General features: G+C 41.8%; 1 protein-coding gene across 1 annotated transcript; it reads left to right on the top strand.

The window, feature by feature from the left end:
* Positions 1-26,685: 26,685 nt before the first annotated feature.
* Positions 26,686-142,153, top strand: LOC124284400 (carbonic anhydrase-related protein 10-like). The gene is made up of 10 exons (XM_046720488.1): positions 26,686-26,885; positions 51,953-51,991; positions 55,951-56,087; positions 93,596-93,787; positions 126,461-126,556; positions 128,343-128,409; positions 129,388-129,542; positions 138,387-138,514; positions 138,898-138,937; positions 140,979-142,153. Exons 1-10 carry the CDS (start codon positions 26,822-26,824, stop codon positions 140,979-140,981), a joined length of 921 nt encoding a protein of 306 aa, XP_046576444.1. The 5' UTR covers positions 26,686-26,821; the 3' UTR covers positions 140,982-142,153.
* Positions 142,154-144,179: the final 2,026 nt, after the last annotated feature.

The raw sequence follows: 144,179 nt of genomic DNA, 5'->3' as shown, positions 1-144,179 counted from the left end.
TTGGCATCATGAACATCGTTCTACGCTATTGGGATGCGCTATGTTAGCGATCATGTCTCTTACGACTAGCATGGGATACTGAAGACCAATAGGAACCCGGATCTTCACGGGTCACGCGTTGTGTAAGAGGGGGTGGTGGTTTGAGTTTGAAATATAAAACAACAAAATCGTCTCCATATTCACAAGAACACTGTCCTAAAAGCGGCCAAAGGTACGATCCCGACTTTACCATTTTCAGGTGTTAATGAATCATTTTCAAATTGTGATGTCACCAGGTGTTGGCAAAAAGGTCAGCGTGACCCAATACCACCCGTCACAAAGACACGCAGAGGCACGTTACGTATTCACCTAAAAAGTGCATTGTCGAAAGAACATTTCATTAAACAAACCTTTGAGCATTACATGTAATACGACTGGCTCGTTTTCTGTAACCGTGTGATTTGCATTGCCGTATAGCTTTGTAACCAAGCCGTATAGCTTCGTAATAGGCGACAAACGGGATCAGATGGTCAGACTTGTTGACCTGGTTGACACATGTCATCGTATCCGAATTACGTAGATCGATGTTCATGCTGTTGATCACTGGATTGTCTGGTTCAGACTCGATTATTTACAGACCGCCGCCATATAGCTGGAATATTGCTGAGTGCGGCGTAAAACTAAACTCACTCACCGTATAGATGTAATTTTACATCAACAAGGATGTTAGAACAAGATGTTAAGGATAATTGCATACCAATGACCAAAACAGTGTACACTTACCTGTAGGTATATGTCGAGTACTGTGTCGTATTGTGTGAGCCTATATTCAGCTCACAGTGGCAGACATGTCCCGAGTGATGGCAGTCGTTGACGATCACCATTGTAGCGAAAGTGACAAGAATTGACAGGATGTCAAAAGAACAAGAATGGTGTTGAGGTAGCAGCAGGGATCTAATCCATCACCAGCTGATTCTGAAACTTTCAGAGACGAAACTCATCGACACAGTTATTTAAATAACTGCTATATTTCTGATCCTACTGCAGATTCCATAATGACCTTAACCTTTACAGTGTGTTTGCTGATGGCCATCCAGTGTTTTATTCGACACCAGGTGTCATAATATTTTCACAATGATCAGTAAAACACAGTAAGGTCATCGACCTATGAAGTGTCTCAGTTGCATGCAGCTGGGTTGGTCTGTCCATAGAGATGTGTCGGTGTATGGTTGGTTTGTTGTTTTACGCCGCACTCAGCAATGTTCCAGCAACATGGCAGCGGTCTGTAAATAATCGAATCTGGACCAGACAATTCAGTGATCAACAGCATGGACATCGATCCACGCAACTGGGATACAATGACATGTGTCAACCAAGTCAGCGAGCCTGACCACCCGATCCCGTTAGGCGCCTCTTACGACAAGCATGGGTTGCTGAAGATCAATTCTAGCCCGGATCTTCACGGGTGTTGGTGTAAGGACAAGGGCCGATTGCTGAATGCATTCTTGCAAAAAATGACAATATCTGAGCACTGATATAAATTAAGCTTGTGACACTTAATTAGGCAACATGAAAACTCTTATTCTGTCATCCACAAACCTAATCGTTTCCATTGACTATTGTTGTTCTTGCTTATTCGAATGGTTTTAATTTTTAAAAAAAGAAAAGAATTCGACATACGTAAGAAACGTGATGAGAAAAAACAACAAAGATTTGATTGGTGTAGGCAACATTAGGCGGAGAAGGGACATTTGAGATAATATGGTAACGAAAGAAAGGCAAACGTATTTATGACATGAAAGTTTTCTTTGGTAATTTTGTGAATGCATTTATTTATTTGAACCAGAGAAAGAGTGTGTTAAAATGGTTGAGGAAACGCAATGGTTGTTCGAATTGCTCGAAATTTGCAACCAGCATGACATGAAAATTGTCAGCAATGTTTATTTTAAAAAGCTAGACAACCAGCCGCATGCCATTTCCACACAATGAAGTCTGGAGAAGTCAGAGAGAAACACCTCTATTCATCTTTCAGGAACAGGTTCGGCATGCCACGCCATGGGTAAAATGCCAGATGGGGAGCTACAGGTATGCTTCGTTGAGGGTCGATTGAACCTCCAAAGAAACACCATGTGGCACTTATGGGGTCGTTTTCAGCAAAACAATCACGTCACAGACCGTTCCTACAGTGACCGTCCACCATTAACGACTTGGCCAAAGTGTTCGTTGGTCACGCCGAAGATCCGAGTTCGATTCCCCGCATGGATACAATGTGTGAAGTCCATTTCTGGTGTTCTTGCATTGCTAAAAGCGGTTGAAAACCATTCTCACTCACTCACCCACATGGATTATATCCTAGCACACACGATCACTTGCCCTCTATGTACGTATGTGTTTGTCTGTTTATCACCTGAATTTAGTTCATCCTTGTAGTACTTCCTTGTCTGGGAAGTTATGACCATAAATACCCAGAAGACATGACCAACAGCATTCCTACATACCGTAAGGCGATATACCAATACGTACATACCACTGGATATATACTGGCATGATCAGCTGATTTGTTGCTCAGGTGCCTTTATTATTTTCAAACCGCGTAATGGCCATGTCCAGATTGTAGACTAACGTTACCGAGCCTGCTCGTTGACCTATAGGTAAATCCCATGACTCCTCTCTTGTAATTTGCTTTGCATCTGTTGTGAATAATAATTGAGCTTAAACATCGCCCCACGTCTTATTACAAGCCGGAGATTTCATCTTAAGCAACGCAGGCCTGGAATCGTATCATTAGCGTACAGAAAACACGACCCGTCCCATCAGGTGCCATCTGGTCCAATTCGGTCTCTAGCGCACCTGAGGGACTTTGGTCGAGATGGGCGACCAGATTAGAGCCCGACCCAGCATCATTATTACTGGCGTGATTCTTAACAGACGAAACAGCAAATTTGATCGAGTCCCCAGCGTACATAACATCGACGGAGATGAATGAAAAACAAAGTCATTTTGGGCCTGGTAAATGTTACAGAGATCCCTAGCCGTGATATTTCGAATTACAGTGAGGCTTTACTAGAATCTCAGCTGGAACTGAATCTGTGTTTTTGAATGCAGCCTCCCTCATCAGCAACCGGCTAATCAAAATAACAGCGCATTACACGAATAAAGATTGCACAAGGTTTTATCCGAATTTTGTCATTTGGAAACATTAAATTCTTATTGCCATAAACCTCCGCACAGTTTATCCGTGAATGTGATGGCATTGAGATTCTGGTCAGCCAACGGGTGGTATGTTTCCACAAAGCTTGGAATAGTTTCAACTTTAATTTTCAGAAACAAATTTTTAAGTTGATTTCGAGAAAAGGTCTTTTTTGACAAACTCTTAAGGAAGTTACACAGTGATGGTATTCAGAATAACACCGAATCTTGTGTTTGCAAAGGTCAGTGGTAAATCATCGTGTCTGGACACGGAGTGAGTGAGTAAGTACGGTTTTACGCTGCCTTTAGCAATATTGCAGCACTATCACGGCGGGAACACCAGAAATGGGTTGCACACATTGTACCCATGTGGGGAATCGAATCCAGGTCTTCGTCATGACGAGCAAACTCTTTAACCACTAGGCTACCCCACCGCCCCATCTGGACAATGGAAACCAGTGACTGAAATGAGCAACGTGTCTCACCGTCGGGTTAGGATGCAACAATCAGCAAGGTTACCTTACCAAACCTTACCCCCCAAGGACACCATTTTAGCGAAACTTAGCGGCTTTGGGATTAATGTTCAGTAGGAGAGTGTGAATATTGTTTGACGTCACTGCCAACAGTTTGCCAGCTTTAACAGGGCGATATGTTAAATATACGTAAATAAAACGAAACAGTTGTTAATAGTATGAGCAATGACCCACGAGGTACAATGGCATGCTACCCGTAAAGATCCGGGTTAGAATTGGTCTTGAGTATCCCTTGCTTGTCGTAAGAGGGGGGCCCGTAAAGATCCGGGATAGAATTGGTCTTCAGCAACCCATGCTTGTCGTAAGAGGCGACTAATAAGGTGGGGTGGTCAGGCTCGCTGACCTGGTTGACACATGTCATCGTATCCCAATTCCGTAGGTCGATGCTCATGATGATGGTCACTGGATTGTCTGGTCCAGTCTTGATTATTTACAGACCGCCGCCAAATAGCATTTAAAAAACCATTGGATACTGACAACACAATGCTTACCAATTCATGTTGGAGTGAAAACATATGGTTGGAAGTCATAGTTCTTCGATGTCGGCTTCTGTCATGCGCGTGTAATTTCTGCCCCTGATTAGGGGAGTAAACAGAAGGACGCCTAGAGTAGGAGTACCAGCACGTCTTCTGACAGTTGCTGCTGCCGCTGCTAAATCTCCCTCGCTCAACAACGTGTCAGCGGTGACTTTTAAGCTTAGGTCAGGCAAACAAAACAACAGGACATGGAAAAGTAGTTGACATGAGCAAATGGTTTAAATCTATCAGTGTTCACCTTCTTGTCTTCATCCTTCCTGACAACGACAGCAGCTATGAGAAAGAGATGTATAACAGCGGTTTAAATTGCATCCCACGTCCTTTCAGAACTTGCACTAAGTCAACATGTGTTCTCTAATGTTCAGAAAAACTTATCCCAATCCAAAGTACAGACCTCAACTTTGAGTATAAAACTAAACATTCTGGTTCATATTTAATAAATTATCCCATAAAACACGAATGTTTTGTTTGCCTCTACGACCCTCCAGGATATGAGAAAACGACAACTGATTCAATTACTCGAATTTTATTATCCTGTGTTATTTTCATTACTGGTAATGGCTGTCAAACAATCAAATGAAATATTCCATGTCAAGCAAAACAGTTTTACAGCAAACCGCTGCAGCAGATGCCCATTTGGGAAGCATTTCATTTGCGTTTCATATTGCCTTTGAAATAACACTCTTCAGTTCGTTCCAACTATCAAAGAGGCTGTAAACAAAATCAATATCACCGAAGCTCCGTTGCCATATTTTCTATTGTACGCCACTATCAAATACTTGTGACACACACTTGAGTGAAACTCCAAATTTTGTTCTTTAACAATTGCCCTTTGTAAGCCGGTATCTGCAAACAAATTCCTTTGCAGCTCCCGTCCTGTCTACAACACGCAACAATTTGCTTGGCTGACCCCATCCCGCTTCGTGAAGATTCAATAGATTATAGACGTTTCGCTTTGATCAGATGATATGGGTAATGAAATAATATTGATCCATTCCTCTCGTTCGTGTTCTGAAAGGCTTAGAGCGCGGCCATTTACTTTGTCTGTGTTTTGAGAAACATCCCGGCTAAATGAACATCGAGCTCATCGCCACTTGGACTGGCGCTAGTTGGACACTCCATGCAATAAATCAATGACCAAGATCGCTTACAACACCACCAATCGTAAAAGAGCAATGTGTCGGAAGTTGCTTGAGTAATCTCCCCTTGACACGCAACATGGCGCTCGCTTCCACAAACACGTCAATAAATTGGAGGCGTTTGTACAAGAACCCCGTGTGACGATTCAGATTGCGGTCATTAAGTTATCGTAATGGAAAGATTAGACGTTTTCACGAATCTCTGCCATTTGATGTGTGAAACCAGATCCAGTTAAGTTGGAGATAGAGGTTTTCGTCATGTAATGCCATCTGCCGTTAACTTTGAATGCACAATTTCTCCGACATTCTAGTACGGCGACTGGCATTCCGAGCGTGTGTTTGTCGTCAGTATCTGATCAGATTAGTGAAGATGGCTAGTAAAAACGACCTTAATGTTTCCAGTGTAATTATAAAATGAAACCTCCAAATGACAATAAACCAACACGGGGATGTATTTCAGTTTTAAGAATATTTGAAGTCAGTCAATATGGCAACACTGTGGACCACCTGAAAGATATTAGGTTGATTTAATTCTACTTCAATGCTATTAAACGCGAAAATGGTGAAAAAATATATCGATCATGACACTTTTGTTAAAAGTTGTAAAATTTTGTTCGCATGGGAGTCTAAATCTGATCTCATCAAACCTAGTATCTTTCGCATCGTTCTTTGTATTAATACTGATACAGTTTAGTATTCGTCAGTGTCTCTAAGACAATAGTCTGTCTCACAGTCCCTTGATCAGGTTGTTTTCTCTTGCGCCCAACCCTTTCTGCAATACCAAACCTATGTGAGGCACATCTAAAATAACATAAATAGTTTAATAAACATGGATTGCATATTGCTGACGTTGAACGGAAGGGTTCTTTCTTCTATTTTGGTGTGTGTATTTGTGAAGAATTAATATTTCATCGATAATTGACTAAACCAATCTCTGAAACCTCCACTACAAATTGTGCCTTTCATTTTGGTTATGTATTAAACTGCGTCCGTTAATTTACACAATTTCCTCCTGCACTGTACACAATACTATTAAAGTGGACAGCGCCACACGGCAACCCCAAATGGAAATAACCAGATCCCAAGACGTCTGCTTCAGAGATCAGACGACACCTGCCGACTGCTCATACAAAATGGGTCTTCCCTTCTGATCCAGCAGACGATCAACTTCAGTCCGTGTCGCAGCATGTCTGTTGGTGCTTAAATGTCTATTATTTCCTTCGTCATGACTCCTAATCCTAAAGGCCAAATGACAAACCGCCAGCATGTTTGACTTCAAACACACCTCGACACCACGGGGGCTTCCTGTGGGCGACTTTCTATTCTGATTGATACAAATAGAATTTGAATAGAATTCGTGAACTTGTTCCCTTGTTATATACTATAAATATGGGTTATGCCTTTACCCTTTGATTCAGGATACAAAACAGAACAATTTTGATACAATAGTCGGGTTGATGCGCTGGTCAACTGAACGTGGCTATTGCTGGTTATACTGTTATATATCAAGGATATATGCATAATGTGTTTTCTTCTAGGTGCTGTTGGCGATACTATCTTGTCCCTGTCGCACATTGTACTTCAATTCGGTCTTGCGAAAGACCGCAAAGAGGTCGTGTCAGACGTAATACATACTCGCTGCAGTATTTCATGGGACGCACACACACATACGCAATCACATACAACGTACAAGCACAAGACACAACACCCTCCCTCCCGTTCAATGCACTTTTCTCTCTTGTCTCGCCTAACATAACAGGTTATAGCATTAATCATTCGATGACCTTACAAGACCAATTATCCCTGAAGATCCGGGTTAGAATCTTCAGGAACCCATGTCTTTAGAAAGAGATGATGGGATCGGGTGGTCAAGTTCGCTGACTTCGCTGTTGATGTCATTGTATTCCAGTTGCGAGGATCGATGCTCATCGATGTCGGGCAGGTTTCAGGGTCCAGCCTCGGTTACTAGACCTCCATCATATCGCTGAATATTGCCGAGTGCGGCGTTAAACAACGACAAAACGACAAGAACAATGTTGATACAGTGTCATGGAAGGTTAGTATATTACAGTAATGTTACAGGTCAATTACATGCTGTAAAGGAAGCCCACTGATGTTTAGATAGGTCAATTCATCAGCCCAGTAAGTAATTTTCGAATTTCTGAAAAAACACCTAATCCAGTTGGCAATACATTTCACATCTAGTGGAATCTGAAAATCTCATCAGTGTGTGCCTAACTTATCTCCCAGATGTCAATGCAAACCAATTGGTTTCACGAGAAAATATAATATATAGACCTGTGTTCCATTATTGTAAAAAACACAACTCATTCATACTTGTCAGCATCAGAATGACAACGATAACTTTACTACCGCTCCGTCTGAATAGCTCGCCATCTTGTATTTGTGAACCGAATCATCTCACGCTATGTTGGGTTGGTGATGAATGACGTCATATTCAACCGCATCCTGATTGGTTGTGTGTCTTCCCGAGTTTTACCGTGATTCATTACGAGACTATATCCAATCTCCCAGTCCAGACATCTGTTGAAAACCCACGTCAAATACCAGCCATCTCTAGAAGCCTCTCGTACCCTCATCAATGGCTTTGTTTGCAGTTGAAAGGAAAATAATTCATTTTTCTCCATGATTTAGTGCTCATTGTACAGAGAGTATCTAATTTGGAGATTTGTAGCCCTTGGCCGGATCTGACACAGTTTAGTTGAAGCACGGAGCATTTGGTAACTGACTACCCCACCGGCGAGGGTATTGACGGGGCGAATTAGGGGAGCGATCTCGAATCAAATAATCAAGCAAGAATCTGCCGAAGAAGATCGATTTAAATAAACTTTAATCAACCCAAGTAGCTCAAGCATTCTAACAAGCAGCTTTACATTCATAAATGTAATCTAGTTCTCAAGGAAGGTTTCCATGTTCAGGACATTTTACGGACCGTGTGTGATAGCTTGTCATTCCGTCAGTGTGTATTTCGTCTGACACATCTGTTTGCATGTAACTGCTGTGGTTACGAGAAAACTGAAACTAAGGATTTCTTTCTAGTACCAGCCTAAATTCCAACTAATTCTAAAGTTAAGTTGATTCTGCGATTCCGACTATATCATCATAGGCGTATGTTTATGATTCAGTATGAAATAGAGGTGATACCGTGTTTTTCATATTTAACCCGACAAATCTCTGAAAGATATTGTGTTGTGGGGTCCGAAACATAATCCTGCTTTATAAGGAGAACAAACATAACCTTCACCGCAAAATCACGGGTTTGAACCCAGCAGACACGCACACGCACACGCAAGCGCACGCACATACACACACATACTCACCAAACCTTCACACCGTTACATAACATTTAACAGTTCCCAGTAACGAATGTTAATATATTTTCACCTACGAAAGTCAAACTCATTCCCTCACACTAAAAGTCATACAAGTACATTTTACACTTTAGGCTGCAATTTGATAACCAAACTAATGACATTTCTCCCAGGGATATCGGCTTGCACGTAATGGGTTTACCGTTCAATGACCTTTGCACGTAGCCAACTAGCTCCACTTTTAATTACGATACAATCCAAGCTCTTTATGAAAGATACTGTGCATGTGACTTTGTTTATATTCTCCACGGAACCAGTTTGTCACAAGGCTAGATATTCTACGAATCCTTAATGACAATACAAATATATTCGCAGATAGCTGCTTGAAGTTTTTCATCCAGTAAGCAATTACTTCAAACACGAGCTATACGATTAGGTTAAGAAGCATTAATTTTCATTAACAAGACAATTTTAAAGTCCCTTGCCGATGCATTTAATCAAGCTCAATGTTAATGAAGAGAAGTAAATGAATATAATTTCTACTTCTTCCCTGTCGAACTCATTATGTTTATCATGATTATTTGGCAACCTATATTAGAAACTACTGCTGTTTGAAAGTGTGCTTTATGTTCGTGTGTTGTTTATAGACTGACAACTCACTTGCCTCTGCAGTAATTTACAACTCGTATGCAGAAATATCTTTGCACATGAAAAGAGCCTCACGTTCAAAAGATTATAGTTTCATTAGTGTCGGGGGACCTAATGTTCTGACAGCGTGAATGACGTTCAGGTTTACGTCGTAAAACACACGGGTAAGTTTGCCAACAGTTTCTGACTAAAGGACATGTCGCTTTCACCCACATCGTTAACGGTGGCCCGATTTCGGCTGACAGTTGCAACTTTAATGCTCGTTGTTATTATGTGCGCATGGTATAACATCTCTGTGACTGGTGGCATCTAAGACGGATGTTCTTGAGCATTTTTTTCTATTTCAGGCACAATTTTTTAACTTCAATTTTAGGAGTGTGTTCGTGAGTGAGTGAGTTTCGTTTTACGCCGCATTCAGCAATATTCCAGCTGTATGGCAGCGGTCTGTAAACAATCGAGTCTGGACCAGACAATCCAGTGAGCAACAACATGAGCATCATCAATTTACGCCATTTACCGAGCCTGACCACCCGATCCCTTTAGTATCGCCTCTTACGACAAGCATGGGTTACGGAAGACCAATTCTAACCCGGATGTTCACGGGCCAGAGAGAGAGAGAGAGGGGAGGGTGGTGTTTGTGTGTGTGTGTGCGTGCGTGCGTGCGTGCGTGCGAGCGTGCGCGCGCTGTGTGTGAGTGTTGTGTGTGTGTCGGGGCCTACCACCCTTGGAATCCTCTCAGACGTTTTTCTCTGTTGGGCTTAGAAGCTCTGCGGACGACGAGTCGTGTAATAATCTCCTTCGGGTCCTGGTGAGCTGACAACAAAAATCAAGACTCCACACCACACTGCCCATTACACAAACAGCACGAAAAATCGGTGGGGTTTTTTCTAATTTCAAATGAAACTACATAAATACACTGCTATATAATTGCAATCTTCTTGAACGCCATGATGAAGCCAATTTCCCCTCCTCCGACCCTACCTAAACAGACATCTCCGTATACTGAACATATATCAGTACGTGTATTTATGAAGAGATTTTCGAACATAATGATAAAAGTTACAAATTCTCAGTTTTAATCAATTATGCTCTCTAGTAACAAGCTCAATTCGAAACTCGTTTGCTTTATTTAGCTCCGATATGAAACATGTCATAAAATAACAAAACTACATGTAGATCGCAACAAGCTCTCACAAAACATTCTAACTAACGTTAATAATACTAATAAAAATGTTAAGGTAAACATACTGTGTGCTTGTGTGTTTATATCTACTGGACTGGAGCGGTGGGGTAGTCTAGTGGTTAAAGCGTTCGCTCGACATGCCGAAGACCCGGGTTCGATTCCCCACATGGGTACAATGTGTGAAGCCCATTTCTGTATCCCCCGCCGTGATATTGCTGGAATATTGCTAACAGCGGCGTAAAACCTAACTCAGTCAGTCAGTCAGTCTTGTTCTTTTGACATCCTGTCCATTCTTGTCACTTTCGCTACAATGGTGATCGTCAACGACTGCCGTCACTCGGGACATGTCTCCCACTGTGAGTTGAACCTAGGCTCACACAGTTACAATACTGCGACATAGTACTTGACATATACCTATACCTACAGGTACGTGACATATACCTACAGGTAAGTGACATATACCTACAGGTACGTGACATATCAGCTGGTGATGGATTAGATCCCTGCTTCTACCTCAACACCATTCTTGTTCTTTTGAAGGGCGGTGGGGTAGCCAAGTGGTTAAAGCGTTGGCTCGTCACGCCGAAGACCCCACATGGGTACAATGTGTGAAGCCCATTTCTGGTGTCCCCCCGCCGTGATATTGCTGGAATATTGCTAAAAGCGGCGTAAAACCATACTCACTCACTCTACTGGACTTGCCTCTACTGGACTTGCCTTCAGTTCATCCGCTAGCTTTGAAGGCGTGTAATGGCCCGGTACCTCTCCTGCGTGACAAACTAAATGAATTTCTCACTCCTTTAAGCATTTAGACAGGGATATCTAACCAAATGCCTCGTTATGCGAAGTGCCGTAAGTGGCAGTAAGTTGTCACAGCGCGATAACCCTATAGTATTGATTCGCCCGCTAACTGGCAGCTGCTTCACAATCATATTACACAGGCACTCAACCCTCCCTTCAAATTTCGTTTCCAGGTTACAGAAACTAATTTCCGAAAAAGCTCTTTTTAGATGAAGTAAATATTCTCACAAATTTGGACATCGATTCCGGGTTCGCCATTTCGTGGATGATACCAAAAGTGCGACTGGCTGGCGAATCCCGGCACTTCCGCGGCTATTTGCCACTCGGAAATGGAACACCTCCGAAAAGAGCTCCAAACATGGTATGTCACGACTGTCGCTGATCGATGCCATTTCATTACGTGTCCATGTCTGAAAGTAGCGTCACGGCTCCAGACAGCGAAACATCGGTTCCTCGCAGAACGTAGCCGTTGCACTTACCTTGGCGTTCTTTCTATATTTTCGATGACATTTTAAGCTATACAGGACTTGGTGATGGAATAACAAAATCTCGCCCTCAGCGAGAGATTAGTCTGATGGGTAACATCGCCCCGCAATGCCAATGCAATGTACCGTTATTATACATGTACACTTTGGTACTTACTGGAAGATTAATGCGACGTATATCGTTATTCCATTTACTTTAATACAGCCTTAAGGAATCGAGAATGGTATCGGAAGCCACTCTCTTCGAAAGTTTCGAGAAGCTGCTAAATTAGTTGTTCAAGACTTTCCTAAAATATCAATTTACTCAACCAGGGATGAGGAAAATGGAACTTTTCAAGTAAGTGGGTGTATAAGTAATATTTTATGCAAGCGTTAGACTCAGTCTGTATCACGGAGACGTGTAAATGGTCGAGTCTGGGCCACGCAAACCTTTGAACAGCAATTCATATTATTACACTAGATAACTCGCATTCTGGCGAGTCACAGATTCTTGTGATCCGATTCCTACTTGTGTAAATTCCTGCAACTAGGATGGACTGCGATCCTGATCATTACTCGCCTGGAGGTAAATGACTGAGTATGGTTTAATGTCGTTATTAGCAATATTCCAGCAAAATCACGGCAGGGGCACCACAAATGGGCTTCACACATTGTATCCATGTCGGGGATCGAACCCGCATCTTCGGCGTGACGATCGAACGCTTTAACCAGAAGGCTACCTATTGGGTTAAGGACAGAGAGGAATGATATCTATGTGTATCTGTGTTAGAATGAGTTTTCTCTGAACAGGTTTTTTCATAGTTGATTAATCAAATTATAACATGCAAATTACTAAATTCTTACGTGATTCCAATATCTAATTACATACTACCACCACATCAATATATTGATTTTAGCACAGGTAAAATTACCTGGTGCAAATTAGCTTATGTATGTGTCGTGGATGAAATGATTAAGAAATACCTCTTTCCAAGGTTTTCTTGAGACCATGATTCAATATACTTTCGCCGATTTGTTGAATATGTTATTGTTGTTCATGTTTCAGATTACTTAGTGACATATGTGCAATTTCATGATGTTATTAAAATCGGCTTGCTTATTTCAACATCAGACACCACAAACACGTCCATGAAAGAAAACGCAACCGAGTGGAAAGTACTGCTTCCTACAAAGCGTCCAAGGGAATGCTCTTGTATTCCCCCGCTTGTCTTTGCTCAGTCCAGTACGGAATCAATGAGTGAGTGAGTTAAAATTTACTCTTGAACAATATTTCAGTTATATTACAGAATGCCAGCTAGATGTGGGATGAAGACCATGCAAGTATTGGATAGATGTATTCACTTCAACGAATTTACGCAAGTCAAATTATTTCACTGTCTAAAATTGTATATCAGTGACCTCCAGGACGACGACATGTCTTAGTGAGTGAGTGAGTTTGGTTTTACGCTGCTTTTAGCAATATTTCAGCACTATCACGGCGGGGGACACCAGAAATGGGCTTCACGCATTGTACCCATGTGGGGAATCGAACCCGGGTCTTCGGCGTGACGAGCGAACGCTTTAATCACTGGGCTACCCCACCGCCCTAGTGTCTTAGTTGGGACTTATCACGTTTCTTTAAAACTGTTGTGTGATGCAGTTGACTTCTTAATTTTGCGGTGTGCTCTGGTGATTTTATGAAGATACAACTACGGACGCCATCGATCGGGCAGGATACATTTGCCATTTCCCAGACACCCGGTGTCATTATCATTGATGCGTACTGACTGATAACTTCATACTGCTTCGGTAATCAAACAGTGGAATCTTATTTTCTTTCTTTTTTAGAAATGTTTTTGTCACTTAAGTTTATATAATCAAGCCTTAACTTGATTCCCAGTCTGTGGTGTCCATGAGGACCTGTCGATGATGTAGACCTGTTGCTGACTATTTCGGCAGAATTTCTGCCAGTGTTTATAACAGAAAAAAACTCTTAAACCTGGATATAATTCCACGTATATCCGGACCGCCAGCCCAGCGTGACATTAAGGTGCAAATGATACATCTGATGCGCTGGGCCAAAAGCTTTTAGCTGCTTAGAAACTGATTTCTTGTGCGTAATTCGTCAACCACGCGGTAAAGTAAATGTTTTGTTTTCATCAAATAGAATGTCACAGCCAGAGACTTTAATTCCTGTCCTAGGAACGGCCATTAAAAGGGTAGTTTGGGCGCATGGAGAAGCTATGGGGGTTCATAAAACTTTAACCAATATGGCTACTGAAACGAAAGAAGAGGACTCTGCGGCCTTATTCGGTTATCAGATAGGGACATTAAGCTCTTGACAGCGTTGTATTGGGCAAAATGTCAATTACGACCGTTTCACACCTCTAACTGTGTTGAAATCTCTAATGACTGGTTAGAAAACCTTGAGCCTTTCTTCACAAGACGCTCAATAACATCCGGGATATGGCTTTCTGTGGAATCAGATTGTAAGAGTCTCTTGGACTCACCAATGGAATGGAAGCTTTTCGAAGGAACTTGTTGGTACAGGAGATGGACCGCCTGCCGGGAACACCCCACTAACGCTAGCGGGGACTTATCAGCTGAGAAAGGTCAGCTTTGGAATCAACAGTGTACTCCTAGCTGTCTCAAGTTATGGGGGTCTTCTAGGTGCACAAGAACCAATAACGTGAGTTAGATTGGAACCGTTATTCATGAAGATATTCTGTGACAGTTGGAGAGTCCGGGGATTTTTGTCGAGTGAGATGATACAAGGCTCTTCGTGGGGTATGCGGATGGACGCACGTGTGAGGAGGACGCTTGTCTGTTAATGAGGTGTTACCCTTCTCTTTTTGTACGGGTATTTGTACGCGCATATTTTGATGGATGTAATTGCTCTTGTGTGTTAAGACTCCTGCATGAATTTCTGTTTTGGCAGAAATTTTGGTTAGGAACATGAGCGTAGGTGCGTAGTGTAGGGGTGTCTATTCCATACACACGTGTATCATTGAGGGGGGCATGAGATCCACGTATGTAGAGAATGATGAGATATGACGTATGTATAGTGAATGTGAATGTATAGTATGGTTTTACGCCGCTTTTGGCAATATTACGGTGGTTTATCAACATCAGAAATGGTCTTCGCACATTGTACCCATGTGGGAAATCGAACCCGGGTCCACAGCGTGACGAACAAACACTTTAACCATTAGGCTACCCCACCGCCCTGACGTATAGGATGTGGACGGATGAATACGTACGTCTTTATGGCCCTTTGTGGCTATTGAGCACAGATGTATGTGTACTTACAATTCTTGAAGGTCACTCCCATCAAACACACGCATGCACACACACACGCGCATGCAAGCACGCACGCACAAGCACCATCATATTTAGAATTAAGTTTATAGGGTTTTCCGGCACCATTTCTATGCTAGTTGGTTTCTCCATGCTGGTAAACGTCTGCGACCGGCATCACTGAGAGGGGTCAGATGTAGCCTACTCTTGTTTAATTATCAACAATACAATGATAATATAGGTAGTAGGCACGGGATCATTGGGTACTGTAAGCAACGGGCTCGTGGGTTTCCCAAAGTGGTACACGGGGGAAGACCTGCATCCCTTCCGGCGTTAAGTTGTTGTTGTTGGTGTTGTTTTACGCCGCACTCAGCAATATTCCACCTATATGGCGGCGGTCTCTAAATAATCGAGTCTGGACCAGGCAATCCAGGGATCAACAGCCTGAACATCGATCTACGCAATTGGGATACGATGACATGTCTCAACCCAGTCAGCGAGCCTGACCACCCGATCCCGTTAGTTGCCTCTTACGACAAGCATGGGTTACTGAAGATCAGTTCTAACCCGGATCTTTACGGGTTTTCGGGCGTTAAGCTGATACGTCATGACATAACTGAATACTGTTCTGAGCAACAACTCTCTACCATTATGCTCTTATACTATTGAACAAAATGTCAACAGACCTATGGAAGTCTGTTCCTCAGCATCATCATGATAAGTGCAAATCATCTGTGGTGAGATTTTGGGGTAAATCGCGTCATCTTAAAAGAAATATGGATTTCGTCCATAATCTACTTCAAAGAAAAAATAATCGTCATATACGCTTTGTCAGTTTCTTCTACAATCAGAACGTATTGTGATACGGATTTCGCTATGCTGACTTTCATTAACACCATTTCAAGGAAAATCGAAATTCCGTCTCATATAAGCCTTTGTCAAGCATAAAACTACTGAATAAAAACATATTTGGAATAACACTGAATGCGTGTTTGGAAGTAATTATCGGACGAAGGCTTCGATGGGATTCGTCGTAACCTAGAACATAGTGATGTTTGTATAAACCAACCCGCAACACTAGTAGTCTGACCCCACGTAACTATTTAACCGCTCAAGTAGCTTCGTCAATCTCAGCGCGGTGCCGATCTAATCACGACCTTTCTAAATGAAACCCATGAAAGAATCATTTATTTTCCTCTTCCTATTTTCCGGACAGATTAGACGGAACCGGGGCTGAGCGGGTTCTATTGGATTACTGACTTCGCTCCCTTAACGAAGATCGCATTCTGTAGAATTAACACTACACTACTTTCACGGGCATAGATTTACGGCGCTGGCCTGAAGTGACGTAATGATCAGTAGAAATGATGTAGATTTGCATATTGATGAAGCAGCTGGGATGAATTTGAAGCAACGTATTTTTTCGTACGGCTACTAATTCATGGGATGTTATGTGCGATAAAAACGGCGATGAAACGTTCCTATTGATTTGGGTTGAACATAGGAATTATTTGTATGGAGTGAGTTGGGATTAACTCTTTGAACAGTATTTGTATCGGTTATTTTTTATTCAGTTATATTACCACGTGTCAGCTTGTGTAGGAGAGGTCCAAATTGACGCTCGTCGCGATCTTAGACCTTTACATTTTTGTGTGAATGCAATTACGGAGGTGATGCTGACAGACTAAAGATGTTGTGAATCTTAAGGAATGGAATCTTAAAAGATGGTGAGTGGTTGTTTAGAATTAACGCCTCTTTGAACATAATGTCATTTACATCATGGGATTTTAGTAAGATCCTGGAGACAAGGCTGAAGGGGGACAGATCTTACATCTGTTATTATATGATATTTGTATAGCTCGTCTCAGCTGCGCAGGGGCGTTATATTTTTCCCTCGATCATAGGGTTTTCAATCTCAACTCTTTGGGGATCATACAACTCTTGCAGCCATTTAGACGCACCGAGTTAATGAGGCTTTCCTTTTCTTACGAGGTACCCATTCACAGCTGGGTGGACTGGGACACATAGTCACAGTACTTTGTCCAAGTTTACTGCACGTTGCTGTACCCGCAACTAGGTGTTTGCACGTATTCATGTGGCCACCATCGGGTCATTTACCAACGGATTCGTGGGTTCTTTTAAGTTTATAGGGTTGTGTACTGTACACTAGGGGTTGTGACAACACTGATAGAGTCTGCACACAAACTTGACTCCAAGGTGTTTACACCCGGTCACAGGTTGGCTCGATCCCGGCACCTTAAGCTCGCTGGATCACTAGCCTGGTGCCTCAGATCGCTCGCCCACCGAGCCCTGTGAACTCAAGAACATGGGTATGGAGTGAGTGAATTTAGTTTTACGCCGCTTTTATCGCCGCAATATTTCAGCAGTCTCACGGCGGACACACCAGAAATGGGCTTCACACATTGTACCCATGTAGGGAATCGAACCCAAGACTGTTGCGTGACGAGCGAACACTTTAACAGCTTGGCTACTCCACTGCTACACATGGGTATAAAACTAACAAACGAAGACATATAATCTTGACAAATCTGGGATTCGAACCCGCGATCCTATGTCTCTGGCACTCCTACCGGATGCAACTCTGTACTAGCGTTTGCAGATGGGCCTCTGTGTGACCTGGAGGGTTATGGAAGATCGTATTCTTACATGAGTCGTTGGTAAAGATATCAATACATCAATCACCGGCTTGTATGGTCCAGGTCAGTTAATGACAATGTTGACTGCATCCAGATGAGCGTTTACAACCTTGACCATCATTGTGCAAAACGTTTAGTCAAACCCCAAGATCGGAAAGTAATGTTTTTGAGAAACGTTTTAACCTAAAATATGCAATAATGTTTGGATTTATTACAATACCCATTGCAGGTGATTGGGAAGGTATAACACTGTGATCACAACCCAGGTTCATATGCTGACGAAATCCTAGGGTTGGACTGACTGACTGAGTTTAGTTTTACGCCGCTTTAAGCAATATTCCAGCAACATCACGGCGGGGGACACCAGAAATGGGCTTCACACATTGTGCCCATGTGGGGATTCGAACCCGGGTCTTCGGCGTGACGAGCCAACGCTTTAACCATTAGGCTACCCCACCGCCCCCCCTAAGGTTGGAGGGGTAGAGTTGTTCCATATGGGTAAGAACGATAATAAGGTAAGCGGATGTTTTGAAAGAGAGAGAAAAACTTAAGAAAGTTTGAGAGAGAAGGCGGATGAAGAAAGGAAAATCAAGGGCAGCTTGAAACATTCTTAAAACAGCAAGCGGAAAGAACTGACAGATGAACATTTTGTTGTTGTTTTTGTTGTTTTACACCGCACTCAGCAATATTCCAGCTATATGGCGGCGGTCTGTAAATAATCGAGTCTGGACCAGACAATCCAGTGATCAACAGCATGAGCATCGATCTGCGCATTTGGGAACCAATGACATGTGTCAACCCAGCCAGCGGGCCTGACCACCCAATCCCATTAGTCGCCTCTTATGACAAGCACGGGTTTCTAAAGACCAATTCTAACCCGGATCTTCACGCAGGTATCTGAAAACTACACGATATGAGAAGAACGTCTCCTGTAAAGTAAGCTAACAGGAAGTGGGATGATGTAAAGGAGGTTTGGAAGGGAATGTCGACGTGGGAGTCATTGTTAAAATCAATATTCTTTTGTTAAAAATGTTTAAAATTATTCTTATCTGCTAATGGGCAATGTTTTGAAATTAGTTTCTGCCAACAGATCACAAAGATCGCAAATATTAGCCACATAAGAGATACTGAAAGAAAACGTCCCCGTGTAAAGTTTTTGCGGGGTGAGTGATGGCGTCTAAGTAGCATACCGCCTGTGATGTTCGATTAAATGTTGCTTCCGTTAAAGTTTATGTCCCTGTCAAACGAAAAACTGTCAGGCCCGAATTAGCTGTTAAATATTCGTCTTATTATTAGAAATTTGTCTTACAAACTTCATTTAACAAAGTGCAAATGTAAATTATATAACCGACGAACAATCAGCGTGACGCGGTTATCACACTACGCGACTCAAGACACTTAATCAATATCATGTATTTTTAAACGGTCATAAACAAAATGCACTTCAAGAAACCTTCACGTCCGTCGCAGTATCAACCGAACCGCTCCTATTCAGATGACTACCAAGCTGTCAGAGTCATGCATCTTTGGCATGGCAACAAACCCCGAGTCCAGTGACCTGTATGACCTGACGGGTCCGTACAGGTCTCCCTGTCAAAATACATCAGCTCTCGCCCCGCCGACCATCAGGTCAATTACGGACTTCTCGAACATCGATTCAAACAACCGTGACTCACTTGGAGCAAAAAATCACCAGACAAGTTATATTGGCTAGACGCGTTTACTATACCCATGTTAGATGGTTTTGATGGATTCACGAATCATAGGAGAGCGTCTAAAAGGAGAGTACTTGCCAGGATCTCGTGATGATTTATTATTGTTAGGTATTAAAAAAAACATGTTTCATTAACATATTTCATTTGTATTTAAAATCTGTTTGACACGCACACGTTAACAATAGTTAATATTTATTAGATATTATTTTAGGAAAGTACTTTCATAATGCTATTTCAGACTGGCCTTGTGGGTAAAGTGTTCACTCGCCCTGTATACCATGGGTTCGATTCCGGGTGTTCACTTGTAACGCCAGTTTATTTTATTTATTTTTGTATTTATTTTTTAAATTGTTTTCTTTATTTGTTTGGTTTTTTGTTTGTTTTGTGTTTTTCGGGGTTTTTATTTTTTATTTATTGTAGTTGTAGGATCAGTTCTAAAGACACCGATGGGACATAAAAGTTTAAGTCACTCACTCTGTTGACGTACATTGTAACTGTCTGTCATAATTCTGGTGAAATGTCCTCTACAATTAGGCATTGAGTCATAGTAGATCATCAAAAGAAAATTAGTACTATTATCACAATATGACCTATATTAGACTTAATAAATATATTTTAAAGCTATTTTTGTAAACGAACACTGAACACACGCGTCAACAAAACATACCCAAAAATATATTCATCAGCCCTAGGTTATTTATTCAGTATACACACAGCTAAACATTATCTGCCTGCTCATCAAACTTTCCCACAATAAGTACTTCTCATAAAAGACACGTAATGTTTTAACATGCATTGAAAACCAACAAAATACTGATAATAAGTATAAAATGACAATGGGACAACTTAACTAAGGTTTTTGTCTTTAATGATAAAACAATGAATTAATTTAATTAACAAGGAAATTAAACAGCAACACGCAGTAGCAAGGGATACCGTTAGCATCCATGTTTGAACTTTCACCAAACATCGAAGGCCAGTATTACTGATGCTGATCATTAAGCCGACACGCTGTAATACTAAAATACTGTTGAAAGCTACGCTGAACCAAACACATTCACTCCTAAAAAACGAATATTGAATCCTTGGTCCTCTGAATAAAAGTTACATGTATACATTCATAAGTAAAAGCGCTAGATTAAATAAATATGTATTTCCCCCATAACCTTTCCTTATACGCTATTTATCATTATTCCCGACTGTATATAAAATAGTTAGCCATATACACCACCTTAAGGAGATGAGATAAAGTTTCAGACCTTGTAAGCTATGATCTTCCGTCGTCTTAGAGTCGGGACACGACATGGAAATTCAATAAAGATTTTCATGTTTCATATCCCCCGGAATCGTTCGTGAGCGAACAAATTGTTCCTGATTCTATGGCCCGCTTCCAATTCGTCCTTCTTCATTGTTTGAGTTCGTCCTTTCCGAGCCCATCGTCTCTTGTATGATTGCTTACTGTAAAGCCAGCGCTTCGAAGCCGTTAACTGTAATAAAGAGAAAACTTCAGAACATTGGGATTATTTGAGTTTGCGTTGAGAAAAAACTGTATAAAGACAGAAGTTTACAAATGAAATTAGCTGTTTTTGTAGTTTGGGATCAAAGATGAATTACATCGTTGGAGGTCTATGGTTTCAGGAACATTGTCGGGAAACGGTTGGAGATGAAACGATGGTTGATGGACAAGCTTGGTAATCATTTTGACTAAAGAATTCAATATTTATTGATTTGTTAGATCAATAACATGACACAGTGTATAGGGACGCGATCAATGTAAGTGGCGTTATCCGGGTCATGCAAGGTAATATTAATGTTCCTGCTGTCGATAAACTCAACAAAGCCACGCCCACATACACGCCCACCTCCCAGTTCGGGGGCTAATGTATCCGTCTAATGCGATGACTGTTTGATTGTATAGAACAAGAAATGGCTTAACGGTCAATACTCGTTCTGGGTTGATTTATATAGCCGTTTAAACCTTTGTTAATCCGGACTCCGTAATTCTGGGGCAATTTACTGATAAACGCACACACACGCACACGCGCGCACTAATGGCACACACTTCACACTCATGGCGCGCACGCACATACCCAGACGCATGTCACACGTATGATTCTTGCATATACTACACGAAACAAGTTAAATAACAACATGTTCTATCATATTACTGTACTTAATCTATCATGCCATGCTGTTCTTTGAGTCTTTTGAGAACCGTAATATGTTTTTGCAAACAAGTTGCTTTCACTGGGAATGCTACAGTACTGATAAAGGGGATTTTACTATACGCGAAATATGTTAATACGAATTAATCAATCGCGTTAGTGACACGCACATTTCTTTTAAGATGTCCACGAGATATCATAAAACATAGCCTCCCTACGAATACTGTTACCCTAACACGGTATTATTACAACCGTTGCTGCCGTATATAGTGTAACCGTACTGCCACTACAACGGCTTCTAATGATACCACTGCTACTGCTGCTGTTGCTGCTGCTGCTACTACCACTACTACTACAACTACTACTACTACCACCACCACCACCACTACTACTACTACTACTACTACTACTACTACTACTACTACTACTACTACTACTACTACTGCTGCTGCTGCTACTACTACTACTACTACTACTACTACTACTACTACTACTACCACCACTACTACTACTACTACTACTACTACTACTACTACTACTACTACTACTGCTACTACTAAGATGGTACATGCCGTTGCTTGCTGTTCAGTGGGAGAGAAGGTCAACGTACTGGAGCCGACTTGGGATAATCGTATTAGTGCAATGTTTGATCTGACGTGTCAGCGTGCCCTGACGGTGTTCATTATTTACATGAATCTTGATGTGGTCAATCTGGCTACTGCTGTTGATGCTGCTGAAGATGTTGCTACTACTTCTACTACCACTACATGTACTTCAACTACTGCTACTACTACTACTGCTGCAGCTGTTGCCGCCACCACCACCACCACTACTACTACTACCACTACTACTAGTACTTCTCATTACTGCTACTACTACACCACCACCACCACCACTAACCCTACAAATGACACCACCACAACAACCACTCAACGTCTCTACTATCCCAACACTAATATAACAACGACTGTCACTCCATCACAGAATGTTTGTAGACGGACGGCACTGTCCGCCTATAGTGTGTCAAAGTCCTTGGGGACGACCATTCCGTTTTCAAGGAGTGTTGAAATATCACAAACTATAATCTCACATCTCCTAGTTATGATCCTTTGTTCAACAACAACAGCATCATCATCATGTTATTTGATTCTCCAACTTTTCAAGGCTGTATCTCTTTGCCATCGCCACCACCAACGCCAGTGCCAGTGCCACTGCCATCGCCACTGCTACATGCCGTTGCTGCCACCGCCTACCTACCCATCACCCATCAGACAGGCCGTGGTGCCACTGCTACTACTACATGCCGTTGCTGCCACCGCCTACCTACCCATCACCCATCAGACAGGCCGTGGTGCCACTGCCACTACTACATGCCGTTGCTGCCACCGACTACCTACCCATCACCCATCAGACAGGCCGTGGTGCCACTGCTACTACTACATGCCGTTGCTGCCACCGCCTACCTACCCATCACCCATCAGACAGGCCGTGGTGCCACTGCTACTACTACATGCCGTTGCTGCCACCGCCTACCTACCCATCACCCATCAGACAGGCCGTGGTGCCACTGCTACTACTACATGCCGTTGCTGCCACCGACTACCTACCCATCACCCATCAGACAGGCCGTGGTGCCACTGCTACTACTACATGCCGTTGCTGCCACCGCCTACCTACCCATCACCCATCAGACAGGCCGTGGTGCCACTGCTACTACTACATGCCGTTGCTGCCACCGCCTACCTACCCATCACCCATCAGACAGGCCGTGGTGCCACTGCTACTACTATATGCCGTTGCTGCCACCGCCTACCTACCCATCACCCATCAGACAGACCGTGGTGTAACTGAAATACTGTCGTAAGAGGCGTCAGCCGAAACAACTCCTCGCACTGCGCTATCAAGGGTTCGCTTTGTCTCTACACATGGTGATTCCTGAACACTAACTAAAGTACTTTAGTGTAACTACACAGCGCTAGCAGTCGGTGGCTATAACGTAATTACAGACCAGTTTGTCTACCCTCTTTACACAAACCCCATCACTACTAGTAATTAGCCGTCAGATTAAATGTAGTTATTGCCCATGCGCTGCTTTACTCCAGAACGAGGCTTAGTGGGTGGGACATGGTGTCATCAAAGATTCCCCGTGATCTATCCCAATAATTTTCACCCCTATTTAAGTTTATACACCCAGTGGGATCTGTTTTGGTGGATAATCGACCCTGGTTATTCTCTGGCAGTGACGTTGTATATCTATCTACATTATGGTTCATTTTAGCGTAAGTTCCCAACGGTAGTTATTACAGTAGTGATTGAATTCCAAGGTGACGTATCAAGGCCACACATTAGTTAGACCTTTCAGACTTGATTACTGCTCGATTGATTCCTATAGGGGAAAAGTTTTGCTTTGCTTAAATCTGTTAGATTTCCTGAAAAAAAAATCATTTCTAAAATATTTGAGCGGTATATAGGCCAAGTGGATAAATTGTTCTAAATTTCGGTACCCAACGCCAGTACATGGTTTTTCCAATTCCGTTTCTTACAATCTTGGTGGAACCGTGGTCAACGTGTTGTCTAACTGAACTCACACATTATTTGATATACTTGACATTCTGTATAAACTGATTTTATGATTCAACGTCCATAATTTTTTTAAATGGGCATAAAAAAAATAGCTTAAAAAACAATTGTCTTTTTGCCGCCAAGTCTCTCAAAAATTGAAAGTTAATAAAAACGAAAAAATATTGATGTGGGAATCTTGTAACCGTTTCTTTGTCATTCAATTAACCACTCTCAGAAGCACGTTTTTTTCATTTAATTTCATCATTTCACCCTTGTCGTCCAAACTTTAAAGAGGAGGTGACGATGTGAGGATGCTTTTTGTTTTGTCTTTCCATTTTGGTTAACAAACAACTAACGAAACAATAAAAAACATAAGCGTAAATCAAATAATAATAATACGATTACCAAAATGATGTATTTTTATGTGGTGATTCCGTGTGGTAAGGTTGGTTTTAGCTAACTGTAAAAACTATATAATTTCATTTTTCACGGGAAACAGCGTGTTCTCTGTATCTGTCAATGTCTTGTTGCTGTGGAATGGTCGATTAGTCAGGTCAGGACTGGGTTCTCATGCAGGCCACCTGGGTTCCTTATCCAACACTGTGTGAAGTGTGTTTTTGTGTCACCGGTCGTGAAAGGCTATTACCGGAGTTAAACGCAACGACTTGTTGATTATAAACGTCGTCAATAAATAAAAATCGCTCAACAAACACACTCACTCACTCGCTTTTACCACTCGCCCGCTCACCCCACTGATCACTCACTTAGTCATTCATTCACTCACGCACACATTTTATACTGATGGTCTACATTCTTAAAGTAATAGTTGATTACATAAATCACTAGTTATGTGCTTCTAACAAACCACATTGATGAAAGTTGATTTAGCCACACTCGCTCGCTCACTCACTCACTCACTCACTCACTCACTCACTCACTCACTCACTCACTCACTCACTCACTCACTCACTCACTCACTCACTCACTCACTCACTCACTCACTCACTCACTCACTCACTCTCAATGCTCCCCGACTGAGAAGCACATTGCTCATATCAACCACTGCAGTGCCTAACCCGTACTTCATTAAACAAACAAATTGCCATACAACAGGGACATAGCAGGTTGATCCGTTAAACAACCAACACACATCCAATCAATATGTCACACTGTTTTGTGACACTCAGGAATATTCTTGAATGTCAGCTCGCCCTCATGGTAGCACGCATTTCACATACAGATCTGTCCACAGAGCAAATCCAGGCAGTTTTCCACTGCTTTGCACATGTCCAGTTGTGGCCAGGACCTGTCTGTGAACACGACAAGATGAGGCCTCCGCAGATGGCATCAACTCCCATGACCGTAGAAGTGGTCGTTCATGACGCTGCAATTCCTCTCACACAACCGGAACTGACTGTCACGAATTGTCTGTATGAAGCTCTCGAGACGATCCCTTGTCACCTGCAAGGACGTTGAGACGCCCCCTGCTACACGTGAATGCATTCAGACATCTCGTAATTATTTGAATCAGACTAAGTGATGAGAAAAAGACACATTTAGATAGCGCTAGTGATAATCCTCTCTAATCGATGTAGATCAGGTCCAGATCTCTTCACGACTGGTACCTTACTGCGCGTTCGATACACCAACAATTGATGGACTGCCGTTCATTTTATGGGAAAATGAACATAAAGTGTACTCCTGATCTGAAAAATGAGTTATTGTTATTTGGTGGCGGAAACAGTCATGGGATTGGAAGTCCAGCTGTGTTTTGTATCTGCGCTGGATTAAAAAAGCATGTTACACCCAATTCCCATTACAAGGCGCACAACATCGATAGACCTTGAAACACATATGAAGTACGTTAGTTACATGAAGCATCGATTGGTTTGTACAGATCCCGCGTACGGTAACTTTTGTATAATAAATGAAAATAACTTTGGTTCCATCGTTCTCAAATACATTTTAGGAGCAGTACACAACTCGAGTTATAGCAAGAATCACTCCCATGAAAGTACCTCCCATCTAAACATATTTATCATAAAACATTGATCGGAATATTGACCATTTTGTCGTGCCATGAGCAGGGTCAAGACCACCCTTAACTTCCGAATCAGTTTTTGAACCCCAGAATCCCCGAAATGAGAGTAAAGATTGGCCAAATCTTCAATGTACCGTTGATCGATACAGCAGACCATTGGATCAGCGATATCTCATCGTGGCCGGAGCTCCAGCACAGCGAAGCACTTGCTCTATCAATTATTACTGTGTTTGTGATTCCAAGATTTGATCTAATCGCTATTTCTCAAGGCGATACTCGGTGGGGGTAAGTGTTCTTCTGATCGCTCTCACAACTCATTGGCTGTTTGTTAGGCTTGCTGCCTCAGCGTAGCCGTCCATTGGTCGATGGAACCGCTTCGCCAATGATCAACCGTTAAAGTCTGTTCTAGGGGTGGATCAACTACAATACAGGATTGCCCTTCTAAGCAGGCAGTCAGAACAGTCGAAGAAGACCGGGAGAGTGATCTTCTCCAAGTTATGACACTAGTGTTCACTGGGAAGTATTCCTACCAGAATGTTCAAGTGATTAGGACTTTGGAGTGCCTTAAACTCTACCAACCATGTTGAGATTAACTTGCATCATCATTGTCGTCGGCGTCAGCGTCACAAGCATCGTTGCGACAGGTCAGTGTTTAAGGCAATCAGACTCCGTGGCTAAATAGTCTTAGCCAACGGTGGCAGAACAGTCAATAGTAATCACGTTAGTTCACAGTCAATAGGTTCGCACTAATTACGTTTGTGTACATGTCAGTGGTTCTGCACAAATACTGCGTGCAACAGTTAAACCACCTGTTGCGCTGTCGGAAGAAAAGACGTCATCATCAGCGTCTGCAGCTGCAGCTTGTGATGGATAGACACGCTAACTTAGATTAATCTTACTAACTTGCCTTGTCAACTACTTTTGAATTTAATTTAACTCTGAAATGAGCAAAACGCGTCGCTGTTGTTTAAGTATTTTAGAGCGTCTTATAACTAGAGTAATATTTGGTCAGTTTCCAAGTTCCTCGTATTCACATATACGTGGTATCAAGAATCATAATATTTAGTATTTGGGATTATATGGTGTTTGTAACAATATATGCAGAATTGTCTCTGTAAGCAATAATACTCAAAAAGGAATAATGTTCAAATCACTCACTCACTCGATCACTACAGTGCGTTATTTAAAGGTCATTTGGACCTTAACTTCATGTGGACTTAAAATCGATTCTTTAATTCAAAATAATGTGATTATTTAATCTGGTGAGTATAAGAAGAGACACAATTCTAACTTGCACTGTGCTGGTGAAATATTTCAAGTTGTGTGTAATGTCGAACGTATTCCTTGTGTGAGAACACGATAATTAATCTTAACTGTCATGCGCGCTCAGCTTCTTTTACTATTGTTTTGAGTTTCTTTAAAAACTCGTTACTTTAAAAACATGAGTACAGCTGTCGATTTCTTTAGATAAAAACAGTCTACCAATATGAAACCAACGATACTACCACTGCGTCATATAACGGCAACCCCGTGTGATACCGATTTTCTAATTATTTTCTTGTTCATTGTTGCTTGTATAACATTCATAGATTGTATCAAGCTCGAAGGAAATAAGCTAAACATTGCATTCTCGTTTTCTTTTTTATACATTGTTTAGCTTTAACTATAGACTCCGGGTCTGAGTCGGTCCGCAGTAACTCTTGCATGTAAGATGAACTAAAACAGGTTCTGTGACAGGTGACTAGGTGTCATCGTAACCCGACGTCGCCATTCGGTGTTCATGCTTTCAGTCACCGGTTCCATAGTCCGAATTCGATTCTATCAGGTAGTTATGACAGATTTGACGTAGGCACCGAATCATTGGCGGTAATAAGGTAAACATTTCAGCATAAACTCGGAATTGGATTTAAGCAAAACTTACAAATGTTAGTTGTTACTAGGCTGAAGTCAGCCACAGATCGATTGACACAATCCATCGTATCCCAATTACGTAGATCGACGCTCATGATGTTGATCACTGGATTGTCTGGTCCAGACTCGATTATTTACAGTCCACCGTCATACAGCTGGAATATTGCTGAGTGCGGCGTTTAACAACAAACAAACAAGCAAACAAGAATTAGTCGCCAAAACACTAAAAACTTAAGGTCCGAGATGGCGCTTTGATACCAGTATCAAATATGTCCCTGTAATATTAACTTTTTCTGTTTAACTCATTAAGTCAAAACAAATCTGGTTTATATTGTCTATAGTTTATGTAGTTTATATTCGGTGATGGAATTTCATCGCAACAATTAGATTAGCAAATACATATTCAAGAGTCCCACCGTCTTTGTTCTCGATCAACTCGCAAATGTAAACGAATGCACAAGTAAGAAATACTTATAAAGTTCTTATATCAAGTAAACCGACAAACGTGTTGCTGATAACTCTGAGACGTGGAGCTTCTGAACAACAACGGCCACCTATATGTTCCCCTAATCTGATAATCAGGACTAACTTAACTCGAAAACGTGATCAAAGTACTCGGAAGGATAACATAAAGATGGCTGCGCGGACAACCAGTGACAAGATTGACTTAAGTAAAGCAAATTCATTGCGCCTCTGCATCGGATTTAGTGGGAGCGTTAACGCCAGGCTGCATCCGACGGTATTGGGCTGCTGTTAGTGCCACAAACAGTTCTGGAAGTTCATCAAGCACCATCAGATATCGCCCGGCACTGTCAATTGGAAATGGTTAAAATCAATACCTTATCATACGGATTCCTCAGTCGACATAAACAACGCTGATATACGCCCCTCGCACCAGCAGTGAGGTTATGTAGATACTCCATTGTGCTGTAATGGGGTACACTTAGTTTGTTAAAGTAAAACGTGTGTGTGGATTGATTTTTACGTCGTCCTCTGATGTGTACCAGCTCTGTCATGACGGGTGGTAAAAGCGCGAGGCTCAGACCTTTCAAACTGAGGGTCGATAATGTGAACATCGACCTCCACCGCAGGAATGTGCAAACAATTATCAGTTGGAATTCAATGTGAAGAGTAACTAAACTTTCTCCGTTGTAAACTTAATGTTGAATTTCATGTCTCGAATTTTAGTTTTTTTTTGTTCTTTTGGGTTTTAATTATTGACCCTGGTTATGTCATCAAAGTCAGAAGTTGGAAGATATGTCACCAAAACCTGACAATCAGGTCAAATGTCACCGAGCCTTGACCTGACCCTGATTATTTATCATCAAAGTCGGAAGTTGGAAGGTATGTCACCAAGACCTGACAATCAGGTCAAACAGATCACCACAACTTGACTGTTAAGTCACATATAGTATCACTCCTAACTTCAGATCATGTATCATGGAAGTCCGACTTTTATATAATGCATTATTTAGGTCTAACCGTCAAAGTATATATCTGTAATCGTTATATTATATATTTTTCTCATTTTGATTGAATGTTTCAAAATGTTATTTAAGGATACATGTTGCTCTAATAGTCAAGTTTGAATCTTCTGCCATTCTTATCATGATTTCTTATTTGTCAAGGTATTGTCAGCTCCAGAACGTTCGTCAGTAACTGTTGAACCGACTTCTGCAAATGACAATACACCTACATCACAAGATCATCTTGATATAACTAAATGGATGCTTACAATTGGGAGTTCATCCCAACAAACAGCAGCATATGTTGAGAGGCTATATAAAAACCTCACAACGCGTGTCACTGATTTACAAATGGCGAAATCAAGACGCCATATGTTATGACAGAGAAAGGAAGAAGCGTCTAGAAACATTAGAATGCATCGCATTCTCTTCACGTCGTTTGAGAGGATCGGCTCATTACTATTGCAGTTCCCCGCTGATTTCTGACAGCATAAGGCCATCTATACTATATCTCTATTAACTATAACAGATGCCATGGGACATGGTTTCATCATTAAACATATACAAATACAGACATGTATCATGTATTATAGGACATACCTTCTGATATATTGTATGTACATAACATACCTACTTGTCAATAATGACTCGTGAAGATCCGGGTTAGAATTGATATTCAGTAACCCACGGGATTGGGTGGTCAGGCTCGCTGACACATCTCAACATATGCCAATTGCGTAGATCGATGCTCATGCTGTTGAACACTGGATTGTCTGGTCCAGACTCGATTATTTACAGACCGCTGCCATATAGCTGGAATATTGCTGAGTGCGGCGTAAAACTAAACTCACTCACTCTTGTCAATAACAATCACAATCATCGCCCATGACTATACAATGCTATACTGAAATCTACAAACGACATGCTTTAAATGTTCAGTGACGTGAGCCTGCGTGATCATTCAGGCAAAAACTGAACAAAGACTACAAAGTCACCTAGATCATGTACCTAAAAGAACATGCTGAAGAAAGAAGCCATGTGTGTTATTGTTTGAACAGGTATGTTTACTTGTGCCAAATTGACCAAACTAACGTCCTCTGGGAAGGCCGTGCAGGAACAATATTGACATGATAAGACCAGAAAAATAACTGAAGTGAAAAAGGACGTAACTATATAAAGAACTTATTGAATATGAAGCGACTGTTTGGTGGTTCCTATCGATATATGTGACATAAGTGTGTTACAGGTTATGACTTATGATGCCACATGTTAAGAAAGAAATGAACACGTAGCACTTTGAGAATCGATATTCTACAATACTCGCAATACATTTCCCTTACAAACACAGTGAGTACAACATTTCTGGAGCCTATGTTGTTTCTCTGATATGTGCTAGTATATGCACTCCAAATAGCGTATCATCGGGTACTTAATCACAACAACATCATGAGCAAAAGTAGTAACTGGGTAACTTAACAGGGTTTCAGTAAAACAAGGCATCTTAACTATATACTGTGTACAACTCCACGCAGGGTTTCAGTAAAACAAGGCATCTTAACTATATACTGTGTACAACTCCACGCAGGGTTTCAGTAAAACAAGGCATCTTAACTATATACTGTGTACAACTCCATGCAGGGTTTCAGTAAAACAAGGCATCTTAACTATATACTGTGTACAACTCCACGCAGGGTTTCAGTAAAACAAGGCATCTTAACTATATACTGTGTACAACTCCACGCAGGGTTTCAGTAAAACAAGGCATCTTAACTATATACTGTGTACAACTCCACGCAGGGTTTCAGTAAAACAAGGCATCTTAACTATATACTGTGTACAACTCCACGCAGGGTTTCAGTAAAACAAGGCATCTTAACTATATACTGTCTACTCCACGCACAACTCCTACTCTCGGGTTTCAGGCAAAACAAGGCATCTCCTAACTATATACTGTGTACAGCTCCTTCCTCTTTCAGTAAAACAAGGCATCTTAACTCTATACTGTCTCTCCTCTGTCCATCCCTACCCTGCAGGGTTTCAGTAAAACAAGGCATCTTAACTATTCATTTCTCCACCCTCTCTTTCCTCTGTATCACTCTCTCCGTGCAGTGGTTTTGTAAAACAAGGCATTTCTTCGACTATATACTGTGTACGACTCCTTCTCTCTCTCTCACACGCAGGGTTCTCTCTCTCACTCTCTAAAATGTGTGCTGCCAATGATACACATGCTTAACTATATAAAACTGGCGCGCTTTCAGCAACCTTCCCTCTCACTCTCTCCTCTCTCTTTCTCTCACTCTTTTCTCTTTCAGTAAAACCCTCATCTATCACTCTCTCCGTGGCATTTGTAAAAACAACTATTTTTTCAACAATGACTGTCTCAACTCTCTCACTCTCTCTCTCTTTATCTCTCTCCTCTCTCTCTTTCTCTACGAGGCTATCTCTCTCTCACTCTCTCTCTCTCCTGTGGACAGCTACACATGCCAGTACAATAAAACAGACGTGCTAAAAGCACACATCCACATACAAATATTTGCAAGCAAGCTCCATAATTTTTAACCCGACGCTGAACCCCATCTCATCTCAACTCACCCATAGCGTTCTAATTTCAGGTCAGCGAGTTCTACCGATAATGTCACCAGAGCTCGAGATGCACATAGACCGTTCAGTGTTTCACAATAAATTTTAAGAAATGTACTTACGAATACTAATTTAGATAAATGTTTTCTGCATTATTTATTTATAACGGAGCGTACGACCGACTCTTAATGTCAGCTGCTATCGTTGGGAGTTCACATATCCGGTAAACTGGCATGGTAGATTAGTGAAGCATTCTCTTCTTATATGTCAACACACATCACATCTCTTAACGTGTAGACAGTACTGCGACAAGGCAGGGTTTCACGGCTGCTGATAAATGTTGAAACCATTATCTTCCTACTTCTAAGACATTGCCACTTATGACAACCTGTCATCCCAGGCGCTGACTCGCTAAGCAGGTTTAACTATGGGAAACACACACATGCCCAAGTTGAAATTAATTGTTGATAATTTTAAAGGGAGCGTTCTCTAAGTTTAGTCATGGGGACATGGAAGTGTGAGGTGTAACTTTGTAACTTTAAACAAGGATGGATGCACTGTTACTTATAGGGTATGGCTGGGGAGTGTGTGTGTGTGGTGTGTGATGATGATGATGATGATGATGATGATGATGATGATTGTTATGAAGGAGCATGTACAATTTATGTACAAAGTAAGTGACCCCCGCCCTGCATGTCATTTAATTACAATTTCAATGGACAAACACGGCTCTAAACACGCAGCACTTCACCTGAAGTTTTTAATGTGACAAAAATATTATCTTAAGGTGTCGAGTATGTTTTCAAATATGTCAAAACAGGGAGAGATATTGGAGTATATGTTCTCCCTGTCGGTCTGTGCCAAGTTGATTACAACTGAATTATAAAATTGGATATTTTTTCAGCACATTCTCTTTCAACAGTAGGAGAAATATAATTCAGTCTTAAAGGTAGGTGATGGACATTTGATTCAGGTAGCTTTATGTGAACTGTAGTATAACTCATATTTCTTCTTTCAAATTCTAGCTAGTTTCTACATCAAATAACACGCGTACGGGCAATGATAAACATCAAACAGCATCCAGCCCTTTAAAATGTTACTTAGGCATTCAAAGACTTTCGTAATCTTTGTTGTTTATTTATTGTCCAGGTCACATGTAACATTATTTTACCCTGATCTCCACAATCTTCACTAATTTGTACAAAACCTTGAAAGATGAACCGACGATTTGAAATACGAATATGTTGTCAACCCCCGGCTGAAATTAGATCACTATTAGGATAATATCACTGTTACAACTCCAAGGACCTTTTTTATTGGTAATTGTATACACCCAATCATGGTTCTTATTTATTCTGCAGGCTACGAGTGGTCCAGCGGTATTGGGTACTGCATCCCAGATGTTGTTCGGGTTCGATTCCAAAATTTAAAGTTTGGATCTTGATCCATCAGCACCATGTCCACTTAAAGCTATTATTCCACATTAAGTATGTCCGCATTTTACCGACAGACAGATTGCCTGTCTGGCTTTATTATTTGTAGCGTTTCATTACATGTCTTAAACCTTTATTACTTAATCTAACGGGCCAAATAATGAACAACGGGTAGTAATGCGTTAGCACTTTGAGCATGCACAAGTGCGTGGAAACTGGCGCATTACTGCTATCCATTATTATTAAATAAGGAAATAAGGTGTTAATGCGCATGTTACTAGTTCACACTTTGCTACAGAGCCATAGTGAAATCACAAACCTTTTAATAGTTTTGCATACTGAAATGCTGTGATAAATAACATTTAACTTTTCAAATTTGGTTTCACAGCATATGGGTAAAATGTCCAGCTCTAAAAAAGAAACACATTTTAATGCACCAATTTGAGTCATGTTGTGCCACGTCATTCTATTGACGACATCACACAGAGCAATGTCGCCAATGACGTCATGCAAATGAGTTTACCGTGCAGTCGTCATAGTGAAAGAGCATTGTTTCACTACATGTCGTGAAGCGGGATCTTATTCACAATTTGTGAGATGTTTCGCAGATTGTTTGATGATTTGACTTTTAGAACTGTGGTTCCCAGTCTCATCGCTTCACATTGGCGAAAACCTGACTTACAGCACTCCCGATATAGGACAGTTCCAGCAGAAAACACAAAACCTTATCACCAGATCTCCTTCAATTACATTTGCAGACAAGGGTATTTAACGAGTATCTATTTTAGGAGATTGTGTACACCAAGTGGAAGCATAACACTACCACAAGAGGACTGATAAGCTTCAAGACAAAATGTTTCATCTGGTACTTCTTTTTTAAACTTGTAATCAGAAAGTACGAAGACTCATTTCAGAATAGTTATATCTTCACATGACGTGATCAATTCTGAAATATTGATCCAAGCAGTGTTAAACCAGCCCTATAGCTACCTTTGCAAGACTGCCTTCAACTTCTCAAGAACTATTCGAAAATGAAAATGTCGTATCATTGTCACTACATTTAGAAGATTCAAACAGTGAAAATGAAAATGTCGTATCGTTGTCACTACATTTAGAAGATTCAAACAGTGACAACAGCCATTTCATGATCGTGCGAAAACTGTAGAAGACATTATCGCATGGTGATGATACCACGGTCGTGTTAAAGTGAATGGATCCTGCCTCGTCGGAGGCATCTGTCACAAACACGTGCAACGCCGCGGCATGGCTACAATGTATTTTTCCCTATTTAAAATATACTTTATCTACAAAAGTGATATTATTGGGAACAAATTACACCATCATTCTATAGGAGTAAGATTACTCTCTCCCCTCATTACTTACAATAACCCGGGTTAGAATTAATATTCAGTAACCCATGCTTGTCGTAAGAGGCGATTAACGGCATCGGGTGGTCAGGCTCGCTGACTTGGTTGACACATGTCAATTGTACCCCAATTGCGTAGATCGATGCTCATGTTGTTGATCACCGGATTGGCTGGTCCAGACTTGATATTTACAGTCCACCGCCGTATTGATGGAATATTGCTGAGTGCGACGTAAAACTAAACTCACTCACTCACCCACATTACTTACAATACAAAATTATTAACAGAATAATGAAACACTCTCATGATAGACAACTTCCAAGTTGGATGAACAAAGATGTCTAAACGAAAGTGATTCATATCTCCAGGGACTCTAGAATTGAGCTGGCATTTCCTCCCGACCCATTAGCTACAGTGAGCACATAACAGAACGTCTTTGATTAAACAAACTAATCACAGACATCAACTATTATACGAGGAGGAAATATTTGATATTGACCCAGACGTCGTACATCTCCCTAATGTGTACAGCGCCAGGGACATCTATGCAGATAGTGTTTGGAGGGAGAGTTACAGCAATTAGATGACAGAGAGAGTTGTCATTTTGTTGTATGTATAGATGTGTTACCCAGCAAGAAGAGAGCTATATTTATAGCTAAACGTTGTACACAGGAGAGAGTGTGTGAGAGAGAGTGAGAGAGACACAGAGAGAGGGGAGAGAAAGAGAGAAAGAGAGTGAGAGAGAGAGAGAGAGAGAGAGAGAGAGAGAGAGAGAGAGAGAGAGAGAGAGAAAGAGAGAGAGAGAGAGAGAGAGAGTGAGAGAGAGAGAGAGAGTGAGAGAGAGAGAGAGAGAGAGAGACAGAGAGAGAGAGAGAGAGAGAGAGAGAGAGAGAGAGAGAGAGAGAGAGAGAGAGAGAGTTACCATTAGCTGATAGGGGGATAGGTCATTTTGTGGTTTGTGTAGATGTGTATTCCAGCAAGATGAACGTCGTACACAAGCGAGAGAGATGGGTGGAGAGATAGGGACGGAGAGAGAGGGAAGGAGGGAGAGAGAGAAGGGAAGATTGTATTGGTACACAGTGTATAGTAAATGATGCTGTTTTTACTGATATCCTGTTAAGTAACCGAATGTTTATGATACTACTTTTGTTCGTGATATTGTTGTGATTAAGTACGTGATGATATGTTAGTAGCTGAGATTTTCGAAGCTCTCTTAGCGCTAAGATAGTTGTAAGTTTATGTTAATGCATGGCACTTACGACTATCTTAGCGCTAAGAGAGCTTCGAAAATCTAGGCCCTAGTTATTTGGAGAGCATACCAGATCGTAAATAGTTGTAGTAGCAGTGGCATGACTGACTGACTTACTGAGTTTGGTTTTACGCCGCTTTTAGCAATATCCCAGCAATATCACGGCGGGGGACACCAGAAATGGGCTTCCCTCATTGTAACCATGTGGGGATTCGAACCCGGGTCTTCGGCGTGACGAGCCAACGCTTTAACCACTAGGCTACCCCACCGCCCCAGTGGTATACGAAGTAGTAGCATAGAAGACCTAGTAGTGAATGGCAGTGCTGTTTCGTATATTTGTTGTTTAACGCCGCACTCAGCAATGTCCCAGCTATATGGCGTTGGTCTGTAAAATATCGAGTCTGGAACAGATAATCCAGTGATCAACAGTATGAGCATCGATCTGGGATGCGATATGTGTCAACGAAGTCAGAGAGTCTTACCACCCGTTCCTGTTAGTCGTCCCTTACGACAAGCAAGGGTTGCTAAAGATTAATTCTAACCCGGATCTTCACGGGTCAGTCCTAGTTTCGAGAATGAATGATAGTAGAAGTAACAATGATAATTGGCATTCGAAACAGTAGTAACATAAAGCGATAACATCGTTTCATCTCATCTAAAGTTGTCAAGGTAAGTCAGAATAATTCCCCTGAATATGTCACCCTGTGTCAGTACGAATCGTGTATTTTACACATCACATTTCAGTGGCAGTGACGTATGCTTGTACATCTACATGACCACAGCTCAGCTGGAGGCTATATTATGTCGTTACTTGTGTACATTATGTCGACACGTGTATATCGACACGTATGTTACATTGGTGACGTTTTAACCCTTGTACATTTCATATGTGTAGTCCACTGGATGATTTCATCGCATGTGGTTTCTCTTGCATGTGCAATTATCTTCCATTTATCAAGCGGATAAAACACCACAAAACACACTGAGGAAAAAATGAGATATATATTTCCATATGTGTATGACGGAAATATTTGTCTTGTGAAAATCAATTTCTTGCCGTTCTTGAAGGAATCGTAACCAAATCTGTCTTAGAATTTAAGATATAATACAGATAGAATCTTTTTGCAATAAGCCCGTGGGTAATTTTACATAGGAATAATATTTCAGAAAGGTAGGACAATTTAATTCAGTTAGGTAGGTGATGGACATTTGATTCCGGTAGCTTTATGTGAACTGTAGTATAAGCATCATAGTCTGTAATATAAACGTGGGTATTTTTTGTTTCACTCGGCAATTTGTTATTTGGTACTTGAGAACTCGTACGAGTTTTAATCCAATTTGTTTGAGAAGCATGACGCTGTACTCAAATGTCTTTTGTTTCTAACTGTAGATGACCGGAGATTGTAATGACTCAAAATGGTACTGGACATTTTGTTCCTGTAATAATACCTTTCAACTACATGCCTTTGATGTAATTAGAGTTTATTGGACAATAAAATCAAGATTGAACTTGCAACGTTGCTTCATGACGTTGGTCGCCAGGTAACCACGGTTGCCAGTAATGTCATCGGTTTCAAAATGTAGTTGTGCAACTAATTCAGTACGTCATAAAGGACTGCTGTTGGAGTCGAAGCCCGTGGTGAGTTCTGACAAGAACTGGCCCCAGCAACCCACGCAGGGTGTAACCCGTGAGGATCATTGTAAGAATAGGTCATTAGCAAACCATGCTTGTCGTAAGAGGCGTCTACGGGTGGTCAGGCTCGCTGACATGGTTGTACATATCATCGTATCCCAACTGCGTAGATCGATGAACATCATGTTGATCACTGGATTGTCTAGTCAGACACGATTATTTACAAACCGCCGCCATACAGCTGACATATTGCTGAGTGCAGCGTAAAACAATAAAGAAACAAACAAACACCCAGGTTGTAGGAGGCGACCTGATGGACCTGGGCCTAGATTTTCGAAGCTGTCTTAGCGCTGAGATAGTCGTAAGTGCCATACATTAACATTAACTTACGACTGTCTTAGCGCTAAGAGAGCTTCGAAAATCTAGGCCCAGGTGTCCACCCTCGGTGACTTGGTCGATTGCGATCGTTGCTCGCAATATCAATCACTGGTTTGTCTGGCCCATTATTTACAGACTGCCGTCGTATTACCGGGATATAGTGTGGTGTTAAAGCAAACGAAATATTTGCGTTGAACTGTAGCAAAATAAACATTGGTTTGGCCTAAAGGGACAAAGTAGTTAAAGTCCCCTTGAGATCGTAAGATCAGATTAAGAGATGAGCGAAATGTTTTGATTAGAAAAAGTTGTGAAATTTCGCAGATGTATCCATATTAATTGGAATTTCTTTCCCGATAATGCTTGGCTAACTGTGCTCTGCGCCATTCGGAGAACTGGATATAAAGACAGATGCTGTTAGAACACAATAAACGAAATCTTTTCCAGGAAATTCCGTGAATCCCAGTGTTTCATTTATATAACTTTACCAGCTGTTTTGACTTTTATGTCCAAAGGAATCTGTGTGAAGATGTGATATTCTCCTGAATTGACGTTATATCTTTTCTCGAAGTAGGTCAATGTTTCCGTTGCTGACTGACGTCAACGAAGATCTGGGGGTTTTGGGGAAGCCTAGTGGTTAAAGCGTTCGCTCGTCACGCCGAAGACCAGGGTTCGATTCCCCACATGGGTACAATGTGTGAAGCCCATTTCTGGTGTTCCCCGCCGTGATATTGCTGGAATATTGCAAACGGCGGTGTAAAACTAAACTCGCTCACTCACTCACTCATAGAATCTGTAGCATCTAAACTAGCGTCCAAAAGAAACGCCACCAAACAGTTTTCTTCACTAAAACACAACAAAAGCAAATTATGGTAACAAGAAGTGTTGTATTGTAAAACACAATCATTCAGCAACAGTTCTTGAAACTTTCAGTTAGAAAAACGAAACAGTTCGTGTTCTGAAGGCACATGGATGACACAGGGGTGCAGTGTCCAGTATTCGATCGCCAACGCTGACTCGTCTTTAAGGTCTTAAACTGTCCTGAACAACACAGATGATTCAGTATCGTGTGTGGCCACCCCTAGCAGTGATGCAGGCTCTAACGCGGCGTCGAACTGAGTATGTGAGCCTTCTGACGTCAATATTAGGGATTCGGCGCCACTCCTCTTGCAGGGCAACTGCCAAAGCGTCCCTAGTCAATGGCGGCTGTTGACGTTTCCGAATACGTTGCCCCAGCTGGTCCCAGAGGTGTTCGATTGGAGACAGATCGGGTGATTTCGCTGGCCACTGTAGCAGGTTGACGTTGTTAGTGTTGAGGAAGTCACTAGTGATCCGAGCTGTGTGAGGTGTGGCGTTGTCCTGTTGAAACAGCGTCCTTGGGTGACATTGCAGGTAAGGCAGCACCACAGGCCGTAAAATCTCGTCGATGTAACGACGTGCGGTGAGATTACCGTTGATGATGACGAGATCTGTCTTCTGGTCCCCACAAAATCCACCCCAGACCATAACGCCTCCACCGCCGTAATGCTCCACTTCTTGGATGCAAGCAGGTGCCGTCCCTTCGCCCCGACGTCGCTGCTGCCACTGCATTACGGTCCTGGCCCACCTCAATCTGGCACGTCGGTGTCGTAGCATTAACGTCATGCCCTTGAAAGGTCGATAGGCACAAATACCATGCTGAAGGAGTCGTCTTGCTACGATCTGTCTGCTGACTGCATGTCCAAGGCTATTGGCGCTTGATGACGTCACAGTGAGGTAGCGGTTTCTCAGATGAAGCACCCGTAAATATTGATCTTCTTGTGGGGTCGTGACCTTAGGTCTGCCACTCCTGGGTCTGTCAGCACTACTGCCAGTCTGTCTGTGACGTGTGACAAGTGTGGCGATGGTGGACTTGCAGCATCCCATGATCCTGGCCACGTGCTCCTGTGTTGCGCCCATCTGAAGCATACCAATTGCTCTTTCCCTCTGTTCTTTGGTCAATCGAGGCATGTTGGCTGCTTTCAATCTTGTCACATGATGAGAGAGAACAAATCTAGTCAGGTTTTATACCCTCATGTCATACGGGTAACTTTGTGCACAATTTCCATTTTTTCTGTGCGAATTCATTGAACTCACCAATCATCAAAATCTCGTGCACCTGTTCACTGGGAAGAGACAGGCTGTGTTCGAGGGATGTGTTTTTAGCCGTTTTTCAGCAGATTGGCAATTATTTTGACAATTTATGATAATTTTTATTTTGGTGGCGTTTCTTTTTGGACGCTAGTTTATGTATTCTGAGTCAACTACGATAGGAATGTTTTAGCCGAAATCTTAAAGCTGCAACGTTGTTTACATGTCACTGTCGCCTTGCTTTTGTATATGTCATACAAATACATACTAACACATTGTATGAATGGCGGGCGCTACGGGAAGGGCAGGGCATGTTCTCACATTTCGGCACCACCTAGTGACATTTTCAGTGGTCAGTTCGTATACCATTCGCTGTCATTTTGCCCTTTATGCCAATTGGAATCTGTTTGAAGACAATTTATTCTCTTGTATTGTCTCATATTCATAAGCCAGTTTGTTGGCTGATCTGATTGTTTTAGCAGTATCTTAGATGAGTGAATTAATATTTATCGTCACATCGGCAATATTTCAGCCATATCGTGACGTGTGCCTTAGTTGAAGACAGAACGAACAAACTTATGGTAAAGGAAACATCTTCTTAGGCCGTGGACTTAGATGTGAAGATTTTCTCTTGCGGTTCAACACATCAGTCCCCCTCCAGGGTTTTTTCAACCAAGCGTACTTATGTATTTAGGAACCCCAGAAATCTAAAACGTACAAGTACAAGAAGACCTAGAACTTTAAAAGGCTGTTTCCAAAACATTTGACCATTCCAATGGGTCAAACTGGCCATCATCTTCCCTTTATCCTTCACGGACAGAAATGTTTCGTCTCACTGTTGGAGCGCCCGCTCGTAGTCACACACTCTGGAGGACCAACTACGTTAAATAACCAAATGTCTCCGCAGATTCCAAACAGTAATTTACTATTGGCAGATTGTCCTTTATTTCGAGTCTTTAATAATTTTCCATGTCCTTTTCCGAAAGGACAATATTAACGTGTAGTTTTCTGAATTATTCAAAGAAACATTGGTTCGTGTGTTATTGGATTCGCGTCAACTTTAACAATATGGACAGAATACTGACACGATTCTCCAACAATTGTAAACAAACAACAGGCTGAATTAAAGATACCTTAAACAAAACCTAAAACAAAACGTTAAACAAAAGAATAAAATTTCTCAACAGAAATGAGATTTCCTGATATCTGATGTGGTTATTGTCTCCATAAATCGTGAATACTCTGCGTGGAACCAACTCGGTGTATTGGATTCCAAGAGTTAAAAGGTAATGGGCAAAAAACGTCCATCTCGCAAATCCCCTACAGCCCTTAACTGTCAATTGGTATATATGAATTACCGTACGCATCTGCTGATACGTGTCATTCATTGTCTCATATAGCATTTCTCAACTCGAGGCTACATGACTCAGGTCTAAGATAACATTTTCATAAAAACATGTGTCCTGTTACTAATTTCTTGTGGGGTTTTAAATGCCATGTAATATTTCAAATATTTATTTCTGAATTATGGTATGTATTGAATAAAACGTTTTATTGTTGTAAAATGCGTAGTAGTTCACTGTGTTACGATGTTGTGCGTCGAACTAGACAAACACTGCCCCTCGTACGTTTAGAGTTATCTGCTCTTGTGGCTTGAACGGGAAATTTTAACAAGGGCAGAAACCGAAATGCATTTTTAATAATTTTTACTGTTGCAACTTTAACCAAATGCCATAGTTCCATTACATATTTTTGTTACTTGTCTATCAACACTGCTTCCATTTGCCATACACATGTGCGGTTTCGGAACTGCAAATGGAAGGCGATTCGGATTTTTTTTCCAGTTTAAGTTTTGTGATATTTGATGCCTTGATGGGTCCTAAATGAGACAAGAGCGAAAGAGAATATGATCAAATTACAATCAGTTTTTAACATTACCAGATATCCATGCATGCTGCTAAGGGTAGACGTCAGATGTAACTGAATTTATCTCGACAGCTAATCAATTTTTTTATAATATTTATTATACAAGCAGGTTCTTCGATCATTGGTATTAAATCATTTTTAGTGAAGCATGTTTCCCATTATTGACAGTAGCATGCCCCATGGTGAGGATTCAAGAAGAAACGTTTTGTCTTGTACATGCTGGTCTAATTGTAGTGCATGACACAGCTGGTATATGGGAGAAGTACTTTAAAACAGATGTACCCCAAGGATTTAACAGACACGTGAAACTTACTGTAAGCCAGTGTGTTAATGCCTTGGCGAATATTGATTTTTTCAGAATACTGCCAAGTTGAACTAAAAGAAACTGTTAGAAATCCAGGTTTATTTAGATACTTGCACACGGGCAAAATTCCAAGACAGATGGATTAAAATGATAACAATCACCATCATTAGTTATAGATCAGTGCAAAATATGCCACAACAAGGGATGATACAGCTTTTTTAGAAAGGAGAGCTGCACAGTTCAGAAGGGGGGTACGGGGGTGGTTTTTTTGTTGTTGTTGTTTTTTGCACACTTCGTTTTCACCTGTTTACACGAGAGTTTCAATGGTCATTTAATAAACTTTCAGGGCAATGGGGGGATCTGGATCCGCCTATGCCACAACCACTCCTGTTTTCGTAGCTACTAATTTGGTCGGTGAACAAATACCCAAAGACGTTAGCTTTCAGTGAGATAGTGCATTTTCTCGCTCGTTCAAAAGACGCTGTAATCAGAGCAAATCTTTGTCAAGATTTGTATCAGTGAAAACATAACCGATGCCTCCCTGTGCCGTAAGTTGTACTTGTGACAATTTAAGCAGCTAAGTGCCACTTACAGGGCGTGGTGAAAGCATCAGTTTTCGGCCCCAAGTTGAACGCTTACAACGTGACGTGTCTGCGTTCACAGTGCGCCGTGGAAGCAAGTTCCGAACGGCCAGAGTTCGCGTGCTAGGACATCTTCACATGGTAATGGCTGTGATAAATCAATGCTAACACATTCAATCAGAATCGTGGCACACCCCTTTATTTGTTTTAGCAAGGAAGCGAGGTAACGGAGTCAAGAGACTGGAAGAAAAATGGGGAAGAGATGGGAGCACTGAGAATAAGGGGAAGAAATAACGGGGGTTGTTGGGAGGGGGTGCAGTGAGAACAGCCTTCGTGGGGATTTTGTGTTTCTGTTTGGGGGATAATGGAGGAAAGAGATGGTTGTGGTTGGTGGTACGGCAGGAGGTCGTAATTTCTTTGACAAATATTCATGAATAATGCTCACACATCCATGAAGCATGCCATCTAACTTCAGGAAACACCCTATCTTACACCCTTGAAGCTTGCTATTAGATATTTAGAAACATGCTATCACTCATCCATGAAGCATGCCATCTTACAGTCAGGAAACATGCTACGAAACATTAAGAAACATGCTACGAGACATTAAGGAACATGCTATCAGACATTAAGGAACATGCTATCAGGCATTAAGGAACATGCTATCAGACATTAAGGAACATGCTATCAGACATTAAGAAACATGCTATCAGACATTAAGGAACATGCTATCAGACATTAAGAAACATGCTATCAGACATTAAGGAACATGCTATCAGACATTAAGGAACAGGCTATCAGACATTAATAAACATGCTATCAGGCATTAAGGAACATGCTATCAGGCATTAAGGAACATGCTATCAGATATCAGACATTAAGGAACATGCTATCAGACATTAAGAGACATGCTATCAGATATCAGGCATAAAGAAACACGCTATCAGACATTAAGAAACATGCCATTTAGGCATTAAGGAACATGTTATCAGACATTAATAAACATGCTATCAGGCATTAAGGAACATGCTATCAGGCAATAAGGAACATGCTATCAGGCATTAAGGAACATGCTATCAGGCATTAAGAAACATGCTATCAGACATTAAGAAACATGCTATCAGGCATTAAGAAACATGCTATCAGGCATTAAGGAACATGCTATCAGACATTAGATGCATGCTATCAGGCATTAAGGAACATGCTATCAGGCATTAAGAGGCATGCTATCAGGCATTAAGAAACATGCTATCAGGCATTAAGGAACATGCTATCAGGCATTAAGGAACATGCTATCAGTCATTAAGAAACATGCTATCAGGCATTAAGGAACATGCTATCAGACATTAGATGCATGCTATCAGGCATTAAGAGGCATGCTATCAGACATTAAGGAACATGCTATCAGACATTAAAAAGCATGTTATCGGACATTAAGAAACATGCTATCAGATATTAAAAAAACATGATATCAGACATTAAGAAGCATGATATCAGAGATTAAGAAGCATGATATCAGACATTAAGAAGCATGATATCAGGCATTAAGAAGCATGATATCAGACCAAAAAAGTCATGCTATCCCTGGTTGAATAGACAGGACATGTCGGTCACACATTTCAAACACTTGTAACAATCACTAATATTTCATTTTCATTTAAATTAATCATCAAAATGTATATACAGTACAAAGTTCCACCACTTGTGCTCCAGCCCCTTTAAGGGCTACTGAAGTGGAAGTAATCTATGTCTGGAATGGTAACAGAAAGCGCCGGGATGTTTTCTCCTGTAATTAGATTATTCCCCAACAGGGAACAGTTGACACTTACAAATACATTTCTGCCCACTGACTCATGGCGTGGTTTTTAAGGTGATGCACTTCTCGTAAGAGAAAGAAAGGTTTCCGATTAAAACCAAAATACTATCACCTTCCCAGTAATTCACACAAATGTTGTCCAGTTTTATGTGGCATCACGTGGTATGAACCTTGACTTTCAGCAATAGCGTCCAAAGATAATATTGTTCAGTCGTAAGGCTAAGAACATCGAAGATCGAATAACGTCCAAAAAGAATAACGTGTTCCAGCCATTTCTCAAATCATGCGTTCAGACGCTTAGAGAGAACGCGCTAATTACCTACTTGGTTTAGGGTTTAAACACATGACGAAACATGTTTAGATCTGAGCATGCACTGTGTGTATTACAGTTCTTTGTGTAGAGCTGAGTGGAGAAGGGCGTGTCAGCATCCTTTGATCGTGCGTTCGAATCCCTGAATATAGTTCTAGGTTTGTCAGCACCCATGTTTAGGGTTATCCTGGTTACTAACGCTGGAATGAAACCTACCAACTGTTCAAACCAAACTGACTCAAAGGTCTAGTGTTATGAGGGTATAATTCCCAGTGTTATGTGGGTATGATTCCCAGTGTTATGTGGGTATAATTCCCAGTGTTATGAGGGTATAATTCCCAGGATTATGTGGGTATGATTTCTAGTGTAATAAGGGTATAATTCCCAGTGTTATGTGGGTATAATTCCCAGGATTATGTGGGTATGATTTCTAGTGTTATGAGGGTGTAGTTCCCAGTGTTATGTTGGTATAATTCCCAGTGTTATGTTGGTATAATTCCCAGTGTTATGTGGGTATAATTCCCAGTGCCATGAGGGTATATTTCCCAGTGCTATGTGGGTATGATTCCGAGTGTTATGAGGGTATAATTCTCAGTGTCATGTGGGTATAATTCCCAGTGTTATGTGGGTATAATTCCCAGTGTTATGTGGGTATAATTCCCAGTGTCATGTGGGTATAATTCTCAGTGTCATGTGGGTATAATTCCCAGTGTTATGAGGGTATAATTCTCAGTGTCATGTGGGTATAATTCTCAGTGTCATGTGCGTATAATTCCCAGTGTTATGTGGGTATAATTCCCAGTGTCGTGAGGGTATAATTCCCAATAAGTGTTGTTTACACTGTTATGCAAGCATGTATGTATGGACATACCTTCAGCCCGTGGTAAATTTCGTTAAGTAAACCGGTTATTGATTTTCAAATATCGTGGTGACATTTGCTCAATTAACGTTCTTCTTGACTTCAGTGACCTGACGATTACCAATGTTCAAATTGATTTCCTTTGGTTATGTTAGCGACATGGCAACTGTCATTCTCAGTATCTGCCTGTCACAAAGGAATTAATTCATAGATGATATAACTACCCATGAGGGAAGATAAGAGACACTGTCTGTAAAGGTTTCTTCAAAAGACATTTGCTTATTTAATAAATGAATTGCGACATCGAGTTGCTATGTTATCCAAGGCAACAAAGTTCTTGTTCTAATCCTGTTTTTGATGTCCTGGGTGCCGTTGTACAAAGCGATCTTAGCGCTGAAAGGTGACTGTAAACACCCATACCTTAACATAGGCTTATGGAAGTTTTAGCGCTAAGGTTGTTTTGTACAACGACACACCGTTTTGTCAACACCATACCAAATACCGTGGTATTCAGGAGAACGGCAACTGCCTACGATTCATATACAGTACAACCAGAAATTATTGAGAATTTAAGATTGTATTTTTTTATATATTTTTCACTCATTACTCAGCAGAACATAACTCCAGATTCCAAGACAGGTGAACAGTAGTATTTTGTCAAGTCACCATGGGGAGCAATGCAGGCTTCAAGGCGGCGGGGCATACTACTGATCAAAGAAGTTCATACGTCCCCAAACAGTTTCTATTGGATTCAGGTCAGGGCTATAGCTTGGCCAATCTAATAATGTCATATTTTGGGTCCGAAACCAGGCCTGTGAATGCTTTGAACGATGTTTTGGGTCGTTGTCCTGCTGGAAAATCCAAAAATGTCCATAGAACACGTGAGCACATGGAAGTAAATGTCCCTCGAGAATATCTGTGTACCGCTCACTGTTCATATTCCATTCAAATACACAGAGGGGCGTTGCCCCTAACACAGATATGACACCCCCAACGTTAAATTTCGGACTGTACTTTGGGCGATGATACAAAGTTTTTTCAGTTTGTTTGGTCCAGAATTTCATTTTCATATCCATTTGCAATATTTGTCAAAACACGATAAACACTGGACAAAGGGATGCCTGTTCTACTTGAAATTACTTTAGCTGATCTGATGTCCTCGTTATAATACTCTAAAATCAACTTCCTCTCCTCTAAATCATCCATACTGAGGATCACTGAAACTGTCGTCTGCTAGCAAGTAAACAAAGGGGGATAACTCTTCACAAACTAATGAAAAGGATTAACGGAGTTGTCTCTCTTGAATGAAACCAAGCACTTGATAGCTGGTCAAGGTTGTTTATACTAGAAATCCAATTAAACATATTCCTAAAATTCTCAATAATTTCTGGTCATACTATAACTACGGGATTTCCTCCCACGACATTGCACAAAGTGGCGTATGATTCAAAGTGACGCGGGGCTTGTTTTAAACTTTCCCTAAACCATGCTTTCTCTAAATTAGGTTGCTTTTAACATTATGTTCAACAACGAGTGAGCCATTTGAATCGACCCGGCAGAATCTCTATAATAGTCTGTATCTAATGGTGATTCAATATTTTGCAATTATCAATTTTAAACAAGAATACAGCCATGTAGCGGGAATATTGCTGAGAGCGGCGTTAAACAAAACAAAAAAACAAGGCTGTCGAAAGGAGTAATTTCTCATATTGTTTCTTGCACAATATTTCTTTGTAAATGGATTTATGCATGTGTGGTGATATTAACGTTTACATGATTTCGATTTCATCAGTGTTTATCAACCAATCTGTTTCATCTGCACAAGTAAACTTTATTAGATCATTAGAACATACCTCATTCCTAATGTTGCATTAATTTGCTTGCATTGAAAACTAATCCGGAAAACTATTTTTTAGTATATATACTCGCAATGCATGTTCTCAGTGTACCACTAGCCGCGAATAGCTGCACAATTCCTGATGCGGCTTAAAGCAACAGTTACTCCCTTACTCACTCGGTGCGCGAGCTGTCACGGGTGGCCAAGTCGTTTGAGGCGCCGCTGTGAAGAGTTGCGTCCCTTATGCGCGCCTGGAATCTATAATCGACAGTACGAATCCCTGTTCGCCTGGTTATTTTTCTAATTTTGTCGGCGCAATAGTCGGCCTCGCTGGTGTCTCTAAGGTGATGAACTCTGAGACTTTACTAACGACTTTCCTTTCAACTTATCAAACTTATTAAAATAACGATACATCAGCGTCACCCACTCAGTGTGTGAGTGAGTGAGTATAGTTTTACGCCGCTTTAAGCAATATTCCAGCAATATCAGCGGGGGACACCAGAAATGGGCTTCACACAATGTACCCATGTGGAGAATTGAGCCCGGGTCTTCAGCATAAAGAGCGGACGCTTTAACCATTAGGCATCCCAACACCCCATTCAGTGAAGTTTTATCGTTTCATGAATGCATCACGGCTCCAATATATATTTTCAAAACAAATGTCATCTGTTATATGTCTCTTATAAAGTCAAGGTGTCGTAACTTCTGAAGCTGTGCACCAGTTTCTTTTGAGTTAGAAAAAATAACATTAAGAACACGTTCACATTTACAAATTGCATTCCTACAAAAAATCATGATGAGATATTTTTTATATTGTCGTAAGGATAATTTACTGTTGTCATATACTATGAGACTTGGTTAATGTGAGAAGAAATGCGAACACCGTGACAAACTCAGATTTTTCTTGTACGTGAGAAGGAAAAAATAACTCTAATACTCTGCTTAGTTATCATATAATTGATCTGTTAGACACACATTAAGCAATACTCCCTTCTAATGTTTGAGGTGCACTGATTGTATACAGGACTGTAAACACCTTCGGGTAGCTGCGAAACTTATATGTCATTTTAGTATAAATTCAAATAAATCACTATAACATAACATTCTGAAAAAGACTTATGAAAGACAAAATATACGATGGAGATATACCATTATATTCTCCTAAAGTGGCTTAAAGACACTTTTTTAATTTGAAACTTCAATCACCCTATTTCTGAACTTCCAGCGCAAAAAATAATACATTTCGTATCATCGCTATGGTCCCATATAGATCAATATATGATACCTTTTTCAGTTAGGACTGAGTAATCTTAGTGAGTAAATATGGTTTTACGCCGCTCTTAGCGATTTTCCGGCGATATGATGGCAATCTAGTAACCGAGTCTGCACCAGAGAACCCTCCTCGACATCGATGAGCATCGATTTTCGTAACTCTGATTCAGTGACATCAACCAAATCACAACCCGATCCTGTTTGTCATCTCTTTCGAAAGGCATGGGTTGCTGAAGATCAATTCTACACCGGATCTTCAGGGATCTTCATGAGCTTCAGACATTGTACCCATAGACCCGTGAAGATCCGGGTCAGAATTGATCTTCAGTATTCCATGCTTGTCGTACGAGGCAACTAACAGTATTAGGTGGTCAGATTCGCTGACTCGGTTGGCACATGTCATCGTATCCCAGTTGCGTAGATCGAGGGTCATGCTGTTGATCACTGGATTGTCTGGTCCAGACTCGATTACTTATAGACCGCCGCCATATAGGTGGAATATTGCTGAGTGTGGCGTAAAACTAAACTCACTCACTCAACTGTACACAGATATGTAATCGAACCCAGGTTTTCGGCTTGAACAACGGACACCTTAACCGCTAGGCTACCACCCCGAACCCACCCCGTCTTGAAATGTAAGTACAGTACAGAGTTGTCTGTTTGGTGAAGGGTTAACAATCACAACAATGTGGACACTTGCAAGTGATTAACGTGTTACAACAGCACCAGAGATAATAGTGTCAGTACATGATGGACAGAGCTACAACAGTCTGGACTGACTTGAATCAGGAAATGAAGCTTGACAGATGACGCATGTCTACCAGAGCACGGCATCTTCATATTACAGATTATGTCAGTCCCCTGTGACTGAGCATGCTTACAATTCTGTCTCCAATGTAAATGTAGATTCATCATGATCCAAAATCCATTAGACGAGGCAAAAGAGCAGCATCGACCAAACGTACCATTAAAGCTTTGGCTCATATTGCACTTAGGCAGAATATCTACAACACTCTGATTTTGAAAAGGTGTGAGCCGAGAAATGAATTGCAATATCTCAGTGGTATTGAGGCAAAATGTGGCTGTTTTGAATAAGGATTACTGTCAAATTATTTTATATGTATCAGAGGGAGTTGTCTCCTTTAGTCGTGCAAGATCCGCTGATTCTGGAACGAATCTTAGTTTGTAGAGAAGCACCATACTTTTTTTGTATTAAATCTATGACACTGCTACTTTGGACCCTTGCTGTAATTTAGCTTAAATGTTGCTTAAAGCAACGTTGATCCTTGTAATTCAACTGAAAAATTGCTTAAAGCAACGGTAATCGTTGTAATTTAACTTAAATATTGCTTAAAGCAACAGTTATCGTTGTAATTTAACTTAAATGTTGCTTATAGCAACGGTAATCGTTGTAATTTAACTTAAATATTCCTTAAAGCAACATTAATCGTTGTAATTTAACTGATATACTGCAACGTTAATAAAAATCCACCTATAGTTACATACCCGCATGTACAAATGGCACAGAGGCAGTAGGGTAGCCTTGGGGTTAAAGCGTTCGCTCGTCACGCCGAAGACCCGGCATCGATTCCTCACATGGGTAGAATGTGCGAAGCCTATTCTGGTGCCCCCCGTCATGATATTGCTAGAATATTGCTAAAAGCGTCGTAAAACTAAACAAACTCACCCACTCACTACCAATTGCACATGTCATATTTATAGATTGATCATATGCTCCACATACGACTAGAAAACATTCAGTTCTATTTTATGATAGATACACATTCGTTACAATCATTGCTAAAAATCAAATCCCAATCAAATAATACCAAACAGCGAAAGAAATTTCGTGCAAAGTTAGCCACATGAGATGGTCGCTTCAGAAACATGACTAATGGATCTTGGGTATTTCTCATAAGAATGAATATAAGCTTGACTGGATAATCGAGGGTGACCACACGACCATCGTTTAATATCGCTGTCTATCTCTATCGCCATAGTGGTCATTCTACACTGGGAGAATAAGAGTGACCCAGACTAGCGATGGGGTGGCCATGTGACCATGATGACTGTGTGTCACATTATGCCCATGTATGACGATATCATCGTTGCGTAGATGATATAGTAATAATACGTGTTCCAAATATTCATCATAAACAACACGACATTGATCAATGTCAGTCTAAGAGTGCAATGAAAGTGGAACTGCAAACGTGTATAAATAAAAGCGCAAAATTCTTTCCATATTTATAAGAAATCATTAGTGAAATTAGATTTGATGGCAAGATTCCGACTGTTTCATGAGCATGTGTTTATGATTCACTATCAAATAGTGATGACACCAGGTGTTCATTAAAAGGTGAGCTGAAGAATCATTGAAGAGTTACAATAAAGATTCCTGGCAATACGTGTGAGGAAATGGCGTTCTCGCGGAAACACCCGTCAAGGTCAAGGTTGCTGAAGACGTTTCTCCTGCATCCCGCACACATTCAACAAATCTGTAGTTCTCTCTTTGAAAAAAATCAAATTTGTCCCTTGATTGTCAACATAATAGCAACTGTTGACAGAAGTTGCTGAGGTCGAAACTACCCTGCAGAGCTGTGCTAAAGTCGTCGCTATCACATTTCATAATCAATTTGTAAATATTTTGAATCAAAATAATTTTCTTTGCTCTTTATTCCAGATCCTTGGGCGCTATGGTGGTCATACGAAGGATTATCGGGTGAGGCGATATTAAAACTTCTCAGATTTCGATTTGATAAAGTCATGTTTGTTGTCGCTAGACTTTAGTAATTAATTAACTCAATAGCATACAGGGATGTCAATAGCTCTGGCGTCATATTGACTTATTTCTATTGTTACCTTGCCTCATTCGTAACTACTCGTCCCTTTCCCTAACCTGAAAGATGACTCGTACCCCTCTCGTAGACATGTCCGGGAGAAATATTCCCCCAGCCAATCAGAATGCGCGTATGTAGAGAAGAAATTGGGTCAAAATAGTTAGTTGGAAACAATTTTCATTTCGGCTTGCATAATTTTTTCCCAGACACTTCAAGTATATTTTCCTACTGGCGTAGGAAAGTATTTAAGCATGTTAAACATACCCTTTGAGATAATTTCCTTGGCGTGGATGCAATGTTTGTTTTCCAAGTAAACTAGAGTTACATGCCCTTGAAAATAGTTCGGCGACTAGACTATTTCTTTCTCTCTGCGTTTTTGCGCTCAGACAGAGTCAAGTTCAGTAAAATGGCTACGTGAGGGGTACGAGTCTTCTTTCAGGTTACGGAAAGGGACGAGTAGTTACGAATGACCTTCCCTGTGCTCGGTATGAAGGATATACAGTACAATTTAAGATTGTAATGTTGTTGTTTTTTCACTCATTACTCACGTATAAATGTGAATATTAGCAGAACATAACTCCAGATTCAAAGACAGGTGAACAGTTAGTATTTTGTCAAGTCACCATGGGCAGCAATGAAGGCTTCAATGCGGCGGGGCATACTATTGATCAAAGAAGTTAGAAAGTCGTGGTCCATGCTGTCCCAATATCGGACCACCTCTTCTTTCATTTCAGCAATATTTGTCAGATTTTTCTTATTGACACTTTCCTCCGTAAGTCCCAATACATTTTCTATTGGATTTAGGTCAGGGTTATAGCTTGGCCAATCTAATAATGCCATATTTTGGGTCAGAAACCAGGCCTGTGAATGCTTTGAACGATGTTTTGGGCTGTTGTCCTACTGGAAAATCCAAAAATGTCCATAGAACACGTGAGCACATGGAAGTAAATGTCCCACGAGAATATCTGTGTACAGCTCACTGTTCATATTCCATTCAAATACACAGAGGGGCGTTGCCACTAACACAGATATGCCACCCCACACGTTAAATATCGGACTGTACTTTGGGCGCTGATACAAAGGTTTTTCAGTTTGTTTGGTCCAGAATTTCAGTGTATTAGGAAACAGCCACACAGAACTTTCATCTGAGAAAATCACATTGTCCCAGTTAAAATTTCTATGCTGTAAGCACCAGTTCAACCTTCGCTCCTTTTGTTCAGGTTTCATGATCGGTGATGGAATTCCTTGACTTTTCTGCCAACCCATTGCATGCAGCTCAGTTCTAATTGTCTCCTTACAGACAGCCACAGTTTCTCTATCAATCATATCCAGCCTTAAGTTTTCTAAACTCCTTCGTTTGTTTTTAGAAACAAGAATACCAAACGGCCTCCTGTCACCGACAGTCAATTTTCTGGGCCTACCTGCGCCTCCCTGGCGCTCAATGCCATATCCATTTGCAATATTTTTCAAAACACGATAAACAGTGGACAAAGGGATGCCTGTTCTACTTGAAATCACTTTAGCTGATCTGATGTCCTTGTTATAATACTCTAAAATCAACTTCCTCTCCTCTAAATCATCCATACTGAGGATCACTGAAAATGTCGTCTGCTAGCAAGTAAACAAAGGGGGATAACTCTTCACAAACTAATGAAAAAGGATCAACGGAGTTGTCTCTCTTGAATGAAACCAAGCACTTGATAGCTGGTCAAGGTTGTTTATATTAGAAATCCAATTAAACATATTCCTAAAATTCTCAGTAATATCTGGTCATACCATATATGTACTTATGGTATGGCGTATCTCAGTGGGCTAGCACTATAAAATCAGCTTCAGTCTCGGCTAGTACAAGCAGCCGCACATACACCTACACATACACAGGCATGCACGTCGTCATATGAGCGAAATATTCTCAAGCACGACGTTAAATTTCACCTCACCTCACCTCACTTATGGTATGGCATCCTTGTAGGGTAACACCAATGTCCTTCATATGACCGGCAGTACACACAGAAACACACACGCACGCGCGCGCACACACACACACGAACGCATGAACGCAGGCGCACGTAGCTCTATGTGTAATAATTTTGAATGTGACATTAAAATCCATTTCACCTTATCTATATACTCCATGGCAAATGTACCAATTTATCACATTAATATCTTGATAAAAAATCATTCGAACCGGTTATTTCTTCTTTGAAGATTTGATGTGTATTGGTTTTATAATGGACTGAAGGTTCCATTTGACATTCTTACACAATTTTCTTTGATCTCACAAGCTTAATTATTTGTATTTATATTTAGATTCTCACAGCGTAAAAACAACATTGTTTTCGCTAAAAGGTGGAGTGGAACATTTTTAAGAGATCCACAAAACAGATGTTATTTTCACAAGTAAACCAGTGAACTATTACTTTGGGGGAAAAATTCGAGGCACATTTCTTTTCCCAACGTGTCACTGAATGGTCCGTGGGCGGTGGGGTAGCTTAGTGGTTAAAGCGTTCGCTCGTCATGCCGAAGATCCGAGTTCGATTCCCCATATGGCTACAATGTGTGAAGCTCATTTTTGGTGTCCACCCCGTGAAATTGTTGGAATATTGCTAAAAGCGGCGTAAAACCCAACTCACTCACTCATTGAATGGTCGGCCGTGGTCTATCTTCTCATGCTGTTTGTCATGTTCACAACATAAAGCTATAAAGTCCATATCATCATAATTATAATTATCTGTCAGTTATGACCAATAAACATCACCACAGAGAATGTTTTTGATATATTAATCTAACAATAACCTTTATCGAACAAACGTCACGTTCCATTGTCACACCTGATAAATTGTCAGAGAAAGATTGGTATAGTCTTTGCGCGTCGGAAGAAAGTGTTCATTAATATAGGTCAGCCCTATCTAGGTTTCAACCCTTGAAAAATATCATTATTTCCTGGATAAAGTTTCAGCACTAGATTTGTTTTGCTGAACGGGAGAGAGATGGAATTCACACACGCAATAGTTACAGTATCTTTCCTTAACTGTCGTTTTCTATTAGCAGGAAGGGATTTTTTCTTGTAAAATATTAATACTGATATGCTGGACGCGTTACCGTCAACTTTCTCTGGTTTATATGAAGAGGATGATGAAAGATGACACTCTGTTGCTCAAATTACACAAGCAGCTGTACTGTGATGATTTGAAATTTATAGTCAAGGACCTTGTAAATAGATATAAACAGTGTATGTATGTATGCGTGCACGCACGCACGCACGCACGCACGCACGCACGCACACGTACGCAGGTTCATACTTTTCGAAACAAATCGTTGTTTTTGTGTACAAGCGACCTACACATTGTGGCTGACTGATTGGGTGAGTGGGGTACGTACCAGTGTTCTGAATCGGTATGACGGGCGAATAATTTTGCCAGCAGTCCACCACACCGTTACTTGTACCGACTGCAAATGTCCATTATCTAATGACGTGTTTATTTTCAGTTTGTCCAAGGCTATAGTTGTTTGACTTTCCTTATAACTGTTTCCCAAGTCATGATATGACTTAGTATTTGACAATATGGGGATAACATACTGTTACCTTGTGTTAACGCTTCAGCAAGTATTCAATCTTATTTTTTGCAAAATATGAGAAATGTCAATGTACATATTTCCCAAATATGGCATTTCAGGATATATGAATAATAGACGGATTGGTGTTTAACCTTTCTTAAAGTACATATAAATTTGCCAGAAATTCTATATAAGTATTATTTTATATATCATATATTAACGAGTTCCCTTGTGTTCTGTTTGAAAACGCATAACATTCTGTTTAATGTATTTTTTGTTGCAGGCCCGGACTATTGGGGAATACTCAATCCTGATTGGAATATGTGTAAATTAGGTCACCAACAATCACCAATCAACATTGAGCCATCTCGGCTGCTCTATGATCCAAACTTGAAACACTTAAAACTTGACTTTACATCGGTAAGTACACTTTGACAAATGTTTTTTTCACATTGATATACTCAAACGTCATGGTTTAAAAATGTTTTTGCATGTCTCAAATAGATAATATTTTAATCAGATGTTTAACAAAGTACAAGGTAGAATAGCAGCTCCTTAATCTACAAGACGTGTAGTTGTGAGCTGCATTTGAAATTGCATGTTTCAATCCACACAAAAGACTAAAATCTATGGAATCCGAGAAGGGACATTGTCGCTATGTCGCATCGTCGCCCTCTCAAAAACATGTAAAGTGAGGCAAAATAAAACAAAACGCGACACGCGACATTTTTCGTCCATTTGTCGCATTGTCACGTGTCGCGTTTTGGTTAATTTTGCTTCATTTAATATTTAATATTTATCCACGTTTTTAACTGTCCTCAGCAATGCCTCCAAAGGAAATAAACGTTTCACGAACACTTGATCATATTCAAATAATATTTTAAATAAAACTTCCTTAAAATAGCTAAAACCCGCTCCTTGAGAACAACTTAGTCTTAACTAACTGTACATTCACATCAACACTTGTGATCACTTTCATAACGATCTTCAGACGCTCATTTCATACATAACTGTGAAGATTGTGGGAGCCAAGACGGACCCTTGTCATGGGTTGACATTTCGTGATTGTGTTCGAGATGAATCTTCCTCCAAATTAACCTAGTTTTATCTATGGTTCGGTGTGGTCAGCTGGTAATAATCTTCTGAATGTGAGTGCGAAACAGTAAAACAAGAATATTAATAATTATGTATCTCAATCTAATTAGAAAGCTGGTTAAAACGGAATGAGAACCTCCGAGATCGACACATTATGAATACTGTTCAAGTTTTGTCAATGCTGTGCGAAATGAAACATCATTTACCTTTTTTTATTATTTTTCAACGACCGAGTTTAACAACATTGGTATTAAAGTGGCATTCGATGCTGATTGGCTAGCTGAAGCGATATGACGTCACACTGATTCACTGTTGAGGTCGTCCGTTGTTATTAACGTAGCAAACTTGTAACGTTACATCATCTGAATAACATAAAGCATCAACGCTAGAGAATGATTAGCCTCGATTATCCGCCGGAAAAGTTTCCATAGAGCGGAATACGGATGAATGGTATTTTATTACTTAAAATCAATGACGACACCAGATGTTCGGGAACAACAGTTGACGTCATTGACAGGGTTGACATTTAGTACGTGACCCTTCATATTCATCTTGAAATGACAATGAGTAATTAAGTATATAGAGCAACTTAGTCCAATCACAGAAAGATACGAAGAACGACAATTATCTGACTATCCTGAATGAATTACTATTCACTGTTTGAGGAAATTCCATATTTCCCGGTATGGAACGTGACCTGTAATCGAATGTCCTCTGATTTTTGTTTACCGGTATCGTGACCTAGGATCTGGTTTTGAATGATGGAATACACATGTAATAGGCTCATTCGCCACCATAGCCCAATTTTAGATGACCTTCATATCACTTATCACAAACTTTGCAATCCGTGAAGATTCGGATTAGAATTGGTCTTCAGCAGCCCGTGCTTGTCGTAAGAAGCGACTACCGGGATCGGGGAGTCAAGCTCGCTGACTTGGTAAACACACGCCATCGTATACCATTTGCGTACATTATAGGTCGATGTTCCAGATCCGATCGGTCCAAACTATTTACAGATCGCCGCCATATATCTGGAACATTGCCTAGCGTTTAACAACCAACAAACACAAACTTTACAAAGATGTTCATAAGCTTAGCATTCATGAGTTCGGCATGGATCTAAATTCAACACAGTGACATCGTTCAAGCTAGTCATATGTGTAATCAATCCAGAAAGCGATATAAAGGAAAAGATATTTCCGTGAGTCTTAAGTCAAAAGAGGACTTCCTTATGCTTCATCACGTTCAGGTCGTATCTGAGTCATGTCCCGTCCTTGTGATGTTGCTTCTTGTAGCAATCGTCAAAGAACAGAGTATTTTTATTGGACTTCTAATTTTAGCATCGTGTAGGTCGAACCGACTTGATACGATTCCTTATGGTATGTGCAAGATTGCTGATATGCGGCGTAAAACAATATTCACCCATCCACCATGGTGGAAAGAGAGAATGTTTGTAAGCAGCTTTTAGTACCATTCCAGCAATATCACGACAGGGACACCAGAAATGGGCTTCACACAAACAACTTAAGAATCCCTGTGAGGAAAATTGTCTAGACTGACTGAGTTTGGTTTTACGCCGCTTTTAGCAGTATTCCAGCAACATCACGGCGTGTGAGGAATAGAACCCAGGTCTTCAGCGTGACGAACTAACGCGTTGACCTCTTGGCTACCTGACCTGATGGAGGATTGGTTGGTTGGTTGTTGTCTTACACCGCACTCAGCAATATTCAAGCTATATGACGGCGGTCTGTAAATAATCGAGTCTGGACCAGACTATCCTGTGATCAACAGCTTGAGCATCGATCTACGCAACTGGGATACGATGACATGTCTCAACCATGTCAGCGAGCCTGAGCACCCGATCCCGTTAGTCGCCTCTTACGACAAGCATGGGTTACTAAAGACCAATTCTAACCCGGATCTTCACGGGTTCCTCATAGAGGAGAATTGGTCCATGGTAATTATCTTACGATGATATACAATTCCCTTGAAAATCGAGGATGAATTAAGAGTTCTACTTCCTGACAGAGAAGCAACAGGAAACTCAATCCATTACGTGTTGTAGCTGCTGTTATGTCTCCATGTCCTAATTTACAAGGATTTAAAAGAACATTTCCCACTGCTTCGACCCCACTTAAAAAGATGGACGTCCTTCAATGCTTCCGTGTACCCAACAAGGACATATCCGCTTCAGCTCCTTGTTTGATCATTTGTAACTATGCGTATCAATTCTGTACGGATGCTCTTGGTGAGTTCGACATGTAAAGCCGATTCTCGTGTTAAGTAACGTAACTATATTCTTTTAAACGACGAACGAATTGACGAAAAAGCCATGCAAAGTATAGAAATCTCTCCCTTTAAAAATCACGTGTTCGTGTAACCATCACAATCAGCAGCATCGGACATACAGACATGTTAAGAATATATCTCGACCTGAAATTAAACCAGCTATAATCATTTCTGAAGCATGTCTCTTCCAATTTATCTGTTTGACATTTCATGTATAAGTTCATCTTTCTTCGAAGGTCCAATCTATGTCATCCCATTGATTTTTAAAGGTTGAAATAAATGCCATTAATTGCAGAAGCTCGTACAGTAATCCTACACATTAAAGGTCTTTTGTACCTCAAAGGATGGTGGAGAGCATCAGTATAGTTGTACATGTATCATAAACCTTTAAAAGCACATAGCAGCAGTCATTGATGGTAGATTAGCGAAACAGATTATAGTTGAGAGGCGGATGTCAATGTAAAGAGGTCATACATAGTCCCGTATCAGCAACTCTGTTTCAAAATTACTATTTTACAAAATTTAAAGATTCAACATCTCGAATTTAATTGAAACTGAAATGACATTTGTTTGATTTTTCAACTTTTGAAATTACCTTATTTATGAAAGACTTTTTCAGTCGTAACTTTCATTAATGATTTTTATAAAAAGGATTCGGACGGCCCTTAGCAAAGTAGGTCAGAATGTCAATTTCACGGTGGAAACTGAGTACGATTTTGAAACATGATTACAATAGGTGAAAGAAGAAAAAGGTTGGTTCAGTCGTCTAAGGCATTAGCTTTTATTATTATTTTATTTATCCTCTTTCAAATCTGTGACTGTAAGTTCGAATACATGATTCGTTCTGATTCGCTGTGCATTCTTTCGCATCAAGTTCATAAAACTGAAAGCGGCTATAAACCACGTACTACACCGGGTGAAACACATCTTGCTGTCCCCCGTGTAATATTGCTTTAAACTTCGGAAGTCATCCATACTTAAAGACTCATTTGAGATTAATAGTTTGCGACTGAGAACAAACGAAATAACAGCAAAAAGTACTTCAGCGCTGTGAATAGAGAAGACTGGATCCTCTTTCAAAGAATACGAATGCGGCAAAACTAACTGCTGTTTACTTTCTAAAAAGGAGAGATGAACGGCGTTCAAGTTCTCTAAACTTGTTTCATTCTTAGACAAACCAAACGTCAACTCAACTGACCCGCTCTTATTGACTGAGCTCCGTCTTAGTGCGAGCCGGCAAAAAGAAATCAAAGTCTTATATAGGCATATTTTTAGATATCAACTTGCCTTTCACCAAGGTACTTAAAAGTCACTCATAGACTCATCCTGGCATTTTTGTCCTTAGCTACCAAACGAATCTTCTTCAAATTACGGAAATGGGCGAGTGGTGACGAATGGGTCAGTAAATGTTTCTTGTGCCTCGTTCTGAAAAATGAGTTATCTTATGACTGTCAAATCGAGGCTCCGGGACATGTAACTTGAGGAAGAACTTGCACCCCGAGAAGATAATGGTCCCAGTGTCAGCTTACCACCTGCTGTCACATCGAGACTAGTCTGTCTCACAGTCCCTGAACCGCATAATATTTCCTTTCGCCCAGTCCTTTATGCAGTGCTAAAACCCTAATGAAGCAAGTCTAGATTTCCACAGGTTCAGTTCCCATCTGACAGGAGCTCTTTTTAAGAGGAATTATTTGTTCCTATCAAAATTCTATATTCAGAGACTAAGCGTTAGTCTACATTGAGACACGCAGGCCAATTCGTGGCTTTCACGACAAACAGTTCCAGCCAGAGATACAATATGCATTTGCACCCAGATATAGTTGATCGTATTTCAATGAGCATATGCGCAGTGACGCTCTAAATCCAGTTAAAGGATTCGAGGCTCGCTTGACTCGGAACCCAAGGTTTAGACCACGGGTAACCTACGACAGCTGAAATTCTTTTAGAAGCATTTCACAAGCGTAATGTAAGGATGTGTAATTCATCATACATATTTACAAAGAGTCTCTGTGTTTACTGTATAACAAATTAATTTACAAATTAAATCTTTCAAAATATGATGACATAATATAGATTGGGCGAGTATCCTTTCAGCGCAAAACTATGGGCGTAGACCCTTTAAATTCGATGGTTCGCGATCGACTCCAAAAACGGTTATGGTTAAACGCAGCTGTTACAAAATCTGTTTTTCAGCTATAGTGACAAAGATTTATTTTTACGACATTGCAAAACATCAAGGGTATAGTGAATCTTGCATCCACTGCCATCGGTCCGTGGCACAACTAAGGGATGCAACTCTGCACAGCGATTTGAGGCACCTTTGGCAGTACACGGGTACTGTGAATGACGCCCACACCTGGGGTCACCCACCGTCACACCGCATGAATCGTGTTGAAACCCGGGATAAAAAAACCTCACTCACTCACCGATGGTATAATAAATACGTATAAAGAAGACTAGAAATTGATTAATTGTCCGAATCATCGCGCCATCTTTCCAAGGTTTCATTAATTTGTAACTACTTCCTAGTCAGAAACCGTGCGGTAAGATAGCCTAGTGGTTAAAGACCAGGGTTCGATTCCCCACTTGGGTACAATGTGTGAAACCCATTCCGATGTCCCCGCCGTGATGTTGCTGGAATATAGCTGAAAGCGGCGTAAAACACTCACTCACTCACTCACTCACTCCAATGAGACAAGGATTGTAATTATACAGCTTCTGAATTATCTACTTAGATATATAAGAACAAATTTAAGTTCAGATGAAAACCATCCAGGTCAAAACAAAACCTAGAAGAAATTAATTGAAATTGACCTGATCCATTTACAGTTACAAATTCCTGAGACACTATGAAACTAATTAAAATAAAATAAGAAACCGTCTGAGTCTTCCTTAGAAGTGCTGACACCACATGTAATTTCAAAAATGTCAAACAGGTGATAGCTAGCTTGCTCTTTTTGCTCATAAATGGCACATTAAAATGACGGGATTTGCACAAAAACTTAAAAGCCATATATCCAGATCTGCAGCGCCGGAGAATATCCTCTTACAGGCCGACACGCTGGTACAACTCGCGCACGCAAACCAGAAGAGTTCGGCGTTTGTTTCCCTTACTTTGTGACTGTGAATTATAAACTACTGTTATTTCTGATACAATTCTTTAACTGGAAGGTTTAATTTAAATTTTTATGTTTCACCTCAAGTAAGCAATTTGGTTAAGAAAAACACGAGCGCGGCGACATCCGACATTCAATTTCCGTTGATGACGACCTGTACGACATCAGGTGATAACGACGACGATTCGGTGATGTTTGAAAAAGCGCACCTTCCAAAAACGACGAGGATTCAATTAGTGTCTGTATATTATGACAGGAAATTGACAATTGTGAAGCCTTCATTTTACTAAGTGTGTTTTTTTCGTTCACTGTTATGAGAACAAATAGTTATGACAATAGTGGAGCTTGATCGTGTTCATACTACCAGTGATGGCCGTATTGATTGCATGGAAAGGTGGTCTAAAGATGTGCTGAGATGCACCTATTGTACACGAATGCGCATGTCACGCAAAGCTTACAGCGGAAGTGCAATCAATTGCTGTCGATTTGAGAAGGGTGTCGTGTTTAATTGTCAAACAGTAAGCATCCTGTTGTGGTTTCTGTGTAATTATTTTGTACGACGGTTGGGTGGGGACAGATTTGGGTAAAGGGTGTAGAAGTCACGTGATTTTGTTTGGGGGCCGGATGTGGGGTGGATGTGATAGTGGGAGATGAGATGGCATGGGGACCGGATGTGGGTGGATGTGATAGTGGGATATGAGATGGCATGGGGGCCAGATGTGGGGTGGATGTGATAGTGGGATATGAGATGGCATGGGGCAGGATGTGGGTGGATGTGATTGTGGAAGGTGGGATGACATGGGACCGGATGTGGGGTGGATGTCATAGTGGGAGATGAGATGACATTGGGGGCCGGATGTGGGGTGGATGTGATAATGGGAGGTGGGATGACATGGGGGCCGGATGTGGGGTGGATGTGATAGTGGGAGGTGGGATGACATGGGACCGGATGTGGGATGGAAGTCATAGTGGGAGGTGGGATGACATAGGGGCCGGATGTGGGGTGGATGTGATAGTAGGAGATGAGATGGCATGGGGGCCGGATGTGGGTGGATGTGTTAGTGGGAGTTGAGATGACATGGAACCGGATGTGCGGTGGATGTCATAGTGGGAGGTGGGATGACATGGGGGCCGGATGTAGGGTGGATGTGATAGTTAGATATGAGATGGCATGGAGACCGGATGTGGGTGGATGTGATAGTGGGATATGAGATGGCATTGGGGCCGGATGTGGGTGGATGTGATAGTGGGAGGTGGGATGACATGGGGGCCGGATGTCGGTCGGATGTCATAGTGGGATGTGGGATGACATGGAACCGGATGTGTGGTGGCTGTAATAGTGGGAGATGAGATGGCATGGAGACCGGATGTGGGTGGATGTGATAGTGAGGTATGAGAAGGCATGGGGGCCGGATGTAGGGTGGATGTAATAGTGGGATATGAGATGGCATAGGGGCAGGATGTGGAGTGGATGAGATAGTGGGATATGGATGACATAGGGGCCCGTGATAGTGGGAGGTGGGAGATGACATAGGACCTGGATGTGGGGTGGTTGTGATATTCGGAGGTGGGATGACATGGGTCTGGATGTGGGGTGGATGTGATTGTGGGATATGAGATGGCATGAAGGGCCGGATGTGACAGTGGGTGGTGAGATGACATGGGGCAGGATGTAGGGTGGATGAGATATTGGGAGATGAGATGGCATGGGGCAGGATGCGGGGTGGATGTGATAGTGGGAGGAGGGATGACATGAGGGGGCCGGATGTAGAAGGTGGATGTGATAGTGGGAGGTGGGATGACATGGGACCGGATGTGGGATGGGAAGTCATAGTAGGAGGTGGGATGACATAGGGGCCGGATGTAGGGTTGGATGTGATAGTAGGAGATGAGATGGCATAGGGGGCCGGATGTGGGTGGATGTGTTAGTGGGAGGTGGGATGACATGGAACCGGATGTGCAGTGGATGTGCAGTGGGAGGAGTGGGATGACATAGGGGGGATGTGGTGGGATGACATAGAGATGGCATGGAGACCGGATGGAGGTGGATGTGATAGTTAGATATGAGAGATGTGGCATGTGGGAGGTGGGAGACCGGATGCCAGGGAGTGGATATGATAGTGGGATATAGAAATGAGATAGGCATTAGGGCCGGATGTGCATGGATGGATGTGATAGTGGGAGGTGGGATGACATAGGGTGCCGGATGGCACAGGGAGGATGACAGTGGATAGTCATAGGGATGTGACATAGTGGGATGTAGGGATGACATGGAACCGGATGTGATAGTGGATGGAATAGTGGGAGGTAGGATATGAGATAGCATGGGAGGACCGGATGTAGGTATAGGTGGATGATAAGGGATAGTGGGTAGAGGTAGGATATGATGAGGATGGCATAGGAGTGGATGGATGGAGGTGGATGGATGGTGGGATGGATATGATTGTAGGATATAGAGATAGCATGGATGTGGATAGAATTAGGGATATGAGATGGCATGGGGCAGGAGGGGAGGAGGATGCCATAGGAGGATGGAGAATTACAGGATGACAGGAGCTGGGAGATGGATGGATACATGGAGACCAGGATGGAGGTGGAGCCTGGATGTGGGACCGGATGGAATATGTAATAGAGATGACATACTAGGAGCATGGGATATAGAGATAGCATGAAAGAGAGGCCGGATAGGGATGTGACATAGAGGCAGGGTGGATGATGATAGTGGGAGAGTGTGGGATGAGGATGGGGATGGATAGTGGGAGTGAGATGGACGGAGGATGTGATGGGGAGGGATGGGATGAGGATAGAGGCATGGAGAGAGCTGGATGGAGAGTAAAGAATGCATAGGATATAAGTGGATGGAGATGGCAGGATGAATAGGACCCGGATGTAGAGTGGGGAGGTGAGATGACATGGGGCAGGATGGGGTGGATGTGAAATAGGAATGACATGAGGAGGTGGACATGGATATGAGATGGGATGACATGGGAGCAGGAATAGAATTAGATGAGATAGTGATGGATGGAGACAGTGGAGTGGGAGAGTGAGATGACATGGAGGATATGCAGGATGTAGGGTGGATGAGATAGTGGGAGATGAGATGACATGGGGCAGGATGGATAGGGTGGATGAGATAGTGGAGATGAGATGGCATGGGATGCAGGATGTAGAAGTGGATGAGATAGTGGGAGAGTGAGATGACATGGGGCAGGATGGAGGGTGGATGGAGATTGTGGTATGAGATGAGATGGCATGGGGCAGGATGACATAGGGATGGATGAGAGTGAGTGGAGGTGTGAGATGGCATGGATGTGGATGTGATAGTGGGAGGAGGAGGATGACAGGATGTAGGATAGTGGATGTGATAGTGGGAGAGGTGAGATAGCATGGGGCAGGATGTAGGAGTGGATGGTGATGAGATAGTAGGAGTTGAGATGATGGTATGGGGGTGGAGATAGAGATAGCAGATTTGGGGTGGAATGTAATAGAGGAAGAAGAGGACAAGAGATGAGTGGATGTGATAATGCGAGAAGAAATGCTAGAAGAGAATGACAAGGAAGGATCAAGGGGTGGAAAGAAATGTGAGGTAATAAGACAAGGGGATCAAGGGGTGGTAGAAGCAAACACGACATCCTGACATGATTCAGTTTGTACCAGTTCAGTTTTTTTATGTTTAACGCCACACAAATTATATTGTTAGACGGGGCTGCCTCACCATACCACCTCATTTACAATAGCATGTGTGAGAGTAGTCAGACAAAATATATCGTGTCAAGCACAGAGGTCCGTGTCAAATTTGTCAGACAAAATATATCGTGTCGAGCACAGAGGTCCGTGTCAAAGTTGTCAGACAAAATATATCGTGCCGAGCACAGAGTTCCGTGTCAGAATTGTCAGACAAGAATTTCGTGCCCTGCCTTGTTTCAGACAAAACATGTTTCCGTTACTCTGTAATAAGTACGCAACGTCACAGATTAGTGAACCTAAACTGAATCCATTCCATTTCGTCACGGTCCCAACTTTGAACGGAATGCAAGAACAAAGAAATTCGATATCTTGTGCTTTGCTGTGACATCCAGGCTTTGTGTTTCCATTACTGCAAGTCGTGAGCCGTGGAAACTAATGAACCCCAAACATTCATGTTGAAAGTCGGCGTTTTGAGACATAAATCTTCAATTTAAATCCCCAGACATTGCAGGAGATTAAATCATTGTGCAGTGTATCGATCTGAGAGTATAAGAACGGTTGGGGTGGACGTAAAACTACAGCCTGGAGAGACTGATGGAGTTTGACAGAAAGAGAGAGAGAGAAGAAGAGGGAGAGAGAGACTGACACAGAGATACACGAGGAGGAAAGGGGTGATTGAGTGATAGAGATGATTTAAGGGCAAAGAGGTATGAAAGAGAGGGGTAATGGGGGCAACAGTTGCCGTGGTCATTGCAAGGCCATGTTTTGTTCCGATAATCATTCCTTGTCCTGCTGAAATTAGAAGTGACCAGAATTGATATTGGGTCGTTTATATTTGTTGACCCTCGTCGAGGATTATTGATTTCGGACAAGTGACTGGACACTGGTCATCTATAAACTTCAACAACAAACCCTCTAATGTTATCAGTGAATTCGTTTGGGTACTTTGATAAACCTTATTCATCCATGTCATGTTTGTAATGGTTCTGAAGAGAAGTCGTCTGCTCCATAACTGAGATGTTCAGCCTACGGAGAGGCGATTCACAATGGCTGTTGGTTTCCATTATCGATTTCTATATCAGGACTAATGAAAATGGTCGAATATATCACACATCACACTGAGAAAGTAGGAGGTTGATCTGTTGAAAATCAAATGATACATGTTCACGCCTATTCACTCTCGTTGGACTCAAACACAGCGCCCTCTTGTGCGAGAATTGTAGCATGAGGAGTATGCTAAATGGAATCAATTACTTCTCGAAGAGTTGTTATTTTACCTCCTCCATTAATTATGAATTATGCTCGTTTACGCTTTATAGGTATTATGAACTCATTGACCTGGCGTCATTTTAGTACACGTTTGTGATTATTCGCTTTCGCCTTCACAACTGCTCGATTATGGCGTAGATGTTCAAATCATGACTTTCAGCCGACGCTCTTCATCCACTCTTGCTTATCCATAATCAACCACAAAGTTATTTCCCAAAAGCTAACCAGCCACCAGCCCTGACTTGTTGAACCCCTCCACGCAACCCCCTTCCTCTCATAGCCCTTTCTAGCATCCCTCCTCATGTACAACCCCTCACAACTCTTTCTCACAATCCCTTCTCTTCCTCCTCTTGTACAACCCTCTTCTTACAATCTCTTCCTCCTCTTAGACAACCCCATTCTCACAATCCTCTTCCTCCTCATGTACAACCCTTTCTCACAATCTCTTCCTCCTCTTAGACAACCCTTTCTCACAATCCTCTCCCTCCTCTTGTACAACCCCTTCTCACAATCTCTTCCTCCTCTTAGACAACCCTTTCTCACAATCCTCTTCCTCCTCTTGTACAACTCCTTCTCACAATCCTCTTCCTCCTCTCAGACAACCCCTTCTCACAATCCTCTTTCTCCTCTCAGACAACCCTACTCACTATCATCATCTCGTCTTACACAGCCCCGGCTCGCTGTAATGCTCCTCCCGCTGAACACAACTTATCGCAACCGTCTTCTTTCACAGCCAGTTGCCACTCCGGTACTCCTTTTATCTCCCCTCTGAACCCTATTACAACACAATCTTCCTCATCTTCTTTTCCCTTTAAACAACCCTTAGTCTCCTATCCTGTGTCAGTTTCACCAAATGTGTCAAGGGGCGCTGGGGCAGTCCCGTGGTTAAGCTTTGGCTCATCACGCCTACGACTCCGAAGAATCCCCAATTGGGTACATTGTGTGGAGCTCATTTCTGGTGTCCCGAGTCGTGGTATTGCTGGAATATTGCTAAAGCGGCGTAAAACTATACTCACACACTAACTGTAAAAAATCTTTGTTTTGGTCTTTCCCCCAGCATCGAGCTGTCAAACGGTGAACTAATTAGCAAAGCCAATTTACTTTTTTCCACAAAACTGATAGAGCAGACCCCACGAACACAACCGTAAATTTACGTTTAAAGTCAGAATTCTATACTACATATACCACCACAGCGATCGGGAGTGCAGGGTAGCCTATTGTTTAAAGCCCTCGCCCATCACACACTCACGTACGATTCATATGGGTACGGGATGTGGGGCCCAATCCTTGTGTCCCCCGCCGTGATAATTCAGGAATATTGCTAAAATACTCACCCACTCACTCACTCACTCATTCACTCCAACGATCGTTCAGACACTCTGAACCAGGCCTAATGGCATCGTACAGAATGGCATGGCACCACTAAAGTAAAGTCACACAGAGCAGGAATGGTTTTATTCTGAAACAATTCTAGCAAATCCAGTGCATTTAGCACTTTACTTCTGCGTGTTTCACATAAAAGCCATTTAACAACGATATCATGAAACTCATTTTAAAATGTAGTAATATAGAAACCAAAAACTGTTATCTTATGACATGTCATGGAACACACCCATAATATTTTTGAATACACCTCTTCCTGGCATCATATGATATGACTTGATGTCATCATCAGACATGCAAACTCAGCTGTTTGGCATCATATGATATTACTTGATGCCATCCTTAGATTAGAGATACTGCATATCTTGGACCTCACAATCTGGAAACGGTCCTATGTGATCCAATGAAATACTGGATGTATGGTATGTTAGTGGTCCATGCGTTTGCGTTTGCTCGATTCTCCACATTTCTGTTCCTGAAAATCGTTCTAAAAGCGATAAAGTACCTTCTCGCTTTAACCCCAAAAATTAGTCACATTTGGAAAGGTGCGTGGAAAAAAAGCAATTCAAACTTTTCAAATATGAGTTGTTCCGAAGTTTTGAAAAACTCATTGAATGTTTTGTCGTAGTTCTGTCCTAGTTTTTACAAAGAGAAACCCTTCTCGCAGTGTTATATCCGCACGTTAATGAAATGAAGGCTCATCGTCATGGGTTAGTCTGTCACGTCTGGGGTGTGCAGCTAAACATGCAGTTTTATTATCAGCAACTACCAATATGATCAAGTTGTACACAGAAACAAAGGCTTATTTACAGTGCAGAGACATCACTGACGCTGATACTGGGCTGTTTGCGGTAGCAAAGATGAAACAGACACTTCAGTGTGGTTGTTGATCACGAAGCAATATACATGTCAACACAGAGACAGTGGTTCTGCTAGTTCCCCCATCTTCCAGAGTTGCAAGTGGATCATTTTTTGTGAGAGTATAAATCGTTTTCTTGTTGGCAAATCTCACAGCAATCTCGGCAAGGACTACATTTGATTGGCTTTTTCAATTTGTCGGCTATGTATTGATTTGGCGTGAAGATAGATACTTAGTCTGGACCCTCCCGGTTTTCTATTCATCACCGATGACGGCTTGTCATGTTTGTATCTAACACAGCCTGATTGTAGTGTAGGGGACTTGAACATGGAGGGTGCCGGGACTCGCGGGGCAGGGAGCAGGGGAGAATGAGGGTGCCGGGACTGGCGGGGCAGGGAGCAGGGGAGAATGAGGGTGCCGGGACTGGCGGGGCAGGGAGCAGGGGGGAATGAGGGTGCCGGGACTGGCGGGGCAGGGAGCAGGGGAGAATGAGGGTGCCGGGACTGGTGGGGCAGGGAACAGGGGAGAATGAGGGGTGGGTGGGGGGCAGGGAGCAGGGGAAAATGTGGGTGCTGAGACTGGCGGGGCAGGGAGCAGGGGAGAATGAGGGTGCCGGGACTGGCGGGGCAGAAAGCAGGGGAGAATGAGGGTGCCGGGACTGGCGGGGCAGGGAGCAGGGGAGAATGAGGGTGCCGGGACTGGCGGGACTGGAGCAGGGGAGAATGGGAGTGCCGGGACTGGCGGGGAAGGAGCAGGGGAGAATGAGAGTGCCGGGACTGGGGCAGGGAGCAGGGGAGAATGAGGTGCCAGTGCCAGGGACTGAGCGGGGACTGGCAGGGAGCAGGGGAGAATGAGGGTGCCGGGCACAGGGGACAGCAGGGGAGAATGGCGGGGCAGGGAGCAGGGGCAGAAATGAGGGTGCCGGGACTGGCGGGGCAGGGAGCAGGGGAGAATGAGGGTGCCGGGACTGGCGGGGCAGGGAGCAGGGGAGAATGAGGGTGCCGGGACTGCAGGCGGGGCAGGGAGCAGGGGAGAATGAGGGTGCCGGGACTGGCGGGGCAGGGAGCAGGGGAGAATGAGACTGCCGGGACCGGCGGGGCAGGGAGCAGGGGAGAATGAGACTGTCGGGACTGGCGGGGCAGGTAGCAGGGGAGAATGAGGGTGCCGGGACTGGCGGGGCAGGGAGCAGGGGGAGATGTGTATAGTGGTACGGGTGGGGCATGGAACAGGAGAGGATGTGGATGGTTGGACGGATGGCGCTGGATTTCAGGGACCTTGGTATGGGATAGTGTGCATGGTTGGAGAAAGGTGGCGATGGGTGTGTGATGGGGGTGGACGGGAACTTGGTAAGGATGGGAGTGGAAGTGAAATAGATTGAAGGAATGGGTTGATGGGAACGTTGGATGGGCTGTGGCGAACCTTGATGGATTGGTGGGAAAACGTCGAGGGGAAATTGGGATGGGTCGGTGGGAAAATGGGATGGGTGGGAGGGAAAGTAGCATGGGTTGGTGGAATGGGTTGGAAGGATGGATAGGAGTGCCAACGAGGGTAGCGTTGCAATAATTGATGTGAACAATATGTAGAAGAGGCGTGACGACAACGACAACGACAACAATGATGATATTGATGAGTGAAATGTAACTAATGATACCGCAAGTGCTTTAGCCGTTTCTATTAATATCGATGATGATGATGATGATGATGATGATGATGATGATGATGATGATGATGATGATGATGATGATGATGATGATGATGATGATGATGATGATCGTAGTAGTGGAGAAGGAGGATGTTGGTGTTGGTGGTGCTGATTGTACAGTTGACGGTACAACTTATGCTGATGAAATAGATAATGGAAAGTGTCCTGCCTGATGTTTCCAACCATCGCATTATACCACTGATGGCACTGGAGTACCGGATCGACCCCGAGCAGCAGCGAGACGAGGGGTAACCTAGAGCAGATGGCACGGACCAAACGACTGCCTTTATAGACACTGTGGGAGAAGCCGTCATGATGACTAAGTCAGATGAAGTTCTGGTAAACCTTTTTGTCGACGCGTAGGAACGGATAGAAAAGAAAGGATATGCAAAATTTGTGCTAAAAGTTGTACCGAAATTGAGTGTTATTTCTTCATTTGCTCCACATACGATACCAACCGTCGTAGATTAATACATCAAAGAACACTTTTCCTAAAGGGACGGCGTGGTAGCCTAGTGGTTAAAGCGTTCGTTCGTCACGCCGAAGACCCGGGTTCGATTCCCCACATGGATACAATGTGAGAAGCCAATTTCCGGTGTCCCCGCCGTGATGTTGCTAGAATATTGCTAAAATCGGCGTAAAACCATACTCACTCACTTTTCCTAAACCCAGGCGTGTGTAAATGTATAACGTTAAAGCAAAAAACACTCTGTTAAACATCTTATCTGAGTTTGCCATGCAGTGTTAAGCAGAACAAAATGTAATTTAACCGTCATCATTGATATATGTAATACGGACCTATCATCTTTTAGTGAAGGGATATCAATGACTGATTACTTCAGTGACTCACTAATGGCTTATCCGATGGGACAACATACTTCAAATACACATAGCGATGCTGAATCATGACACACACTCACCGTTATGCTGATTCATTTCAAACACTTATTGTGATGCTTGATCATGTAACACTCATCATGACGTTAGACCATGTCACGCAGGCACTGCATCACTACTTAAATCCTTCGAATGAGTTGTAGGAAAGTATACCACTGAAATAAAGTAACCGTGCATTATTTGATGTTATGTTTTTAATGCAAAAAACAAATAACATGATTTGTGGTGTTGCCCCTAATTACTGTTAAACTGTTGACAGGATAATATCAAAATATGTATGATTTGACATTAGGTATTGTGACACGCCCTTCAAGAGATGTGGTGTCAAAAGTCAGTTCACAAATTCAGTATCGTGTGTGCCCACCATTGGCGTTGATACAGGCTTGACAACGACGACGCATAGACGACACTAACCGATTGCAGAAAGCTTGGGGAATGTTGTTCCATGTCTGAACCAACGCTTTTCCCAATTCAGCTAACGTCAATGGCTGATTCTAGGCTGCACGTAAACGTCTCCCCATTTAATCCCATGGGTGCTCGATAGGGGACAATTCCGGAGAAACAGATGTCCAGGGGAGTGCCGTAATGTTCTGCTGTCTCAGGAAATCTGTCTCAACACAAGCGGCATGTGGACGGGCATTGTCTTGCTGAAGCGTGAAGTTACGTCTCTGTCCTTGAATCAACGGCTGCACATGAGGCCCAGTGATCTCAACCCTGTATCGCAGACCTGTCAGATTGTAACTGACAATGACAAATGGTGTGCGACCATGAAATGTGATGCACCTCCATACCATAACGTGCCGCCACCAAGCTGTCGACGTTGACCAACGCACGCGTTACACATCGCCGTCTGTCCGCCCTTATCCTGCCATCTGAGCTGCCCGGATGAAACTTGTCAGTGAACAAAACACCACCCCAATCTTGTCTCCTGTACCGTAGATGCTGTCTTCACCAGTTAAGAAAGGAAGATATCAGCAAGTGGAAGCGGTGTCTGACAGTGATGGCCCCACGGCCACTGAGACATGAAGACAACTTATTATCAGTGTCATATTTCAGAGGATACAAATCATTGGAGACAAATGCCAAATAGGTTATGATTAATATTTCCCTCGAAATTGTTTACATGATATAGTCCGCAATATTAGTCCTTGCCATTAGTTGTCGACTTCTTGAAATGTTTCATGAATTCTTATATGAACCTTAATATGATAAATCTGAGAAGCCATATTAGATGCTAGATTTAGATATTAGATTGTCGATACAACTAGATCGTAGGCCTGACTCGGTGGTGCACTGATAAGGGATATTTATAAATGGTAGTTCTCTGTGGATCTAAAATGTGACATGATTCAACATCACGATGAGTGTGACATGATTCAGTAGCACGATGAATGTGACATGATTCAGCAGCACGATGAATGTGACATGATTCAGCAGCACGATGAATGTGTGACGTGATTCAGCAGCACGATGAATGTGTGACGTGATTCAGCAGCACGATGAATGTGTGACATGATTCAGCAGCACGATGAATGTGTGACATGATTCAGCAGCACGATGAATGTGTGACGTGATTCAGCAGCACGATGGATGTGTGACATGATTCAGTATCACGATGAATGTGTGACATGATTCAGCAGCACGATGAATGTGTGATGTGATTCAGCAGCACGATGAATGTGTGACATGATTCAGCAGCACGATGAATGTGTGACATGATTCAGCAGCACGATGAATCTGTGACATGATTCAGCAGCACGATGAATGTGTGACACGATTCAGCAGCACGATGAATGTGACATGATTCAGTATCACGATGAATGTGTGACGTGATTCAGCAGCACGATGAATGTGACATGATTCAGCAGCACGATGAATGTGTAACATGATTCAGCAGCACGATGAATCTGTGACATGATTCAGCAGCACGATGAATGTGTAACATGATTCAGCAGCACGATGAATGTGTGGCATGATTCAGCAGCACGATGAATGTGTAACATGATTCAGCAGCACGATGAATGTGTGACATGATTCAGCAGCACGATGAATGTGTGACGTGATTCAGCAGCACGATGAATGTGTGACGTGATTCAGTAGCACGATGAATGTGTAACATGATTCAGCAGCACGATGAATGTGTGACATGATTCAGCAGCACGATGAATGTGTGACGTGATTCAGCAGCACGATGAATGTGTGACGTGATTCAGGAGCACGATGAATGTGACATGATTCAGTAGCACGATGAATGTGTGACATGATTCAGCAGCACGATGAATGTGTAACATGATTCAGCAGCACGATGAGTGTATGGCTCAGCACCATGCTCAAGATCTGTGGTTCTGTGTGTGCGATTCTGTTCGATTCTGCTTCGAATTGTGAGTAGTGTACTTATTCCATCAACCACTAGTTTGTCTGCCCCAGGCTCGGTTAGTAACAGGAGGGCAGTGTGGTAGCCCTGTGGTTAAAGCGTTCGCTCGTCAAGCCGAAGACCCGGATTCGATTCCCCATATGGGTACAATGTGTGAAGCCCATATCTGGTGTCCCCCGCCGTGATATCGCTGCAATATTGCTAAAAGTAGCGTAAAACTTTACTCACTCACTCACTCACTCAGTAAGAGGGTGTAGCTGGAATTTTGCAGACCGCGGCTTCAAGACAAAGCAACGACACAATGACATCAGGTTTTGTCCCCACGAGACACATTTGAAGCTGATAGACATTTACAGTTTTACTTCAGGGGCTGTGTCGGGTGATACTGATACAGAACGACTCGTCCCACTGAGGGGCGATAGGGTTCAATCAGACATTATCGGTTCTTGTCACGTTTCAATCCCATAAGTCATTTCGACAAGCGACATGAGGAACTAGCAAGCACAATATTGGAACTACTTCCCCCAAGTCACGTGACACAGTGCAGCCGTAGTCCTGGTATAAAGCGTAAAAGTGCATCTGTACGGGTTTTGTAACCTCAAGCCAGAGTGTACCTAATTTCAGTTACGCATACAGTAAACTATCTTTTTGTCGCTTGATTGGCATTTAAGAAGATGATATTTGATGAACATAGATATTTTTCCTGGGTTACGGCAAGAGTTAACGGTTACTGTTCAGTTTTACCTGATGATGGGGCCAGAACAAGCCCTGAAACGTTGTACTCGAGAATAAAAAGAAGATGTAACCCAGAAAAAATAACTATGTTTATCTTTTTGTCGTTGCTTTTTTTTAATTAGACGCATTGTCTTACAAACGTTATGACTATGGAAATTGAAAATCGATGTTACTACCTACCATCGCTAGACGAACCCGTGAAGACCCGGGTTAGAATTGGTCTTTAACAACCAATGCTTGTCGTAAAAGGCTACTAACGAGATCGGGTGGTCAGACTCGCTGACTTGGTTGACATAGGTCATCGTATCCCAGTTGCGTAGATTGATGCTCATGCTGTTAATCACTGGATTGTCTGGTCCAGGCCCGATTATTTACAGACCGCCGCCATATAGCTGGAATATTGCTGAGTGCGGCGTAAAACAGCAAACCAAACCAAACCATCACTGGACGAGAGCCGTGAAGTTCGGCTGGTCTTCAGCAACACATGCTCGTTGTAAGAAGCGATAAAGGTGATAGAGTGGCTAGGCTTTCGTCAACCCAACATTGCGTAGATTGTTGCTCATTATGTCAACCTAAGGACTGTCTGGCGCAGGCATGGATTACAGACCATCGTCTTATGACTGGAATATTGCAACAAAACAAAACGCTGGACTAAAGAATATGGTTCATTATTGCATTTAACAATATACAAGTACATGTATTGTTAAGTAAAATCCATGGCTATCTATCTCAAGAAAATGACAGATGCTAGGGAGCTAGCATTTTGGTGTTGATAAACGAAATATACAAGGTAGGATAAGTCATATTTTGAGCTTATTTCGTAGCTGATTTCACCTTTGAAGATCCGGGTTAGAGCTGGTCTTCAGTTATCCGTGCTTGTCGTAAGAGGCGACTAACGGGACTTGGTTGACACATGCCATAGATCGATGCTCATGCTGTTGATAACTAGATTGTCTAGTCCAAACTCGATTATTTACAGACCGCCACCAAATAGTTGGAATATTGCTGAGTGTGGAGTAAAACAAACTCACTCGCTCAACTCGTAGCTGGGTTCAGAAATATGCAATTATATATCACTCCGCCGTTACCGTCCGGAATACACCGAGTGGACCCGAACGCCACCGAAAAACAGGTACATAATTGCATCTCCATAACAACGCAAGGCCGTTTGGATTTGGGGAAGGGAACAATGCGGTATTCTTTGTCGACGACTGATGGATTCGTTTATTCAGTCTTCCAATCTCCCAATCTCCCAATCACAAAAAAACTACACTTTTTCGACTGAGCGAATAACCAATTGAACGTCTTTACGGTGAAGTGCGGGCAAGGTGAGTGTTGAAGATTGGATTTCTACAGAGACTCACGGAACATCAAAGTCATGGAAGCTGGTGATTCTAATCTTCATCCAACCAGAAATAATTCAAGCAATCGTGTATACTCGTGTCAAAAATGTGCCAATTCCATCCTTCATACGATTGAGGAATCAAAACACCATTTGATAGACACATGTTGAGTTTGAGCTACAGGGCTGTAAAACAACGGCTTCCCATACTTGACATTCTAACATGGAGGCTTCACATAAAATATCACCTTTTCCCGTTAATCTCGCCAAGGCGTTTAAATCTCGAGTTTTTCTGCGTGATTAACGAATTGCTGTTTTCAGGACGCACGTAAACATGTCGGGGCTAACACATTACAAGGGGAATGCTTACACGGACATTGTGTCATTCCCAACCATACGTTGAATAATTAATCCGATCCTGTCGAGAGTTCTGAAAATGTCTGGATGCAGACAGTTGTAGGGATACTCAGGGCTTAGGATTCATTTCCTATCGGGCTGAATTAAACATCGTTTGAATGGATCACGTCTGTTTGTGACCAGAAGTGTGCCGGACACTGGTCATCTGTCAGTGGCTCTATTTGATGTCCAGTGTCCACTGGGTTCTTGAGTAATGTCTGAGGAGGGACAACTGACCAGTGTATACGTGACGGGACAAGTGGTCAGCGTTCTTGGAAGGATTAGTGAACAGGGTGCCGTTGTACAAAGCAATCTTATCGCTAAGGTGACCGTCACTCCCATACCTTAACATAGACTTAAGGTAGTGTTAGCACTAAGGTGACCGTCACTCCCATACCTTAACATAGACTTAAGGTAGTGTTAGCGTTAAGGTTGTTTTGTACAACAACACCCTGGGGCCCGTTTCACAAAGCGATCGTAGCGCTACGACGTTCGTAAGTCTATGTTATATTATGGGAGTTACGATCACCTTCGCGCAACAATCGCTTTGTGAAATGGAGCCCTGGACATTACTGACCGTCGTCATAAAAACACACTGACCAATAGTGTGTTGAATACAGCAAAGACCCGTGAAGATCCGGGTTAAGAATCGGTCTTCAGTAACCCATGCTTGTCGTAAGAGGCGACTTACGGGATCGGGGGGTCAGGCTCGCTGACTTGGTAGACACATGTCATCTTATCCCAACTGCCGTGGGTCGATGCTCATGATCACTGGATTGTCTGGTCCAGACTCGATTACTTACAGACCACCGCCATATAGCAGGAATATTGTTGAGAGCGGAGTTAAACAAAAGAACGACAACGAAAACAGCGAAGACCACCGCTTATAGAGAAAAAGAAAATGAGCGTTAATGACTCACTGTACATAATGCTACTGATCAGTTGTACTGGATAGCTAAAGCTAGTGATTGTTACTGGGCATCCCAGATCATCAGTAACTGAAAGAGCGCTTATCCCGGCGCTTATGTTGCCTTTTTATGTCGTCGTTTTATTCCCCGACTCATGTCCCAGAGATCTCGACTGGTTTGCTACCAGTAATGCGCACCCGTAAGCACATTTGTCGCTTTCATTGAATGCATATCTGCTTATTGTCAGATTGATTATTATATAATAATTAAAATTAAGTACAGTTTTGTCTTATGATGTGTCTTTGTAATAATGTAATAGTTTAAAATATTATGCTTTTGGGGATGCTATTAATGGTGTTCTCTGCTCAACTGATAACTGATTCAGGTGTTTACACGTGTTATCATGATGTATATGACATGAATCAGGGTCACGTTGAAAATGTGATTTGAATGAACATCACGATAAATGACATGATTCAGTGTCACAATGAGTGTGTGACATGACTCAGTGAGACGATGAGTGTGTGACATGAGTCAATGTGACGATGAGTGTGTGACATGAGTCAGTGTGACGATGAATGTGTGACATTATTCAGTGTGACTATGAATGTGTTACATGATTCACCGTGACGATGAATGTGCGATATAGCTCAGCATTACGATGAGTGTGTGACATGATTCAGTGTGACGATGAGTGTGTGACATGATTCAGTGTGACTGAATGTGTTACATGAGTCAGTGTGACGATGAATGTGTGACATGATTCAGTGTGACGATGAGTGTGTGACATGATTCAGTGTGACGATGAGTGTGTGACATGAGTCAGTGTGACGATGAGTGTGTGACATGAGTCAGTGTGACGATGAGTGTGTGACATGATTCAGTGTGACTATGAGTGTGTTAGATGAGTCAGTGTGACGATTAATGTGTGACATGATTCAGTGTGACTATGAATGTGTTTTACATGATTCAGCGTGACGATGAATGTGCGATATAGCTCAGCATTACGATGAGTGTGTTACATGATTCAGCGTGACGATGAATGTGCGATATAGCTCAGCATTACGATGAGCGTGTGACATGAGTCAGTGTGACGATGAGTGTGTGACATGATTCAGTGTGACTATGAGTGTGTTGGATGATTCAGTGTGACTATGAGTGTGTGACATGATTCAGTGTGACGATGAGTGTGTGACATGAGTCAGTGTGACGATGTGTGTGTTACATGAGTCAGTGTAACGATGAATGTGTGACATGATTCTGTGTGACGACGAATGATCTATATGATTCATTGTCAATATGTCCATAGTACTTTAATCAATTGAGTTACAAATAATAGTGAGCATTTAATCAACATATTATTAGATATATTACTCTGAATTACTATATATTCTTTTTGTTTTATGGCATTTTTTCACATGCCCTTCACGCCACAAAATGGTTGTATTCAATCTGCTTGAGAAAGCCTACATACATAAACACTTACTGTTGACAAATCCACTGAGTAAGATCACAGTGATGAATCACTCAACGTATATCTTCGATCAATGTGTTTTCTTGTAATCCTACTGATCATTCCTCTCTTGCTGCGCTTCCACGTGCATTTTATATAACACGTAATGCATTCATCACATCAGACCTGGATTAATAAGCTAATCTTAGATGAATAATTACCCCAGACACGAGAAATGCCAACAGGGAACCTTCGTCAGGTAATCTGAGTGTGGTGCTTCCACTAATTATACCAGTAATACATTCATTAGCTAGGCATCAAGAGACGTACACAGGTGTAGGGTTATACCATGAAATATGGATAACAACAAAGGGTGGTATTTGTTGCAGTATATGCAGGTCTGTTACCTTAAAATAGAGCTTGTTCCTAATTTAGTATACCTGTAGTAGTGGTTTATTTCAGAAAGGTAATAGAGACCATAGGCCCAGGTTACACATTGAGAATTACAGAGTGAGAAAGTATTTTATATTGAAGACTGCCTCGGAGACATAGCTTGATATATATAGACTGATAAATGTTTTAAGATACTTGCATTTGATGATTGCAGAAGCATGTTACATGTATGGATTGTTGGATATTCATAAAATTGTAAAGGGATGTACAAACGTCGCAATGCTCGATATTTATTATGAACTGAACTTCTTTGTAATCAAAATGACACATTCCATTTACTTTCCGAACTCATTAACCATTCAATATTTCTTCACAAACTATTTATTTTTTGCATTATAGGATATTTATATAGCGCACATACCCAGGCAACTAGTGCATGTTCAAGGCGCTGGTATTTTTTCAATCGATCATTGGAGTTAGTGAGTGAGTTGGGATTTACGCCGCTTTTACCAATATTCCGGCAATATCACGCCAGGGGACACCAGAAATGGGCTTCACACATTGTACCCATGTGGGGAATCAAACGCAGGTCTTCGGCGTGACGAACGAACGCCTTGTTGGTCTTCGATCACTGGATGTCAATCTCAACGGCACATCGTATTATCAATCTCAACTCCCTGAGGAGTATACATAAACTATGTGACGTACCCATTTTATGTTTGATCATATACATGTGTGTTTAAAGGGAGGGAATATGGACAATCACATCGTGTTGTTCGGTATACATCCGATAGTTCAAATAACGCAATAACCACATGTAATGGCAAAATGGGTATATATATATATATAAATCAAATCTGTACAGAAAATGCATATCAGTATTCAGAACGCCCCAAGTATAGATTTACCTCAAACTATATTCCCGCTGCCCTTAGGGGCGGTGGGGTAGCCTAGTGGTTCAAGCTCAATGTTCCATTCCCCTCAGGGATAAAATGTGTGAAGCCCATTTCTGTGTCACATGCCATGATGTTGCTGAAATGTCGCGAAAAGAGGCGAAAAACCATACTGACTCACTCCGCTGTCCGTGGGTCCTTGGGACAGAATTATGTTCTCAGAAATCAAACAAAATTATATAGAGAACATACATTTATGTTAATAGAATACAATGTGCCATTATGACTTATATACATATAAATATATCGTAAATGTATAATTAAAACAGGTATAATACGATTTTCGTTAGACTGGACAGTTTCTGTACCGAAGGAGGATAGTCAGATTTCACAAGACAAATATAATTATCAACATGAGAATTATCACAAACATACCTAGGGAGTGTACGCTCTTCGTTCATCAAGAACTGTACATGATAAGATAATATGAAATGTAACATGAAACATGGTGTTTACAAAACGTACACATTCTGTTGTTTATGTCTATATTAGACCATTGGCCAACGCAGGTGCGTCTGTCGACAAATGGGGATGGGGTGAGAGCAAGCGGGTTGTGTCAGACAGCCGAGGCAGAGTCTAATACCCACTTATATATAATTTATAACTCGTTACACATGAACTGACTGACTGTGTGATGTTCTGAGGTGAGCTGGAACATTTTGAATAGAGCTGCGACTATATATCGTAGTATCGATAATCGTGATGCTTTATCTGACGATAAATATATCGATGTTTTTTTCGTATCGTGATATGTATCGTTGACCTTAAAATTGTTAATTTTCATTAGATATTGACGGTTATATCAACATTTCTTGCTATTAACATATAATTTTTCAAAGAAAATAATTAAAGAAAGCATATCGTGATATGCATCGAATCGAATCGTATCGTTTCAAGATATCGCGATACGTATCGTATCGTGAAATTTCTGTATCGTCACACCTCTAATTTTGAATATATAATAAACGTTCCGCTGGAAATGTTCCGTGAAAAAAGTGTGTCGATGATAATTAATCGGCTTTTAGAGAAAACTGTGTAGGGCGCAAAATATTGTTGGTAAAACGGGGTTTTTTTTCAGCTTATGAGAGTTTCAGCTCGTATATGCTCCAGTTACTTCGGATGTATCCTAGGTCAGTCAGTCAATCCGTCAATCCGTCTGTTGTGGTCAGGTCGCCACATGTTTTAGTGTCCAGTCAGAGCGTCTACTAGGAGCGCTCAGAATGGATAGGCCTCAACCAATAGCTGATAGCCTTACTTTTCTCATCCGAAGTACTCACTACCGCAACTGGAGCATATACAGCTGCAACTCTCATAAGTACACGTAATTTAGTACTGACGAATCGCACAAGCTGAAAAACCCGTTTTACCACAATATGTCCATGTTTTGGACTTATTGTTTCCGAAAAGAATCTGTTTACCTTGAAGCAGTGGTTAAAATTAAAAGTGCTGAAAATCGTGCTTCACGTTACCGAAAGACCTTAATCTATTTATCGATGAACATGATATGATTCCAAATCCGAGAATGGTAAATAGAGAATCTCACCCAAGTGTCTACTGATATCAATTATATCAACACGAGTTGATAAAGGTACAAATATCCGAGGCTTGCCGAGGATATTTTTACTTTTATCAACGAGTGTTGATGTAATTGATATCAGTAGACACGAGGTTGAGATTCTATTTATCATCAAAATTCATTCTTCATTAGTTTTCAATGAAAAAGGTACATCTCTCAACACTGTACTACCATTAGACTTGCAGAGCAGCGATGTCATAGCATTGTGACGTCATCAAGTTGATGACGTCATAGCATTGTCAGGGCATTGTACAAAATCTACTGTCAAAACGATATCTCCTAGGAGATGATCTTACACAAGCGATATATAGAACACAGTTTTGGATGATAAACTGGTGTTCGTATGAGCTTGAATTCGATGTAGAGATGAAACACCAGTGAGCGGAGCTTATACGCACTCGCTGAGCCAGACAACGGTGTTGCCATGCAGGCGTCATTGGGCATTGTTTCGAGAACGTGCTTTCGAACAAAATCACATTACATTACGTAAAAGGGTATTATGACGTATTTTTAAAGTTTGTTGTGCTGTATTCTAAAGGTGCTCCAAGATTGTTGCTAGAAGATATCTTGCTCAGTCAACTTTACTGTTTGTGAAGGGAAACAGAGCGGTCAACTAGTCTGTGGTTAAAACCTCGATTTTTATACCGATGTCCAGGGTTCGAATCCAAAATTAAGGTTTTGATTTAAGTTTATATTCGTTTATCATCCAAAACTGTGTTCCACAGGAGAGATCGCTTGTGTGAGATCAGACGATATCTCCTAGGAGATATCATTTTGACAGTAGATTTTGTACAATGCCCTGACAATGCTATGACGTCATGAACTTGATGACGTCACAATATCTAAAGGCAGTCCAGTGTTGAGAGATGTACATTTTTCGTTGAAAACTACCACATGGGTACAATGTGTGAAGCCCATTTCTGGTGTCCCCCCGCCGTGATGTTGCTGGAATATTGCTAAAAGCGGCGTAAAACCAAACTCAGTCAGTCAGTTGAAAACTAATGAATGATTTTTTATGATAAATAGAATCTCACCCTCGTGTCTTCTGATATCAAATATATCAACTCTCGTTGATAAAAGTAAAAATATCCTCGTCAAGCCTCGGATATTTGTTACTTTATCAACTCGTGGTGATATATTTGATATCAAAAGACACTCGGGTGAGATTCTCTATATATCAAATGTCCCTTAAATCAAATAAAACTGATTCAGATTTAAATAAACACTGTTTTTGCATAATTGTTCACACGACGAAAACGAAAAATGAATCGATTTAGACCAAGCATTTGGAAAAGAATAACATGAACAATTTGTCCCATGGTTTTGTTGTATATGGAAAAGAAGTCTTTTGATGTTTCGATTGCTGAAGGAATCACAAATATCTCTTTCACAACGCTGCAGACAAATCCAATTTTTCCCCAAAATTCAATCACCAACAAAACAAATAACTCAATCACATGTTGAACCTCCGTATGAATAGCGTTTTGACGGCTAATACCGCCATTAATCCGGATTTTTTATTCCATGTTTTGTATCACCCGTCCCTTGCACCGAAATACATCAGCGAGATCGCATAACGCTTCGGAAGCAATTTCACACAATGATACAAGATTTCTCCCCGGGATTGCTATTGCGAAAAGAAACATTTCTCTGACTTTTGTCTGTTTAATTTGTTGATATGACCCTTGCTCGATACATTGTGGCGGCCTGTTGTCAGTGGGTTTCACGTCCAATCTAAAATGAAATCTGTGTTCTGTCGCAATGAAACGAAGAAAAGAAGAGGCTTGTTATGTTTTTTTTCAAATATGCAATGAATCTTTTGTAATAGATATTGAAAGCTGGAGACGATGTCCGAACAGTTCGTTATTACCGGTTGGAAAACACACATTTTACAATTCAATTTCTCAAAAGAAAATATTTTTCACTTTTCGCGATGAGTTTTTTTTTAATCAACTACGGAGTCAATTTACAAAAGCTTCAGCCTTCAACAATGAGCGTAAGGGATGACTAAATGGAGATTATTTTAGCCACTGAGCGAGTGAGTGGGTGGGTTGATGATATTTTGCTTATTAGACTCAGCTGGAAAAAGATTACCAATATAGGACTTCTGGTTTTAGCACTAGAATTATGGGTCCGGATCTCCAGAAAATGATTGGTTTGTTGAGTTGTTGTTTAACGCGGCACTCAGCAATATTCCAGCTATATGTCGGCGGTCTGTAAATGATCGAGTCTTGACCAGACAATCTAGTAATCAACAGCATGGGCACCGATCTACGCAATTGGGACACGATAACGTGTGTCAACCAAGTCAGCGAGTCTGGCCACCCGACCCCGTTAGTCGCCTCATTGTTGCTGAAGACCAATTCTCACCCGGGTCTTCACGGGTCCCAGAAAGTGAAGTCATCCGAAATGTGTATCCGCTCATTCAACTGCAAACTGGGACCAGGTAGGGTGAGATTGTAGCAGGTAGGATGGGATGGTACAAGATAGGGTTGGATTGTATCCAGTAGGATGGAAGTGAATCCGGTAGAATGGGATTGTACCTGTAGGATGGGATGGTACAAGATAGGATTGGATTGTATCCAGTAGGATGGAAGTGAATCCGGTAGGATGGGATTGTACCTGTAGGATGGGATGGTACAAGATAGGATTGGATTGTATCCAGTAGGATGGAAGTGAATCCGGTAGGATGGGATTGTACCTGTAGGATGGGATGGTACAAGATAGGATTGGATTGTATCCAGTAGGATGGAAGTGAACCCAGTAGGATGGGATTGTACAAGATAGGATGGTATGGTACAAGATAGGATTGGATTGTATCCAGTAGGATGGAAGTGAACCCGGTAGGATGGGATTGTACCTGTAGGATGGGATGGTACAAGATAGGATTGGATTGTATCCAGTAGGATGGAAGTGAACCCGGTAGGATGGGATTGTACCTGTAGGATGGTATGGTACAAGATAGGATTGGATTGTATCCAGTAGGATTGAAGTGAACGCGGTAGGATGGGATTGTACCTGTAGGATGGGATGGTACAAGATAGGATTGGATTGTATCCAGTAGGATGGAAGTGAACCCGGTAGGATGGGATTGTACCTGTAGGATGGGATGGTACAAGATAGGATTGGATTGTATCCAGTAGGATGGAAGTGAACCCAGTAGGATGGGATTGTACCTGTAGGATGGGATGGTACAAGATAGGATTGGATTGTATCCAGTAGGATGGAAGTGAACCCGGTAGGATGGGATTGTATCCAGTAGGATGGGATGGTACAAGATAGGATTGGATTGTATCCAGTAGGATGGAAGTGAACCCGGTAGGATGGTATTTTACCAGCCAAACCATGCTTGTCGTAAGAGGCTAGTTGATTCGTGTTATTAAATCTGCGTAGATTGATGTTCATGGTGTCAATAACTGGATTGTCTGGTGCAGACACAATTATATGTACCATATAGCTAGAATATCGCTGGTTGTAGTTAACCACCCAAAGTCGATTAACTCGAATATATGACTAAAGACAAATCCAAAAGATTTCCAGTAAAAAGGTATAATGATTTGTTAGTTAATTCCATGTTTCTTTCTTTGTAGTATCAATATCCGGATTCGAACCTTGGCATAACCCGTACCCACACAGACCACTGAGCTACCTCAGCCTACCCTCACCATAAACCAAACTCTTATAAAACGTTCCTTATCCCAACTTGGCACCTTTATATTATCGAGTTAACGCCCTGATTGAGACATACGCGAGAGACTAGCTGCCCTGACCCCAACATTTGACCACAAGCGAGTGAAGTGTAGACTGCCGAGATTTGTTTCTGTTAAGATCGGAGCGATCTCTGACTCACACCAAATAGGAATTTCCTGTAAGAATGTGAAAAACAAGTATATTTGATTGATACGCCCGGTTAGACTTGTCTGTCGTATCCGAAATCTATATATAAAGACACCAGACAAACAAACAACATTACTTAAGATGTAGACAGAAAAGTCAAAGGAAGGCCATAGCCATGACTGGGCCGGTTCCACGAAGCAAGCTCAGCGCAACAACTGTCGCATTTCCTATGCTTCAATATAGGCTTAAAGTAGTGTTACTGCTAAAATTGCTTTGAAGAAACGAGGTCCTTGGTAATGTACCGTGCAGTATATAACCGTGTTCATTTGGCTGGCGATGATGCAAGTTAATAAAAATGTTCTTGAATAATGTTATTGATTGTCTGTTTGCTTCATGTTCCGATAGCAATAGAAATGGGCACTTCAGGGATAATAGGCATATATCACACAGCATGGCGCCTGATGTTGACAGGAGCGCTGGAACTTGGGAGGCGGTTGAGATTGGAAGGATCTTGGGGAAAGGTCGATGAAAGGTTATGAAAAGCAAAGTATTTTTCATATTCTCTTTCTACTTACTTCCCTTCACATTAAAATTTTGTATATGGATTTTACATCATTTCTCGCAAGACATGTTCAAATGTTTATAACTAATGTAAATAAGATCAGTTGGTTTTTAAAACTTTTTTGTGTTATGTCTAAATGGCCATTTTGGTGAGGTGCCAACCGAATGTTTTTGAAAAATCATTTCTATGTAAGTAGTTGATGTGTGAATAGTACATGTTTTATGTGATCAGTTGTAAGCTATCTTTGGAAGGTCAGGACGTTGTTACTTCACCATGGAATTGTATTAAAACTTAAGAGCATTGTGTAAACTAATTAATATATAAACAGTAGAAAGTGTGGTAAGTGATGCGTGTCCTCTATACATACTGGGCGTTGTAAATCTCTTGGTCGATAGAACCAGGGAGACTACATGTTGTAGAGTATCCCTGATAGAACATGGCCTCTTCGCGCCTGTAATTACTATTTTCTTGATGACTATTCCTAATATAGCCATTGCAAGGCACTATGATTGTAAAGTTATATTTGCTATGTTGTATTGGATGCTGATACTGTCCTTTTAAGCGTATTTTTAGTTTCAAATGCTTTGAAATTTTCAAGATATATTATTATAGTACATATAAATTTCTGGAATTGTTTTGAAGTATACTCATGCCAATAATGGTTGTCACACACACACACACACACACACACACACACACACACACACACACACACACACACACACACACACACACACACACACACACCCTTCCCCACACACACACACACATCCCCACACACCCTCTCCAATTAAAAAATTGAAGGGGGTGACAACCATTATTGGCATAAGTATATTATTGTGAAACTGGGCCCTAATGTATGAGGGTGCCAATACCCTGGAAGCAGAACCCTGGTATTCCTGATGGATGCCGCTGTCCAGTACACTGAATGCTATGGAATGTTCATTTGGAATACGATGCAAATATTTTATATTGACATTTATTTTTATTTTTTCATTGTTTTGCTAGCAAAGAGAGACAAATCAATACAATATTTGTCGCACAGTCTGTGTAACTCCCAGGCCTATGTAGTGGTACCCGCTGTGTACGCTCTGTCTCAAAACGGACGCCAAAACAAATTAAGTTGTATGCCAGGTGCCTTGAGGGATATGCTTGCGTGCGTGTGTGTGAATTCATTATTTTGATCTCTGTCGTTTGCTGATTTCGTGTTTCTTGTCTCTTGCTCTTTAATTGCTGGGCAAGGGGTGGTATAGAGGACGAGCGTTTAATCATAGATATGGCGTGGTGAGAATAATGAGTTGGAGATCTGATTGGGTTGTGTTCGGTGAGATATTAGGGAAATGGGTGAGATCACAGATGTGAGAGGTCGGGTGGGTGAGTTCATAGAGGTAGGAGGGTGAGATCATAGATGTGAGAGGTCGGATGGGTGAGATCACAGATGTGAGAGGTCGGATGGGTGAGATCACAGATGTGAGAGGTCGGATGGGTGAGATCACAGATGTGAGAGGTCGGATGGGTGAGATCACAGATGTGAGAGGTAGGGTGGGTGAGATCATAGATGTGAGAGGTCGGGTGGGTGAGATCACTGATGTGAGAGGTCGGATGGGTGAGATCACAGATGTGAAAGGTCACATACAATATCACATAAATTAGACTGAGATTACATATATGACGCGGGTTGGAAATGAGATATCGACCGGTCGGGATGAGATCAGAAATGTTATGGAATGAGGATGAGATCTCGGTTATTAGGGAGATGAGATCAGATGTATGTGAGGTCGCATAGGATGAGATCGGAGGTATAAGGGGCTGGGATGAGATCAGACATGTGGCGCTGAGATGATGTCAAAGATATGTGGCGCTGAGATGAGATCAGATATGTGGAGCTGGGGTGAGATCAGAGATATGTGTCGCTGGGATGAGATCAGAGATATGAGAGTCTGGGATGAGATCAGGCATATGTGTCGCTGGGATGAGATCAGAGGTATGTGGAGCTGGGGTGAGATCAGAGATATGTGTCGCTGGGATGAAATCAGAGATATGTGGCGCTGAGCTGAGATCAGAGATATGTGGCGCTGGGATGAATTCAGACATGAGGGGCTGGGATGAGATCAGAGATATGTGGCGCTGAGATGATATCACACATGCGGCGTTTGGATGAGATCAGACATGTGGCGCTGGGATAAGATCAGAGATATGAGGGGCCGGGATGAGATCAGAGATATGAGGGGCCGGGATAAGATCAGAGATATGAGGGGCCGGGATGAGATCAATGATATAAGGGGCTGGGATGAGATCAGAGATATAAGGGACTAGGTGAGTCAGTAGAGCGCCAGGTGAAAGCACAGCACCTTTGTATTCCTAATTCTCCGGAAACCAGCACCGACAGACAAGGAAGCACAGCTACGTTATATTGCGACATATGGATAGTGTACGGAACTGAATACCATACGATTTAAGTCAAACTACTTGTCTGTTGAACGCTGTCTTGACGACATACGACTCCACTGCTGCGACCAGACATCTAAATATCATCCCATGCCGTTAGCTAGTAAAAATGTCATGAAATAACCGGTATCCAAAATTAAACAACCTCAGGTATGTGTTGGCTTGTGGAATGAAACCGTCTAACACATCGTCACTCCAGACATATCTCACTGAAAACAAACCCAACACACTTCAGGTAAAGTTCAAGTGACATCTGACGTGAGAACTAATCCAGCGAGGAACGTGTGTAGCGAATGTGTGGAGTGAGTGAGTGAAAGAGGTGAGTTTAGTTTTACGCCGCTTTTAAGCAATATTCCAGCAATATCACGGCGGAGAACACCAGAAGTGGGCTTCACACAATGAGCCCATATGAGGAACCGAACCCAGGTCTTCAGCGTGACGATCGAACGGCATTACCACCACGCTAACGCCGCCCCAGTGACTGTGTGGTACTGCAGCTCGTCGCTCACAGTCAGAGTAATATGTTGCCATAAAAACAATGCGCAAATACATTCCCAATTCATTTAATGAATGGATAGATTAAACCATTGATGCCACGGAGGGTTGGCGAACGATTTTACTAATTTGGGTGTCTTCTGAGAGACGAGCGAGCGTTTTAACTTCCGACAAAGTTGAGCAAGTGAATGAATATGGTTTTAAGCCGCTTTCAGCAATGTTCCAGCAATATCACGACTGGGGACACAGGAAACTGGCTGCACACTCGACACGAATCCGAGTCTTCTGTGTGACGGGGGCGGTGGGGTAGCCTAGTGGTTAAAGCCGAAGACCCGAGTTCGATTCCCCACATGGGCATAATGTGTGAAGCCCATTTCTGGTGTCCCCCGCCGTGATATTGCTGGAATATTGCTAAAAGCGGCTTAAAACTAAACTCAGTCAGTCAGTCTGTGTGACGAGGGTTAGCCACCATCTCCACCCCCTTCTGACATATTTAAAACTAAGATTTAAAAAAAACCCATAGGTATATAATATCGAGATGTGTTTCTTGTGTTTTTAAGGACGATAACTCCTCTACTCAGCTACATGTTAAGTAATTCGTCGGCGTTGTCGATGTCCAGCTCATGAAAACCCACGTAAGGCTCTTAAAGAAACTGTGCTTAACAAAGCCCAAAATACGTTTTCAATGAACGCAATACTTGGCGATAATTTAATGTATGGTTGCATACAAAGAGCTCTTTTAGACTTCCTCGTTAAAACGGGTAAGTACGATGTTATTTAACTGAACAAAAATATAACAGTTTGTTAAGTGTTGGGCGCATATAGGCCTTTTAAGGCCCAAGGTCGCCCTAAAACCTTATATACATACATACATACATGTTAAGTTTGGAGATGATTTCCCAAGAATCAGACTTCGAACTTCCACCTCTCGCGAATTGTTTTCAAATCTACCTACTTTGAGCTTTGCAATTCCGGGCATAACCTGAATCATGGCTTTGCAAATGTTCTTTGGTGCCCAGGAACATTGTTCTTGTCTTCTGACTTCAGTTCGGCCATTCAGGAGTCAATTGCTTCCGTTACTAAGGCAACGTTGCTTCCTCTGAATCCTACCCTAAAGGAATTTCCAACAGGATGATAGCTCGGCGCTTTACGTTTATACTAAGTACAATGACCTTGAAATTCGAATGTCGACTTCGTCGTATAAGGTGCCGCCACGTCATGTGCAGAGTTGCGTCCCTTGGGCACGCCAGAAACCTATTATGATCGGCCCGAATCCCGCTTCGCCTCGTGGTACTCGTGGATTTCGTCAAAGACCTGGCATCAAGCTGACACGATGTTTCATACTCATCACAGCGTCGTTAATTGATTTTGGTTGATTTCTTGTTTTACGCCGCACTCAGCAATATCCCAGATACATGGCGTCGGTCTGTCAGTAATCGAGTCTGAACCAGACAATCCAGTGATCAACATCATGAGCATCGATCTACGGAATAGGGATACCAGGCGCGTAGCAAGACAATTGTTTCGTGTAAGCCCGATAGTTTGCAAAGCTTTACGCTTAGATAGTTTTGAGGGCTTGCCAAACCATTTTTGCATGAATCGTGTGTAAGCACGGGCTTTTTTTCATAATGGTAGCTACTCCCATGGATACGTTGACATGTGTCAACCAGGTCAGCGAGCCTGACCACCCGATACCGTTAGTCGCCTTTTACCTACAAGCATGGGTTGCTGAAGTCTTAGTGAAGACCAAGTCTAACCCGGATCTTCACGGTCAAGCGTCGTTAAACCAAACTACTTGCTAATGTATATCAGCGTCAGACTATATTGCATTCTGTGATTAGTGAAATGAGTGAATCAAGTTCCGATATGGGATCCTCTCAGGGCGATCCGAGGTGACCTGTGGGGACCCATCAGAGTGCTCTACCGTGGAGATGGTGTAGGATATCAACGTCGGAACGCTGCTCCGGTGAGGGGTCACGATTGACCCCACTGTCTGAAGTGGATATTATTTACTGTTTCTTCTCCGCCATGTTTTTGTTTGAGCCATGTCTGTTATGTATGCGAGGTGTAACCATCTATCGAATGTTTCTACATCGCGACATTCTGTGCCGCGCATCCATGGATGAAAGGATGTACTATGTAAAGAATGTAAAATGTTGTTTTCCTGCAAGAGTCCTTTTCATGAATTAAATGCAATGAAATAAATATAGGATGTTATTCATTCAGTGATCAACATCATGAGCATCGATCGACGCAATTGGGATAGGGGGACATGTGTCAATCAAGTCAGCGAGTCTGACCACCCGATCCCGTTAGTCGCCACTTACGACAAGCATTTTTTGCTGAAGACCAATTCTAACCCGGATGTCCACGGGTCCTTGTACGTTGAAGTAGCATGTAAACATTATACTTATGCAAAACAATATGCTTGGCTGACAGGAATCTTCCAATAAGCCTTCCTGTTCTAATGCCAGAAATAGAGTGTTTGTTTACAATCAAGAGGAAAATCTGTGCACGGGTTATGCAAATTAGCATGTGGTTATGGCGTAATGCTAAGTCATCACTGAGCGGGTGTGTACATCGCCGACTTGAGACGGTGAGGTGGTTTCTTGCGCAAGGCCACCGAGTTAAACGGAAGTAGGTAGACAGAACTCGGATACAGGGCCGTGGATCTGTCTGGAGCTGATATAACGCTTCTCTCAAGGAGAGACTCGTATAGACAGACATGTCTCCCTTGGTTAGCTTGCTCACCGGAAGATCGGTCATCAGTGTTCCCCTGTTGTTCTGCCTTTCAGTCTGTGTCAATTCAGACAGTGTGTACAACCAAGGATGCTTTGCATCACTGTGTCCTTGCGACAGTGTGTACAACCAAGGATGCTTTGCATCACTGTGTCCTTGCGACACCAAGAAACTTTATCTTCTTCTTTATCAAGCGTAATGGTTCTATTTTTAACCCGTGCCTGTAACATTTCTTGGTTTGTTTGTTGTTTAATGCAGACAATCCAGTGATCAACAGCATGAGCATCGATCTACGCTACGATGACATGTGTCAACCAAGTCAGCGAGCCTGACCACCCGATCCCGTTACTCGCCTCTTACGACAAGCATGGGTTACTGAAGATCAATTCTAACCCGGATCTTCTCGGGTCGTGACATTGTTTGTGTTAAATGATGAGCCACTTTAATGTTATGACAGAAATCAAACTAAAGTATTTCTTAATATAAGTTTAAAGAAACTTACGTTATTATATGATAACTTTATTGACATAAATGCCCTACCTGTGAGGGAAGCCCTCAACTCAACAGCACAACATATACGTGGTATACAGCTTCTAATCAGTCGTGTTGAGCATGATAATTGACGATTACAATTCAGTTACAAAAACAGTACACCTGGCAAGAATTAAAACAAATGAGAGTTATCTCCCCTAGACACGTGACTATAAGATTTACGAATGGGGTCATAGCGTCTAGGTTTCAGCAGTTGGCTGTGTAAAAGATGCGTACTCCAGACAAGCATCGACCCATGAAGATCCGTGCTGGAATTGGTCTTCAGCAACCCATGTTTGTCGGAAGAGGGATCGGTTGGTCAGGCTCGCTGACTTGGTTGACACACGTCATCGTATCCCAAATGCGTAGATCGATGCTTATGATGTTGATCACTGGATTGTCTGGACCAGACGGGATTATGTACAGACCGCTGCCACATAGCTGGAATATTGCTGAGTGCTGCGTTAAGTTTCAAAACAAAGATATGTCCCGATTATGTTTTTACAAACCAGTGCACCCGTGAAGATCCGGGTTAGAATTGATCTTCAGTAACCCATGCTTCTCATAAAAGGAGACTAGCGGGATCACTGAATTGTCTGGTCCAGACTCGATTACATATGAGCGGCGTTACACAAACCATACAAACTAGTGGTGGACACTATGAACAACATCTGACACCGTCAGGATTCGAAGGAACGGGATCAAGTCAGATCATCACATGTACGACGAGCAAGAGTGTTCGGAACCTACTCTTATCTGGAGTCCTTTGGAACCAGTGACACGCTGACACCCTTACAATTTCTCTGGATACCCGCCTGTTTTTGCGCTGAAGTAGAAAATATCAAATTCGATAGGAATGAGATACATGTTTTTTATGTTGCTATTTCAGGTCAAGGGGCTGCTGATCAACACCGGCCACGACATCTCCCTCCACGTCACGTCCGAGGGATACAACAACATCAACATGAGTGTGGGACCACTTTCCTACAACTACACAGTGTCGGAAATCAAGTTTCATTTTGGAACTTCGGATAACACAGGATCGGAGCATACAATAGCCAGCATATCGTTTCCTGTCGAGGTAAGGGTTCATGGTTTCATCAACCAAATACACTTAAAAACACAAAGAATCAAAGGCCAGTGGGTTAGCCTGGTGGTTAAAATATTCGTCACGCCGAAGACCCGGGTTCGATTCCCCTAAAGGATACAATGTGTGAAGCCCATTTCTGGTGTCCCTACCGTGATATTGCTAGAATATTGCTAAAAGCGGCGTTAAACCATACTCACTCACTCAGAACCAAAACATGTTTCCCATGGCTTTAAAAATTTATTTACATCGATGAATTGCATTTTAATGCCCCAACATTGCTTGGAAAAGGATTCTGCTTCTTCTAAATGAATACGCATGAAAGGTCTGATTGGGATTCGAAATTTGAAGTTTTAAAAAATAAACTAGATGCATAATGATTATTTCAAGGCTGCATTAATGAAGGACGTTGTCATGATGTGGCCTTCGTGATCTATATATGTTTGTGTTTTAATTTGAATCGAAGAACTGCCTCTGATGTTGAGAGATCTTCTTTTCAGATGTCAAATATTCAATGTTTCTTACACTCATTTTCTGTAAACATCATAACCTTCCTTCGAGATGATTTATGATTGTTTCTGGTGATTGCTTACAAGTGTATTGATCGGCTTCCGCCCGAACCATCTTTAATGTCTCAACGTTCTCAAGATCAGCTAAATTACCCCAGATGAAGCCTTTGTAGGTAATCAATACATCACCCATCAAAGTAGCAGTGTTGATATTGGGAGATTCTAGAATTAACATAGAGTAACAAAGGTCATGTCGTTTAGTTTGAGACAATGCATCGGCGTTGGGAAGACAATATTTGAACCCCAGTTCTATCTGAAGCGCAGAGATCTGTTTTACACCATTATTTCATTATCGCTCCCAGTGGACAGTGTATCACTCCGCGATGACACGCGCAATCACATCCACTGTATCATAAATCATTCCGCGATGTACACTAGAGCTCGAGCGTAAAATAATCCCGGTTCCATTTGATTGTTTTTTTACAGTTGTATTTCCAGGGCAAAACCATACCCATAGTTCTTTACTCGAAGCTCCTGCAAAGTACTCGCAGGGTCCTGTATTTTTTCATCTTCATGCTCATAGATCTGCAGATCGAACAAATACTACTGAGATATCAAAGTATTAATACTACTTTGTGACCGATTGTAATAATAGTGATGATACAATTTGGCCCTGTGAGTGTTGTAATAAAAAAAATTAAGCTTTAATAAGTGTTATTTTTATCAGTTAATCTAGTTTTAATACCACTAAGGCCATTTATTTTAGATCAGTAGTATTAGCCTTTTAGAGTACATGTACGCTCACCATAAAGTAAACGAGGCTTATGTAACAAAACACCATATCATCCAGTTGACTTGACGTCAAAGAAAAAAACTGATGTTCAAAAGAAACTTGACACGTACAAAAATAGTATATGTTTCGGAGCAAAAGTTAGATCACATTAATGCTGATGAGTACACAATGACATTTAGAGAGCTGTCAAATGTGACATATGTTATATTTGGGTTTACACTTTTTCAGTAAAGTATAGACTCTAGTACTTTTATACTAGGTTGAGACCAGGATTCAAACCCACACACTTAGAGTCAGGCTACTAATCGTCAGCACACGAAGTCGGCGATCTGTCCCACTCAGGATACCCGTGAAGATCCGGGTTACAATATTGATCTTCAGTAACCTATGCTTGTCGTAAGAGGCGACTAACGGGATCGGATGGTCAGGCTCGCTGACTTGGTTGACACATGTCATCGGTTCCCAATTGCGTGGATCGATGCTCATGCTGTTGATCCCTGGATTGTCTGGTCCAGACTCGATTATTTACAGATCGCCGCCATATAGCGGGAATATTGCTGAGTGCGGCGTAAAACTAAACTCACTCACTCACTCCAACTCAGGAGCCGCGGCTTCCATCGCTGACTTAATAAAAGTACTTGAATCTGTACTTTACTGAGAAAGTGTAATCCCAAATATAACATATGTCACCTGGGATTCCTGATGGATGCCGCTGTCCAGTACACAGAATGCTATGGAAGGTTCATATGGAATACGATGCCAATATTTTTATATAGACATTTATTTTTATTTTTTCTTTCGTATTTTATTGCTTGTAAAGAGAGACAAATCAATACAATATTTGTCGCACAGTCTGTGAAACTCCCACCCTTATGTAGGGGTACCCGCCGTGTACGCTCTGTCTCAAAATGGCGCCAAAACAAATTAAGTGGTACACCAGATGCCGGATGTGTGTGCTTGCGTGTGTGTGAATTCGTATTTTTTATCTCTGTCGTTTGCTGATTTCATGTTTCTTGTCTCTTGCTTAGTTTAATTCATGCTTAGTTTTAGCACTACAGAAATACTCTGAGCAAACATTACATATATGTTGATTAAACTCACCTCAACTCGGGCTACATCCATTTGGGTGAAAACCATGAATGAAAAGCGTTTTTCGTCATTTGAATAGCCTGATTGTGGCGAAAAGAACACCAAAAGAATGCATACATTAGCCGCAGTTCAACAAGAGAGCCGGTGGTATGTCACAGATGGAGACAACAAAGAATTATTTGGCTGGAACCTTCGGCTGTTTAAGACAAACCCATCATCTTTTTAGACGGTTCCAACAAACTGGACAGACATCTGACCGTCCCCGGAGTGGATGGTCGAGGGTCACAACACCTCAGGAAACAAGTACATCTGGACACTGCACCTACGTAATAGGTTCCTCATCTTCAGCAACGTCGTTAGGTCATCACAGTCGCAGGGTCACATTGCTGAGTCTTTTACTTTCGGCAGGAATTACCGCACCAATCCATTACATGGTATAGCATTGGCACAGGAACATCGCTTTCATCGACAACATTGGACGGGAACTTCCCTACGTTGACAACGGCGTGACTGTGCTCGGGTTATATTTAGCGATAAGGGTCCCTTGGTCCCCGACATGTCTCCAGTGGAACACCAACAGGGTCACCTTGGCAGACGACTGGGACTCCAGCAACCACAGAATAGACAACATATTCAACAGGCCCTGTCTGATGAGTGGAGGGAGATCCCTGATGACGTCCATGGAACACCAACATGGTCACCTTGGCAGACGACTGGGACTCAACAGCCACAGAATAGACAACAAACTCAACAGGCCCTGTCTGATGAGTGGAGGATCCCTGATGACGTCCATAGAACACCAGAAGTGTCACCTTGGCAGACGACTGAGATTCCAGCAACCACAGACCAGACAACAAATTCAACAGGCCCTCTCTGATGCGCGGACAACATCCGCAGGGGCTATGTTGTATGCTCGAACACAGGTTTGCATAACTGCAAATGGCTGTCATACAAGCTTGTGAGGACATTACCCACCTTTCTATCGACTGAAACGCATTATCCTTCGGATAGATTTTCCCCAATCCCTTGTGTAAAAGAAATGTCGACAGTACATGCGTTTGACTGCTGACAACTCTGCATCAGCTGGAACCACCATGATGTCCTCTTGGTGCTGCTGTGCCACAGACTAATAAAAAATACTGCGTATGAATGAAATCAAAACATTTTGTAATTATTGCTCAGAAAAATATACCGCGGGTGTCATGTTTCTTTTGTACGTCAGTTTATATTGCTTTAACCTGTATTTTTTTCAATAACCGTTCAACAGTAGTAAATGTCATTATGTTGAAAAGAAATCCCAAGCTGCTTTGAAAAAGGGTCGAGTAGAGATTGTAAAGTATAATTTCATTAAATTGTAATTAGTAAAGCGTTCTTAGGTTCCCTGTCCAACCTCGGGCCTCGTCATGCCGATGTAAAAAGAAAACTTGTGATAACTGAAAGGTGCCAACGAAATAATTGAACTCAGTGTGCATAGAGACCGTAGTAACGACTTTGAATCGTTTTCATTGTTTACTTTTAGTTAGATTGGAAAATCTTGTTAGAGAAAACCAACAGTTGATTTGCCGTCTGTATAATTGTGAGGAAGGTTGATCAATTAAACGTTGAATATTGCCAGTTCTCTGTTTTGCTAAAAACGATGGGGTTGAAAGTACATCTGAAAGTTTCTGTCTACAATTCATTTCAATACGAGTTCGTTTTCAGGTCTAAGAAGTTGAGTTTGACAGTGCACTATTAACACACGGCGGGCATCGTCGGCCATTTGTGTCTTGTTTACTGTCTCATAACCTCTTTTCAGTAGATCATCCATGGCATGGCGGATCCAGGAATTTATTTATTTTTATTTATTATTTATTTTTTTGGGGGCGGTCCAGGGTTCGGAACACACACACAACCATTGGCTCCGACAACGCAAAATAATCTTCAATGTGGTCTTAAGTCATTTTCAAAGGGGGAGTTCGAAAACCACCACCACCCACTCCCTCTGGATCCGCCAATGCATGGTGCACATGCTGCATGTTCAAAACTTGTACAGCTCGTGGGAGTGTGTACTGCACATGCGTTTGAGGGAAAAAATGATGTTTCGCCCATAAGCGAGTGAGTGACTTTAGTTTTACCCCGCATTTAGCAATATTCCAGCAATATCACGGAGGGGGGAACACCAGAAATCGGCTTCACACATTGTGCCCATGTGGGGAATCGAACCCGGGTCTTCGGCGTGACGAGGGAACGCTTTAACCACTAGGCTACCCCTCTGCCCTTCGCCCATAAGTACTTCCACACAAAAACATAGCCCAATTCTGAACCACGTTCCTCGAAGTGTGTTACAGTAACTTCATTTTTAACCATATGATCAATCGATATATCTTCACCAAGAAGGTTTGGGGTTTTTTCTGCTCTTCGCATTATTAGGTTCATTTAGTATTATTCATTGTCTCAAAAGAGGAAAAAGAGAAATCACTGATGCAAATTTATGAAACAAGTTATTGAATGCGATTTTAAGCCTGAACTAGTTTCTGCATACATGTATTGCAGTTTTTAGCTATGGGGCTTGGGCAAGTGAAACCGTTGGTTGAAAGTATGGGCGTATTAGGATGTCCGACACCAACCGGACGTCATGGTCATGTGACCATGTGATCAACAATGTCGTCTTGAAAGAGGTGTTGAGGACTTCTGATCCGAGCTCGATTCCCTACATGGGTACAATGTGTGAATCTCATTCCTGGTGTCCCCCTCCGTGATGTTGCTGGAATATTGCTAAAAGCGGCGTAAAACCATATTCACTCGTCACTATGATCCGACAAAATAACAACGACATACGAGGTACTCGTACTGCTGTCAATCGCTCTTCAATGTGCTTCGCCGGGTGGCCCTCGAGGACCAAACACTTTATGACTGCTCTGTATTCAAGCTTACCCATTTCTGCCGTTTCAATAGGGGAACTTGTGATTAGATGTCACGTGATGTCACGTGTCAATACTACGTATATAAACCATTCTTTAATGTCATACAGTTATTTTTGTCATGCACATATCAGAAGTACTTTAGGCTCAAACTTTTTGATAGCCCCTCGTACCAAATCAGATAATGCAGTTGCATGTATGGCTCTGTTTACTTCATCTGAGTACGTTCAATCCAAAATGTGTGGTGCGTAGTGTCAGTTTAATTACATTACAAACACGCATTTGTCATTTGATACCTGGAAAAGACTCTCAGTCTGGAAAAGAAAGAAAAAGAGTTACCTATCGTGTTATAACCAACTACGCTAAAGCTGTTATTGAATTACTTCAAATAACGTAGACGTCATGAGTGAAAACGAAACATTATAAAAATTGTTTGAGAAGCGATCCGTTTTCCATGTTGTTTTTAATACACCCTCATAAAAACGAGCGCACCAAGACAAGGGTTGTTAACTTTACGTGGAAAAAAATTTATGCACCGGGTAAAAATAAGCACAATTCCATCTGTTTTATTAAATATCCCGCTCGTAAAGTTTGTCGTTGGTTTATGTTGTGAAAACGTAATGGTATCAGCTGGGAAGGTCCACAAAGACTGTATCTTTTATAAAACGAATGAAAGGGTAACCAAACAGCAACTTAAGTACGTGCATCGTATGTCTTATGACAGTCTGTTTCCGTATATAAATAGTGATGAAGGGGTAAGAATATACTTATTGATGACGGAGTAAGAATATACTCCGTGATGATGGAGTAAAAATAACTCAATGGTGACGGAGTACGAATATACTCCATGATGATGGAGTAGGAATATACTCCGTGATGACGGAGTAAGAATATACTCCATGATGACGAGTAAGAATATAATCCATGAGTAAATAATATACTCCATGATGACGGAGTAAGAATATACTCCATGATGACGGAGTAAGAATATACTCCATGATGACAGAGTAAGAATATACTCCATGATGACGGAGTAAGAATATACTCCATGATGACGGAGTATATACTCCATGATGACGGAGTAAGAATATACTCCATGATGACGGAGTAAGAATATACTCCATGATGACGGAGTAAGAATATACTCCATGATGACGGAGTAAGAATATACTCCGTGATGACGGAGTAAGAATATACTCCATGATGACGGAGTAAGAATATACTCCATGATGACGGAGTAAGAATATACTCCATGATGACGGAGTAAGAATATACTCCATGATGACGGAGTAAGAATATACTCCATGATGACGGAGTAAGAATATACTATAAGAATATACCATGATGACGGAGTAAGAATATACTCCATGATGACGGAAGTAAGAATATACTCCATGATGACGGAGTAAGAATATACTCCATGATGACGGAGTAAGAATATACTCCATGATGACGGAGTAAGAATATACTCCATGATGACGGAGTAAGAATATACTCCATGATGACGGAGTAAGAATATACTCCATGATGACGGAGTAAGAATATACTCCGTGATGACGGAGTAAGATGACGGAGTAACAATATACTCCATGATGACGGAGTAAGAATATACTCCATGATGACGGAGTAAGAATATACTCTCCATGATGACGGAGTAAGAATATACTCCATGATGACGGATGTAAAGAATATAATTCCATGATGAAGAATATACTCCATGATGACGGAGTAAGAATATACTCCATGATGACGGAGTAAGAATATACTCCATGATGACGGAGTAAGAATATACTCCATGATGACGGAGTAAGAATATACTCCATGATGAAAGTAAGAATATACTCCATGATGACGGAGTAAGAATATACTCCGTGATGACGGAGTAAGAATATACTCCGTGATGACAGAGTAAGTACTTAATGATCATGTGCCTCATATTACACAGCTAACATCCATACGTTTCCGCCTTTATAGTTGTACAAGTTTAACACAGGAACTATTTAACTTAGCATTACGCAAGCCTCATAGATTATATGCGTGACAAGTCCAACAATATATAGTCCGATCTCTATCACACGTCAGAAGCAATCCGTTTTGGATGCAAATCGTGCATCTGTTGCAAACTTAACAGATCTCAGTTTTGTTTCTTTCCTATATCAAAGCAACTTATTTGTTTTTATGAGAAATTCTAGATTGCTTCATTTCCTTGCAAATCACGCAACCGTCATTTTGCAGACATGTTTGATTATGAATGCCTTTGTAAGTCTCACTAAACCATAAAACACACTGTCATTAAACGCCGAGAACACGTCCTTCCGTAATGATCCATTAGTTTAATCAGGAAAGTGGTCGTGTTTGCGAACATACGGACTGAAAGCGACAAATGCAGCTGATTTGCTTGAAAATTGATTGACAGATCCGAACAATGGGCTCGTTTATAACGTGATCGAGGATCAACGTTGGCATATAAAGATTTCCGCTTAATCGAAGTGGAGATGTATTTGTGCGTCCACTGTCTTTTATGCAGTTCATATTTGATAACGCCCGGACTGTGTTAAGTAAATTAGCCCCCTCGGCCCGTCAAACCCTTTGACCCTTCCCATTAGCCCCTGCAACAGTTCCAGCACGAGCGACAATGGGAAATAGACCTGATTGGCATGTGACGGTACGCCGGGGAGTGATTGGTGATCGATCTATCGATCTGATTATGTATTGACACTCAAGTAGCGCACTTCAGCGGTGTATAAACAATAACACGTGCATGACCCTGTCGCTATGGGTTGGATGAGTAATGATTTGTGGGGCTGAGTTGATGTGTCGTTTAACCCCTATTCACAAATGGTTGCAATGGTTGCCTATCGTCAGGGTCCGATGTCAGATCAGGCGAAAGATCAAGATCAGAGGATGATTCAGGGTGGCGTCTCACGTGCTTGAAGTCACGCCTGTTGATGTTGACCAGTACTTTGCTGGAATGTTGGTACTGCGGCATAAAACAACACCAACACGGACAGGTCGACAGCCATGTCCCCAGTCGCCAGTGATTGTATGTGACAAGAGAACGTGACAAGGTGAAATGGGACTCAACGATGATTGTCGATGAGTGCATGTGTGTGCGCCGGCTCCTATAGCTACAATTCCTGACTTATACCAGTCCGGTTTTCCAGTCCACCGAGATACCATGGCGCCGTTAAACATGAAGACACCGTTCAGACACATTATACCGCACTGTCTCCGAGCCAACCAGAGACGGCGGGGTAGCCTAGTGGGTAAAGCGTTCGCTCGTCACGCCGAAGACCCCACATGGGTACAATGTGTGAACACAGTTCTAGTGTCTCCCGCCGTGATAACGCTGGAGTATTCTCAAAGCGGCTTAAAACTAAACTCACTCCCTCACTCACCAACAAGTCTGTGTGAACCCATTTCTGGTGTCCCCCGCTGCGATATTGCTCGAATATTGCTAAAAGCGGAATAAAACTAATAGACCCACTCAATCACTCACTCACCAGCCAGTCGTTGTGTCATTCACTGAATGCAGGACGTCAGGCAAGGTAACTAACAAATGCCATCTTTTAGCGCCTCTTGGTATACCAAGGGTTCGATCCACCGATCTGTCAATATCGGGGTTGACGTTCTTTCCAGTAGGAGAAGGAGGCTTCAGGAGCCGACAAATGGGGATCAGGTGGACACTATGGTCTTTCTGATAATGTGTCGTGTCGTAATCAAACCAAAATGTACCGGTTGAAACTGGCCGCTGGAGTGGAGTACCCAGAGAAGAGCGACTTTGCCCTCTCTGCAGCTCACCAGCAGTTGCAGATGAGTTCCATTATTTTTTTAAATGTGAAGCCTTCATTTCCGAAAGATCCATTTTTATCCAAATTCAATTTCTACAATGGCCGAATCTCTCTTAAAGATAGCGAACCTTCTCAAATGGAATAGAACCAAAATATATTAGAATAGTTTTAAAATCTAATTTGTAACATTTACGCTTTTCAATTACTTATGCTATTTCTGTGTATAGGTATTATAAATGATGTCGATGATTCTGTGTACATCCTTGCTATTTTAGTATTTATTTGTATTTATTTGTCTCATGTATCACCGTTTGTGGGTTTTCGAGAAATAAAGATGATTATGATGATTATGATGATGATGATGATGATGATGATGTCACTGTTAGGATCGTTGATCATGTTTCCAGAAAATGGTCTACCGGACTCAGCTTTACGTATTTACCGTGAAGGTCCAGGTTAGAATTGGTCTTCAGCAACCCATGCTTGTCGTAAGAGGCGACTAACGGGATCGGGGGATCAGGGTCGCCGACTTGGTTGACACATGTCATCGTATCACAATTGCGTAGATCGATGCTCATGCTTTTGTTCACTGGATTGTCTTGTCCAGACTCGATCACACTCACTCACTCACTACAGACTGCTCGGACACAGTGGTGCTGCTGCAACGTGAGACAATGTCCACCCACCCACCAACTCCCCCTCGCTCACCATTCAGTTCCTGTAAAACAAATGCAATAAAATAAATCTATCCCATCATAAAGCTGGTTGTTTGTACGTTCGCGACAGTATTGAGACACAGCCTCAAAACACGCAAACACACGCTAAAAAAAGCCCCCAGCTTATCCGGCTAACAATTTCTAATCATAGTTGCTAAATCTGAGTGCAGTGTTGTTTTTTATCACGTCTGGGACTAGGGAAAACATTGTCACCAGATCGCACAGCATAATCCTATAGCAATCGAGCGGTAAGTACAAAAAGTAAACTCAACAAATGGGAAAAAAATCATATATCTGGAAGCCCGCCACGGGTACACGAACTCTGGCGCTCACCTTCCCACGCTGAGTCAGATAGTTAGAGGCATAGAGATGGAGGTTGTAAGTGCAGGGCACTTCGATCTATCGTCTGATCGTCATGATCTTTACTCTGTTGTAAGATTCCCTATGTCTAGTTTCGGATTAGACACTTCTAGACACTAGCACCGACAGCAGTTTCAATTTTCCTTTTTCAGTCCGCCTTCTTTGAAATCTCCTTTATCCAGCGCTCAAGGTAGACAGACGGTTTAAACAAACACTCACATTCTCATGGTGGGAGAGGGGAGTGTGTGTAGGTGTGTTGGCGTGGAGGGGGTTGAGGTCGCCAACCATTTGAAGTCAAATTACTGACACCAAATCATATGATTTCGTTTTGTTCATTTGTCAAATATGCACTGTGAGATGAAAGGTTGTCCAACCATGGATTTGGAAACGGTCATTATAGTGGGCAAACAGTTTGTTCACACAGTAATCAATGAAAAAGCTTGCAAACACGTTCTAACGAATACCAATGGACGGTCACAATCCCATGGCTAAAGGCATTTACTTGTAGTGGTCAAAACCGTCGTTCCCTGACAAAAACAATGGCAGTCTGTCACAGAGCGACACCAAACGGCCATTTGATTACCCAAGGGGAGATAAATGCTGACAGTGAAACCTCAGAGGCTTTGGCATTGCCGTAAGCGGAATAGACAGTGGCAGTCTACAAAGTAAAGCTCTTATTTTACTGGTAGTAAAGCTCTTACGTTTCTGGAGAAGGGACACAAATGGGTCCCACTTAATCATAGCCTCGTGTAATTACACACACTGGGCTTACTTTGGTCGGAGATCGATCGCTCTTTGCCCCTTACGAGTCCCACATTAGGAGAATTTGTTCATTGGACTATTACATTTAAACTAGCAGTTCAATTAGAGACAGAATGGATCGCGGCATCGTCTGTGAATGCTGAGGTTACTGTTGAGGGTAATGTGCTCTTCAAAATTCTTCAAATCTGATTACACACGAGTCATTTGGAACTTAAATTTACTGTTATGATTTGGTGTATTTAGATCAGTGTTGGATGTAATATTCTTTTAATACCTCTATCCATACAAAACGCGGGATGTTCCGTTCAAGAATCAATTCCAGATAGCGAGGAATCTGAAAGCACCTTCAAAAGTTCCGAAACTCATATTCAGGTTAGTTGGTGGGAACCCTGACTTTGAAACCCCACCCCACATGTTTTTGACTGTTGAATGCAGAATCGATAGATGTCTGGAATCTAAACAAAGCTGAAAGTTAATGGACTTTGCGAATAAAATATCTATCTTAGCTTCTCCGATATCATTGGAGCATAGTATGCGGCCGTCGTGCTTCCTCGCCTGGCCGCGCTCGTACCATTCCTCTCTAGTCAAATCCTGGAAGACGTGCAAGAAAGGATTGATCGCTGCGCTGTAATTCCTGACTGTAGACATACAACTGACAATTTTCTTCCGAAGATGGCAGTTTTCTCTGGAAAGTCTTCTACCTCACCGATAATTCTGTCTGCTGGTACCGATGGAGTGACCTTCACAGTCGTTTGCACTAGCAATCAGCTGTTTGGGGTGAAGACCAACAAGACTTTGCTTATATAGATTGGGTACTTATTCATTATCTGCTGACAAAGAAAATGTTTACACTCCCAGGGCTTCGGTCCTGAGCCCTGTGAATCTCATGTTAAATGTGTCGTTACTTTTTGAAAGACCCATTGCTTGAAATCTGCCCCTGTTCATGAGGCTCGTAATGAGTATTAAGAGTATGGCCATGGAATTCTAATGTGATTCAAAAACATTCTCGGACTGCATACGAACTAGCAAGTGAAAATACAACTGGAGTGTCCAGTGGTTTGTTGGGTATTGTTCCGCGCTTTTATGAATCTAAATGTGTGACGTGAAAGTTATTTGATATTCACATCTGAAAGTGAAAATTGATTTCTTGACTTCAGCGATGGTAGGTGTGTATGATCCTACATACACCCCTTTGTGGAAATAACTTTCACCCTTGGTAACCTGTTATAACTACACCCTTTGGAGGAAAAAACTTACAAACGTTATCAGAACACTACGAGGCTGAGTGAGGCTGCCTGCAGTCATACGTTCCACACACAACTGTGATCTGTGCAGTGCTGATAAAGCACCACATCTGAAACCATTCTTGCAAGTCTGTTTTTTGTAACGCTTTGTTTTCAGTTGGGGTTCGTTGTTGTTTTTGCTCTTTGTTTGTTTTGTTTGTTGTTTTTTAGTTTGTTTTATTGTTTGTTTTTGTGGGGTTTGGGGGTTGTTGTTTTTGTTTGTTGATGTGAGTTTTGGTGTTTTTTATATGTTGTTGCTGTTGTTGTTTCTTGGGTTTTGGATTTTGTACTGTTTTGTTTTTTGGGACACTTGTTGTTTGTTTTGTTGTTGCTGTTGTTTTGGGGGTCATAATTTCATGTTGTTTTTGGGTAGGAGTCTTTTGTTTTTGTTTATTGTTTTGTTATATTTTTTGGTTTTGAGCCACATCACATGGCTGCTGAGTTTTGAGTACACAGTTGTCCTTATTGTAGACGGCAGACAGTATGTTGTGGTATGCCCCGTGTACGCCCACCGAGTTGGACAATCAGTCATAAGGGACACGGGGACAAAATTAAAGTGTCTCACTGTCTAATTTACCCTAAGCCACTGAAGCACTCAGACAGTCTCGGTGAACGTGCGTGCAGAGATGACGGCGATCGCCGTCTGTTTAAAGGTTGTCACAATGTGGACGGCGTGAATGTATGTCATGGATGCCAAGCACCGGGCAACTCAACGTCTTCTTATTGAGGTAGTGGTGAGGTAGCATAATGGTTAAAGCGTCCGCTGGTCACGCCGAAGACCCGGGTTCGATTCCCCACATGGGTACACTGTGTGAATCCATTTCTGGTGTTCCCCGTCGTGATATTGCTGGAATACGTATATAAGCGGCGTATACTTAATAATACTCGCCCATTAGGTCCCTTGTGCCTACGCTGTATATATAAGGCTTACTGTCCCCATTCACTCCCGCTATCGACCGTGACGTCTTCGGTACACTGTAATTAGATTTTGCCCTGAGCCTTGCTCAACCATATCTTATTTCCACATTTCCTACCTAAAATGGGTCGTGTGTTGCGGTAGGGTACATTTCATATCGACTTATTCGTGTCTGTATTTACGTTGCGTAACCTTTGTTATTTGTACAGACGGATTCATGGATGACATATGATTCGACGATAAACTTTATGTCTGTGCCTGTAGTCCGATATCGACACATACAAAACTGTCATACACGAGGTGGGAGTGGGCATTCAATTGCAGGGATCCATGGACATCATATTACAGACACCTGGGCATCTGATTTGACCTCTTGTTATATTTATAGGTCATTATTTGCCATCGTCTGGTTACAGACACAAGCCATGTTTTATGGTGCATTTATGGTAAACATGCTATCTACATGAAATTGGCAACATGTTTTTTTATTGTTTTGGAAATAATAAAAAGGTTATATAATAGGAAAATACTGACTACTTTCTGTCACTCCTGGAATGAGAAAAGATTACATTTAATCCATGTGTGCATTTCACATATTACTGATTGAACTCAATAAACAGTTGGGGTCAATTTTGTTACATTAAAAGGACACTTTCTACTAGTGGTGTTCCGATTAATTGAAATAATCGAAGATTAGTCGCAGTGGCCAAACAACCAAGCAATCGATCACATTTTTTCATAATCGAACACAAACGATTTTGGAACGCTGTAATAGAGTTTGAAATCCTTGATGATGGAACATATCTAGGACGTGGTCAGGGCCGGAAAACGTGTTTAATTCTTAGAAAACTCACTTCACTTTCTTAAAAGTAATGACTGAATATTTCTTGAAGAATCTGGGAAGTTTATGGTACACTGGAACTGAATCATTTTACACTGGATGTGAAATCTGCAAATGTAATTTGTGCAGTTTCTAAATAAAACAAAAAACAACAACAGAGAACCAAATGCTTTTTTTCTTTATACTTATCTGCAACTACAACCTGAATAGGAAAATCTAAAAAATAACGCTAACCAACCTTTTTCGATGATTGGTCGTTGGTATGGAACCAATCATCAATTGTTAGATTTCAACCAATTCCCAACACTACTTTCTACCCAAATCGATTCAAACGCAAAGAGTGCCGAATATTATGGAATCTTCCGTTGGTTCTTACTCTCGAAGGCCAACAACTCCAAAACGTTTAGGTTTATCTGTGTTAAATCGTTTAATTTATTTAAACACAATATCATCACGGATATTAACATTCGACCAGCGTATCCTGTTACGGCGCCTAAGGGACACAACTCTGTACAATGATGACTGTCTTTGATGACTGCCTAGACTAATGCTGAGTCTCTGAATATATATAATTTTGATAGTAACAAACAAGCCCATTTAAATTGAAAAGGAGCCCCAGGGAGACCAGAGATTCAGACTGAACCCGAAGAAATCTAGACTTGCTTTATTTAGGGCTTTAGTACTGCAGAGAGGGTTTGGCAGTAGGGAATAAATTGTGGTTCAGGGACTGTGAGACAGACTAATGACTGCCCACAGCTGCATAGTAAACCGGGACAAATATTTCGAAGAATGCTTCAAGGTCGTGATCTTTAGTTTTCTTCTTCTAATGGGAATCACGATCTATATGTATGTCTACATGTTCTTAGATAACCAGTGACATTTAGAATTCAAGGAACTGCGTCTGGTCGACCCCATGAAAGTAAATCTCAAACCTGATATAAATCGATGCTATCGAAGTAGAAAAGTAAGCGTCACACGAGAAAGAGTGAGTGAGTTATTATTTAACGTCACATCGGCAATATTGCAGCCATATCGTGACGAGTACACAAGAAAGAACCACATCGCACGACAAGCACATCTGACGAAGAATAAGCACAAAATGGCTCAATCAGATCACATGTGATACACGCCATCCTGAACGTTGCTCGCGTGTCGTATAGTACAGTTAAAAACAAAATATGACTTACTCATTTCTTTTATTGCGTATCCTGGATATTACACAAAATTATATTTTCAAACAACATTTTCGTGAAACAATATTGGCTAAAGACATAGTATACCAGATTAAAGCTTTGCGTTGCCCTGGGGTAGAATATTGTTAGCCTAATCGGCTCGCCAACCCGAGGGCCGGGTCGATTCCCTCATGGGTATAATGTAGAAAGCTCATTTTCGGTATCCGCCGAAAAAGGTGTACCATGACTGCCTTACAATGACATACAGCTATGTATCATGGTTGCCTTACAATGGCATACAGCTATGTATCATGGCTGCCTTACAATGGCATACAGCTATCGATCATGACTGCCTTACAATGACATACAGCCATGTATCATGACTGCCTTACAATGACATACAGCTATCTATCATGACTGCCTTACAATGACATACAGCTATGTATCATGGCTGCCTTACAATGACATACAGCTATGTATCATGACTGCCTTACAGTGACATACAGCTATGTATCATGACTGCCTTACAATGACATACAGCTATGTATCATGACTGCCTTTACACATACAGCTGACATACAGCTATGTATCATGACTGCCTTACAATGACATACAGCTATGTACCATGACTGCCTTACAATGACATACAGCTATGTATCATGACTGCCTTACAATGACATACAGCTATGTATCATGGCTGCCTTACAATGACATACAGCTATCTATCATGACTGCCTTACAATGACATACAGCTATGTATCATGGCTGCCTTACAATGACATACAGCTATGTACCATGGATGCCTTAAAATGACATACAGCTGTGTTTTAATGTCCTTTGCATGATGTTGCCAAAATACCAACTGGAGGAGACTTTAATAGGGTGTCTTTCCTCCACTATCAGGACCATGATCCACTAGAGAACTCCCCGCAAGGGTGATCTAAATCCCATATTTTAACGCTGACTTACTCCACCAATAACGCTGATATAGGTTACTGGGACTAGGTCACTGTTCCCTTGACGAATCTAGGTCGTGTCGAGTCGTGGTCAGATGTGTTCGAGCTCCAGCTGGTCCTAACAAACAAATGTTTGTTGTCCGGGAAACTGGGTAGCTCGGGATGAAAACAGTCCTCCTAAAATACGGTTTAGTTTGAAATTATTCAACGTCACACTGGTACATACAATTAAGGAAGGTGTAAAACCCGAAATGTGAAAAACATAAATACTAGATGTTCTTCTTATTCCTGTGTAAATTACATGGTATTGTTTTCTAGATGGTATTTTTCGCCAGTAATACAATATGTTAACATGACTATCCTATTATGTCTCTATCATAACGGAAAATATTGGATTATTTTGAGCTATAATCAATATGACTGCCATCAGCGTACATTGATTCAATGTCATTGACGGTCCGGGGATAATCCACCAAGGTATCAACCCTAAGAGTTCCAGATTACCAACAAGTCACTCGGTAATAAATTCTGATATTTCTTCCAAGATAATACGGCAAATCAGTTTGAATAGCCTTAAATCTTTCGATCAAAGACTGTTATTGTGCAAGAAATCATCCGATATCTAAATCTAATTGTCTTGATCTGCGCTCAATAAAATATCCAATCCTGTTCATCAATATCACTATCTAATATCAGCGGGGACGTGGTGGGGATGCATTCCTCTGAATCCGTTAGCGCGTCCCCCCCGGGGAAATACCACTCAAGTTCTCTCTGGGTAATGAAGGGAGGGGGCATGATGAGGCACGACAACCGTTCGATGCAAAAGAGAAAACTAACTTTTCCCCTCGAGATACATCCTGGTCAACTGACTCAGTTGTAGTAGTATTTGATGGTTTAGATTTTCTTTGAACTGTCTTGATGTACATATCGTGTGTATTAAAGTGTCATATATCTTGTTTTAAAATGGGCGAAATTAATTCTTCCCTCAAGGAAATACTCGCCGTTTTCTACAAAGCGCCACAGTCATGTTTTTTCGGAACTGCCAGAAAACCGGAAGTCATTTTACAGTGGTTTCCAAGATCGCAGGCGAGGTTGAACGTAGTTATTTGGTAATATATCTAGTCTTAGCGAGTCCTGAACGTATAGAAATATCCGCCCAAAAAAGTTGAAACATCAGTTCTAAAAATACCGTATATACATGCAACGAAAACAAATGACCAAGTGGTTTCTCCATGTTGGTGATAACAGAAAGTGACTTTATTGCTTGAAAGATTTAACAGAGGAAGGAAAATTAGTCTCATAACTTTAAATAATAAAAGTACCAAGTGATACTGGCAAATTTCAGAATAGCCCTTCCGCTTTAAAGTTTATATACTATTCAAAATAATTTCATATGAGTATGGTTAATCTGTCTTGTCCTTAACTTCTTTTCAGCAGTATTGTATTCTTGTTCAAATGCACTTCTAGACATACGTGTGTTTGTTTGCACTATAAACAGATTATGTCCTCTGTGGCTTCTCGTATAGAAGATGAGGTGAAATGGGGTTTAACGTCGTACTTGAGAATATTTCGCTCATATGACGATGTACATGCGTGTGTATGTGTAGCTGCTTGTACTAACTCAGACTGAAGCTGGTTTTATAGTGCTAACTCACTGAGATACCATGCCGCAGTCAAGTATGAATACCCCACTCAGACACATTACACCGACTCCGAGCCGACCAGTCCTTGTTGTACCCATTAATGCCGAGCGCCAGGCAGGCACCAACAAGTACCACATTTTAACGTTTTTGGTATCACGAGGCCGGGGATCGAACCCGCGACCTTCCGTACTCCGGGCGGACGCTCTAACCACTACACCACGGAGGCGGTTTTTCTAGTATAGAAGCTGTGTACAGTAGGAACCATACTGTTTGTAAAACGTAAGCATGCCACCCGGTTCCGACTGTACACACAGTTCTTAGTTTTAGGAATATGAAACGTCGTCTTCCATCACAGCATCAACACTCTGCCACAATCGACGCACTATTCGTAACTAAGCTTGACCCGAAATGACACGAGTGGTCACGAATGGCGATATCCCTACTATCGAGAATATGGGCAGACAACTCTTAGTGTCGTGTTTTGTCCTTTTGCTGCTATTATCTGCGATGTCGTGGTTTGAATCCATCGTATTATGTTATTTGTCAAATCAACACGTTGTTTGTGGATTTCATTGGCGAGCTTCTACAACCAACCCCAATCAAAGCTGTTTGCCTACAATAGGTGATGTGAAACCCATACCAGGGATACATTATCTCAATGCTCGTCGCGACTCAGGCCTTGTGTCGTAACCATATAACCATATACCCTGACCTTTGTTTCACGGCTTCATCTTAATATGTATCTAGTGTGCTATCCATGTGCGTGTCTCATAGAATGGTTAGTTTATCAACTACTCGTGTTCACCTCTATGATAAACCCCGTTCGCTTACTGGGGGCGGGGATGTGGTTAGGAGGTAGCCTAGTGGTTAAGGCGTTCGTTCGTCTCGCCGAAGGCCCGGGTTCTATTCCACATGGGTACAATGTGTGAAGCCCATTTCTGGTGTCCCCCGCCGTGATATTGCTGGAATATTGCTAAAAGCGGAGTAAAACCATACTCACTCACTACTGCGTCGGGATCGAACCCGAGGTGTTTGCTCCATCCGGTTGTGTCCATAACATGTAATCCATGACCTGGAGCGACTGAAGTTTTCATTCATTAGTTTGACAGAAGTGAATGTCGATTAAGATCAGTCTTGTTTTTGTACTGCCATTTTTCGCCCATAACGAGATGCCCCATCGGCCAGGCTGTCAAGACAATCACCGGTAGTTATGGACGGAGAAAAAAAACAATGAATCACAGTTGAAAATGTCATTAACTCCGTACCATAATTCACTGCGGAACACGCGCCACTTCCTGTGCGCGAGTCTCCTGTCAGTGGCACAAGAAGGTAACAATATGACAGCGTAAAGACGACCAGGAATATTATCAGTTTTCTTTCAGTTTACGCCAAGCGGGTTGTTTGTGTTGAAACGAGCCTTCCCTTCTCCTATGCCTTGAACTCAATTACCTGTCAAAGACTATAGGATTTAACGCTGAATTATTCGACAGGGCGCTTTTTGTCTCATCAGGCGATAGGCTTTCCATCCTGCAAAATCCTAATCAAAGACACCGAATCTTGGCTTCATATATATAAAAAGCACCGAATGCTTTCAGTTACCGACTTTTATCAGCCAAATAGCCAGTATTTCTTAAACGCGAGAATTTCATTGCATTTTGTGACAAATCGACGCCCCGCTTGCTAGGGCTTATCCGGAGAAGATCAGAACATGGTCGTCTCCAATCGAATTTCCCGTCAATATTGGGGAGATTTATGCCCCTACATGACCCAGGGTCAACTGTCGGTCTGAGGGATTGTTAGTCGGATACACCGCCGGTGACAAGGCAGTTTATACCTCATGAAATTATCACCGTGAAAAATCAATTAGTTCCAGAGATCAGAGATGCCGAACTGTGGCTGTCTCCGTCTTGTACAAAGGCTTGTCTTGCAATGGTCGCGAACAAAGAACATCCACCGACACTGACGCGGAGACTTTTGACTCAAGATTTTCGGCAAATTGAACTGACTGTTTAATATTCGTAACGCTGTCTTTATACACTCAGTGTGATTAAAGGGAGTTAGAATAAATAAGTTTACACTCAATTTCAATCCAAGTATCATATCTGTTTTGTTGGCTCTCTATATCTGTCCCGACTAGAAACAGTTATGTTTTCAGTTCCGACAAGGTAACATTCCCACTGGCAATCACTGAGCCTTGATCTCTTCATCCTCCATCTAATATAGATGAAAGTTTCTCGTGAATCAACTGAGCTTAACTATTTCAGCTTCCTTGTAGATCTCATTCATGTCCAAACCCTTGCGCTAAATTGTTTTCTTTGCCTAATACGATTGCACCTGCCAAACTGGGTCTTTCTCCCTTTGTTGAACTCCAAGTTTGAGCATACACAATCAATGGCATACGCTACCAAATTCTTCCATTGATATCCAATTCTTTTTCAGTGTGAAAAATCAGGATTGTCTGTAGATTGCTCTATACATGGTTTATAGTTCAAAATCAGGATTGTCTGTAGATTGCTCTATACATGGTTTATAGTTCAAAATCAGGATTGTCTGTAGATTGCTCTATACATGGTTTATAGTTCAAAATCAGGATTGTCTGTAGATTGCTCTATACATGGTTTATAGTTCAAAATCAGGATTGTCATTTAGGTTGCTCTATAATAAAGTGGTTTATAGTTCACAATCGACAAGTAGCCATAAAACTCTTAATGCCTACAGTGACATTACAGTAGGGCAATTGCTACATATTTGTGTGTATGATTTGCACAAGTGGTCACAATGAGTTTAACATTTAACTGAAAACTTCCTAGAGATTACTTAATGTGATGTATCATAAATCGTTGACAACAGGAACTATATATAAAAGCAATAACTTCTGTTTACCGATTGACGAAAGGTCTTAAAACTGCGAACATCTAGGATACACTAGATGAGCAAAGTGACATACCTTCATAGTTGTTACGGTACACCTACAGAATACCGGATACCAACCAGCCATATTGTTTAGTGTCACGTGATCTTGCTATTATAGGGAAGCACGAGCTATAAAAATCGAAAAAATAAGGGAGCATCAAAATAAGGAATACGGAGCTACGGAATTCTGGGAGTTAGAGCGAATGAGCGTGGGAAAGTAACCTAACCTAACCTAACCTAACCTAACCTAACCTAACTCCTTCAAGAAGATGGTAAAGGATATCCAAGGGCTAAAAAAGGAAGTGCACTAAGATAGCGAAGTAATAAAAACTCGAGTGCGCACATTTCTTGTGCAGTTCTAAAGTTTTCAAAGATGGCGGCAGGTATCCGGTATTCAGTAGTCTTTCCGTTGTTACACTCAATAAAGGACTAGTTGTGTTATTACTGTTTGACAAATGGAGGGAGTCATTATCGACAGGTACCGTTTTAAGATGAAGAAACAAATGCCTTATTCCCGTGATTATTCAGCGACCAGTTGACTTTCCTTTGCATGTGTTTCTGACACCTGTCACCGATGAGACAGGAAACGCTCATCTTTTCGTGAACACGTGGAGTCATCACTATTTGTTAGTGGCTTAAATCGCATGCTCTTGATATAGTCAATTATTCAAGATACTTCTTATCATTATGAAAGGTTATATATTTGATCTCTGAAATATTGTTAATGTTTGGCAGGTTGGAACAGCACATTTAAACGTCATAATGTCACCTAAGATGGGGTAACCTAGTGGTTAAAGCGTTCGCTCGTCATCCCGAAGACCCGTGTTCGATTCCCCACATGGGTACATTTTCCTTCCACCTTAACTTGACATGATCTAATATAATTTAAGCACTGTTCAAAATATCATAAACCCCCAACAATCACTCATTCATATTTTATTGTCTACGAAGCGAAAACGTTTCAACTTCTCTTTAAAGAACGGAAGTAGCAGTAACACGAATTCGTAAAAACCTATATATGAATCTTGTATTAAAGCAGTTGCGCTTTACGCTAAGGAATCGTCGTGAATTTACAAGGAGAGTGCAATAGTGCAGCCTATCTGGGACAAATTACACACACCGCGGTCAGCACATAGTCCCATTCTCAATGTTCAAACTGATGGCGGACAAGCTGTTCTGAACTATCGCAATGGTCGGTGACGATGCCCGGATGTTGTCGTGATGAAGATAAATTAGCCAATCAATAGCGAGTGCAATCAGAAACCCGGAACCACACGACCGGCGAAGATTGTTTCCCTGGAAGAAGCAAGTACACGGTAGAACGAGTAATCACATGGCACCCAGTGCAAAACAATGTTGTAAGATAGGCAGATTTTGCTAATACTCGCAAAAGATCAAATCAAGGCTGATTGCTGTAACGTTTGGATTACATCTCGTCTTCATGGTCAGCTGAGTCCAGGGATCACGCCATGTTTGCGGATGGTGTTCCAGGCGGAGATTACGGCCCCTTCTTACTACACCGGGGCATTCCACGTCACTGCAGCTACGATGTTCAGTTAACATCTGATTAATGACTTAATTTTCTTTGAAAATGTTCCACCATCTAAATAAACGATTTTTTCAGATCAGTTTGTGGATAAGCATCAATGCTTCTCTGTTCCTGTTTCGGATCAACTCAGTATGAGATCTAAAACATTATGATGACCATTTTCAGATGAATAATTCTTCACTTTATGAACCCTGTTGGAATTCTGGGTCAACACAAACCCCGCGCCGAAGTAAAGACGTGTTCGTAGTACAGTCCGATTGAGATTAGGATCAGGAAAACAGGCTTTTATCAAGTCATCGCATAGTTTTGTTCATGATGTCGATCTCCAGGTTTGACCATACTGACGACCACTAGTTAAATGTTTTCATGCTATTACCTATGCATGTTTGTGTGGCTGAGAGGGTATTTTTACGTCTTTTGGGATGACGCAGCCATGGGCTCGAAGCAACCACCTTCCGCCCATTGGCAGATGCTCTATCTTCTAAACCACCGAATTTTTGTTAGGTCTCTAAAATGTTTCATTTATTCTATATTGTTGTGGGCTTCCTTTAGAAACGTTTATCCATCTGTTTCCATGGCAATACACAAAAAGTCACCATCACACAAGTGCATTCCTGTATACAAAAAGCAACATTCTTTCATCGTGTTTTAAATGTGCATATTCTTCCCATTCAAAGCACACAAAAAGTTGTTCTTGTTTTGTAGCATGATGTATAGGGAAATACTTCAATAGGTACGAACAACCTAAATGTTTTCTCAAAGTTTGCATTGGGATTTTTTCACAACGAAAGTAGCATTCAATACTCAATAAACCTAAATGTGTGAACAGCCGGACCTGTCTGGGCAAAAACAAACTAACAAGCATAATTAAACAGCTACTTTTCAGAGTACAAACAATCTCAGATCCGCAGCAAATATCATCCCCTTGAAAATAGCTGTGGTCGCATTCAGCAGAGGTCATTCTGTTTAAAATGACGGCACGAAATATAGAAAAAAAACATGGTCAGTTTTCATTAGAGGATGCATGTACATAGAAATAAACAGAATAATTATACAGAAAATAATCCTATCACGACAGCCAGATGTCTCAGTCTGCAATGAAGGCTCCCTACGAAAACTGCTGGTTAAACGATAGATTATGATTTGCTGTAGTAGAATCGGCAACAGCCAATAAATGGCTACTGGTGTCTGAACTAGCCATCACAGACAGACATGAAAAAGACACTAAACGCTTTCGCAGACCAATCAAAACTAAATTCTTCGCATTCCTATTAATTTTACCCAATCTTTTGCTCATATTTCCAATTCAGACCAATATATATGATAGATCACATGGCGAATGAAGAGGACATCTTATTAAGAGATTTCACTTGATTTTGTTGTCAGTATCGCAGCCTCACAGAAGTCATCACAGACCGTTGTGTATAAGGGATATATCTGTACGTGTTGTTTATCCGCATTCAGAATGTCATATATCTTATTCCACACTTTTAACATTTCCTGTTCTCAAGAACACCAGACACAGCCGTTGGGTACATTGGTGTTTTTAAGAAAATCATTCTGAAAAAACATCGATATTGACAAGTCAGTACCACTGCTGTCGCTGTCAGTATATTTGTATATTTGTATCTTTTGTTATAAAAGAATGAGTCATTGTTGTTTAATGCCGCACTTAGCAATATTCCAGCTATATGGCGGTGGTCTATAAATAATCGAGTCTGGACCAGACAATCCAGTGATCAACAGCATGAGCATCGATCTACGCAAATGGGATACGATGACATGTGTCAACCACATCAGCGAGCCTGACCACCCGATCCCGTTAGTCGCCTCTTACGACAAGACTTTAGTATGGGTTACTGAAGATCAATTCTAACCCGGATCTTCACAGGTATTGTCATTAAAGGAGATGTTAAACGTGTTAATGATGCTGGAATGAGGAGTCGGTCAACGTCATGTCGTAGTGAGTGAGTGTGTGAGTTTGTTTAACGTCGCTTTACACGGTATTTCGGTTATATCTCGGCGTTGGAACTTCATGTGGTTGGAAAGCCTGAAGAAATGCAAGTCTTTTACGTCTAGCAATAGGTCACGGCACTTCGCAAGACCAGTGACAAAACAACGTACATTAGGTCCGGTCTATTAAAGTCATTTTTGGTGATCGCAAAATTTTGAACCAGAACTGGTTCTTGAATATACGCTTGTCATCGGAAATCTGGTACCGGAAGCAAGCTGGGCTTCATCTCGCGCGCGCAAAGGGAGCCGGGAACCAGCTTAGTACCGGAAGTTGCGCCTCGCGAGACTTACAGGCCCTATTAGGAGAAACGCACGTGGATGGGTATGATGCTTGAAACACCTAGAAACATTATCGAGGCAAGCCGAGTTTATACCCACAATCATAGGTATCAGACAACACAAATATCGGACGCGACATCTTTAGCAACTTGGCCAGGATAACCTCCTTCATGCCTTATACATGTATAGTATCTCATAAAATCATATATCTTACCCAGATAACTTGGGTCTCTGCGTCCAGATTTAAGGACACCTCTATAGAAGGCCGCGCCATGTAAAACATAACGGACTGCCCAATCGAAATGGAGAATACGTGGGCTCTTGAGCCAATCAGATGCATTCGTAACTACTCGCCTCTTTCCGTGACCTACAAGAAGACTCGTACCTGTATAGTACGCCATTATTGCCAAGAATCGTGGCAAACCAATCAAACCGCGCGTAGTAAAATGTGAAATGAGGTCAAATAGTTTCTTTGCGATTATCGATTTTCATTATTATTTCCGTGATTATAAAATTATCTTGTTACTGATATTTGTTAACGACATAAGAAACTTACTTAAAAGTGACGTTCGTGTTGTATTAAAATTGATTTCGTTTTTCTAGTAGCCATGTTTGGAAATTCAGAGTTATCTTTCCTTGGAAATAGTCCTAGACTATTTTCATCTCCGTGCCCGTTTGCGCTTAGACAAGGCCCAGTCGTGAACATGGCCACGAGAGGGGTACGAGTCGCCATCCGGCTTGCCGGAATGACACGAGTAGTTACGAATGATAAACTTCAATGTCATATATGTGCCCCTAGTACCCGGATGCACTGGTTTTAGGTTCGATTCCCAGATCCGCTCGCCTCTTAGGTTTGTCATCACTGTATTTAACGTGGAAAACTAATATTCGGTGATACGTCTTTCTGTTATTCAAGTCACTTTCTGCACAAATAAACTGTGTTTGCATTACGTAAATATCAAACATGAACCTCCACGTCTCCATTAACCTGTATAGCAAAGGAATTGGGGGCGTGAAATAGGTGTCCGCGAAAAAGGTAAGCATGCCTTCCCTACCGATAGGACCCGTGCAATATGTATAGGAAAAAGTAAGTAGTTGTTTCCCAAGATCCCAAGATCCAAGTTTAAAAGGGTTTATGTACATACTGTGATAAGTGCGGTTATAACGAACTCAAAGGTACCACTAATTTTAGTTCGTTATAACCGTATTTCGTAAAAGCCATGCTTCATTACACGGATATAGGACTACAATATACAGCAAGTGGCCGGGGCCAAAATACCACCCCCGGTTCGTTATAGTATCCCAATGATTAAAGGGTTTGCTCGTCACGCCGAAAACCAGGTTGATTCCCCACATGGGTACAATGTGTGAAGCCCATTTCTGGTGTCTGGAATATTATTGCTAAAAGCGGCGTAAACCTAACTCACTCACTCACCAGTTCGTTATGTCCGTTAGTTCGTTATAAAATGTTGTTTTACTCGAACTATTCCATAGTCAATACTCAATAAACCTAAATGTGTGAACAGCCGGACCTGTCTGGGCAAAAACAAACTAACAAGCATAATTAAACAGCTACTTTTCAGAGTACAAACAATCTCAGATCCGCAGCAAATATCATCCCCTTGAAAATAGCTGTGGTCGCATTCAGCAGAGGTCATTCTGTTTAAAATGACGGCACGAAATATAGAAAAAAAACATGGTCAGTTTTCATTAGAGGATGCATGTACATAGAAATAACCAAAATAATTATACAGAAAATAATCCTATCACGACAGCCAGATGTCTCAGTCTGCAATGAAGGCTCCCTACGAAAACTGCTGGTTAAACGATAGATTATGATTTGCTGTAGTAGAATCGGCAACAGCCAATAAATGGCTACTGGTGTCTGAACTAGCCATCACAGACAGACATGAAAAAAGACACTAAACGCTTTCACTTGACCAATCAAAACTAAATTCTTCGCATTCCTATTAATTTTACCCAATCTTTTGCTCATATTTCCAATTCAGACCAATATATATGATAGATCACATGGCGAATGAAGAGGACATCTTATTAAGAGATTTCACTTGATTTTGTTGTCAGTATCGCAGCCTCACAGAAGTCATCACAGACCGTTGTGTATAAGGGATATATCTGTACGTGTTGTTTATCCGCATTCAGAATGTCATATATCTTATTCCACACTTTTAACATTTCCTGTTCTCAAGAACACCAGACACAGCCGTTGGGTACATTGGTGTTTTTAGAAAATCATTCTGAAAAAAACATCGATATTGACAAGTCAGTACCACTGCTGTCGCTGTCAGTATATTTGTATATTTTGTTATAAAAGAATGAGTCATTGTTGTTTAATGCCGCACTTAGCAATATTCCAGCTATATGGCGGTGGTCTATAAATAATCGAGTCTGGACCAGACAATCCAGTGATCAACAGCATGAGCATCGATCTACGCAAATGGGATACGATGACATGTGTCAACCACATCAGCGAGCCTGACCACCCGATCCCGTTAGTCGCCTCTTACGACAAGACTTTAGTATGGGTTACTGAAGATCAATTCTAACCCGGATCTTCACAGGTATTGTCATTAAAGGAGATGTTACACGTGTTTATAATGCTTGAATCAGGAGTCGGTCAACGTCATGTCGTAGTGAGTGAGTGGGTGAGTGAGTGAGTTTGTTTAACGTCGCTTTACACGGTATTTCGGTTATATCACGGCGTTGTAGCTTCATGTGGTTGGAAAGCCTGAAGAAATGCAAGTCTTTTACGTCTAGCAATAGGTCACGGCACTTCGCAAGACCAGTGACAAACAACGTACATTAGGTCCGGTCTATTAAAGTCATTTTTGGTGATCGCGCAATTTGGAACCAGAACTGGTTCTAGTCATCTTGTCATCGGAAATCTGGTACCGGAAGTAAGCTGGGCTTCATCTCGCGCGCGCAAAGGGAGCCGGGAACCAGCTTAGTACCGGCGGTAGCGCCTCGCGAGACTTGCAGGCCCTATTTGGAGAAACGCACGTGGATGGGTATGATACCTAGAAACAATATCGAGGCAAGCCGAGTTTATACCCACAATCATAGGTATCAGACAACACAAATATCGGACGCGACACCTTTAGCAACTTGGCCAGGATAACCTCCTTCATGCCTTATACATGTATCTCATAAAATCATATATCTTACCCAGATAACTTGGGTCTCTGCGTCCAGATTTAAGGACACCTCTATAGAAGGCCGCGCCATGTAAAACATAACGGACTGCCCAATCGAAATGGAGAATACGTGGGCTCTTGAGCCAATCAGATGTCAGCTTTCAAAAATAATTCGACCTGGTCTACTTACTGCCTCGATTCTGAAATATTTATATTTGCCAAAAAAACAGCTGAACACAATTATACCCACCACAGCTCACCCTAGTCTGTCTCAGTCCCTGAACCATATTATTTTCCATTCCGACCGGCCTTTGTGTAACTCAAAAGCCCTAAATGAAGCAAGACTAGATTTCCCTCGAGTTGTGAAACTTCCGTCTCACGCGGACTCCATTTCTTTTTAAATGGAGTCATTTTTTCTATCATACTTGTATATTTTCAGGGACTAGTTGTAAGTAAATCGTACCCTCGCGTGGGTGTAGGTGGCACGGCCTAACAACACGAGATAAACAATATCCGCAACAGCACATTCGCAAATACTCGCCTCTTTCCGTGACCTACAAGAAGACTCGTAGCTGTATAGTACGCCATTATTGCTAAGAATCGTGGCAAACCAATCGAATCGCGCAGATTAAAATGTGAAATGAGGTCAAATAGTTTCTTTGCGATTATCGATTTTCATTATAATTTCCGTGATTATAAAATTGTCGTGTTACTGATATTTGTTAACGACATAAGAAACATACTAAAGTAACGTTTGTGTTGTATTATAAATTAATTGTCGTTTTCTAGGCGTAGCCATGTTTGGAAATTCAGAGTTGTCTTTCCATGGAAATAGTCCTAGACTATTTTCATCTCCGTGCCCGTTTGCACTCAGATAAGGCCCGGTCGTTAATATGGCCACGAGAGGGGGTACGAGTCGCCATCCGGCTTGCCGGAATGACACGTGTAGTTACGAATGTAATTTTTCTGTATTCGGATTTCCTCGATTGTATTCGTTTTCGAGATACAGTGTAGTTATGTTTGTCGGAATGCTTTGCTCAGTCCTACTGAGAAGTTTGAGGCCTCGCTACTGACTGGCTGAATTAAAAAATCACCTGACTTAAAAAAAATTCACATTTTGAACACTAATGACACTATGTACTGTTAATCTAACGTGGATTTGTCATAAACATCAATGTCATATATGTGCCCCTAGTACGCGGATGCACTGGTTTTAGGTTCGATTCCCAGATCCGCTCGCCTCTAAGGTTTGTCATCACTGTATTTAACCTGGAAAACTAATATTCCGTGTTACGTCTTTCTGTTTTTCCACTCACTTTCTGCACAAATAATCACTGTTTGCATTACGTAAATATCAAACATGAACCTCCACGTCTCCATTAACCTGGACATCAAAGGAATTGGGGGCGTGAAATAGGTGTCCGCGAAAAAGGTAGGCATGCCTTCCCTACCAATAGGACCCGTACAATATGTATAGGAAAAAGTAAGTATTTGTTTCCCAAGATCCCAAGATCCCAAGATCCAAGTTTAAAAGGGTTTATGTACATACAGTGATAAGTGCGGTTATAACGAACTCAAAGGGACCACTAATTTTAGTTCGTTATAACCGTATTTCGTAAAACACATGCTTCATTACACGGATATAGGACTACAATATACAGCAAGTGGCCGGAGCCAAAATACCACCCCGGTTCGTTATAGTAGCCCAATGATTAAAGGGTTCGCTCGTCACGCCGAAAACCCGGGTTCGATTCCCCACATGGGTACAATGTGTGAAGCCCATTTCTGGTGTCTGGAATATTGCTAAAAGCGGCGTAAAACCTAACTCACTCACTCACCAGTTCGTTATGTCCGTTAGTTCGTTATAAATGTTGTTTACTCGAATTATTCCATAGTAAGAGCACAAATGTAAACCAAGGACGTATTTGTGACCTACTATGGATTCCAACCATTCGTTTAATTCTAAGTTAGCGTAATTTTCGAATAATGATGATATCGTTTGTGAGAGCAGTCTCCAGAGTGAGGGGGATACATCAAGCTTATCTCAATGTAATTATCATCCCGTCACAGACCTTGGCATGTCAAGCAAACATAATCAATACTGGCTAACTCGCCTAGAAAATGCCTTAATCCTCAATATTGGATTAGATCTTCGTCGTTATCGTCTATTTGATCTGACGATGCTGTCTGCGTGGTTGCAGCTGCTGCAGTGGATTCCATGTTAATTCGGCGTCCTCATGTCCATTATGTAATCGATAGAGAGCAGTAATGGTTGTATAAGTGGTATGTTGAACATTGTCGGATCGACACCATATTGCCACTGTGTTTGATCTTCGGTTCACATGTATATAGTACCGTCAATCGTGTAATTATATAGTACCACTTAACCATTGGGTGCATCTCAAGCCTGCGCTCTTCATTCTTCGTGTAGGATAATGTTATTTTGTGTATTTACATAATGCGTCGCTGAGATATTTGTACGTTCATCACATATGGTCTTTAGGGGTAGGTTTGTTTTATAAGATGAGTTGGTTAATTTTGCGACATCGGTGTTTGTTGTGTGGGTAATTGATGGTGTGTGGATTATGGAGAGGAACTGATGTTTGTTCGTCATGAAATTTTTTAATACATTCGCATCCATTCCCGGTTATCCATGGTGTAATAGTTTCATTCCATGAATAAACACCATGGATGGTACCATTCATCTCTCATCACTGCATCAACATCGAAAGGAATGTTATTTAATTGGGTGTATTTTAGCGTAGTGTTTCTGTAGCCATTAGGACCTTATACAGATCAGTTCAGTCTTACATTCAGTCTCACATCCCCACACTCACATCCCTCCATCCCGACCATACCCACTCTCACACACCCTATCCTGACCAGACCCCTAACAGAATCGGGTGGTCAGACTCGCTGACTTGGTTGACACATGTCATCGTATCCCAATTGCGTAGATCGATGTTCATGCTGTTGTTCACTGGATTGTCTGGTCCAGACTCGATTATTTACAGACCGCCGCCTTATAGCTGGAATATTGCCGAGTGCGGCATTAAACAACAAACCAACCGACTGACCACACTCAGACTCACACTGTTCCACCCTGTCCACAGCCGCTCTCACACCCTCCATGTCATTATCAGACGCTCGTCTTCACCTACTCACAGACAAACCCCTAAACGCCAACCAAGTATGTTCTATTCAGCAGTAAAGTGGGTGTCATGAGTACGTAAACAGACTAATAAGATAAATCGGTGGTTGATAGCATGACCAAATATCCACTTACTTAATATGCAATCATGTATTCACCTCTCGTTTGTGTTAACAAAGATAAGCCAATCCCCAGTGTTTCCAAAGCTACTAATGCACACGAACACGCACACGCACACGCGCACACACGCACACTTGCTGAACCTCAGTGGTACACTATGCCAGTGGTCGCCATAATACCCACATCACCCCTTCGATGTTTTAAAAATAACAACACCCTTACTTCAGCTATCCTTACCATCCAAACCCCATCCACCTCTCCCCATGACTCCCCCTCCTCACAGAACGCGTCCCTCCCGAGCAGGACCTGACGCCATAAACAAGCCGGTATTTTCACTGTTTCCTCTGCTCAGTCGATCAGAAAACAAAAATTCGATTACAAGTCCCCGACGAGGAGTTATAGTCGCTTTATCAGTAGACTGACTGCACTCCCTGATTAAATTGTTGTAATGGATTTAAAGCTTCGCTCCAGTCAATTCATAAATCTACCAAGATTTTTTCTGAAGATTAAAGACTAAATACCGAAGTTGATGAACTGCATTGAACAGTATGTGTCTCTGATCGTATTTAAATTTAAGTCAAAATAAGTTTTGATATGAAATTACTAGTACGTGTTTCTACGAGAACAGAGCTATTCATCCGACGATGTAAAATAATGTTCAGCCACTCTTTTGTGAAAGGAGTAAATTGTCAAATGAGAACTATAATTTGTTACTGTAATATTTTTATTAGAATAGACTTCGCCGTCAGTGTAGCTGCCGACAAACAACATGAAAACCTCACGTGTATACTACGATTATTGGCACTACCGTTTTAAATGTAAACTCTGGGATACACATAACGTGAAGGAAAGCAAGAATTGTCGCTCTTTGATGTATAAGGATGCTAATAATGTTTTCCTCTAATTGTTTTGCGCATGCATGCGATGAGGTTTAACGTGCTACATGATGTACCCAAAAAAGCAAAAAGACTTGTTCTGAAACATTTTTAACATCAAAGATGTCTAGTAGACAGTATGTCTAGTGTGTTAATAAAAAATATCTCTATACATAGCAAACAACACTCAGTGCCCTCAACACCACTCCGGGTAAAACGATAAATATGATCACAATTCCATATTTTTAATTTCCCTTGAGCGGGGAAAAGATCATGCAATTAGTCCATTCAGTTAACACGGGGTACTTTCTCAATATTTCAAAGGTATGATGACTGATTAAAGAAACTATGCTTCATATATATCCATTACTTAGTATTGGCCGGAGGGTATAGGGATTAATAAAATAAATCATGTTCGTAAACATAAATATCAAATGAAAATAAATATATTAAGCGAAAGAATATCGGTTCAACAAATTAAGAAAACTTTTTCAATCGAGGACGGTGATATAGGCTTCATTGGATGTTTACTTGTCATCGTATAGGTTCAAAATGAAATTGGTACAAAGCTGTACTGGTTCATTACGGAAAGACAAAACTCCTTGAAAATACCGGTCTTATCACATACTTAGTGTGGAAAGCTCTGGATAATGAAAAGCTTGCAGGTTCGGTGTTGACAAACCTAGACACAAACTCGGTGAGTGTGGGATGTGAACCAACGATAACAAGTTGTGCATAACCAAGGGACGTAACTCTCCACAACGATTCGAACGTACTGTTGCAACTCTGGGTTCTACATTTTCATATTTCTTTATCGTCGCTCGTGAAAATTAACAACTAGATATTTCCCAATTAAATAACCCGTGTATTATATTTTCCAGATGCACATCATTGCCTACAACTCCGACCTGTACTCCAACATATCCGAGGCCATCCATGGAAACAAGGGGCTTGCTATTCTCGCCGTCTTCATGGAGGTCAGTGATCACGTGACGTCAGCGTCTCGACAGTGGGCATGTCTTTGCACTTTGCGCTACACAGTTTGATCGAAGGTCACCGACGCCCTTGAGCATCGATGATTGGTTATTGATTGATTGGTTATTTTAGTATGCTACAGATTGTGGGGCAGATCGTATGCAAGCATATGTTTATTTGACGCAGTTAACAAACCTCTATAGGCTGAAGAGACGCTCTTGAGTATGAACATTACATTATATTATTTTTCCAGCAAGCCTACATGTGTATACATGCACACATCTTAGATTTCTATAAAATGTAAGTCCATTCTCTCTCTCTCTCTCTCTCTCACACACACACACACACACACACACACACCGGCGCGCACGCACAATATGACACACAGGCGCGCATACTTCTAATGACAAAGATAATACTTATAATGTTTTGTAACAGGATTAGAATAACAGCTAGTCTCTGAAATGAACATATTTTACAGAAAAAAGACATTTCCTAAATAATCATAGTATATAATGAAAAGGAGCCCGGAGACTTTCTTCATTCCTGAAACTTCGGAAATCTAGACTTGCCACATATTCCAGCCTTGCAAGGACTATCTTGGATAAATGTGTTTCAGGGTCTGTATGACAGACTATGACAGGAATGACTTTATCATTATGCCTATACGTAGCCAACAGTATCAAACAATGTTCATACGCACGTATGACAGGCATACGCAAACGCTTGCACGTACGCATACATACGCATTTACAGGAAAGAAACGCTATAACCAGCAAATCAACTTTCCGCTGTTCTGAAAAATATTTCTCGGTGTATTTTTTTCTGATTTTTCCGACTACCAATTACTTTATTTACGTGAACCAAACATATTCATTTACTCTAGTTTGATGAACCTCCGCCATATTTCAACTTATTGGATAATGTGTCAATCCAACTTCTCCTAAATATGTTCGGTACATGATTAGGATGCTAAGTTCTATGATAACAGTAATTTATACAGACCTACGGCTGTCGCACTTTAATGTCAAAGAGCAAAATGCTGCTCTCCTTTGATGTTGTTGCAAATTAAACCATGCCTTTTTTCTAAAAATATATAGATTTGCCTTCATATACTGTGAACAAATTAGTGTCAATTTGTGTAGACAAATAAACTTAAGAAACTTTGTTTTAAGCACTGAAAGCATACACGGTACATGTAATTGGAATTTGACGTCACCAATAAATTGTTCCACTGGTAGCAGCTTGGCGATTCTCTAATGCCAATTTCGAAACACTTCATAATTATAAAATGGCAACATATATATTTATTTACTTAAGCCCCAGTAGAACCGTAAATGTGCGTCCGTTTGGGAGTCAGGGTTCCGATCCACAAAACGTTCGTAACGTTACGACCTGTCGCAACTCTAAAGTTTATCATAGGCTTACGAATGTCGTAGCGCTACGAACGCTTTGTGGATCTGGTTATCATAGGTGGAGAGTATTATGTTTGTCGTGAATGTGTACGGCAGGAAGGATCATGTCATTAGGTTCTGTGACGTACCCCGATAGTGTCTGAAGATGTTGCAATTGTTTACGCTTTTCAGGTAAACGTTTGACTTGCTTTGCATGTGACGGACGTCATTCACAAACCCATGCTTACGATAAAGTCGAATCGTACAATGGTTTCAAAGAGGTGTCTTATGATTATAGAAACAGTTTCGTCACTTCATCATCATCATCATCATCATCATCATCATCATGATGATGACTACTACTATTATTATATACAGTGTCATTACTTTTCAGATTGGCAAGGAACCAAACAAAGCATTTGTGTTAATAACGAAAGAACTGAGGGGACTGCATTATAAAGGTAATAATATCATGATCCCGAGATCAATACTGTATGATTATCTCTATATCCGAGGGACATGCAGTCTTTAATGTTGTGTACGTCTTCACGTCGGAGAATTCTATAACTCTCCTTCTGTCGCTACGCTTATGCATATAATATATATTATATGCTTATGTCAAATGCTAATATCGATTCTACGAGTACATTGCAAATTTGATGTGAAGCATTTTATGAAGTCTTGCCAGGGTTTCAAGACAAAAATGAGTGATTTGTGAATAAGGTGGGCCTTAGGTGGCTGTCGTGTAGGTATGGGAAGCTAGAACGTAGCAGACAGGAGTGAGTGAGTTTAGTTTTACGCCGCACTCAGCAATATTCCAGCAATATGGCGGCGGTCTGTAAATAATCGAGTCTGAACCAGACAATCCAGTGATCAACAGCATGAGCATCGATCTACGCTATTGGGAACCGATGACATGTGTTAACCAAGTCAGCGAGCCTGACCACCCGATCCCGTTAGCAGACAAGATATGCCATACAAGACCATTTATTGCCACTTGCAATGCTGTGTGTATATATATATATATATATATATATATATATATATATATATATATATATATATATATATATATATATATTTCTTCTTTGGTTCTGGGCAAGGTGTCATGTAATGTTTTGGCCTTAGTGAGTGAGTGAGTTTGGGTTTAGGCCGCTTTTAGCAACATTCCAGCAACATCACGGCGGGGGACACCAGAAATGGGCTTCACGCATTGTATCCATGTGTGGAATCGAACCCGGGCCTTCGGCGTGACAAAGGAACGCATTAACCACTAGACTACCCCACCGCCCTGGCCTTAAAGAAGATATACTATATGTAGTCCTTTTGTCACAGGCAAGATCGTAAGCCCTCTTTTCAAAATGGTTTGGCAACGAATGTTTCACCCAGCATATATTTTGCTGTTGCCCTTGGTGTATATACCTGTGTGCCTGTTCCAGGCAAGCGGGCAAAGGTCCATCACCTGGCCTTAGAACAGCTGCTGCCGAAGACGGAGCACTACATGACCTACGATGGCTCCCTCACTTACCCTGGTTGCCAGGAGACGGTCACGTGGATTATACTCAACAAACCTATCTATATATCTAAAGAGCAGGTAAGCATTTAAATATATCATTGTGGTGTAAAGTCAACTCCTGACACTCGTGTCATTGGAATCGGTTCGTCATTCTAGACCCGTTCCAGAAAACAATCTTAGCATTAAGACGATCTTAATTTTTCTACATTAACATCGACTTACGACATTCTTAGCAATAAGATGACTTTGTGGATCTGGACCACGGGTTTGAATTTTGAATACCATAGTTAACTGTATATTAAACACATATATCATCATATATGCATGTGTCACATATCATCAAACCCCATTTGTCCGGAAACCTCGTCAATGCGGTCGATTCCTGTTTACCCGTTTATGCAAAATGACATCACGTGACGAGTGAGTGAGTATGTTTTACACGGCTTTTAGCAATATTCCAGCAAAATCACGGATGGGGACACCAGAAATGGGATTCACACAGTGTACCCATGTGGAGAATCGAACCCGGGTCTTCAGCGCGAATTGCATACGGTTTAACCAACCGTCCCCTCTTTGATGAAGTCTGAAGGGGTTCGACTGTATTTTCTATATTTCTTGTAGTGTGTTCGTAATTATTCAACTGAGATTCTGAAAATCTTAACTTTCAACACCCGTGAAGGTCCGGGTTAGAATGTACCTTCAGCAACCCATGCTTGTCGTGAGAGGCGACTAACGGGATCGGGTTGTCAGGCTCGCTGACTTGGTTGACACATGTCATCGGTTCCCAGATCGATGCTCGTGCTGTTGATCACTGGATTGTCTGGTCCAGACTCGATTATTTACAGACCACCGCCATATAGCTTGAATATTGCTGAGTGCGGCGTAAAACTCACTCACTCAACTTAACTTTCAACACCGTTCCACATGTCACAGACATCTGAGAGAGTCAAGTGAATGAGTGAGTTGGGTATATCACCGCTTTCAGTTACCGACATCTGAACCAAGAAAGCACTATTTGTGATATGTGAATTATTGTTTGATTCAGTACAAAACAATTGATTTGATAAAAGCATTTCATGCACATTTAAACATTAACACAAGCCTCGCTCTTCAAGATGAGTGCACCTTTGATAAAAAGAAAGAAATTTACGAGCATATTGATATTCAGTCGAACATGAAAATATACCGATTAAGCATAAACCTTTGGCCTGAGCGTTTATTTTTAAATCAAACGGCCTCTACAGTGCAGCTTACCACTAAATTCATTTCAATAATGATAGAAGTGGGGAATAAAGTGTACCCACGCCTGTTATTTCCCGAGTGTTGCCCCTTTAAATGATCAATCTGGTCACATAGTTGAGTTTCTATTTGCTTCAACCAACTGAGAGAGGGCCGCTCCCACGTCGATTGAATTTTAGCAAACTGCTCAATCGACCGTCGATTTCTTTGTGATTAATAAGTCGTTATAACCCAATCAGACTGGCAAATTGTGTTGGTTTCCACTAAGATTCAGTTAGACTGTTCTCGGTACTGCTTCTGAATGGTGTAGAACTGGCATTAGCTGCCATGATGTGTCCTCTGTTAAGGTTCCAGACCCTTCATTAGGCGTGCTGCTTGCTGCTTAGCCATGCGTCGCTACTGCAAGACCGAGCCCAGTTCAAATTTTACCCTTCACCAGTCTATGTTGTAAATTTCCCCAACTTGTTTGATGTGAGTTTGGCGTTAATTTGATAGGAATAATTAGGCCAACTGCTCGTTGAACCGGGGGTTGAGGGGGTTGAGGTTGTTTGATTGCAGCTTCTGCATTAAGATGCCTTTGTTAAAACATCCAGAGCTTTCTATGAAGTATTTTGATATTTTGTAAGAATTTCAACAGTGGCAATTTATGTTTCGCCTTTCTCCCATAAAGCCAGTCTCTTTGATACATGGTGAAAAACGGTCACTGATCGATGGCACTTGACCAGAACAGTTTCTCGCCTTGGCATCGATTTTATACTTCCGTTTTCATAACTTTTTTTATAACATCAATAAGCATGAAAGACGACCGCTGATTCAAACGTTCTGCTGAGCGCGTGAACATTAGTCGGGCACGTTCGGGACATGTTGAGTGTGTGGTCACGTGGTCCATTGCACGAGCAGGTGACCTGTAACCATGGCAGCACTGAATTCCTTATTGAGAAAATATTGCAAGATCGTAAATTTAAAAACAAATTAATCATTCCAATTTAAAGAAACTGTGAAATTGTGCCTCAGGTTTACAAGAGAACGATATTATGAATCGAAGCTGTACAAATACATCCATCACAGATGTTAAAAACAACTTGTTAAATATTGCACTTTCTAAAGTAAGTACACTTGATTGATCTATCAAAGAATAAGAGACAAGAAGCTGTTTCAATAAACTGACAAGTTGAATAACATGTACGCAAAAACACTCTGCAGTGTATGGAATAAATTAAATTTGGAAACCCTAAGTCCATATTGTTTAAACGTTGACAGATGACACGTCTGTCACGGTGTTCGCTGATGATGACGTCAGTCACGGTGTTCGCTGATGATGACATTTCTGTTCACGGTGTTCGCTGATGATGGCACGTCTGTCGCGGTGTTAGCTGATGATGACACGTCTGTCACGGTGTTAGCTGATGATGACACGTCTGTCACGGTGTTAGCTGATGATGACACGTCTGTCACGGTGTTAGCTGATGATGACACGTCTGTCACGGTGTTTGCTGATGATTACACGTCTGCCACGGAGTTCGCTGATGATGACACTTCTGTTCACGGTGTTCGCTGATGATGACACTTCTGTCACGGTGTTTGCTGATGATGACACTTCTTTTCACGGTGTTTGCTGATGATGACACTTCTGTTCACGGTGTTCGCTGATGATGACACTTCTTTTCACGGTTTTTGCTGATGATGACACTTCTTTTCACGGTTTTTGCTGATGATGACACGTCAGTCACGGTGTTCGCTGATGATGACACTTCTGTTCACGGTGTTCGCTGATGCTAATGGCATTTGTGCCGAGGTGTTCGCAGAAGATGACACATGTGTCACGGCGTTCGTTGATGATGGAAAAGTGAACGTCAATGTTGAAGGAAGTTGATGCACTTAATTAGTGCATTTCCATTCAGTGGCTGCATCGATTTCACAAATGTGTTAATGGTAACACAAATCGCGACTCCTTTCTTAATGGATGTAAAATGTCAATAGTGTAATTCTTTGTTGGATTAGCGCGTTATGGATGACAGAGCACAGCATGTAAATGTCGTCAATATCCGAGGTATTGAGGGACATGATTCTTCTCTGCCCCCTCCTTCCGCCATTGATGGCGGCTGCTGCTCCGCGCAATACTTACACTCAATAGTTACCGTAACATACAATGACGTGTTATTTCACAGTGGTTAATCTAATGTAAAATGCTATATTGAATTGGAGTTTTGTGTGTCCCATTAGCGGACTCATGTCTGCGAAATTCCCATGTTCCGTCGATAGACGGGAGTTATGGCTTTGGTACGAAATTGTTGAAGCTATTGTAGCTACTGTAATATTAATGAAATATTAATATTATTTCATTAATATTCATTCATAATAGGCATCTTACGAAGAGGAAGGTGTATGCTCAAAACGTATGTCATTATTAACCTGGTCAACGAATCAATTCGAATTGTGTTCTCAACTCACCGCGGAGTATACAACTACGAGAGGATTTAAACTTTAAGAGTGGCCGTACATCTTTCAGATATGTTCCCCCATCACCCGTTAGTAGATGCGTTTGTTTTAGTGACACGTGTATTATAGTCAGCCCGTGAGACTGATTACATCGCAATGATGTCAAATGAGCCTTCTCCGTACACGAAGTTTCTGTAAACCCCACCATTGTCTAATATTGAAATGATACGTCGTGCAGATGGACATAACAATTTATGACACATGACACACCAGGCACAAGAACTATTGCCGATATCTGTGGGATGTAGCCTAGTCTCAGTGACCTGGACACTCGGTGGAGTCTCTCAGGGACCCGGACACTCCGTGGAGTCTCTCAGGGACCCGGACACTCGGTGGAGTCTCTCAGGGACCTGGACACTCGGTGGAGTCTCTCAGGGACCTGGACACTCGGTGGAGTCTCTCAGGGACCTGGACACTCCGTGGAGTCTCTCAGGGACCCGGACACTCCGTGGAGTCTCTCAGGAAAATGGACACTCGGTGGAGTCTCTCAGTGACCTGGACTCTCGGTGGAGTCTCTCAGGGACCTGGACACTCGATGGAGTCTCTCAGGGACCGTCCTGTGTCTTCATTCGTTAAATACATCCACCACCCTGTATAGTGGCTGTATTCATACCGATGGACGGATTCAGGGTATGCAAAATCTCGATTGACGATGGAGGTAGTGCTTTCAGTAGCATATAAGGGACGATGGGGTAGCCTTGTGGTTAAAGCATTCGCTCATCACGCCGAAGACCCGGGTTCGATTCCCCACATGGGTACAATGTGTCCCCCGCCGTGATATTGCAGGAATATTGCTAAACGCGGCGTAACACTAAACTCACTCATTTCATTAGTACATGGTGTTAAAGCTAAAATTGAATCGTGTCCATCCGTCGGTATTGCGAGGGGCAAGTAATGACCTTGAACAATTCCTCTGAAAAATGTGCCGTGAGATTTTGGCAAGGAATTGCAGATGTCGTCCCGACCTTTTTCAATCTGCCACATTACAAAATTCAGATCAGAAAGATTTGCGCAAACTATTTCAAATTTATACCGATAATCAGGACACTTTCGCGTACAAAATTATTCAATCAGCCGTTCGGCGCAGTGAGTCTAGAAATAGCAGAAATGTAAGATTAATAATGGAACGAATTCTTTCCACTATAAGCGCCTTTGTGTTCTCAGATATGCTATGGTCGTTTAAGAGTCATTCATGAATAAAATTCCCCCAGGAAGGAAGCGTTTGGAGAGTATGAATATTACAAATTGTGAACTTTGATTTTGCAAACTTCATTACGCTGGTGGTAAACATTTACTCAGGATCTACAATCGATTGCTTCAATAGTTCCGAGTGATCAGAGGACATTTTGATACATACTCGAGATGAATTCTTCACCATTTGGAAGTTTAACTGGCGAGGCGAGTGCTTATAACTACCTCTCTCATCTCAATCCAATCCATCAAAGTGTTTCTTGCCGATGTGTTGTTTATAAAAACAGCAATTTCTAGCCACTGAGCTCCGTACATGGTCCCTGGAGCTCTTAGCAGGGCCGGGTCAATCCTTGACGAGTCCTCATCCAGTTGGCAGCAAGAGCGTTCGATGAACAAGTTGCAATAACTCGTCTTTTTAATCTCCGGCGATCGAAGTTCTCATAACTCTCGGACAGCGGTGGCAAGGGACTAGAGGAATTTCTTCTTTATCTGCATCAAATGGCCGGTAATTAAGACGCGGCTTGTTTGGCGTTGGTGTCTGCTTCCTATCTGTCGTGGAGTGACAGAGTTTTTGATGTTTTCGTCAATAGTCGTGCAATATTATTGAATTAGCACGTTGCAAGATTTACCAGTGTCCGACATGAACAACACCCCCTCCCCTTCCCCGACAAGCGCACGGTAAACAGACTTTAGTACAGAGAAGCAGATTTATGGGGTTTCAAACCTTTATGAGCAGCTTGATGGGGGCTTTACAGACCCTCCATATAGCTCCCATTTGAGGAACTATAAAAGCAAAACTAAAATGCGTCGGTTGCAGTTATAATGAAATTAAGATACAGTAATGTGTAAAATATAGTGACTAGCAGTTAATTGTCATGTTTTTTAAACTTAAAATTGCCATGACACAGAGTTACTCCAACGACAAAGATGTTCGTACTGCACGCTGGGGTTTTGTGGGGAAAACGTGAAAAAATCACCGTCTGTCTTTAATGCTTGCCAGTTGAACGTTATCCTGACATAAAGGCTATGTGAGTCTACTGTCTGTGTTACTTTGTTCTAGGATTGGTTAGTTGGTTGTTTAAAGCCGCACTCAGCAATATTCCAGCTATATGGCGGTTGTTCTAGGGAATTCCTGTTGTCTCGTGTTTGTCGTCATCCATGTAAGATTTTGGGAATAGAATTATTTTTTTTTAAATTTAAAAAAATTTAAAAAGATAAAAATGTAAGATTTTGGGTGAGTGAGTATAGTTTAACGCCGCTTCTGGCAATATTCTAGCGATATCATTATCGATTATTTACAGACCGCCGCCCTATAGCTGGAATATTGCTGAGTGCGGCGTTAAACAACAAACCAACCATAATCCAATGACCATGAGTTTTAATCCTGGGAAATCAGAAGCGTATACAACTCGAGTTCTTGTCAAGGCTGCACTAAGCCAACTCACTTACTCATAATTCCCCTAAAGCATAAAGTACATTGTATATAAAGACATATGCTGTTCATGCTGGTTCTGAGCCAATAAAACATTGAGTTGTGTATATTCGATGATCATAGAGCCGTAAATATAGCAGCTGAAGTGGAAGTTAATTACCGACGTTAAAAGATGCATTATTGTACATTTGACTACATCGCATTAGTCGAAACTACACACGGTACATTGTAGCATGAAAGTTCAGACTGTCGGTGTTAAGAGCTATCTACTGCGGCTAATACATCTTGTGCCCACGACTCTGTCTACTGCTACTGCTGCAGTCTCTGGCCACGGCTCTGCGTTAAGTGCTGTCTACTGCTACTGCTGCAGTCTCTGGTCACGACTCTGCGTTAAGTGCTGTCTACTGCTACTGCTACAGTCTCTGGCCACGGCTCTGCGTTAAGTGCTGTCTACTGCTACTGCTGCGGTCTCTGGCCAGTGCTGTCTACTGCTACTGCTGCAGTCTCTGGCCACGACTCTGCGTTAAGTGCTGTCTACTGCTACTGCTGCAGTCTCTGGCCACGACTCTGCGTTAAGTGCTGTCTACTGCTACTGCTGCAGTCTCTGGCCACGACTCTGCGTTAAGTGCTGTCTCTGGTCACTGCTACTGCTGCAGTCTCTGCAGTCACTGGCCACGACTCTGCGTTAAGTGCTGTCTACTGCTACTGCTGCAGTCTCTGGCCACGACTCTGCGTTAAGTGCTGTCTACTGCTACTGCTGCAGTCTCTGGCCACGACTCTGCGTTAAGTGCTGTCTACTGCTACTGCTGCAGTCTCTGGCCACGACTCTGCGTTAAGTGCTGTCTACTGCTACTGCTGCAGTCTCTGGCCACGACTCTGCGTTAAGTGCTGTCTACTGCTACTGCTGCAGTCTCTGGCCACGACTCTGCGTTAAGTGCTGTCTACTGCTACTGCTGCAGTCTCTGGCCACGACTCTGCGTTAAGTGCTGTCTACTGCTACTGCTGCAGTCTCTGGCCACTGCTGCAGTCTCTGCGTTAAGTGCTGTCTACTGCTACTGCTCTCTGCAGTCTCTGGCTGTCTACTGCTACTCTGCCCTAACTATGTGTTAAGTCTGTCTACTGCTACTGCTGCAGTCTCTGGCCACGACTCTGCGTTAAGTGCTGTCTACTGCTACTGCTGCAGTCTCTGGCCACGACTCTGCGTTAAGTGCTGTCTACTGCTACTGCTGCAGTCTCTGGCCATGACTCTGCGTTAAGTGCTTCTAAGTGCTGTCTACTGCTACTGCTGCAGTCTCTCTGGCCACGACTCTGCGTTAAGCGTTAAGTGCTGTCTACTGCTACTGCTGCAGTCTCTGGCCACGGCTCTGCGTTAAGTGCTGTCTACTGCTACTGCTGCAGTCTCTGGCCACGACTCTGGCCACGACTCTGCGTTAAGTGCTGTCTACTGCTACTGCTGCTGTCTCTGGCCACGACTCTGCGTTAAGTGCTGTCTACTGCTACTGCTGCAGTCTCTGGCCAGTTAAGTTGCTGTTAAGTGCTGCTACTGCTACTGCTGCAGTCTCTGGCCACGACTCTGCGTTAAGTGCTGTCTACTGCTACTGCTGCAGTCTCTGGCCATGACTCTGCGTTAAGTGCTGTCTACTGCTACTGCTGCAGTCTCTGGCCACGACTCTGCGTTAAGTGCTGTCTACTGCTACTGCTGCAGTCTCTGGCCACGACTACGTGTTAAGTGCTGTCTACTGCTACTGCTGCAGTCTCTGGCTATGACTACGTGTTAAGTGCTGTCTACTGCTACTGCTGCAGTCTCTGGCCATGACTACGTGTTAAGTGCTGTCTACTACTACTGCCAGCTGCTGCTGGCCACGACTCTGATTTAGGTGGTATCTACTGCTACTGCTGTGGTCTCTGCCCTGCTATTACTGCAGCCTCTGGCAACGACTCCCGGTTATGAGCGATGTACAGCTGCGGTAGTTTATACCTTTCCTTTAAGACAATCCAATAAGTCTGCTAATAGAAAACAAAATAATTCACGTAAAGATTGAAAACCTTAGGACAATTTTACTAATACATTATGATTAAAGTAATAAAGAAAACCACTAGAGTGGTAACAAGAAGGGGAACGACGCGTTGCCTCACCTTTCACAGCAGCATCTCCGAAAACTCATTTCTGTCAGACTTGTTTGTACTTCAACCCGCAGACAATACTTTTAAGAGAGTTTAATCATTTCTTTTGCGTTTTACACTGATGTATCAGGTCTGATGAAACAAAACTTTAATACCGTCGTGGTTTGTCGTTGTTGGTTGTTATTGTGGTGAGGAGGTGCTTTGTTGTTGTTGTCGTCGTTGTCATTGATGTTGTGTCTTGTGTTTTGGGGGCGGTTGGACAGCCTAGTAGTTAAAGCGTTCGTTCGTCTGGCCCAATATCCGGGTTCGATTCCCCACATGGGTACAATGTGTGAAGCCCATTTCTGGTGTCCCCCGCCGTGATTTTGCTGGAATATTGCTGAAAGCGGCGTAAAACTAATCTCACTCACTCACTGCTTGTGTTTTGTATTTTCTAGCTATCATCATTACGAGTTTTATACAATGGTCGGGAGAATCTTGAGGATCTTCCAATGGAGGTGAACGCCCGTCCACTGATGCCTTTGAACCACAGGGTCGTGAGGACCAACATTAACTTCAAGAAAGGGTAAGTATCCTTGTGTATGGTGACAACCCGTTACTCTGGAAGGCAGCGTTTCCGGGGCCCGGTTTTTGAAAGCTATCGTAGCGCTACGACAGTCGTAAGTCTATGTTACAGTACAGTCTAAGATAGTCGTAAGTGCCATACATTAACATTGACTTACGACTATCTTAGCACTTAGAGAGCTTCGAAAACTTAGGCCTAGGAGGTACGACAGTCGTGCGCTACGATAGCTTTCAGAAACGGGGCCCAAAACAAATGGTTACGATCGCCGTATCATGGACACGATTGTCTCCCTTTGTATATATGAGCACATCCCCTCAAGCTTTCGGAATTTCTTTCTTTGAATTTAAGAATACCTGTATTATATGATTTGTTTTCTGTTTCAGTCAAGAAAATGTTCAATGGAGAAAGATACGTACTATCAAGGTAAGCGTTAGTCTGAGAGAACGAACCAGAAGTGAGTCTGTGTGGTTCAAGGCAGCTGACAATATTCCAGTTAGATCACGTCAAGACAGCTTAATGTGGGGTAAAAGTCCCAGGTGATTCTGATCTTAGACGTATACTGCTTAGGTTAAATTTCAGGGGCGGATACAGCTTTTTGAGAAGGGTCGGGGGTGGGGGTGCGCGCTATTGAGAAAAGGAGGGGTGCACACTTCATTTTCACCCGAGTTTCAATGGTCATTTAATAAACTTTCAGGGCAAAGGGCGCACCCTGCAACCACCCTCTGGATCCGCCTTTGAATCTGTAATGGGTATGAGGCTGAAAAAACTAAACACAACAAGGAATCTCAGATTTACATCCTCGATCATATGTCGTCTGCCGCGTAAGGGACGTAACTCTGTTCAGCGAATTGAGACGTGTCAGGAGTCCGAACCACCCATACCCCCGTAAAAGAATGGGGTAGGGGAGAGGGAATCAGGAAGAACTGAGTACTACAATTGTACAAAAAGAAGACCTAAATGCTGAGCAACAGCATTCTTCAGCGTTTTATCCTTTAGAGATCGACGTTCCTTTGGAATATTGACTTTTTGTCTTCGGTTTTCTCTACGTTTCATGTCATTCTCTTAACAAGAGTTCTCCGGAGTAAGTATTGATTTTTAACTTAGTTTAAGTATTTTTGTCATTGTTAAGTGTCACTGTGCCACTTCTAGAGAGCAAAGATCTTGCCTCGATGTTTTGCATCGACTCTACTTTTTGAGCTAAAATAAATTTAAGACGTCTGCTCTCAACGTGGTACCTCGTTCAGCACGGTCTGGACTTTATAACGTACTGTGACCGTGTCTTGTGGGTTAGACATGTCCATGTAATTAAGGAAATCAGAGATTATAGATTGATCCGGGTCAAAAGACGTTCAACTAGAAGCCAGGCAAGGCTTGAAATATCTGATTCAAACCTGATGGAGCTACTAGCTGACACGACAATAATCCCCTTCACTTGGTTTGTTTGGATGATTGGGGTTTTGTTTCACGCCGCTGGAACTAATGCGTCGGTCTGTAAATATTCGAGAATGGACCAAGCAGTCCTGTGGTTGATACCAAGAGCATCGATCTATCAAATTGAGACTCGATGACATGCAATCAAGCAAGTCACTTTGTCTCACTACAGATCCATATATCGCCTCTTACTGCAATAATCCTAAATTAGCCACGAAAATACCAGGGTTCCCTTTTTTTCCATACTATTTGGGTTTCTCGACCCGTTTTTTCTCAAACGTAATGAGGGCGTTTTTATATTTATTGAAAAAAATGGATAACAGGGCGTTGTTCTTTTGACGTAGAAAATTTGAACGGTACAGTTTTATTTGCAACAAAAATGACATGCTGGATTTACAGTGACAAACCGGTGCTTCTGAAACATTCCCTTCTGCTACAGGTAACATCTCTAGTGCCTGAAGTACCTAAAACTGGCTGTTGTGTAAAATGACTTTGGTTTGTGGTCACCTTGAACAGAGTGAGTGAGTGAGTTTAGTTTTACGCCGCACTCAGCAATATTCCAGCTATATGGTGGTGGTCTATGAATAATCGACTCTGGACCAGACAATCCAGTGATCAACAGTTGATCATCGACCTCCGCAATTGGGAACCGATGACATGTGTCAACAAAGCCAGCGAGCCTGATCACCCGATGCCGTTAGTCGCCTCTTACGGCAAGCATTGGTTGCTGAAGGTTCATTCTAATCCGGACCTTAACGGGTCTCGCCTCGAACAGAATCTCTGGAAGTCGGAGGGTCGCGTTTTTCTCTTTGGTAAACTTTGCAAGAAAGGGTGTGATGTTGACTTACTAATCATATCTTGGGTGAAACTGTAATTCAAACCCGCGATCATCTATCCTGACACACCTAAGGGGCGCGTCTCTGTGCCTCTGTTTCATACAGAAACGATGAATGATTATAGTCAAGTTCTAATGTTGATCATACATGAGTAGTTTTGCAGCCTTTTAAACACATGTTTTTCTACTTCGTTTCAGTAAACGACTTGTACAAGAAATAGCGTCACGTGATTATGTGTTGAAAATTGCGCCTGCGTGCTATGACGTCACAAACCTCGTGTTTGGTTCGTATGCAGAGCTTCAAGTGCCACGGTAGGAAAGAAATACCAATATCAAAAACTGTGCAAACCTAGAGGATTATGGGTAATGACGTCACGGTGCTGATTGTCTACAAGCAATATCTCCCTACGACTAATTACCAAAGAACGACTTTCCTTCAAGAGGTGTGTTCTACACAAGGATACCTAACTATAGACGACCTATAGTCGTCAAATTCGCCTTGAAACTTCCATGAACTTGTCTAATCATGCTCGTAACTGTCATGTGGTTTCCGTGTAATGGCCGAAGATCAAGATGGCGACTGTGGAAATGAGAATGAAATGGCTTTTTATCTTCCGGTTACCATGACTACAAGTTTAGGCTTGTTTAGACGACCTTCGAAAGTATCATGTGCCGTGGAATGTCCACGCAGAACCTATAAGATGGACGTGGAGTCACGTGACGTTATTAATCTCGTTCAGAGAGCAGTTCTGTTAGAACAGGATATGGATACTTAACAGTGGTGGGCATGGATGTCTGATGGAGAATTATGAGTTACGGGATGTTCCGGTATGCTTTCTAGCATTGGAAAAGACAACATCAACGGAACGCCAGGTTTACAGATTCGTCCAACCAGGGAACATATAGATGTCTGGCGTCTGGATCGAGACGCCAGCAAAATGCCATTTGTTTCATATATTTATTACGGCGTCTATTGTTCCAGAATACTACTCTGCTTCGTGTTCTAGCCGACTGCGCCTGACTCTCCAGTGTCGTGCTTTATACATACCGTGTATCAGTTGTCTCCCCTTTCAAAATTCTTCACGAGGAGGCACAAAACTCCATGTTGATCTAATCCTCGTCAATATCCTTCCAGCCTAATTGGATCTTAACGAACAGGACAAAATGCTTATCCGTTGGACCTATAATCGGTAAACGCTCAAATTATGTATATGTAAGCGAGTCATATGATATTTTTTACTAAACATTAATAACAATTTGTTATGAGCGGGTGTATGGTTATTGAAAATGTTCTCAGTCCTAATGGTTACAAATGCCCGTATCATTTTAAGGTTTACATTAAATTAGTTAAGTAATAAATATGATTTGTGAGAGAGTGAGTAAACATCTAATATCACATCGGCACTGTTTAAATGTATTGATGAGTTTTCAATACAAAAAATCTACGAAATAATATAACGTTTATCTCAATGATGGATGGATGTTTTAGCCTCGTCCATTATGTGGATGTCCATAAATAGCCACTGCATTAAAGGAAAGCTGGTCATTTGTGAAGGCACTGGCACTTTGATATTTTATCCAATACCTACCCTACTGAAAACACTGAGACTATATACCTGTCTCGTACCTCAGATAGCTCAATCAATAAGGTTATCATATGATCATATACCGAACAAAACAGCTCAGGGATCATGAATATTTGGGGGTTATTTTATAGTGAAGAGTGAGCTTACAATTACAAAAAGTAATTTCCCCAAATATATTCTTGATTCCCATTTTTATGTTCAGTATTTTTAGTGTTATGATATTTGTTGAATTTCAGCTTTGTTTACTCCCAATTTTCATAACCTGTTACCAACCCCTATTCGCATTTGAAAAATGTTCTCTCCTAACCTCTATATGGTAGCTTGTGATGTTAAGCGTCTATGATATCATTACACTTAAATTTCCCAATCCTTTTCATCTCTTTCGTAATAGCCAGAAATGTATATTTCTTCAACAGACCATTTCACTTGCTGTTCAATGAGACTCGCCTATAATGTCTTGTACGTGGATATGCCAGGGGCAGATAACCCTCGACAAAATGCTACAAACCTTCGATATGTTGTTAATGAATACAAATCCTAAAGTGATATTGTTCCGAACGAAGTGCAAGTTAATCCAAGCTCGTGTCCGTGGCAAGTCGATTATCAATTCTGGAGCAGATGTATGTAGCAATGGTGATCAACTACATCAATGTATCGTGTGCATTATTCCAAATATGGTCATGTCTATTTCCAGTTTCCCTCCATTGTCCTGCATGATTCTCATCTTCGGAGCTGAGATATATACATATGTGTCCTATCTTTGTTTGAGAAAACTGTCTTCTCTTTAATGTTCCATTTCAACACAGCCTGCCATTAAAGAGCTATATTTGTCTGCGCAAAAACACATAAAAGAATTCCTAAAGAGATTGTTTCGAGATGCAACCAGACGCAAATTGATTGTCCCAAGCCAAATTTGGAACTGAGACACTTAAGAACACGTAATTCAAGCAGGTGTTCCGTACCAGTTCAAACTATTTCGTTTAAAGACCTTATTTTTTAATTACAATAGGGGCTTCAGCTCGAATTTAAGAGAAACACTTTTTAGAAGCGGCAGACATTTAGACAAACTACTCAGAAAACACATTTAAGTTTTTGAAAATTTAAAAAAAACAGACTTTGCAGCTGTGTCTGAAACATTTAATTGTACAGACGGTGGATTCCTTCAACTTGTATATTGTACATTTCTACGGTAGAATTTGTACCTTGTATGATAACTCTTCATCCTCTGTGTAGAGCGTATATTTGTATATTTTTTTCTCTATCTCTTTAGATGTTACCTGTTAAATTGTTCCATGTAGATGTCAAGGGGTTCGCTGAGTGGGTAGGAGGACATAACAGTGCATGCATTATAATAATATACTATATATATATATGATAATAATAATACATATTTGTACCGCGCGTATATCCATGTCTAAGCATACTCAAAGCGCGCACAAACAATCTGATTATTTTTATCCCGGATAACCCAAGCTGCATGTGAAGCGCTAGAAGGTTAATAGCCACATGATTTATCCCACCGGGTACCCATTTTCTGCTGGGTGAACAGAGACAATTTTGAACAAACTCACTTGCCTAAGGTGAGACCACATGTTTCACATGTGCATCAAAGTGGTTAGCGTAGAGGTACATGACGGTATATTGAAGTATCGAACATATTATCATGCCAATAATGGTTGTCACCCCTTCAATGTTTTAAATTGGAGAGGGTGTGTGGGGTTAAGGGTGGGGAGGGGGTGACAACCATTATTGGCATGAGTATATTATCAGTCGAACATAAGAAGAATGTATAACCCTTATATGCATAACATCA

Source organism: Haliotis rubra, unplaced genomic scaffold, assembly GCF_003918875.1.
Source record: "Haliotis rubra isolate DU_JTF1 unplaced genomic scaffold, ASM391887v1 Scf336, whole genome shotgun sequence".
Classification (NCBI taxonomy): Eukaryota; Metazoa; Mollusca; class Gastropoda; order Lepetellida; family Haliotidae; genus Haliotis; species Haliotis rubra.
Note: the sequence above shows the minus strand (reverse complement) of the source record. Positions and strands in the feature narration are given on the sequence as shown.

Excerpts from the sequence above, each read along its gene's own strand:
- LOC124284400 (XM_046720488.1), top strand. The coding sequence starts at position 26,822 with ATGTTGAGATTAACTTGCATCATCATTGTCGTCGGCGTCAGCGTCACA. Across the intron at positions 26,886-51,952 it reads CACAAGCATCGTTGCGACAG|ATCCTTGGGCGCTATGGTGG; the intron begins GTCAGTGTTTAA and ends TCTTTATTCCAG. Across the intron at positions 93,788-126,460 it reads GCATATCGTTTCCTGTCGAG|ATGCACATCATTGCCTACAA; the intron begins GTAAGGGTTCAT and ends TATATTTTCCAG.